The sequence below is a fragment of the Pithys albifrons genome, chromosome 2 (genome assembly GCF_047495875.1).
Source record: "Pithys albifrons albifrons isolate INPA30051 chromosome 2, PitAlb_v1, whole genome shotgun sequence".
NCBI classification, from domain to species: Eukaryota; Metazoa; Chordata; class Aves; order Passeriformes; family Thamnophilidae; genus Pithys; species Pithys albifrons.
Genome location: NC_092459.1, coordinates 31626596 through 31753432, shown reverse-complemented (window position 1 = coordinate 31753432; position 126837 = coordinate 31626596). Strand labels below are relative to the sequence as shown.

General features: G+C 40.0%; 2 protein-coding genes and 2 long non-coding RNA genes across 8 annotated transcripts; 3 read left to right on the top strand and 1 right to left on the bottom strand.

The window, feature by feature from the left end:
• Positions 1-23753: 23753 nt before the first annotated feature.
• On the top strand, positions 23754-41932 carry LCA5 (lebercilin LCA5). Of its 4 annotated transcripts, XM_071548655.1 has the most exons (10): positions 23754-23840; positions 24199-24283; positions 24376-24500; positions 28587-28964; positions 31717-32246; positions 33724-33861; positions 35105-35201; positions 36702-36862; positions 38655-38793; positions 40538-41932. In XM_071548655.1, the coding sequence occupies exons 4-10, from the start codon at positions 28766-28768 to the stop codon at positions 41341-41343; spliced, it is 2070 nt and encodes a 689-aa protein (XP_071404756.1). In that variant the 5' UTR covers positions 23754-23840; positions 24199-24283; positions 24376-24500; positions 28587-28765; the 3' UTR covers positions 41344-41932. The 4 variants fall into 4 exon arrangements, with proteins under 4 accessions (XP_071404756.1, XP_071404759.1, XP_071404757.1 ...); XM_071548658.1 differs by lacking the exon at positions 24376-24500 and having other exon boundaries at positions 28587-28853; XM_071548656.1 differs by lacking the exon at positions 24376-24500 and having other exon boundaries at positions 36717-36862.
• Positions 41933-55921: 13989 nt separating this feature from the next.
• Positions 55922-87702, top strand: LOC139668297 (uncharacterized). The gene is made up of 3 exons (XR_011697021.1): positions 55922-56046; positions 80490-80579; positions 87514-87702. It is a non-coding gene; the product is annotated as an uncharacterized lncRNA (long non-coding RNA).
• Positions 87703-91268: 3566 nt separating this feature from the next.
• LOC139668739 (uncharacterized) lies at positions 91269-98534 on the bottom strand. Its single transcript, XR_011697116.1, has 3 exons — positions 98443-98534; positions 98142-98341; positions 91269-95224 (listed from the first exon to the last, which is right to left on the bottom strand). It is a non-coding gene; the product is annotated as an uncharacterized lncRNA (long non-coding RNA).
• HMGN3 (high mobility group nucleosomal binding domain 3) lies at positions 98473-121609 on the top strand. 2 transcript variants are annotated; one of them, XM_071548653.1, is made up of 6 exons: positions 98473-98817; positions 113051-113101; positions 116619-116648; positions 117312-117359; positions 119680-119793; positions 120299-121609. In XM_071548653.1, exons 1-6 carry the CDS (start codon positions 98497-98499, stop codon positions 120335-120337), a joined length of 603 nt encoding a protein of 200 aa, XP_071404754.1. In that variant the 5' UTR covers positions 98473-98496; the 3' UTR covers positions 120338-121609. The 2 variants fall into 2 exon arrangements, with proteins under 2 accessions (XP_071404754.1, XP_071404752.1); XM_071548651.1 differs by lacking the exon at positions 120299-121609 and adding an exon at positions 119910-120292.
• The last annotated feature ends 5228 nt before the right edge of the window (positions 121610-126837 follow it).

The following is a 126837-nucleotide window of genomic DNA, read 5'->3' as shown; positions in this document are numbered from 1 at the left end:
CTCATCAGCTTTTGGGTCTGTGAGGACGCAGCCTGAGAACCACTGAGCTGGCAGCCTTACACATGTTAGTACAGTTGTAACCTTCATCCTCTTACTTCTCTACATACAGCCAGATGGATATTAATTTCCTCTGACTAAACTCTCCCTTTTCATTTTTCACCCCAATGCTGAAGTGTGTGGTGTCAGCCTCCTTCACACCTTTGCATTGCCACCACCCTCAGTATCTTCCGCTGTCCAGACTAAGCACAGACCTTGACTTGCTGCTAAATATATCCTTAAAGATTGCTTTATATTTTAATATTGATCATTTATTTTGAAATCCTGCAGGTCTTGAGGAACATACCTAGCAAGGACCATAAAATGCTCAGTGTTCACTTTGAGCTGATTTATCTTGTGGAAGTCATTGGAAAGCTTCCCACTGACTTCACTGTCCTCTGGAATGGACCTTAATATCAGCAATAGAACGTCCAATCCTAAAATGGGAACTCAAGCACCAATACTGCAAAGATTTATAGCTGTGTGTTACTTTGCTTTCATGAAAGCGCGTGTTGAAAAAAAGGAACAAACTTCATCAGAGTACACTTAGGTACAAAGGGTAGGATTTTCTTGATTCAGCGCTCCTGTCTTCACTTGAATATAACTTTTACTGTGGGAACCACCACCCAGTGACCAACAAGAGTTTACTGTTTAATTGGTGCTGACTGATCAGCAAAAGGAGGAGACAAACTTTTCTTTATGTTGGTTTGTAAGTTAACACCAAGCAACTTGTTAAAATTCTGTGATTGGTGAGTAATTAAAGGAATTTGCTTGGAAATTCCCATTACCTTACTCAGTGAATTTTCTTAACACTGCCAGATTATTTCAGATAATGTATTTTCCTGTGTTTCTCTAAGTTTTCTTTAGAAGATGAAGGTTCTTATGTCCCATTTATTTCTCTATTTACTCACTAATAAAAAATGTTGGGTTTAATATTCTATTTTGGCCACTTTCTTATTTTATGAAACAGAGTCAGGGCAATACACTGCAGCTGGTTGTATGTGATTTGCTCACAGCACTACTATTAGCATTAGACTATAATATTAATAACTCCTGCTTTCTAGTATATTTTTCAAATATAGCAAAATGTTAAAAAACAGATAGCAACTCTGATTCTGAAGGGTAATTAACATCTCTATCTCTCATTAATAGCAGAAGAGGATGCTCCTACCTCTCAGAGACAGCCTTGACACATAACCAATAACCTAGAAAAAAACATGTGACAATGGCACTAAGTGGAAAAAGCATGAGCTGTCAATAAGAAAATTAATAATTCCAATGGGACTGTAAAAACTATAACTAAAGTATTTTAAAGGTTGTTTCCTCTGCTTTTAAGAATCCTATACTTTGTAACTTTCAAAAGCCATTTCACTTCATTTGAAAGTGTTTCTGTACTGCATAAATTCACAAAAAAAGCTAGCGAAGGGGAATGAGGTAGTTGGTAAGGTAAAACTATCACAGAAGAATACAGACCCACTATTCCATTTGAAATGTCCCAAACTGTTCTCTAGCCAGCCAAGACAATGTACAGTTTTCTTTTTTTTTTACAGTCTCCCTTTTGTTCCTCTAGCCCTTGGGTCAGTAGGTTCCTACAGTCTGAATTTCAAAACAATCTAAGCAGCTAAATTCATGACCAGAATCGACAGACTCAAATGGAGATAAAATTCCAGAGCTCATGGAGATTTTCCATTCATCACACTTGACACATCTTTAGCTATCCTTGTTCCACACATATTTAGAGACACCACCAAAGGCAGAGCAAGGGGCTTCTTGTCTGCATTCAACTACTTGACAACAAATGCAACAACTTAATTAAAGTTTTCTTTCAAACACCCTTTGAAGCAGATTTTAAACAATCTGTATTTTCATTAATTTTCTTGTAATTCTCAGTTTTTATAAGTAAATTTATATTTTGGGCTAAAAAACTTTGCACTTCTAAGTAACAACTTGGATACAACATGGGCATTGAAAATCCAGACAGCTTTCTCATTTCTCTCTTTTGCTAGTGTTTCCATACACATCAAGAAGCTAATTCATTGTGGAAGTAACGCAGAAAGTTAGGAAAAAGAAACATTACACTGAGAAGTTGAAGATTTTAAAGCTTGTAGGGTGGCCTACTCCTTTACTCGTCTCCTAGGTTGGGAACTATTCCTCTGTGGAGGGTAAAACTTACTAGAGAATATTTCATGCCATTTTGGACTTTAAGGTGGTGTACAGGTTAAGACTGGATATCACGCCCTGTCCTGCAGCTGCCACTGGTAAGTGTACCGAGGGCATACCTTTAACTCCATTTCTATTGTACAGTTCTAGAGGCTTGAAGACAAAATGGTACAAATATTTAGTTAAGCAGAGGAAATGTACTAAATTAAAAACATTGCTAAAATGATTTATGAGCAGTTCCCAATGTTTACAGAAGGGGCAGGGGGTAGTTTCTAAAGATTTCGTGGCAAGAATGACTCATTGTTGTGCCAGATCTTCATGGAAGATTAAACAGAACTTTCCTGCTGCTAAGGTGACAAAGTACACACAAAACCAAGGCATACGAGTATGTGAAAACAGAAGAATAAAAGTACAACTTTGGACAAAGAACATTCTAACTATGATAAAAGATGATTTGTATAGCAAGATGCAACAGGCATAGGAGAAAAATATGGGAGAAAGAGATTATTATGTTCAGGACTGAAAAAGTAGTTAAGATGACCTCATTTCTCACTTGAAAGGAGCAGTCTGTCTGATGCATATTAGAAGTTTTCTAGTCTGTGTGTTGTTGGTGCCTACCAATTACTTCTCTGGGTTCTGTGAATTATTGCTAAGTAGTAAAGTCTCATAGACTCTGTAACAATCCACATATTTGAAATTTTTAAGGCTTCTTTAGCACTTTTAAAAAATTGTAAGTATCAAAGCATGTGAAAGTGACAATTTTAGAGTTTAATTAAAAGTTCTGATGGTTCTGAGCAATCTTCCTTGATAGAAATGCAACTGTCATGGTAGCGAGCAGAAAAGAAGTTAGAGAGTAGAGAAAACATAGTGCTCCAGCCTCAACAGAGCTAGAGAGTATCATCAGCTGCTCTCACACTGCACAACCCAAGAGTAAGATAACTTGCAGGCTCTAAAACATGCAAAATGGCCAAAGTAACGTAATGTAAGTACAGGACTGTTCCAGTTTTGCATAATGGCACTCAGCATAGTGGCTGATAGCCTATAAACATGTTGGCTAGACACAGCTTGAAAGCATAGGAGATAATGTTGTTTGGAGCCCGATTCTCTGTGTACATCCTACCACTGTATTTTTAAGGTATCATTTTAATCACAAAGGAACCTCCTAGGTACATTTTCTCAGTTGTGCTGCTTTAATGCCTGCAGCTGTGGGCTGTGCATACTATTGTGAGTCCTCCTCTACATGCACAACCGATCAAGCAGCCCCTAGTCAAGATCACCCTATTCCTTGCAAAAATGCTTTGGATGTTTTATTAATCTCCGGTGTCTCTCAATAACAAACTCAGTTTCACTCAAGACTGTTTTTCCAGAACCTTCACTGTGGCCAGAGGTTTACATTCAGAGCATTTCTCAGCTTTCCCCACAGTCAGATTTTAGAGATAACACTCCAAGATAAAGCTTTTTCTCTTTTGACTTGATTTACTCTGAAGCTACTACAAAGCATGTCTGTTAAAACAGGCTCTTGGAAAGACACAGAGCTGGAACAATTTTGAGAAAGGTTTTGATACATTCACAAATTTGTGGCATGTTGAGGAAAGCAGAAAGGTACCATTGTTCTTGATTTCAGAATGATTTCTTCTTTCAGAATCATCTCTTTATACCAAACTGAAGAAAATAAACCCAAACAAATTTTAAAAAATCAATAATTCAAAGAGAGCTGAGTTAACTTTCCTTCCTGCCATTTAAATCTAAGTATACTTAGATAATTCCAAAGTTGTATAAGTCCCTTCTTCTCAGCTGATGCCCTTTAGTCAGCTGATCTTCAGTTGAAGCAAGACTAGTTTTAGTATCTGTGGCTGAGTTGATTCCCTCCATGAATTCCTAATACTAAGGACCTTTGAAAAGAAAAACATTTTCCTATGAAATTCATCATCTGACACAGCTCAGTCATCTGACATGCAATAAGTGAACCTAGAGATTACAACATCTTTCATGTTCTGTATTAAATCAGTCATCATTCCTTAAACTTACAGCTACATTTATAAGAACCTTTAAAGACCTCACCATTGTTGAAGCTGGTGGCTCTGACTGAGGGGCAGGAACTCAGACAGGTTTCAGTCAGCACCCAGCCTCCTATCCTGTCTGCTCTTTCAGTCCAAGGTACTGCAACAAATCAGGCTCAGCAATGTGAAGCTCAGTAGGCTTGCATCCTTATTTCTGCTAATTTGAACAACCTTTAGTAATCGTCATTAGTGCGGAGGGATGAGGGATGGTAGCATCCACAAATCTCATTTTCCCATCTGCAGTTCCACTGAAACCTGAATTAGTGAGTGATCAAGATGTGAAGTGCACTCAAGGAGTAGCCACAGAGCATTACATTCCTGCCAGCTCTTTCCGGGAGGCACCTTCTGCCAAGCCCTTGGAAAAACAATCTACCACCACATTAATTTTGGCCATTTTCCAGCTGGTTTTCCATGTCTGACCAGTTCTACTCTGAAAAGGCACCTTAGAAGATTCATTTTTTGCAGGATGCAGAGGTGGGTCTTCAATAATATACACATATACAAGGACAAAGAACAAGTAAATTTGTGGAGAATAAAAAGCAGCTAAATATATGAATATTGGCAACTTTCCCAAAGTGTATGTACTAAATGAACTAATTAATATTTTTATAGTTAGCAGTTTTTTAGATGTTTCAGAGAAAACATCTCAAACTTGGAAAGCTGACATAAATTTGAGGATAGAGATTATGTATGTATGGCCAAACTTCCCTAACGAAGATTTGGGAAGGGCTCTCCCCACGTGGGTGTGCCCTTTCAGCCTGCACAGTGGATTTTTCAGGTGAGGCACAGCATGCGCAGAACTGGCCCCACCGTTTCAGTCCTGAGGTCCATCTGCCACAGCCGAGCGAGCTTGGACAGTGACAGTGAAGTCCTCGGGACTGTCACAGCACCCAGTACTAACCAGGGCTGACCCTGCTGAGCATCCGAGATCTGACAGGATGGGATATCAGGGAGGCATTGAACTGCCAGGGGACGGTCCCTGCTGAGACTTGAACTCAGGTCCCTGGGATTCAGAGTCTGGAGTGCTCTCCATTACACCACAGGACTGCCTCTACAGAGATTGTGTGTGCACTAATTTCAAGCATGGGTTCAAGCCCAGAAATGGAGGCCACACTCACACTGAGGGGACACAAGACTATACTTGGTCACAGATTTGAGATGACCTTTAGGAATCAGCAGGAGAGGGTCTTTAGCCCACCCTTAATCCTCAGCTCAAAGGCCAAAGGTGTCCACATGTGCAGTGTGGGCACACCTGCCCAGTCAGAGGTCTAGCCCATCTTTCTGCAGCAGATGATGTGCAGGTGACAGAGACCCTCCCCAAAGACAGCTTGCATAAAAGGCATGAATTTAACTTCATAAAAAACAGCTGCTGCCAACCTACTGGTGCTCTTCTAGACCAGGGGAGTGCTGCCCTAATGGCATTGCAGGTTTTATGGGCAGGAGCCAAGAACAATGAAAGAGTGGGGGTGCACATGGGCCTTGTTACCCAAAGTGGAAAGGGGATGACCCAAACTGAGGAGCGACATAGTAAGTTTAAACTGAAGCTGGTGGAGGGAGAAAGAAGAAAAGGAAAAATTGGCAGCAGGGGCAAGGGATGTGCTGTGGACAGGCTGTATTGCCCTACAGGGCAACTGATTGCAATTCATGGGCTGATTTGAACCAAAAGGACTCTCTACTGCCTGTGCAGAAATGGAAGAGATGTGGATTCAGAGCAGGAGTGCACTGGGTGGAAACCAGCTTCCTGGTCTGGCACCATCAGGTCAGCATAGATACAATCAGTGCAACTAATACACTGAACAAAGGAGCGTGAAGGAGGCAACGTAAGCCAGGCTAAACAAATAAATGAGAAACCATATCATGTCTCAGGAGGCGGGTAGAGAAACCATTGTCCTTCCATGCATTGTCTTTCCAGTTTCAACCCAAACTCTTTTGTGCTAAGCATGGACTTGCCTGTCAAAGTACATGCACTTTGAGTATTCTTTGGTAAAGTAATCCTGCAAAATTTGTTAACATTTGCTTTCAGATTTGTAGAATAAAGTTCGTTACATTTTGCATTTTCAAGTCCTGGTTTTTGGACAAAGTCTTCCTCAATCAGATTTTTTGTGCAGCTGTTACTCTGTCTCAGTGCTACCTGACATTTATTTTTCTACAGCTGTAAAGGTACTGGGGAGGTAGCAGTTGGGAAGTAATATTTTCCATACAGGACAAATTAACCTGCAACTGTTGTTCATTGTAAAATGGTGGTGAAAATTCTAAGTGGCACTTCTAGCACTTCCCAAAAGTTAGCTACAAAACTCAGCACCCCTGGCCATGTTTGATCTTACCAGATTTTCCTTGTAGAAAAAATTACATTCATTGTGTCCACGTTCCTCTGGGAGGACATCTGGTTGACACAACAAGTAAGTATGACTTTTGTCAGCGAAGACAAAGCTTAGGATAGCTTCCAAACTATTCAGAGCATGAACTGGATGGTAAGAACAAAAAGTTATTACAAACATTTTTTTCTTTTCTTTCTTTTCTTCTTTTTTAATTAATTGGAAAAGAATAATGAAAGACACACAACTGGTTTTTATTGCAAATCTGTAAAACAAATATGAGTCAAATAAGGAGTTATGAGAGGCTAGCAAAATTAATCTTGCTGCAAGAAATATTTACTTGATTCATCAAAACTATCTTCTCAAGATACATACTTTCTGTTTCACTAAGAAACAGGCACATCATTCAACCAGCAGGGTCAAGTCTGGCTTGGCAAGGGTAGCATGTCAATGCTGCCATTGATTTTTCTAAATCCAGCTAGACTGAACTAGAAATACTTTCAAAATAGCAGATATAAAATAATGAAGGTATGGCCAAGCAACTATGTTGCTAAACTTATTTTAGACAGCACACCTTTCTCAGTGATAGCCTATTTTAGCCATGATCAGTATAGGCTGCTCTTTGATAGCTCCTGAAAAAGAAGCTACAGGGTTTTTAAAACCTTACTTGTAGAATTTTCCTTACTTGTATACAGGAAGTTTCTTCTGAATACAATTTTTTCACAAATAGACAAATAATATACAACTCTATCCGGCCATAAATGGGTAGATGTCTGAGATGTCCAGTCTACTTTCTACATGTTAAAAAACCCCACCAGTTCTATTTAAAATAACAGGAGATAACTTTGACTTGATACTAATTTTTTAATGTTGATGACTACAGTTTAGAAAAGTCTGATAAATATTAAACACAACACAATAGATACTTTGGTGTCATAATTGGATGCAGTATTTCTTAATGGAATCTAAATAATAGGACATAACCCAGACCCTTTCTCAGAGTTCTTGTACTACATAATAGGCTGCTCTAGAGGCCAGTGTAAGGGGGTTCCTCCTGAGAAACCTCACATCATCAGTGGGTCAAAGAGTAACAAGGGTCCAGCAAAGACCTCATGGAAGACTTCACAGAAGGGAAAAATATTGTTTCGTATGTCCACAGGGCCAGTTCAGCTCCTTCATTTCAATTTCCCATTGAATCAGTAAAGCCCACAGCTGCATTCCTTATTTCCATTGAGTAAACCTCACTTAGACAAGTAGCATTCAGTGAAATAAATGCAACAACCTGAGTGAAAGATGAATACTCTCCAAAATGCGTTGCAAATTCATGCTGGGAGACAGCAACTGTGAATCACCATGAACTCAAAGATTAGATTCTTTTTAGGCTATGACTGGCGAGGGCCTTACAAACCTTCCATTGCATGATTCAGTAGTGAGATACTGGCCTACGGGCCAAGAAACCTGGCTTGGTTCTGAGTTTAGAAGCCAATCTAGTTTGCAGCAGGCAGAGAATCAGAGAATAATATATATCTTGTATATCTTCTTTAAAGCAACTTCTGAGACACAGTCTCTCTTTCAATATTTCTTTTAGGATCTTTCCATTTTGTCTCTCACTGGAATGCAGCCATTGAGCATGACAAGCAGCAGATAATTGTTAGTCATGGTTTTCATACCTACCTCTTACTCAGATTCAGCTTTACCTGTGGTATCTTCACGCTGACTCCATGGTGCTGGCACTTCCAAGCCTGGGTTGTCTCACCTGTTTGTCTGAAAGCTGCATCTAGTTGTTGAACCAATAAGAATGATTTTTATGGGACTAGGCTATAACAGAGATCATGGTTGAAGGTACAGTTTCTCTCACAGTCTGGAATTTATGTATTAAACCTCTTAAGGATTCAGAGAAAATTTCTTGTGAGACTGATCAAAAACAGCGCTGTGAGCTTCCCCAGGAACTAAGGGCTATTTATACTTCTTGGTACAAGTTACACTAACAAATAAATAAAACCAAGTGAACTGTGTTATAATATTTCTCCTATGATTGGAACTTGCTGAATTCCAACAGAGATAGGAACCTTTGTCAATGAAGCAATTATATTTTGCCTGTAGTGTAGAAATTCATGTCTTGCTTTAATATGGGAAATTAAAGAGTGCTCCAAATTAGTGCCACAGGGCTTATTCTTGCACCAAAACTAGAGAAAATAACAAAATAAATTTTAAAAATCCTTGCATACAGTCTTATTCTCAACTCCCCACTCTCTGGTTCCTTCTGTGACCTTAGAGTTTTTTGTAGTATTGATTTTTAGCATTTCCTAAAATACTAGTTCTTTTCTAAAGGCTTAGCTGTCCTTTTTTGGGTTTAAAAATATTGTTTTGGTTATAATGAACGATTCATAGCTCCTGCAGATCATTCAGGGACACCAAAGTTAATCATTAAAATGTAGTAATAAAACATGAAAAGTTTAAAAGTCAGCAATGATGCCTCTAAAGGTAGAACTTTGACAGAAATTGTTGACAGCATCAGAAACTCTACTGCTATAAATATATATTCAAAGACAATAATTTTGCTCTTTATTTTGTCCACTTTGGCATTCTCTCCCTTGCTGGCACCTTCAGGTCAATATTCTAGCAAGTGACAATTTGTCTATAATTTAATTTCATATTTTTCTTTCTTAATTTACATTTTCACTCATTTTTAGCCTGCAGTGATTATATGCATGGAAAGAAATTATCTTGAAAGTCTATATTTAGCCTGATATATCGGATTAGAAATGTAAGCCAATCATCCAATGAGGCTAATTTTAAATCCTGTGGAAATTGTACCACTCTATTCAGTTTTCTCAGCACTGGCAGCCATCCTATCTGAGGTCATATGACATTTAACTCCAAGTGGCTTCCTACCAAAAGGAATACATGCAATCCTCTTAAAATAGTAATTTTAGAATTTATAAGAAGAAGTCTGACATTTCTTTTTTTTTTTTAAACTGATGATCTGAGGACTGTGATTGAGTTTAAAATATGCAAAGAATGAACATAAAAGTAAACAGAAAAGAGCAGAAACTTGTGTTTATTCTACTTTTCCTAGCACAAGCAGTACTCGAAAATTCTTACTTCAGGGTCACCCACTAACACTGGTAGATCTGCATTTTAGCTAGTGCTGTATTTATTATACTTAGTCAATATAAATATCAGTTAATACTATTTTTAAGTTCTACATCTGCCTTAACTGTGTCCTTCCACCTCAGTTTGTCCCCTCCAAAAAAGCCAAACATTTTTGATTTTTTTTAAATGATATCACTGTTTTCTTGGCAGTGACTGTCTGGAGATGACTATCACATTCATCTTCCCCATCAAATCTATTTATATCTATTGGTTAAAATTCAGCTTGTGATCATTGAGCTGCAGATGGAGGTCCCTGAACAGCAAAGGAGTCCATGCATCCGTGCCAGGAACAGTTGGAGCCACTGTGGAGCAGGGGCTTAGAGGATCTGTCATTACACAGCCTTTATCCCTTCAATCTCGGAGAGGTGTCAGAAAAAAGCAAAGACTGCTACCTCATCTATGTATTAGTGTCATTAGGGCTTTCAGCAGACTCAAGAGAAACAGGATTTTTCAGGGTTTTTTGCAAGGTTGAAAGAGAATATAGGGAGTAGGTGGGATTGTCAAACTGCCAATGAACTACTAATAAAATACTAAATAGATGTACTTTTAAATTATGGAAAATCCAGGGTAGGAGTTCTTTCTAAAATGTATTTTTGCAGCAGAACTCATTAAACAAGAGATCAAGGCAGTTCTATTCTAACCTCTAAACTTCTGGATGATCTGCAACAGGGATATTTTTGTTTTCTAGGGCATGGGCTCACTTAAATATTTCATTGCTTAAAGTGCATGAACAGGAGCTGAAGAAACCGTTTTAAAGAAGAAGTAAGGACCAGAATGTTGGAAAGTATATTCTCCTCCAAGGTCATGCAGCAGGATCCCCATCACTGTGTGGGGCTGCACTGGTTTCAAAAGGGCTCTAGGTGGACATCAGGGTGTCTCCTTATGGAGTGCTGCAGAATTAGGCTAAATTGAACATATTTAATATTATCTCAGAGAGCTAAGCTGCTTATCACTGTGTGACAGATAATACATTATACAGCTGAGTGGCTAATAGATTAAACAGAGAAAGGCTGATGGCAGGGCATTTTCAGCTTCTCTGGCTTATATTCTCCCTCAAGGAACAACACTGTGAGCTTGGAAGGTGCAGGAAAGATTCTCAGCTTCCTGTTTCTCCAGAAAACCTGCTTAAAAATATGTATAAACACTGTCTTCTGTATGCAAAAAAATTGAACAATCCTAAAAGTCATCATGTTTTATAACTATTGATATGAAGGGATCTTTACCAGGAATAAGGAATTAATAATTAGCTACATGTATTATTACTGGAAGTCAGTCCAATGTTCAGAAATCTTTAGTTTGGTTCTGCAATTTCACTTTTCAGTTTCAAACAGGAGTTTCAATCTACCAAGGTACAAATGAAATTTATATATATATATACAAATAAAATAAGAAGATATTTGTATATAGCTGCACTGGTGTGCACAGGCCACCAATGATCCTTGTCCAGAACGAGGCCAGAGAAGGATCAGGATTTCACATTTGTGACTATTGTCATAAATGAAATGAATGGAATAAACAAGCTAGCAGCATTTGCATGAAATAAAGAGGTATTTTTATTTTCCAAATTTATATTTCAGAAAACTGTGTTTATTTACTTAAATCATTCCAGACACTCGAACTCTGTCTCCTGTTAAATTGTGAACATGGCTTCCTGGATCAGCTAGCACTTTTCACAGCAATCCCTGTGTATGCTTTGGGAGGCAGCAAAGACCAAGGCATGCTGCTGGTTTGGATACAGCAACACAGCTTCAGAATCACAGAATTATGGACCAACGTAGTTGCGAGAGGATTTCTGGAGGCCATCAGTCAGACAAGCTGCTCAAAGTAGGGGCAACTAGATTGGGTTGCTCAGGGCTGTGTCCAGGTAAGTTTTTAATCTCTAAGGCTGGAGACTTCATGACTTCTCTGGGCAGCCTGCTTCTAAATTCAACCACTCTCATGATGACCAGTTTTTTCTGAACATCTGGTCAGAATTCTTCATGTTGCAATGTGTGTTCAGATGCCTCTCGTCCTCCCACCTGGCACCTTATGGAAGAGTCTGTATCAGTCTTCCCCATACCCTCCCAACAGGTAACAGTGGACAGAGGATCCCACAGCGCATTGCTGCCTCATGTTCAACCTGTTGTCCACCAGAATCCCAGTTTTTTTTTCTGAAGGAGTTTCTCCTGGCCCATGGTTGCCTCCTGGGGTTGTTCTGTCCCCGAGGTGACAGTGGAGCCTGCAGGGTCTCATGGACTGGGGCCAGCTCTGCAGTGCCTGCAAAGCCAGCAGGACTGGGCTGGGGCAGCGATCATAGAATCATAGAATCGGTTGGGTTGGAAAAGACCTCCAAGATCATCAAGTCCAACTCTTGGTCCAACTCCAGTCCATTTACCAGATCATGGCACTCAGTGCCACGGCCAATCTCAGTTTAAAAACCTCCAGGGATGGTGAACCCACCACCTCTCTGGGCAGCCCATTCCAATGCCTGATTACTCTCTCTGGAAAGAATTTTTTTCTGATGTCCAACTTAAATTTCCCCTGGCAGAGCTTGAGCCCGTGCCCCCTTGTCCTATTGCTGAGTGCAATAGGACTCAGCAATAGGACTTCCCTTCAGGTAGTTCTAGACAGTGATGAGGTCACCTCTAAGCCTCTTCTGCAGGCTAAACACCCCCAAGCTCCCTCAGCCTCTCCCCATAGGACTTGTGCTCCAGTCCTTTCACCAGCCTTGTTGCTCTTCTCTGACGGGGGCAGCCCAGGCCCTGTGGTCACCGGACTGGTTCCAGCCACAGTGCTGCCTGTGGATGAGCTGAGAGGTCCCATCTGCAGGTCAGTGCCCTTGGCAAAAACATGCAGCGGAAAGCAGCTCCCGATGGCCAGGTTTGGTCCTGGCTACAACCCCTCCGCAGCACATTGGCGAGCTCCCCGCAACCCCCAGAGGCCACTCTCGGCTGCACAGGCACGGAGCTAGCCCCAAACTCAGCAGCCAAACCCCAGCAGTGGGAACATACACCCAAAGCCCAGACAAACTCCATCGCTTGTGCAGCTCTATAATAAAGACATTAAACAATACTGGCTCCAGTCTCCAATCCTGAGGGATGCCTTTAACCGCCAGCAAGCCCGTGTGTAAAGAGGCTGTTGAATCAAAGGAAGAGCCATCAATTTAAGGGCAGGACAACTCTTTTTCCAACCCCTCCAACTCCTTTAAGGGCTGGTTTTGCTCACATAGGGGCGGGAGGGCCAGCTCGCTGCCTCTGCCGGTGCTGAAGCCCCATCTAGAGCATCGCTGCGCTACTGCGCCCCGGGACCGGCACCGACCGCACCCCAGGCGGGCAGCGACGGGGGAGACACAAAAACCCGTCCATCGCCTTTGAGGAAGTGGAGAAAGGTTAAGAAACCGAAGACAAAATGGCCTGCTCGGCAATCCTCTGCTTCTGCTGTCAGGTGCCTTGTCAATGGCACCGCGGTAATTTGAATTTCAGACTGTGTATAGAAAAAGTTAATGTTGAACACGCATTTTCAAGCAACAAATATAATTGCTTGGGTAACTACAGGCAGCTTTAGCTAGCAAGTGTCATCAAGCAAACTAACAGAAATGCTGATATGGGGTACTAATGAAGGAATTAACGGATTACGGGTTTATTAATGTCAGTTGAATTAGTTTGCTAGAAAAGCAGACTGTCAAACAAAATTCATACTGCTTTAATAAGATTAAGCATTAGACTGATAATAAAGATTGTGATTGAAATAGTGCCTTTACCAAACATCAGACACAATCTTGCATAAAAAAATAACTGTAAACAAAATCAATGTAACGTATTAAATGCTAATTTTTAGAACTGGTTAACAACTAGGTCATAAAAATATACTATAGCTGAAGTGTTTTCATTTCAAGGGATTGCATATTTTGGGAGCTTATAGAGAGATCTTTTTGGCATGTTTTTTTCAACACATTTATCAATGCCCTTAATGAAAACATAGCATTACTGCACATAAAATTTGCAACATGACACACAAATCGCTAATGTAGAAAACAATGAAGGTAACAGTTTTATTAGTTAGACTGACTGAACCATTGTTGAGGCAAAAAAATTGTCCAGTTCTGTTAATTTAAATGCGACCCCGAATGCAAGCTCATGAACCTAAGAACCAAATGCAGGATAAATTTTCTAGATCTGGGGCTGGGTCCTAAACTGCCCAGGACATGACAAAAGAAGCCCATCAGACAAAGAGAGGCTAAGCAACAGCAACTGGGTGCTGATGCCACAATAAAAGTCCCAATCAAAACATTACATACATGAGAATTCAAATGATACAGTATATTAGCAGGACCAGCGTCATCAGCTCCAGTACTCCTTGTCCATAATAGGTATTCCAGTATCACATAACTCCAGAATGGCTCAGGTCAGAGGAATCTCTGGATGTCACCTGGGTAAACCCCCACCTGCTCAGTCAGGGTCAGCCAGAGTAGATTGTCCAGGATTGCTTCTTGTCCTGTCACTGGGCATCACTGAGAAGAGTCTGCTTTCTTTGTCTTTGCTCCCTTTGCCTTACTCCACTCATCAGGTATTTACAGGCACTGATGAGACCCGCCCTGAGCCTTCTCTTCTCCAAGCTGGACATTCCCAGCTTGCTCAGCCTCTCCTCATACATCAGATGACTCAATCCTCTCATTATCTTCATGGGCCTACTCCAGTATATCCATGTCTGTCTTCTACTGGGGGGCCCAGAATTGGTTCCAACACTCCCAAAGTGCTCCCCTCCAGAGCTGAGCAGAGAGGAAGGGTCCCCTCCCTCACCAGCTGACAGCATTCCCACACACACAGTCCCAGGTGCCATTGGTTGCCTTGGCTGTAAGGGTGCACTGCTGGCTTGTGTTAACATTCACACATGACACATGATGTATCCTAGCACAACCTACCCTATATTTTAGACTGTTTGCCATCCTGCATGCAGGGTATAGTTAATGGCAGTTTTGCATGAAGTTTCAATTTTACAACTTTAAAACAAAAATGAGGGAGATGTTGGAGAAGGAAGCCTGTGGCTGGTGGCAATGGAGATGGTGGATCTGAGTGACCGACCATGGGACCTTAATGAGGAAGAGAGGAAGAGACTGCACATCATTGACATTTGAAATGTCCCCCTCCCCGGATTATGGATGGTTCTTGCTTTACCCCATTATGCTGATGTTTTACAATTCCAAGTTAATACTGTCCTGTTGGAATGTTCTAGTCCTTTTCACATTCCTTGTTCCCCTCAGGTTATTGCACCCCCCTCTTTCGCTCTCTTGGTATATCCCACCCAATTCAATCTCGGTTTAGCCTATCACATCCCTCCTATTTGCATCCTCCACCCCCTAGGACTATAAATTGTGCTCTCACGCTCAATAAACTGACACTGTTTGTTCACCCCCTGAACACTGTCCAGGCTCTTATTTCTTCCCCTCAGCTGCCACAGCCTATTTCACTCACTTTGTAAAGATGACATGGGCTATCCAGAGGACTAAGCCCTCAAGCCCAAGATCAGCCTTTGTGCAGTCCTTCAGTTTGAGCAGACACAGGATTTTATTTTGACTATATGAAACATCCCTCCTCTGCAGTCTGGGTTAGTTCAGTCACTGTCCTTGATTTTCTGACAACTATGTAGTGTTAGATCTCATTATTTACTAGGTCTTAGAAGAGGATTGATAGTTTTGGTTCTAAAACAGAAGGGCAAAAAATCATCCAGAAAGCAGTCTTCATCAATCAAAGCATCCTTGAAGCACATTATGGAGGCAGAACATGAACAATGTAATAGTTTAGCTTTTTGGGGGGCAAGGGGAAAGTTAAAACTACTGCAAATTCTAAGACAAAAATCATGTTCATAGAATCATAGAATATCCTGAGTTAGAGCAGACCCACAAGGATCATTGGAGTCACTGTTATTTAATACTAATAAAGAGAATTCCAGTAAGCTGATGCATACATTGCAGGAGTTTATGCACTGCAAAGGCTCAAATGCACCCTAAATAGGATTTTAACAAATGAGGGTCTTGAAATCAAGAATTCTATCTCCAAGCTGCTGTCCTAACCAGTGGTGGCCAAAGGCACATGTTCTGCTCAGAGGCATCTCAGCCTTCACAGGGATTGGCAGCTCTGGACATATCCCATGAATAACTTCAGTTTGCCTACACTCCCTTAACAAGTTTGACTTGGGAGGCACATTCAGAAATCCAAAGACCCAAGCTTCAACTTCCTCCTCTGAGTAGACTTAAATCCCTACCTCCCACTTGCCCAAAGTCTGTGATACACAAGACTGCAACCTGAGAGGGTGGCAATTCTTTCACCCAGGAAGTGTTCCATTTTGCATTAAAAACATCTCCAACTTTTTTAAGGGGAAGATTTTTCTTTGTCCATATATGACATTTGTGTAACTGGAACAATAAAACTGTTTTTGAAGCAGTCACATTCAACTTTGTGGCCAAAATTATTTTGATATAACATCCGTTCTCTTTTCTGGTTCAAAAGATACATTTGACCTTATTCCTCTACAATATAATTTATATCACTTAACTCTACAGCGACAGAACAAAATTCATTTGCTATCCTAGCAGTAGAAATAATTTTGAAGCCAAAAGAGATGGATGTTCAGAAGCGAAACACATTGCTTCTGATTAACGAATTTGTCAAATATGAAAATGTAATTATGCAGAACCAGCAGAAAAAAGTCCACAAATGCCACGTTTGTTCTTCATTTAACAGAAAACTGCCAGATCCTGAATAATATGCGTGAAGTTTTCCTCCCAGTAGCATGTCTTCCAAAGAGAGATGTTCTTAACTGAAATGTGTCCTTCAAATATTTTTTTTCTAATGAAACATTCAATACTTGTTTGCTCAGCATCTTCTCCACCTTCTCAGGCTTCACTGTATTTTTCTGTTATTTAAATTGCTTATAAAATACGTGTTACTGGACCATAAGCAATTACCTTGTTTTGGTTTGAGGCCTTGCTACAACACACCTATATTAACAACATGAGAATCTAGAGCTTCATACTGTAGTAATGGAGCACCTTCTTTTATTATGTGAAAGTATTAATTCATCACATTGTAAATTATATTCCTGTGATTCACCAGCAAACACTTTTGTTAATCACCTGGTATTTCTCCACAAAACAGTTGTGAGATCAAAATCCAAGCAAGAGTACTAACACAAAGAATTATAATAAATTCCTAAAATCTCTGAAATCAACCCATTCTGCAAAGCATACACAAAGGTTTATTACATTGCACTGTATTTTCCCTTTAATATTTCAATATTTTGCAGCCTTGGAAAATTGTATTGTTAAAAGCAAATCTCCATGAACAATGCCCAACGTGTTTCTTTTATACATCTTCAAGTTCTGCTGAGTTCATGCAAGTCCATTCTGCAGTGCCTGTCAGAGGCACAAAAGGGGCGTCAGGAGCACCGCAGCAACTCCAGTGCCATCGCAGTCAGAGAATGCTCAGGAACATCCCCCTGAGGGAGTTGAAGCCAGTCATAATATAAGAAGAAAACATTCTTTCAAAGTATTCTAACACTAGGTTGTAAAAAGTGAGAGGTTGCTATTCAGCTGATGACTAAGGAGCACTTGTGAAAACAGACAGTGGAAAGATTTTGGATCCCTTCAGATGCCAGAGCAAGGGAGGCAAGCTCTACAAGTCATCACTTTCTCAGAGCAGCTGAGCCTACAGTAAGAAAAGCAGCTGGCCTTCAACAAAACCACAGCTTCTTTTGACACATACATTAAAAGGTACAAGGGGACTGTGAATATTTATAACATCAAAACAGACTGATACGTCATTTAATTTGCATTAGAATTTGAAATATTTTGATGATAAGACTGCAAATAATTGAGAGCAAAGGGAAGTATGTGCTCATACAGAATGTATCTTGTATGCGGGAGAATATTCCAATATATGTTAAGGAAAAAACCTTCAGCTGGACTCTAACTACATGCATACACATGCTCTAATAGAGAGATCTTGCTGACCTTGTAGGCTACCTTTATAGCAGTGGAGAGAGAGAATAAATTGTGGGTGGACACAATGATGTTAAAGGTCTTTTTCAACATAAATGATTCTATTATTCTGTTCTATAAATATCTGCCTTGTAGCAGCCTGAACTAGCATTCCTGGCTACCCAGACCTGTGACACTGCTCTGAGCCAAAAATCTCTGCAGTATAAACTCCTTGATTTTAAATGAAGATTTTTTTTTTGAAGTGTGGATGCAAGATACTACCCTAGGTGTATATGCAGGGAGATATATATAAATTCTATGCATCTGTTCCAATTTGCAAGGCAGTATCATAGAGCCTATTCTGAGGGGGAAATGTGAAGGCTGAAAGAGCCAAAAGGGATCTTCTTTGGTACTTCATACTCAACCTGACAGTTTTTACCAGTCTTTGATCTTCTGCAGAAACTGAGTGTGTGAGTTTGAATCTCATGGCAAATTTTTGACACTGCTCTGTACTCCTGGTTAAAACAAGCAGCATGTCACTTTGGCTCCTTCATTTATATCGCCGTGCATTCTTTAAGTCACCACTTCAAGAAGTTGTGGGATTGAAAGCAATACCATGAAGATTTTCCCTTTCCAAAATTGAATGTCATCTCTGTTCTGGCAATCCAGGGAATCTGTTGTATCCATCACATCAGATACAGTTATGGAAACAGTTCCTGCCCCACATACCACAGTCATTGCTATGGCTCATTGGAAATCAATAGCATATTTTCTTTGCATCAGGGATGCCCCATCGATATTTATGTATGACAACAAAATGTGCATGGGTTCCTCTCATGTGAATAAGCCTGGGGCCTTTATCCCTGTTGGTACCTCTGGGAGTATCAGTCTTTGTGGCACTATGACCTGAATTAGTTGTTGAAGACTTCCGCCCCTCTTTCTAAAGCACCCTCCCTTCGGTTAAGCTCCAAGGATAAGGATGTTATTTTTGAGCCTTCTACTTTCCCCTCCAGCTCTTGAAAAAAACAGTTTGTTTCAATGACCTTCCATCCAAGCAAGAAGTCAAGACATTAGACTTGCTTTTCAAAGACAGAAGAAAACTTTATTTTTCGCTCAGGTGATTCAAATATTTCTCCTGTCCAAGGGAATCTGAAATACCACATCATCCTTTATCTGCACTGTATCAGCTGTTAGGTTGTTAGGACAATATCTAAAATACATTATTTGTAGGTTTGGGATTAAAAACTTCCATGAATTAATCCCTATGCCAACCTCTTGCAATATCTGAATTTATTCCAGCTCAGCAGCTGATTCAAATCTGTTGGCATTAGTTTGGATGGAGCATTTGATGGAGAAGTCTAATAAGATGCCATTGTTCTGAATGCGAAGCCTGTTTTCAGTATGACTCGACACCTGTATCCAATACCCGTATTACACACACATACTGCCTAAATTCAATACCTGTATTATTTATATCCAGTAACTAGTGATTAGTCAGTTACTAACCAAGACCCAAATGGTTAGTCATGGCAATTAGCCTATAAATTATCAACACAATAAAAGTCTCTTCCACATTTTTTAATGCTTTCTCCTGTTTAGTTGGGTTTTTAATTGCTTTTTCTGCTTACAATTTTCCTAGCTACAGAGGGCATGGAGATGGATTATGAATCCTTTTCATCCTATTTACAGCAGCAACAGCATTTCAGATTCTGGCCTGGCTTGCTGCCAGATACAAGCAATACATTTCCTCCAGTTGCAAGCAACAAAATTATTCTGTCTTTGTCATTCCCTGGATCTTTTTGAAGGACATCAACGATTCTCTGCCAGCATTGCTATGATGAATTATATGCTTTAGCTGTTGAGCACAAAGGTGAGCTACATAAAGCCACAGGAGGATGAATTTAAAAAATGGGCCACGTGAGTGATTATTGTTTATTTGAACAGATTCCATAACAGTAAGGAAAGTATAGCAAAAATATTAAATGCAATTAGGGAGACAATCAAAATTAGAAAATTCACAGACTGTTTTTTGGGGGGGTTGCATGCTTCATGCCTGTTTTCTTGGATTTTGGGATCAAAAAATTAAAAGCTCCATTCAGCTTGGCAGAGTCCATGTCAGGTTATGCCTCAGAGGTACTTTTTTGCTTTTGAAATACCAGTATCTGCCTCCTCTTCTTCCACAGAAGTTTATGCTGACATGTTTATGATTGCATTCTAGTCTACTCACTAAATTACATTCTCAAGTCATTTACTTAAGCACACTCAGAGTTCTTGCACACAATGCACATCAGTTTTGAGAATCTCTCAAGTCTTTCACAATCATGATTTTTTAATTTTCTCATCCTAAATTTTATAGTTGGGGAGGACAGTATGTCAGTATTTGCCTGGAAATGTATATGTATGTATGGTCAAACTTCGCGAATGCAGATTTGGGAAGGGCTGTCCCCACGTGGATGTGCCCTTCCAGCCTGCACAGTGGATTTTAGGTGAGGCTCAGCATGCGCAGAACTGGCCCCACCGTTTCAGTCCTGAGGTTCATCTGCCACGGCCGAGCGAGCTTGGACGGTGCCAGTGAAGTCCTCAGGACTAGAACCTACAGCACCCGGCATTTCCCAGGAGGTCTCCCATCCAAGTACTAATCCGGGGCTGACCCTGCTTAGCTTCCGAGATCTGATGGGATCGGATGTCAGGGGGGCATTTAACTGCCCTGCCTGGAAATATTACCTTGATAAAAACACTCGTACTTTTTCCTGTTTCCTCCATTTTATAATTTTCATTTAATGGTCAATGAGCATTAATTTTGAACATTCAGAACTGTTGAAACACAGTTCTGTCAAGGGAAAAGCTGTCTTTCTCTCAAGAATGTCACATTTATGCCTTCCCATGCAGTCAGGTTACACTTTTCATACAAAATGTTCTGCTTTATCCTACTCCACCCAAATTCTTGTGTCACTTCCATCACCGTGCTATCATAACATATTCCATCAGCAAGTGAGGCAAGAAAGATCTGCTAATTCCTTTTCCCTTCCTCTCTTCAGAAAGAAGTTTGCTTAACAACTTCTGTTAATAAAGATTAGCATTAGGGTAAAAATAATATAGCATTAACTTTGAGTAATAAAAGCCAAGATTTAGAAACACTCTTACTTCTTTGTGGAATAAACCACAACAGCCTAGTTAAATTGAGCCTGCCTTTGAATTCAAGCACATTTTCTGGCTTTAGGCAGTACTTTCATCCTTTTGTCAGTACAGTCCATTTTGCTTCAAGTTCTGGATAGTTCATAATTTGAAACCGTTCCTCTTTAATTCTTTCCTCCAAGTTTGAGGGAGTTTTGCTTCTAAATTAAACCACACACAGAGAGTGCACACACAAAGATATATGTACATATGCATAGAACCTGTCACACATTGGTCATACTGGCTGTTTCTTTATCTCCCATCCGAAACATTTCAGCTGAGAGCACTTTTGCCCTCATCCCTAACCAGTCATTACTGCCAGGTGCTGCTCTGACTTAAAGCCTTGTATTCAAACTGGTGATGCCAGTATGTGCTCAAGGCCCCCCAGAGGCTTCCCTGGTCCCACTGCTCAGAGGGGCTTTGAGAGGGTGTGACAGGTGCCAGCACTGGGACAGGCTGCTCCTCCACCCCCGTGCTCATGGGCAGCTCCCAGAACAGAATCACAGAATCACTGAGGTTGGAAAAGACCTCTAAGATCATTGAGTCCAACTCTTGACCATCCACCACCATGTCAACCACACCATGGCACTGAGTGACATGTCCAATCTTTGCTAAACACCAACTAAGTGTTGCCTAAGGCCTAAATTCCTGTGGAAATGTGTGTATGTGTATGGCCAGACTTCATTAATGCAGATTTGGGCAGGGCTCTCCCCACATGGGTGTGCCCTTCCAGCCTGCACAGTGGATTTTTTAGGTGAGGCACAGCATGTGCAGAACTGGCCCCACCGTTTCAGTCCTGAGGTCCATCTGCCACGGCCGAGTGAGCTTGGACAGTGACAGTGAAGTCCTCGGGACTGTCACAGCACCCGGTACTAACCGGGGCTGACCCTGCTGAGCATCCGAGATGTGACGGGATGGGATGGCAGGGAGGCATTGAACTGCCAGGGGATGGTCCCCACTGAGACTCGAACTCAGGACCTTGGGATTCAGAATCCAGAGCACTCTCCTTTACGCCACAGGACCTGTGGAAATAGACACTCAGAAACAACATTACTGGAGAAAGATAGATGGTATACCTTTATTGAGAGCTTTCAAGGTGCACACCCGAGGTCTGTGCACACACAGGCACATAGACATGCACATAGACATGCACACATGCACATGGAAATGCACACCTGTGATCAGGGATGTCACGGCTTTTATTACTTCTCCAGCAATTAATATATGAGGTATCTGTAATCAACCGTGATTCTCATTTCCCTGTTTGCCCCACCCACAGAGGTCTTCAGAACTGCCCCTTGGAGAGCTTCCAGAACTTCCAGGCCTTCTTCTCATGTTTTATCTTCATGCTATCTACAGGTGGTTTCTTACAAACACCATGGCCTTGGTAGGGCATGAGAAAGCTCACGAACCTGTGAGAAACAGCTATAGTAACTCACCTAAGATGTGAACAACCTAGGAGAATCTATGTTAAGTTATATAATCTCAAAAAATCTACAAAATATACTAAAATCCTTAGACATCACAGGAATGGTGACTCCACCACCTTCCAGGAAGCCCATTCCAGTATCTTATCAACTTTTCTGTGAAAATATTTGTCCTAATGTCCAACCTTAACCTCCTCTGGTCCAGCTTGAGACTTTGTCCTCTCATCCTGTGGTTAGTTCCCTGGGAGAAAAGCCCTACCCCACCTGGCTACAACCTCCTTTCAGGTTGCTCTGACACCTGCTGAGCCTCCTTTTATCCAGGCTGAAAAACCACAGCTCCCTCAGCTGCTTCTCACAGGATTTGTTCTCCAGTCCCTTCACCAGTCTTGTTACCCTCCTCTGGACCCACTCCAGCACCTCGACATCCTTCCTGACCTGAGGGGCCCAGAGCTGGGCACAGCACTTGAGGTGCAGCCTCAGCAGTGCTGAGTATGGGGGATGAATCACAGCCCTGGTCCTGCTGGCCACACTACAGTGATACAGGCCAGGATGATGTTGTCCTTCTTGGCCGCCTGGGCACACTGCTGGGCCATGTTTGGCCGCTGTCAACCAGTACAACCAGGTCATTTTCCCTGGGCTGCTGTCCTTCCATTAGGGCGGTCCCGTGGTGTAATGGAGAGCACTCCGAACTCTGAATCCCAAGGATCTGAGTTCGAGTCTCAGTGGGACCATCCCCTGGCAGTTCAATGCCTCCCTGCCATCCCATCCTGTCACATCTCGGATGCTCAGCAGGGTCAGCCCCGGTTAGTACCGGGTGCTGTGACAGTCCCGAGGACTTCCCTGTCACTGTCCAAGCTCGCTCGGCCGTGGCAGATGGACCTCAGGACTTAAACGGTGGGGCCAGTTCTGCACACGCTGTGCCTCACCTGAAAAATCCACTGTGCAGGCTGGAAGGGCACACCCACGTGGGGAGAGCCCTTCCCAAATCTTCATTAGCAAAGTTTGGCCATACATACATACATACATGTCCTTCCATGTCACGCGCACGGCCCGATGGAGCCAAGATGTTGCCATGGCAGGGCAGGACAGGGCAGAGAGTCAGGGCAGGACAGACTCAGGGCAGGGCTGTGCAGGGCAGGGCTGTGCAGGGCAGAGAGTCAGGGCAGGACAGACTCAGGGCAGGACAGACTCAGGGCAGGCCTGTGCAGGGCAGGACTGTGCAACCCCCGCTCCATTCAGGGCCAGGCCGGGTCGGGTCTCCCCGCACGGGGGCGCTCGCGGGTCCCACGGGCGCGGAGCCGGCCCGCAGCGCCCCCTGCAGGCGTCACGGAAGCCCTGCAACGCATCGCCCACCGCGCAGTATCTCAACCAATCAGCAGCTGGGGTGCGGCCTTTCACCAATGGGAAGAGCAGCTGCCGCGGAGTGGCAGGGCATACAGCCAATGGCTGACGAGGAGGGCCCGCCTCCCCGCCGCGGCCCGTTGCCGAGGCAGCCGCTGTCAATGGCGGCCGCGCGGCCCCTTTAAGCGTAACGCGGCAACGCCGGCGCGTCCGCCAGGTGGGGGTGGGCAGGGACCGGGCCGAGCAGAGCAGGGCAGGACAGGGCCGCGCCGGTGCCTCCCGCAGGGCCGGGGGCAGCGGGCACATCGCAGGGCGGAGGGAGTGGCCGAGGGGGACAGGACCGCGGCGGCGGGGGCTTGTTTTCCAGGGGGCTGCGGAGATTGGAGCGGGCCCGGGCCCGGGCCTAGGCCTAGGCCTAGGCCTCGGCTTGGCCTCCGCCTCCGAAAGGTGTCGGGCCGCCGGGGTTCATCCCCTTTCATGCGAAGTCGCTTGGTGTGTGTCGGTTTCGGTGACTGCACTTAGAATGTGTCGTCACGAAGTGCTGATTGAAAGTAACATTCGGTATTTTCTTTAAGAACGTCTGTGCTCCGTGAGGGAAAGCCGCCCGCTTGCACTTTGGGAACTGGAGAGCTGCTCCCGGGAGTGGCCCTGCTGATCCAGGTAAGTCTACACGCAGGCGGGAATATGAGCGACGGTGTGGGGCCCCGTGGGGGAGTCTGATTTGGAAACCTAATCGCTTTTCCTGATTGTAGGACTGGCCTGCACAGTCCCTGTTGGAAGTGCCGTTTCCTCCTCCCTGACCTGGCACTTGGCAGAACAGCTCTTTCGTTTTGAGATCCGATGAAAGTAATCCTGTGTATTACTATCACAGAGTCAGGTAGACATAGCATTGGCTTTTAAAACCATATTGTTTTAATTCACCGAATTGCAGGACGAGAGGACATAGTCTTAAGCTGTACCAGGGGAGGCTTAGGCTGGACATTAAGAAGCATTTCTTCCCAGAAAGGGTGATTAGACATTGGAATCGGCTGCCCAGGGAGGTGGGGGAGTTGCTGTGACTGGAGGTATTTAAGGAAAGGCTGGTCTTGGTGTAGTTGACTGGGGGGTGTTCGGTCATAGGCTGGAGTCGGTGATCTCAGAGGTATTTTGCAACCTATTTGATTCCATGATTCTGTGAAAAGCTGGTAAACCTGGAATACATGCATACAGTTAAGTTAGCAGCAGCAGAAAACTTCTCTGTTAAAATACTTTCTCCTCACTAAAGCCTCATCGTTGGATATGTGTTCATGTGCTATAGTAACTTTTTTTGCTCCACTCTCTTCTGGAAAAACTAAAGCATTTGGATATCAAAAAGATGGATAGAGAAAGAGGAGGGAGTCGAATTTCTTTTGAGAATTACTCTTTGTTATTAAGTTCAAGACTTTAATGACTTGGATTCATGCATTTGAACTTGTCTGAAGCCGACTTTCTTGCATTGCCCCTCTCTGGGAACAGGTGGAAGGACCGAGCGGGCCGTTAGAGGTCAGTGTTTGTCCTCGGGAAGTGTCATTCGGTGGCCAGGAAAGGCACCGAGCATCCCCATCCCCTGGTCTTGGAGGGGTGTTAATACTGAAAAGGCCATAAAAAGTTATATAAGTCTTCCGTTACAGAACTAAACTCTGGGTGTGTTGTGAGAGAAGAATTAGTGAATGAATTTCCTTTCTGTCTATTGCTTGAGAGAAGAATTAGTGAATTATTTTCCTTTCTGTCTGTTGCTTAATACCTGTAGTTCAATGGTTCTGTTCCTGGTTTTGTAATGTACTTAGGAGTAACGAGGAGAGAGTCTCCTGTCACCATGTCAGCTGTTTTGTGTTCTCTGTTCTGTCTGTCATGTCCTTTGTAGTGACCTGGAGCTTGACTGGTGTTTGTAATAATGAACATGTTTTCAATTCCGTATATGTAAATAACAGCAATTGGTTGAAGTCACCAAAGTGAATGAGTATGAAATTCTGGAAACAAAACTTTCTAAAGTTTGTGCAAGTCCCAGATTTACTTCAGCCATTCTGTACTGACCTGATCTTGATTCCTTTGGCTTCTAAAAGCCTTCATGGAGATTTCAGGGGAGGGGATTGGGGTTTTGGTGGAGATGGTGGATCTTAGTGGACCCCCTGGTAACCCACAATGTTTCACACCTCATAAACTTATTAAAGGTAGAGATGGAAAATACGTAGCTTAGTGGATCTTATTCACATGAGTTGAACTTACTTTATAATGAACTCAAACTAGTTAACAACAATTGTAAAGGCAGGGAACAAAAACATTTGTTAATTAGACACCCCCTAGGCTCACTGAAGTAAAGCTCAAAAACCCTAGTGATTCTTTTGTTCTCGAGATAAACTGTGCATTCTTTTGTTAATTCAATGTTATTATAAACTGGTGGAAAAATTAATTTGGCAAGACTTAAACTAAGGTTTCTTGTTTTGTATGGAAAATATTATAATATTACCAATTTATAAAAGTGGAAATCATTTGAAAATTCAAAAAATGTTTTTGGCAGTTCCTCAAAGGAGCTTTCATTTGTTCACCTCTTTCAATTTGTTTTCAGTCCATTGCTTTTCAAAATACTTCCAGAATACATTGAAAATTTCTGCTCATTTATGTTGCTGTGTGTCAGAATGATAGTTAGGAAAATATTCTCAAAAGTGGGAAATACCCAAAGTGATGGATAATGCTAATCCTCTGCTCCTTACAATTTGTTTGTTTTAAACACACTGAATTGAGAAAAACCTCCTCAGTGAACTCTTGTGAGTCCATAAAATAACTGATCAGCTTTAAGCTGGTATGTGAAAATGCCTTTAAGGGTAATGAAGATCCTCATACATTTACATAAGTGCCAAACTAAGACCACAAAAGAACATTAGAACATAGCAGGGTGCTCCCCTATTCCCAAACACCTCCACTGCCAAGGCCTGGCCCCACAAACCTGTGTAGAATGTGTGTTATTTTGTTCCTTGAAGGGCAAACCAATCCCCAGCTAAAACACAGGCAGAGTTTTGGGGACAACCTGCTCTTTACAGGGTGCACAGACAAGGCTGCATCAGGTCTGTCACCACAGGACAGCATTTCAGGAAAAAATACAAACTAATATATTGATATTAAAGTACTAAAAAGAGATATAAAAATAGTACTCTGGAAGGCTGTTACAAGATAATATAGTTATGGTTAGGTCTATACTTTAGAAATATCTTCAGCACCTTCATTATTTTGGAAGGAAAGAGAACAGTCAATACTGGTCATTTGAATGTTCACAACAACCAATACCTTCCAGCATGTTTAGCACTCTGTAGCATATCTTCTTTCTGGGCTTTGCAGTGGAATTCTAGTTTTCATCAGAATCCTTTGACATAAGTTTTGGTTATGTAATTTATTTCGACCACTTAGAAAATATTTAGATGCTTATGAAACATTTTGGAAAGTTGCTCCCTGAGTAAAGAAAAGGACTCCTTTCCAGGTAATTCAGAATTAATTTCCCAGCAGCTTCCCAGTTTAGAAACCTGTTGGGATATTTATTCCTCTAATTCCTTCCGTATAGATTATGAGGGCAAATGGATTCCAGTCACTGGAGATGGAGTTGTGCTAACAGTGAACTGTGCCAGAAAGCTGGAATTTAATGAAAATGGTCTTGGCAGCTGACATTTCTGTTCTGCTTGGCTATGCAATTCTGCATGTACAGGCAGTGAAGGTGGAGAAGCAGGCCAAGCTCATTTTATTGGGAAATAATACAGTGAAAAATTTACAGCTCATTTGCAGGTATGTTGAATGTCCTGCAGTGTAGAGCAGTTTTGTTGTGTGTGATTTGCTGTGCCACTTAGAAATGAGGTAGGAGCTTGTGTCATTCACTGGGTAGAACTGATGGGCTCTGGAGCAAGGCCCATTTATCACCCATTGGGGGCTTGAAGTCTCAAAGTTGGACTGAAAAGAGAGAGATAGTGGAATAAGCTTGAGAGCTGTGAAGAGTGGTGAGAGAGAAAAGAGGCTTGGGAGGCTGAGCATAGTCAGTAAAACACTTCCTAAACTGTTGACAGAATTCTTTTGACTGAGGTGAGAAAAATTTTTAATATATTTGCTCCATTATATTCTCAGGAAGTGTCTTCCAAAATACAAAATTAGGTGTTTCACCTTGAGATTATGGAATTTTTCAGTTTGCATCAAAAGACAGGCTGCAGGAGAGGCCCTTCTCATTTGGTACCTGCTGCAGGTGTAGTGTTTACTTTATACCAGCAGTGGGGTCTCTCTTATCAGATACAAAAATACATACCATGTAAAATGTGTGTGTGTTTCAGCCAGTTCTTGAAGGCAAGAAGCCCCAGATGTTGTAGGGTATGAGAGTACTTTGCAGGGTGAAGGTGTGATTTGTTGGTGCTGCCTCATTAGTGGTTAGGGACAGAAGGTCCTCCAGACAAATGGGACAATTGATTTTCTAGTCCATTGTTTAACATCATTGGAGTGTCAGAAATTGTGAAATGGAGGGTTTAATCAAATTCTACAAATATCTCAATTCTAGTTGCATGAATAAGTTGTTAATTCATTTGGTTGGAAAGTTTTAAAACATGTGTGAATTAGTTTCCTGAATAGCATCAAACTTTCACCCGTGTTCTGGTTTGTTTCCCAAATGCTTCTTTTCCCCCCTCTAACCTGGGAGTAGGTATTTTTTTCTAGATTTAGCTGTGTTCATTTTCTGGTTTCTCTTTGGGGATTGAAGTGCCTCAGACTACTGAATGTAATACTTGTATCATTCCTAGAGTGGTGTTTGTCACATTTAATATAAATATTAAGGCAATAATTAATATACAGAAAAAGTAGCACACCACGTGGCATAAGGTTATAGAAATCCTGAATAATTTTACAGGTTTTTTACCTTTCTTTTTTAACAGCAAAACACAGTTCTCACTGGGTTTTTCTCTCTCCCTCTAAATTGTTACAGAGAAATGCATTCTGAACAGTAACTGCTGCTTACTGAATGGCAAAGATCTCATGCCTTGGAGATGAAGATGATAAAGCCAAGGAAATAATCCAGCTGCTCCCATTGTGACAACTGAAAGATCCTTGGTGCCAAAATGAACAGTCTTTGAGAAGGATCTGGAAAGCTGTTAAATCTGAAAAATGGGAGAAAGAGTAAGGAGCCCAGATTCTGAACATGAGAGGAAATCAGATGAGGATAAAAATAGTGACTCCTATTATTCTGATGAAGGTAATGCATCTCATTCATCCAGCCAGTCACCAGCACTGAGCTCCCTATCAACAGGCCAAGAAAAGAGATATCACAAAACACAGACTTCAAACAGCCTTGTGCACTACCAAGGTAGGTAGATAGCAGCAACTGCTGCTTTGTAACTGCTCCAAGGGGTCAATTATCTCTGAAAACTGAAATAAAAGTGGGAAACTGGCATTGTGAGGGTCTACAAATAAGGTTCATGTCAGTGATGCTACAGGTGGCAGGTAGACAGTAACTGCTCAGGTGAGAACTGAAATTGACCTGTTCTTGCATAAGGAGGAGTCGTGGTGATTTTCAGAATTTTTTATATTTTTCTTAACAAGAGAATGTGGCTGTTATACTGTCCTTTTGTTGAATCATGCTCGTGCTTGCTTTTTGTCATTGACAAAAAGCTCAAGGCCAAGGACCCAAGGCAAATTGTTACTATGCAGTCTGTAAAAGAGAGAGGATTGTTAAAACTCTGACCAGATAACATGAAGAAATACCTGTCTTGTGGAAGTCTGGTTGACTGAGTTTTACAGAGTATTACTGTGACTTTAAACAAAGAAATGAAGACCACCAATGTGGCAAGAGAGAGAAAATGGGTTTAGTGAAAGCCAGTTTCAGGTAGAAATTAAAAAGAAACTTTGTCCTGTGCCTGGCCTGAGGGTAAAATATTTCCAATTTGAGATGACATAGCTCCGCTCTGAGCTCCCTCACACATGTAAGCTGCTTTCTTGATTGAGTTTGTGGGGAGGTGAACATTCCTGCAAAAAAGGAGAGAATGGTTTTACGGGTCCTGGGCTGAAGTAGGGATGTGAAGGCTTTCTGCTACATTGAGACAGCTTTTTCTGAATAATTCTATACATTTTCTGGTGAAGTCATATCATGTCCTGCTTTTTTTGCGCCAGTGTCCCAGTTCATTTGTATGTGCTTGATAGTGTATGAATCATCTCATCAACATGATCTAGAGCCTGCCAGAAGGTCTGGCCTTAACTACTGAGCTTGTCCAGGGAGTGAGTCTCTTCAGATCCTTGACAGTGTAAGTGTCTTGGTGCAACTGGTGTTTTGCTGAGTTCTCTGTGTTCAGAAGTTGCATTTTCTCCATAGTCTCCATGGGTTAGCTGCCAGGGGAGCAAAAACTGCAGTTCCACTGTGCTGTTTAATTTGGAGAGGGCAGATGAGTGATCAGTTCTTTGATTACTGTCTATAACTACCCGAAGGGAAGTTCTAGCCAGGTGGGGGTTGGTCTCTTCTCCCAGGCACTCAGCAATAGGACAAGGGGGCATGGGCTCAAGCTCTGCCAGGGGAAATTTAACTTGGATATCAGAAAAAAATTCTTTCCAGAGAGTGTAACCAGGCATTGGAATGGGCTGCCTGGAGAGGTGGTGGATTCACCATCCCTGGAGGATTTAAACTGAGATTGGATGTGGCACTGAGTGCCATGATCTGGTAAATGGACTGGAGTTGGACCAAGGGTTGGTCTTTTCCAACCCAATCAATTCTATGATTCTATGATTACATAGCCAGAACTGAACATAATTATTATATGAAGGTCTTTTTATATTGTCTTGAAAGGCACCATTCCCAATTTATGATCAACAGTACAATCTTGGTAAATTTTATGTTCTGCCCTAAATGTGAAGAAATTCTTGAAGGAGCTTGAAGTCTAAGAGTTATTGGGAATTCCCTTAGTTGGTGGTAGGAGTGGCATCATTCCTGCCCTGCATGTATTAGATAAACTTTTCCCACCTGAGTGTGACATAAGTGTTCTTTGTAAAGGAAAAAAACCCACTCTTTCTTTTGTTTCCCTAAGCTGTGGAAAAAAATGAGCATCAAGCAGAAACTGAATGAGTATTTGTTCAAATTTTTAATAGGAAATTATAAGAATATATTTTTAACCTGTTATTTTTGCTGAGAAGTGTTCTCCGTAGAGAATGGTGAGTGCCAAAGGGCAGGAGGAATTTGCTGTCACACACACGCGCTGTCTGTGTGTAGGTAACTGCACTGTTGCTTATTCCAGCTTTCCAGCTGGAATTACAAACTGCTGCTCGGTGTGTTTCTTTCAAACACTGATGTAGCTTAATGAATTATGCCTATATGAATTATCTCTATTAATTCAGTTGTTTTAAGAAATATTTTTGGTGAATTACATGCTTTTTTCTTTGAGTGTCGCTTGAGAGGCAAATACAATAGAAACAAAATGTTCAGCTTTTGTCTGTGGGGATAACAATAAAATAATACCAAATAGGAATGTGAGCAGTGCAAACAAGTAACAAAATTAGAATACTGTGTGGAAAATAACTTGTGATACAAGAATAAATTATTCAGGGAGAACTGAATTTTCATGGGATTTATAATTTTGCTTTGGAGGCTTTTTGCATTGAGCCTTTGAAGTCTGCTGTTTTGTCTGTAAGCATGGCAGCTGGATTTGAAAATACTACTGCATTTGTCTGGGAGAATTACATCGTCCATAGTATATAACTAACTAATGATCAGCTAAATGTTGCCATTTTAAAGCATTTGATAATTTTGTATGCATTATAGTATTTCTAAACCATTGTAATAAACAATATGAAATGTTAGCAAAATATGACTGTTCTTACTGATGGGATTTGCAGATGATTACTTTACAATGCTCCTAATAATGGCTGCAAATACTACCTTTTACAATAGATCACAGACATAAATCTCCATTTTTTAGCCATCAAAAGGAGCATGGCTCTATCATATATATATGCATTTCATTGTCTGGTTTGAAAGCTGCCGTCTCTGCTAAGTGTTGTAAAAATGTTTCAGGCAGAGCTTGATTCTAAGAAGGATGTCTAATAGTAAACATGCTTTTTATTTTTCCTTTCAGCCACAAAGAAATTTGATTCCAAATATGCACCAAGCAAAAGAGGGACCCGGTGGGGTTTCCGTTCTCAGAGTCTCACCAGGGATTCTCCTGCAAAAGATATAGATCTTGTTACAAAAAGAGTTCTTTCTGCGAGGCTGCTGAAAATCAATGAGCTCCGAAATGAACTGACTGAACTCCACATCAAACTAGATGAGCTGCAGAAGGAAAACAGGGCACTGAAGAGGCTTCAGCACAGGCAGGAGAAAGCCCTGAATAAGTTTGAAGATACAGAAAACGAAATCTCTCAGCTCCTTGCTCGGCACAACAATGAGATGAGAATATTAAGGGAGCGCCTACGAAAGTCTCAAGAGCGAGAACGTGCAACGGAGAGGCGGCTGAAAGATTCAGAAGATGAACTGTACAGAACAAAAACAGTCTTGCAGAAACTGAGAAAGCTGGCTGCAGATAAACACCTTGCTGAAAGAGATGACCTGGCGAAGAAACTAGCCAATGCAGAGAGCAGGTTAGAGGACAGGGAAAAAAGAATTAAGGTGAGACGACTTTCTTTTTGTAAGAAATTCTGGCACAGGTATTTTAACCATAATGAATTGTAATTTTTCACAGCTGCATAACAAATAGAAAGTTGGTATTTTTTGGTTTTACATGTAAATGGAATAAAGTACATTTTTCTAAAGTGATTATATAGTTACATACTTGGTAGTTGTGCATTCAAATTTCTATTTACAAATTAAGTGTATTTTGTCAGAATATGTCCTGGGGATTTGTGCTTTTAAGTGTTTTTATAGCTAACAATAACATTTCAAAAGTGCATGCAGTTATAATACAACTTTATGCAATCTGATTTATCCCCTTGGAGGGGAAGCATTTGTTAAAAATTTCTGGGTATGTAGAGAACTGTACACTGAAATTCTAAAAAAAAAACCCCCAATATATAGTAGGTTTTTTCAGTTTTTGAACAGCATTCATGCAGTATTTGTCTACTATTTTGCACACCCAAGAGCTCAGCTGAACAATATTAGAGCATTTTATGGATATCCATTTTAAGACATTTGTCCAATATATTTTAATTTTGTCCAGCGAAAATGTTTATATTTTTTAAACATGTCTACACTGTAAATATGTCTGTAAACTCATCTTACTTAAAAATTCTGTTAACACTGTTAAATCTGTTGGTAATTGCACCATTTTTGTCATATATACACTTTATACATAGTACATTAATTTTATTCTATTTTTAGCTGAAATTATGTTGGTCATTAAAATGATGTTACAGTTTGGTGTCTATATTAGTATTTAAACCTAAATTACATTACAAAGGTGATACATCTGGAAATCTAAAGGATTAAGCTGAAAACTAAGCTTTTGTAAAATATGTCCCAAAGTACCACAATAAAAAGAGCTGAGTTGGCCAAACCACCTCACCCTGTAGTGTCACCATCTGTTACCTGTAGTTTTATGATCAGATAGTTCAGCATTTGTAGCACTGGATCATATTAGAATGAAGCCTGCTTTAAAAAGTAAGGGATTTTCTTCTACTTTTTTTCCTTCTTTCATCAACACAGTTCACTTAAAATAGCTGTTGGCAAGACAAGGGTATGTAAATGAAATCATAATCACAAGCTAGTTTCTAGTAGAAAGGTTGAAAATTCTTTCTTGTCTCCTCCTCCTAATCCTGCACTTTCAGGCAGGATTTCTGTCTTTTAACCCATTGGTTGGTGATTTGTCTTAGAGGTCTGGAGGTTCACTGGAGCCTTGCAGAAAGTAGTGTGAGTTCCCATTATGTCCTCAAATCGCCTCTCAATACTCAGAAGGATGAGCTGCAGCATCTGCAGGTGCTCTGTCTGCCCCCTCAGAGTTGGGATTAAGGGTTTAAATGTGTTCAGTGTTACAGCAATGGTGGAGCTGATCTCTAAATCCACAACACTGGTTTACTGTAATTTTATTTAAGTAATTTGACTGTAGAAAGTACTTCAGTTATTAAAAAATAGTATTTTGTTTTAATTGAAGGATCTGGAAAGAAATCTTGAGTTAAGTGGTAGCAGTTACCAACGCGAGTTACAATCAAAGAAAAAAAAGCTCTATGAGGCTCAAGAAGAAAACAGAGTTCTCCAGGAAGAGCTTCATCAGCTAAATCAGAAGCTGAAGGTAAAATGTGAAAGGAATAGAAGTTGCTAACTGTGTTCTGGCATTTTATCTTTGCAAGTACCTGCAATCAGGTTTGAATAGTTTAGCAGTGACTGCAGTCTCTCTGATGTGTACTTAATTATGTACCACTTGTGAGTTCTTTTTCTGCATTAAATCGAAATGTTCTGTGCTCTGACCCTTCAGTGTTTATAGCAGGAATGCTTCTACAATTAATCATTGTTGTTAGCACTAGTTAAGAAAAGCAAGATCAAGTACATAGCCAAGCACTGAGACGAAACCACAAAATCTGCTGGAAAACTAGGGTTTGAACTCTTGTATTTAAAACTAAATCTGCAGGCATAAACAGTACTTTTTGCTACTAATGTACTTGCATTACAGTAGGCTTGTGTGAAGATTAATTTCATGTATTTGTGATATCCTTGTTAAATTTGTGCAAAGGTTTATTTGCATCCCATCACCCCACCCTTGTTGCCCAAATTCTCAATTAAAGTACTTAAAATATTGTTATGTTCTGCCTAGTCAGTTTTGGAATTAAAAAAAAAAAAGGAAGACCTGATCTAAAGTACTTAGTTTCTAGGAGAATTTCCTTGAAACTCCCCAAGTCTCAAACTTGTTGGAGGTGTACCAGTTTACCACCTTCCTAGCTGTTGAGCAGGTAGTAGTGTTGGCAGCTCTAAAACTTACTTGTTTAGAGTGTTTTAAGCCTGATTTGATAGTGGAGAGTTGGATGGTTTGAAAATATTTTCATTGTCATTTGATTTCTGATAACTCACTGTTCATTTCTACATTTTATTCAACAAATGTGCTAAAAGAGGAGTATGTCTCTACCTCTGTGATGCAATGGGCCTCCACTCCCCGATACTGACATGCCCTGTGGCAAGTATTGCTTGCATTGAAGTGTTTAACTCTCTACAATGCTGAAAATTCAGTTGTGCAGTCTATACACACGTTTTAAGTGTTTATGGAAGCACTGGAATTTAGTTTTATTTTCACTACAGAGATGCTTTCTTTTTTCCCCATAATATTTTGCTAGTGAGTTTCTTTTCGGAGAAAGGTCTATCTACTTTCTTGTGGAATAAACGAAGTTAGGAATGTGTTTGTTATCCTTAAAACACTGGATGAAACAGTTGATTATTCTGTTTCTATTTACAATATGTATTTTTAATTTAATTTACAGCTTTGCTAGTGACTAGTAAATGAAATATTAGTAACGCATTGTTATACCTACCCCTTTCATTCACAGGAAAAAGAAAGACAACTTGAAGCAAAAAATATATATGCTAATCGTATGTTGAAGCCATCACCAAGAAAAGACATGGATATTGTACAGAGAAAAAGAGGTAACTTACAAAGCAACAAATCAAAATTATTAGCACCAGTTTTTTACTCATCTGGGTTATACCCTTCATGCCACGGTGTTTGACCCTGGTGCTGCTGGTTCAGGAATGTTTACCTTTTTGCACTGCTTTGCTCACAGCACTGGTTACAAAGGAGGGCACTCTGTTTATTGACTGTTCTGTAACTGCAGCAGAACCAAAACACAGAACTTCACCAAATGCAGTCTTAACTCTTTCATGCCAGACGTTCTTGGGTAAAGGAGGAGGGGCAGGTTGCTAGTAAAATCTCTAATAGATCATAGAATGTCCACTTGACAATGAATTACAGAGGCTTTAAAAATATGTATCTTCACCACCACAAATATTATGGTGATCTATTTATTTTTTACTAATTCAAATTTACTCTCTGTCAGATGAGCTGCACTCCTTTTTTCTGAAAGGAAGAGGCTGAGGGAGCTGGGGTTGTTTAGCCTGGAGAAGAGGAGGCTCAGAGGTGACCTCATCACTGTCTAGAACTACCTGAAGGGCAGTTCTAGCCAGGTGGGGGTTGGTCTCTTCTCCCAGGCACTCAGGAATAGGACATGGGGGCACGGGCTCAAGCTCTGCCAGGGGAAATTTAAGTTGGAGATCAGAAAAAAATTCTTTACAGAGAGAGTAATCAGGCATTGGAATGGCCTGCCCAGAGAGGTGGTGGATTCACCATCCGTGGAGGATTTAAACTGAGATTGGATGTGGCACTGAGTGCCATGATCTGGTGAATGGAGTGGAGTTGGACCGAGGGTTGGACTTGATGATCTCGGAGGTCTTTTCCAACCCAATCGATTCTATGGTTCTATGAAAGGGTACATATGTCCCAGAACTTAGTCTTCTAAATGTATTACTACAGTGATTTCTTCTGGTGTGACAACACAGCCTCAAATCTTATGCTACCCACATAAATATGTCTGTACTATGTGTGTGCTTACACTATTTTCACTGAATCAGTAGAATCCACTTGTCAGAAGCAGCAGAAATTTATGGGACTTTTAAATATTTAATGTCAGTATTTCAAACAGTTTTTCTGCTGCTCATTTTATTATAGACACTCTACTATTATTCCGCTTTAGGTTCAGGTTTTTTAAAATGTCATTCCATAGAGATAAGTGTATTGTTTCAAAGATGCAAATAAGTGAATTTTAATTTTCTGAGTTTGCTTCTGTGACAAGCAGTAAGATGAATGAGATATTCTGTGGGGATTTTTAAAGAATATTCAGTATACTGTAATGACACTATAAGTAGCTTTAAGATGTTTTTTAATTACTTCTTTCAGTAAAATTGTTGTATACATTTTTTATGATTTTTTTATAATTAGCTCTTACAGATGCTGAATACAGATGTATGACACTTGTCAGTACTTTCCAGTTCCATTGGCTTCAGTACAGTCTTTTAGGTTTGCTGCAAATCATAAAAAGTGAGAGACAGGTATATAGTGGATATTTTCAAGCAAAAACACAATTTAATTAGTTTGTATTTCTACAGCCAACAACCAAAATACTCAAAAAGGACCACAGCTCACAAAAGGTGTACAAACTAGTGGATACTTCTCACCAGCAGAACTTCTTCCAGAACCAGAACTTGTCAGTGGTGATGCAGTAAACAAGAAAGAAGGAATTATTCCTAAAATAGTGAGTTCCATAAAAATTTGAGACCTACTCCAGATAATTCACCTATCAGACTATTTAATGCAGAGCTTTTAGAAAATATGTGTAAATATACAAAACATAGTGGAAATATGATTTAGAAGACATTCTGGTTTTTAAGAGAAAATCTAGTCTTCTAGAAACAACAGAGTGAGTCCATTTTTGTGACAGTTCACCATATTCTATGTCTTTCTGGTAGACATTAGCTAAATTTGTTTCTTTTTCTGCCACTGTAATTTCTTTGAAGTTTCTAAAACTTCATTTTGGTTTTCTCCCCTTTTCTTTGTTTCTAGTGTTTATTTGAGCAATCTGTTAAACAGTGATGGCTGCATTTTCTCTCTTTGGTCTTAATTATGGTTTCTTTTACTTTCCAGATTTATTTCACAATGCATAAATTTAACACTTACTGTCACAGTGCTGCTATTTCTTCTGGTTTTCCAGCTTTGCCAGTGTGCTTAGGTTTTTTTGATTTTCCATTTCCCTTTTTATTATAAAATAGTACCGTTTGAAGTATTGCTGATACTTCTGTGACCCCAGGCTAAAATCAAATTGATTTGTAAGGTATTGAAAATCAGAGTGACACAAAGTCTGGTGCAAATTGTACAAATAAGGCTAGAACTATTTTTCAGAAATAATGCTCTGAAGATGCTCTTGACTGATTTCCAGTTAGGGCTGAAGCTTTTTCACGGCTGTTTCATTTATATATTCTCTCTTCTAGAACTCTTTCTGTAACTATGGATGTAGTTTAATGTATATAATGTATATATTCTTCCACTTGGGTGTGTGCATTACAGAACCACACAGCTGGTACAAGTGCAGTTGGACTCATGGAGTCCAGCTATCTGTTCTGTGTATGGTTATTGCTTTAAATAAGGCAAGTTAAAATTTGGGTAGTCTGTGCTTTTGTCAGTTTCCTAAGTGAAGCATTTTAAATACCTGACTACCATCTCCTTATGTAGTTTGTATTTTTTAATATAAAAATAGTAATCTTGTACAGGAAGGGAAAATACTTTGAAGTGTTTTTGGCTAATAGTCATATTTTCTTTGTTCATTATTAAGTAGTATCTATTTCTCTTAGTAGTGTTTTTTTATTCTGGAAGCTTATTTTGCTGTAAAATAAGCACAACACACAGAGTTAGCTCACACATGTTGGACCATGCTGACTTTCTCTTCACTTCATTGCCACTAACTTTTCTGTGTTAGTGACTTTTAATGCTGATATTAATACCTTTTTTGCTTTTAATTGTGTATGTTTACTCACTAGCTGAATTGGTGATCCAAGATTAAACCTTTCTCTTTCACTGGTTGTTACTTAACACACCATAAATTTAAGTACCACCATGAAACTGTCTGAATGTATGACCCACTCGCCTGAGTAAAAAGATCAGATTGTGGAAGTAGCGGGTAACTGATGGCTTGCTTGTTAAGAAAATAGGGTGGTGAGGTTTGGCCTTCTGTTAAAGTCCTGAAAGACAATTCTGACTTCTAAAGGTGATAGTGATGATTTTCCTTTATGACATTGAAGCTGCAACTTCTCTGAAATGTGTAATAAAAAATAGAGATAATTGCCTATATTTTTTGTTTCAGATGTATAAAACTATGTTAGAGGTGATAATATTTTGGGGCCAAACCCCTGGGTTGTCAAATCTGGTTTGATTTAAGGTGACTTACTTGGTTTATGTTTAGCAGTAAGAATGTGATTTCAGAATGACATGGAAGTTCTTATTTATTGACTGTTTTCCCCCATCAGTTTCAGTTTTGTATTAATTTATTTCAGGAAAAAGAAAATCAAGACAAAGCATGGAAAGAGCAAACAGACCTCCTAAGGCAAGACCAAGACTGGGAAAGGGAAGAGAAACCAAAGCATTTTCAGGAAATGAAAGGTTTAGAGGAGAGAGTTCCAAAACTTCCTGACGGTAAGGAAAGAGGCAGCTGAGGGCTGAAAAGTGCACCATAGAATACTAATCAAGTGAGGCTGCTGGTTTCTGGGGAGAAGAGCAAAATGATTTTGCAGAGATCACTACAGTGGAAAATTATTTTCAGTTATATTATGCAAAGAAGAATCAGAAAGAAATATGAGATATAGAATAATCTGTGCCCTCTACTCAGCTGTGATTAAGCATGCAGCAGCAAAAATGCTGTCCACAAAGAAGTATTGGAGTCTGAGAGATTTTGCTTTACAAAACAAGAATGACATAGCAGGTAAATGCTGATGTTATCTCTGACTTCCTAAACATTATTGAGGTAAGCAGTAGATTTTTACTATTGTAGATCAAATCTTCTTCCTTTAATATAGCCTTTTTTCAGTACACTCCTTCACTTATATAATTTGTATATTCTCTTTTCAGTTCTGGTTATCTGAATCATTTGGTGTGGCTATTTGAGAAATGTCAGTTTCTATCATTATATTTTAATACTGCTTTTTTATTAATTTGGTTTTCACACTATCTTAATGACTTACATTCGTAAGTCAATCTCAAGTATTTTAGATGGACTGCAACCTCTCATGTTAAAGAACTCTTTCAGTGATTATAGTTAATGAACAATAGCACTTGTTCTATATGACAAGCATTCTAAAAATCTGTAGCTGCTTCCAGAGGTGAAGTCTGTGAAAAACCTTCTACCACAATTTACATAAGCCAAGAATCTGTTCTATTACATGTCTGAATAAGATCATTTAACCACCTTACCTATCATACAGTATAAGCTGTATTTTCCTCATCTTACAGACAGAAAGGTAGCTCCTTACTTAATTTGGTAGAATGATCTACTATTGAAAAATATTTCTATTAAATATACTAACTGAACTATTGCAATTATTTCTGAGAGCTAGAGCTGAATTACAGTGGATAACATGGAACTTGGTGAAAACAGAAGTCAGAAATTTGAGTAAAGTGTTCAAAGGGGAATGCCAGTATGTTGGAGAGACCAAGTGGTCATATTTAACTTTTGGCCAAATTCACATCTATTGTCTTGATAGAAAAGTATTTTGAAGAGAGAAATACTTGGGAAACTCCTTGTTCTTCTACACATAAGCATTTACAGGTTCTGTCTGATAGTTTGTTCCTGGTTTGAACCTTGCTGTCCCTTTATAGCTCTCAGTAGCCCATGTAGTGATGCACAGAACACTCGTGTAAAGGTGTTTCTGTATACAGCAGATGCAGAATAGTTGAAATCATTCACTACTTGAAACAAGTGATGACTCCCATGACTTTGAGACCTGGTCACTTCAGAGGAGTAGTTCCCTTTATGGAAAAAAACCCAAACATGATCCTAGAACTGTCCTAATGTCAGTGGAGGTGACAAAGGAAAATAAAGTACTCTGCAAGTCAGAGCTATTAAAATGTTGTATTCATTTTCATTCAAACCCAGGAAGTGGGAAGGCAATTGGCATAAATTAAATTGCTCTGAAAATTCTAAAATGTGGATAATGTCCTAATGCCTTTGGAAGATGACAGTGAAGTTTGTATCTTAGCAGACAACCAGGAGTGGATTTATTCATAATTTTTGAAGAATTTATTTTGCACTAGGAAAACCACGTTATGCATAGAAGAAGAGCACATTAAAAACTCAATGGCTTTTGCTTGAATTATTTTCAAAATCTTTTAAGGGCATCTTAAAATTAAAACATTTTAAATACTGCTTAAACATGTTTTGCAGAGTTGGAAAGGAAAGAATATGACAAAATGAAAAAAGAAAGCAACTTTTTATTGGATAAAGAAGAGAAAATAAAGATGGAGACAGAAATCCACAAACCTGAAGTAGAGAGAGAAAGCACTGAAATGTTGGAAGAGCGGCGAAAAAGAGAGTTCCTGCTTGCTAAAATGCAAGAAATTGATAAAGAAATTCAAAATACAGCAAATACGAAACCAAATTCCCAAGCACCACTGATAAATACAATAGGAAAATCTGATTCCCCAGAGAAAAAAGAAAAAACTAATCCATTCTTTGAGATTCCCAGGAAGGTTACTAATGAATTTCCTGTACAGGACAGCCAGGATGATGCCACAAGAGCACAAGGGCAGAAGCAACGAAGTGTGAGGACTGTAGATTTAAGTAGTGAGTTAACATTTGGTGGTTATGTACCTTCCTTTGGGAAAGGATCAGGGAGGCCAAGTTGGCTTACTCAAAAAAGTGACAAATTAGAAGAAAATGTTAAGGAAAATGCAAATTTTGATAATAAGAAAGAAAAGAAGTCCAATTTAATGGAACAACTCTTTGGAAGCAGTGCAACTACCCTTGCTCTTTCTAAAAATAACAATACACCACCTTTTGACATAGATTGGGACTCCAGTAATACTCCTTTTGTTGATAAAACCAGTAAAGTCAAAGTAAAAGAAGACAATGAACTCTTTGGTGAAGGAAGAAACCTAAACAGACATCGTTTGCAATACCCTACAAGCAAGCCAGGAGTCATGACCCTTGGTTCTTTAGAAGATGAAATTGAAGAAGTAGTGTTACAGTAATCATATTTTTATGTGTTTTATATGTAAATACTGAAAAACTATTTTCATGTTATATTTATTAGATACAGATTTGAAAAATATCAGATATATTGTGAAGCCTTATGAAGGAATAATTTACATAAAATGGGTATATGTATAGAGGAGAGATGCACTGCTTGTTATTTTTTTTACCTGTAGGCTGCTCACAATACACTGCTTTTCATTTGGAGTCCTTTTAGGCCTCAGATATTTTCTTTCTCACGCATTTGGAGAGCCTCTTAACTGTGCCAGAAGGCATGTGTAATATCCGTCAGGAAATGGATAGAAGTTATATTTCTAGCACAAATTCTCTTAGAAAGAGAATATTTTACGCTGCTGTCTGTTATTTCAGAAGAACAACAGAAGCACAAATAACTCAGGAACAGCCAATCTCTTTTGTGTAGGTTTTCTATGGACCTTACTACCAAATGTGTCTAACTCTTCTCATATATACAAATTATATTTCTTATACAATGCCATTTTTTGTAATTTCCGAATTTTCTATGTAAAATTCCAATCATTACTACATAATTTTTTAACAAAATTGTTTTATTAAATAAGTAAATTTTTGTGTGTAGATCCTTTTTTTCACAATGTTCTGAGTTTTTATATCATTTGTTGATTTTGGGGGGGGACAGCTGATAGCAACATTGCCGGTGATGTTATTTACTGGTTGATGCCATGTACATAAATTCAAAAGATAGGCAGTGAAGGATTTAGCAGAAACATTCCAGAAAATAAGTTGAAGGTCATTCCTTAAGCTTAAGGTCATTCCTTACTAGAACAGATTTTCAAATGCCTCTCTGATATGCTCCCTTATGACCCTAATTCAAAGTATACTAAAATGCAGAGAAGAATTCTCATGATTTCACGATGCTCTGAGTCAAGATTTCTCTGAACACAGTGGTTCTTCTGAAAAGAAACACTGGTGTCTGCATTAGGTAGTCACTTTGCTTCTCCATTCAGAAAGAAAATCAGTCACAGATCCAGGCCCAGGGTGTGGGACTGTTTTCACTGCTTGGCAATGAAGAGCAGCTCATGTTCACCTGTTTGCTTACCATCCCAGTTACATTCATTGTATTATTACAGATCTTACCAGGTTCATTTTGCTTGCAGATGGTCAGAATATCAGGACAACTCTGACCAGCAACAGTGAATTTAACTATCTATGTTATTCTCCTGCAATGACTTCTTCAAAGAGAATACTGTGATGTAAGAGGTAGAAGTCTGTGGGTAGGCACTGTGGGTGTTTGTGAGTGGGTGCTTATTTGTCTTAACTTTTTGTACTCCTTGTGGGTGACTGCTGCTCTTCTAGAAGAAGATGCTTTGCTCCTGAAGGTACTATTGGGGTGGGTTGTTTATTTTAATTTCCTGTGGTTGAGGCTTCTAAGGCATAAAACAATGATGTAGCTGCTGCAGTTATTAAGGATCATGTAGTGTATGGAGGGGAGGGTTGGTTTTTGTTTCTTTGCAAGTCGACTCATTAACATCTGGCAAATTCTAACTATCCTGCTGAACTGATGTGCCCTGCTGTTTCAATTACAAATGTACAGTTTCTTGGCTGTTTTATATTATCAGCCTGTTCTTGAGTTAACAAATGGTCACATCCTGTTACCAGACACTTCCTGAAGCAAATGGTGTGGTGACTGGCAGAAAGAATAAAAGGTGTATCTGCACTAGGAAGGTGAAAAGAAATTGATCTGGTGGAAACAGTATCACAGGTATAATTTTGCTTTTCCCCTCGTTGGTGTCCACCTCTACAGGTTGTTCTCTTGTGGCACTTTCTATACAAATATCATTGTATAAAGACAGCTCTTTGAGACATAATATTCTAATGGTGGGAGGAAACATTTGAGTCCTGCTAACATCTGGAAGCAGTATTTCTGCTGTTGAGTAGCAGTTTTCTGATCACTAGAAGAAATTTTTGCAAGGTCTTAAAAGGGTCTATAGACCTTCCAACTAGGCACACTGATCCCCTGTAGTCCTCTGAACCCCTGGTCCCAGGTACTGTAGCTGGGTAGTCTGCATGTTGCTTTTAGTGGTGGCACTGTTTAATAGCACTGGATTGACTGCAAAAAAAATCCAACTTTTGCAGTAAAAAGTAGGTCACATAGTCTTTGGTGATGATTTGTGTATGATTTGATGTGTATGTCCAGATGTAGATTCTGTTTGATGTTTAGTTCATATGGCTGTTAAATCTGTTGTGTTTTGCTTTCCTTCTGAACCACCAAAGATGATGGGAGAAATTCCTCCATTTCAACAAGATAGGTTCATTAAAGTTTGATTAACAGTTTTAGTTGGGATACTCAGGGAGATTCCTACTGCCCCAGGAAAACTGGTCTTCCAGTTCTGATCCTCAGGGTAGTGGTCATCAAAGAAAAGTGTCTGAGAAGCATCTGATGAGAGTGGTCAAGTGTCAGGGCTCACCTGACAGAGAAAACAAAAAGTTTTAAGAGTAAAGATTTTTCTTTTTGAGAGAGGAGTTGAACTGTGGAGTGTCACAATCCTGGACTGGAGCATGGAGAACACTACAGTGGTAACAAAAACGAGTTAGGAAATGGTTAAACATGTGGAATATTTTTCTCAAATGTATGGGATCTCTGGGGTAGCTAAAGAGAAAAACAAAAAAAAAGGTGAGTTTTCAGAACTCTTGTAAATCCTATGTCTGTGGTTTTGTTTCACCTACTGTGTCCATGCCTAAAGAGGTGAATTACAACTCTATAGTGCTTCCAAAATGGGGACACTTGCACAGGATGAGCTTAGGCTACTTGGTAGCCTTAGTTTCGTTGCTGTTCCTGAGACAGAAGGTCTAATCCAGCCAGCCCCTGAGTCTGTGTGTCCTGCCAGGAGATGTGAAAGAGTATCTAATCTGGCATGTTGGGAGCATGAATTTGCTCATGGAAGTGTGTTGGGACAGGTGGCTACAAAGAGCATCAGCAGGGCTTTTGCTGATACCTGTGCTCTGGAGAGTGCCTCAAGGAAGCCTTTGCTATTCAAGAAAATAGTAATAAATTCTGCATAGTGCTCTGAAGCAGAGACCAGCAAAATTCAGCATGGCAGAAACAAGTGCCTTCAGGAGAATCATGCTGCCAGTCACAGGAAGGAAGGTTTTGTTCCCAGTGTTGCATGGCTTTACTGAGCCTGACCTGCTCTTGTTCCAAGATGACAACTGTAAGCATAAGAGATGCCCTGGGTGACATTGCTCATTTATAAAATTCCCTTTTGTTGGATCAAATTTAACGTGGTCTCCTGTTTCGAATTATCTCTTTGATTAGCTGCAAAGTTTTGATGTCTGCAGGAGGAGAACAATTGCATCAGTGTGCACTGTCAGCCAGGACTTGTGGCTGCTGGGGAGTTGCTAGGATACCTCTAAAAGGTACGATTCACTTGATTAACCACCAACCCAGTTTGCATGAGAAATATTTTTCCTATCTTTGTTTTGTGCTGGCATCAACTGTGCATCAGATGTGCATGTGTGTTTAGAGCAAGCTACAGGCTGATTGTCATATGTGCCCTTTGCCTCCTTTTGATATGCAACAAAACCCTGTGTGCTTCATAGCAAAGAATCCAGAGCAGTTATAGTAGCAATTCCAGTATTCTGTAAAATGAACCTTGCTTCGCGAGGGGGACATCAACCATAGAGAATCAAGGGAAGGTTTGACTTTGGATATGCATTTCTGGCATTATAGCTAAGGCTTAACTTTTTATCTGTGAAAGATACAAGAGAATTTTCATCTCCTTTGTGTTATTTTCTTTCCCACTCTGAGCAGGCGGTTGGACCAGATGTCCTACCAAGGGGTCCAACCAAAGCTATTCTATGATTCTGTCTGCCTTGCCACATTCTACTGGTATTAATGGTACCTTCCAGTGGAAATCCTTCGCACAAAGCTTCGTTCATTCTTGCACAAGGTTGCCTCTGACACCTCCTGTGTGGCCATCTGTTCTTGAATGTAACAACATCGTATTCCGGATGCAGATCCTGACTCAACTCTTTCCTCAGTAGCTGCTTTCTGCATGCTTATCTTTTCAATACCCTTTCCCCCCTCCATCTTCTTGTTTCCTAAAACATTTTGTTCAAACTTTACCTTCAGAACATCTTGCCATCATTTTTGTGAATCCTCCTTTGTCCCACAACCCTTGTTCTGCACTTTCCTTCAAATTTTCATAAACTCCTCTTGATTGCTTCCATGTCTTTCCTCCTGATGGACCATCATTCCTTCATTCTGTCTGAACAGACTTCTGCTTTTCATCCCCTAGGCATGACAGTTATCTTCTAAGTTTTCTTCATCTCCTCTCCTTTCCCACAGTTTTGTTCCTCAGTCTGGAGATACCTGCCAGCTGTGTTGTGCTGTTTTTCCCCTCACCTGTGGGAGGAAGTATTGTTGCAAGAGAGTAGAAGAAGCCTCATCAGAAAGGGAGGTGACCTTGTTTTAAAAGTGATTCTGCTTGTACTCACACACACACAACAAGCACTAAGGTGCAGGTACTCAAGTGGTCTGTCCCACGACCAGGCACAAAGGTATGTGTACATGTGCATACACTTGGCCTGCACAGGGGTCCTTACGGCAATCCAGAGCCTGCTTGGAAGCTTTCCTCAATCTTCTGGTCACTCGTTTGACCAGGGCGAGTGGCTGGCTTTGGAAGTTCCATCTGTGTCCTTTAGGAGCTGTCCATGAATTTGTATCCATCTTATCCCACCTCTGCAAGTCATTAGGATTTCCTCAATGTCCTTTTTCACCTTCTCCAAACTGCCAAGGGCTCCAGCTTGTTCTTCCCAACATCTTCCCTCAATGGCTTGTATGTTTTATCCTGGGTATAGGCAACCCCTTCTATTCCAAGTAACCTACAAAGCTGCACGTTCCTACGCTAAGATCTTGAAGACTTGCTAATCTGAGTTCCTCTGACAGCCCTTCTGCTGATCCTCCTGCTGTTCCTACATTCCATACCTTCCCAGTCATTTTGCCTGTACAGTCTTCCTGTTTCCATTGCTATTCTCTGTGCTGTGATATATTGGGAATTGTGAGACTGGGGCTGTGTGCTGCTGTGTTTTGCAGTGCTTCTAACGAGCTGTTAACTTCACAGTTTCCTGCTTAATAATTCTCATGGTAGCAAGGGTGGATAACGCAGGTGCTGTAATTCACCAGAGATCAGTTAATTACTAGTACTCAGCATGAAGAAACTGTGTTCAGATTGGCAAAGGGCACAGACTGAACTCCCACACCTGACCTTCCTCTTGCTGTAAAACTAACTGGCTTTGAATTCTCAGTTGAAACAAGCACAAAACCAAGTCTTAAACTGCCTGTGTGAGCCAAGAACCCAAAGCCTGAGGAATGTTCCTTATTTAACAAGCAAGCATTTGTTTCACTGGTACATGGTTTTCCTTGTCTCATAACCCATCATATACAGTAACAACAACAGGACTTGAGTTTCAGGCACATTTTTGTCTTAACATGCTCTCTAAACCTATTGGCCTCACACTACCCATGTGGAAACCTTGAGGAAATGAGAGGTACAAATGGCCTTCTTCAAATCACATTGGCCAGTGCTGGAAGCTAGACTAGGGATTTTCACATTCTCAAACATTATAAGGCACCACCCCCAATTTCATGTTTGTATGGGCATCCTTTCTCCAAGTCTCAGTATTTTAATGAAAAAGGCATTCAATCAATCTGCAGTTCTGCAATGACTACTGTGCAATTCCTTTTATTAAAAAAAGTGGAAATCTAGGATGGAAATGTCCCCAAGATTATTCTAATATCTTCTAAACATTATGTCTCTCTGATTTTTTTTGTTTGTTTCCAGTGAATACACCATATATGCTGGCACATAAATGTAACTTTTGTAAGCAAAGAAGGTAGTTTTGTTTTAACTAGTTACTGGCAGCATGTCATGATACCATACCTGCAATCCAGAGGGGAAAAAAGGCATGATTATGGCATGAGCAACATTTACAAGATTCACTAGAAATATTTAATTTTAAGCAATATTAATATTTTTGTCTTCTCCTCAGTTCTAAATTACACTCTGAAGACTAGAGTTCCTCCAAGATATAATTAAGTAAATCCTGATTTTAATGAGTGGCAATCACTAAACCTGGGAATAATTGTCCTGAGTTTCTGAATAGCAAAGCATTGCAGTGCCTCTTGAATTCAATGCAAGATTAATCTTACTTGGAAGCAGGTTCTTGTCCAGAAATATATATACATAGCCATGTATAAGATCTACATTGGTCCACTGGAGATCAATAGCTCTTTTCCTGATCTGGCCAAATTATGTTCTTTGGCTGGTGCAATCAGCCGCAGCTCAACTGGAAGATTGAAGCAAAGGATGTGTTGCTGTTCAAAGTACTTCATATTTCTTGAGAGAGAGCATGTTGAATTTTATAAGTGAATTGCAGAGTAATTGCAGGTTTCCGATGGCTAAAGCTGGGGCAAAACGCTGCTTACAGAGCTCTGTCAGCTCTGTGGTGCTTGTTCATTCACACTTCATTCCTGAGCAGCTCTCGTAACCTGCTGCTCTGTTGTGTTATTGCAGACTCACAGAAATAGGTAAGATTAAAGGGATCACATCTGGTCCACCCTTCCTGCTCAAGCAGGGTCGTCCCAGAGCACATGTCACAGGATTGCATCCCGATGGTTCTTGAATATCTCCAGTGAGGGGGACCTGGCAACCTCTCTTGGCAAGAATTATTTAGCTCAGATTAAAGTTTTATGCAATATATTGTGCCCACTTTCACCTGTCAGACTATCCTGCTAGCTCAGTGTACCATTCTTTTCTGAGCCATGAGCTGAGGTCTTGTTCCCAACACTTATATGTTTTGGGATAAGGATGCCTTCTTACCCTAGACAATGAATGCTTGGAAAAAGCTGAACTTTGCACAGGTTCTTTCTCAAATTCAGAAGGGATATTAATCATTCTGTATTTTGTCATCTTATTGGTGATGTAAGTTCCTGCTCAGAAACAGTTCCTGGGTTATTCCGCGGGTGTATGGGCAGTGGGTACCACAGCTGTCAAGTGCTCATGTGTATCACTGAGTTCCCTTTAGAGGGCACCATTGACTACCCTGAAGCCTTTATCTCATCCTGTTCTTGCTGTTAATGAGGCTTGTTATCCACGCCTGGGCATCTGAGGGACATTTCAGTAGTTTTTGCTCTCAACATTTTGGATGCTGTAGTCTGCTGCACATTGAAACACTTCTGAGGCCTTGGCTGTGATGATTTTCTCAGTCACCACACAAAATGCTGAAAGGAACATGCACTCCAGGACACTGAACTGTGTCTTCTAACAGGCTTTAAGAGGACTGGAAGGCTCCGCTTCAAGCCATAGAGGCCAGCACACAAGTGAGCCTTCACTTCCACTATGTGGTCTCAGAAACGCAGGATCTCCCATCCTTGTGACCAGTCACTGGATCTGCAGAGGTACACTGGATTCTCCTTCCCTACAATTGTACCTGTTTCACAGCAGAAAGGATGTTTCTGCAGCCAGAGGCATTGATCCATCTTCCTCTCTCCCACTCTCTATTTCTTTATTTGTATGGTGTCCCCAAGGTGGGCAGGATGTGGCTGCATAGTCTTCTTGCTTGATAAAGTGATGCCAAAAGGGTGCAGTTCCATGTGTGATGTGAGTTACTTTCTAGAATGAAGAAAGTTGCTTTTAGATTTCGCAATCTACATTTCCACTTCTTATCTTTTAATGAAGAAACACAGATATCAGGGAAGTATTGAAAGTGCCTCCTGGCAATGCATGGTTCAAGGGAAGTCCACTGTGATGTAAGCAGCATAATTGTGTAAATAAATGTCTGCTTTGCAACAAAAAATGTGATTAATTTTAGAATCAAAGCCTCAAAAGAATGTATGTCTTTTGTCCAGATATTAGTATAATTTCATGGGACCATCCAACAAAATAGTCACTCAGATTCTTACCTTCTCTCTCACTCCTTATTGCTTATACCCTCTTCTGTGCAATTACATCAACATGGTCCTGATAATGCGGGTTTATATTTGATACTTTTGCAGTTAATTAACTGCATGGCTGCCTGAGCCTTTCTCTAACACTGGAGATGACTGAGGCCTGGTCAGCACATTTGCAGCCTCTGGGGCAAATTTTTGATCATGTTCATAATGTTGTCTTCATTGGCTTGAAAGGTGCCTATAGCCTATAGTGGGAGCAGGCTGACTGGTACAGGCAGAGGAGGACTGGGTTGAAGGAAGAAGAAAAGCTCAGGTTGGGGTGTAAAAACTATCCTTTGGTGGCTTGCAAGGGGTTTTTACAAGCAGCATGAAGCTCTCCCAGGACAGCAGCAATAGCTGGAAGGCAGCCCAGCAGACATCCCTAGGTACATAATCCTGTGAATCTCACCAACCTATCAGTTATCTCTTCTTCCATCCCTGCAATGGGTAATTCTCATAACACCCAGCAGATTAAACCTCCTACATGGACCTGATATTCAAGAAACTCAACATAAACTGTCTTGCATTATTGGGACTCACTGTTACACCTTGATCCCCAAAAGCTTTGCAACCTCACTCTTGCAACACACTAAAAACATCAAATCTCTGAAATGTTACAAGATGTCTTTTTTTCAGAGGAACCAAGTTGGAAGAAAATCTAGTTCTACCTAAATTCTGATTTATTTATGTAGTTATCAATGGCAGATGTGTTTACATCTCTGTGATCCAAAACCTTGGGGAATTGCATTTCATTTCAGGGCTGCTGGGTCTGCAAATCCCGTGAGATTTTTGGCTTTGATTTAAAAATTAACAGGGTGGGGGTTTAACTATGGTTTTAGAGGAAACCTTGAAAGATAGAAGCTGGAGTCCTCAAAGAAAAAGATATAAAAAGCACATTGAAGAAATAAAAAATACATGCTAACATAATAAAAGTTTCCTAATGCATATTTAATCTTGTGCCTCTTTTTAAAATATTTTCATGGCAAAAGGTGACAATTCATGATCTTGGATTTGCTTTGAAAAAAACTTCTTCAAGTCCCCATTAAGATGACTGTGAGTTTCAGGCTGATGTGTCCCTTTACATTGAATGCTGTTTTCTTCCTAAGTAAGAGAGGATTTATCCAATTAAATCCTGTTCAACTGAATAGATATATATTATTGGTGTTTCCACTTTACAGGAGGAAAACAAGTACACAGAATCTGCCCCTTCCAGCGCTCCCGAGTATCTGGCTCCCAAGCACCTTAAGCAAGGCTTAGCCACTCAATGACTACATCCACTTGGTCCAGTTTCAGACTTGAAGTGCCCTGGTTTAGTCTTAGCTCATATGGGAGACAGTGGGGCTGGTGTCAGCCTCTCTGTAACCACAAGTTCTTTGTACATTCGTTCCTCCTTCTCCAGAAAGGTGAGAAAAGTGACGTGTCTCAGAGCATTACCAGTTAACATAGACGTAATTGTAACCCTTTCTGAGATCTTCTCATAGTTCAATAGCCTGAGATGCCTCAGAAGTGAGACCATTCCAGTGAAGTACAGCCCAAATTTGAATGAAATCAGTTACCCTTTGAACTAAGATGCTTCACCTTCTCTGTTTCAAAACCACTTAAAACACTTCACTCTCAAACCAAGTTCAAGAGCCCTCAGGTGCCTGATCTGTAGGGAAAGTGGTGGGCAGTAGGTCCTGAAACACTCCTAAGGCCACAAGTCTGGACCACCTCTGAGTGAGATGAGCCTGACAGGCTGCAGCAGTGTGTGGGTGGAACAGGGATGCTGTATGTCCTACCTTGGGTTAATCTCATTAGCTTCCTTCATGTAATGAGCAGGTTACCAGCTGTCAGAAAGCAAAGGCAGCAAAGGAGATGGTGGCCACAAACTAAACCTGAGCCTAGTGTCTGTTCTTGTCCTGACTCACTGCTCATGGCATAAGACATCTTTTCCTTTCAGGGCAGTTCCCTAACATGGGTTCAGCTATAGCATAAAAAAATCAAAATACTTGAAACCCTGGATACTTCCTGGGCTCCAAATTGACTTTTCTGCTGCAAAGCTGTGTATGCAATTCTAGTCCTGAAGTGAGGTCACAGCAGCTGTGAGAGAGGCTTTCATCAGCAGAGAAGGATGCTTCTCTTCTCAAAAGTACCCTCTTGGCTCTCCTGTGTCTGGAGGCTTGTCCCAAACACAGCAGCACTTCACCTACCTCAGCCTAAGAGGTTTTCTACAAAACATGTGTTCTCTCTTCTGAAGGTCAGTTACGGACAATGCTGCCCCTGGATGGTCTGCAGCCATTGATGGAAAAAGGATGAAATTGTTCCTCTGTCACTATGTCCATAATGGGTTCTGTTTGAATTTTAAGCTAGACTTACCTTTCCAAAACACAGTCAGCTTAATCCCTGGAAATTCCAAATTCAACAGAAAATAACTTTATTTACAGAGAGGCTGTAGTTAACACATCAATAGAGGTGCTTCTTGTATCGAAGACAATTTACTCCTTGTGCTCTGAATGCTCCTTCAGACATTGTTGTATTGTTAGGGTGACTTCTGACTTTTATAATGGAAAATAAATGACTGCTTGGTATGACTGTACGTTCAGGAAGTCTGCTGCTCTAAAGCAGTGCCAATTTCATATATTTTTTTTTTTGTCTTCTCAAGCTTTTCATTTCTCTCTCATGTTAGGCATTACCCAGCTCACCTCAATCCTGACACTGTCCCACTGCAGCCATGCAAAATGCCATAGCACACCAGCCTCCTGAACGTCTTCCACATTTTTCTAAAGATTTTATTCCAGTTTAAGACCTTCTTGTAACCTTCATACAACATTCAGATACACCAACCCCTATTTCCTGGCCTTTGTTTCAGTGTAACAACAGAGAAGCAGAAGGGACCTCTTCTTTATGAAACTCAGTCCTGTGCTCAGACAAGAGATCATGCCTTCTTCTCCTTGACTTAAGCTGAATTATCTCAGTCTTGCCACAGGTTGTCTCTGGTGCCTCATGCTTCCTTGTAGAAAGCTCTTCTCACTGCTTTAGTGATAAGAAAACCTATAACTTTCAAAATTACCCAAATGCTACTTCTCTGGAATTCCACTGACTCTGAAAGAAGCTACTCTTGCTTTGCTTCGTGATGCTAAATAAGTCCGGCTCTCCTCTGGGAACACAGGCTGTGTACCCCTTTACTGTCCTTATACCCTCCAATTTTGTATGGAACACTCTCCTTAAGAGCTTGTCAGGCAGAGGCAAATTGGTACAAGTGTCTTCTAGAATCATTATTGGATATTGTCTTGAGTTGAACTTGATACATGGATGTGAGCAGCTTCAAAGCTAAGGGAGATGATCTGCACTTTGTCTCTTCAAAATGAATAATTATTAAATATTTTTTAATCATTAACAATTATAATAGTTCTTAGTAGTTTGCTCAAAACACTAATGAAAATGTGGCTGCAGCTGTATCAAAATTTTGTGACAGTGACTCATATATATGTAATGAAATTTGTCATCCAATGCATTGCTGATAACTAATGGGACTTACACAAGCCCTGTATTTTTCAGCTTCATGTGTTAACTGCCTTTCACACCTAGCTAATGCAAGGACAAAGGACTGTTATGATGAGGGACAATTTCCCATTGTTTCTGTTGAGACAGAAATGTTATTATTCAAGCAACTGGTGTTAAATACAGAATGTGTAGAAGCTCCTGCTCCTACTCAGTGTGCCATCCCTTAGATATTTAAAGGTAGTGTCAATCCTTTAAGTCATCTGCTTGCATTGAAGCTTCATGATTATCTCACCATCTACTGTGACTCCTCAAATTCTTTTCTTTTCCCCAGGGTGCAATCTCTGCTCTCATAAGCACAAATGTTCTTCTTCCAAGTATATAACTATTTGGCTTCACTGTAAATTAATTCTCTTTCTTTGTTTTTGCTCAGTTTATTAAATCTGCTGGAGGGAACACCAGTCTTTTTTATTTAACAATTCTCCCTTTTTTGCTTTATGTGCAAACTTTATCAACAATATTGTATTTCCTTCCAGTTCACTGATAAATAATACAAAAACACATGGTAATACACTAGAAGTATGCTTTATTAGGGAGGATTTCCTAGGTGTGCTTATGTTTGAGATCAGTCAGTTAACTGGTTTTATCATCTACTGCTTTAGTGATGATTCAGCAAAAAATTAATCTAGAATAATCAAAATTTCCTATATTTATATATGTATTTCATATATTGAATTTGCATGCACACATTTATCAACCAAGCCTGTGACATGACAAAAAAGATACTGAGTTGCTTTGGAAAACTTTGGTTTTCTTATTTTCTTACTGCTATTGATTGTACGTCTCTCCTTTAGTTTGTTTAATAATGAAATCCCATCTATTTGCTAGAACTGATATTACACTGACAGAAGAATGGTTAATTTGGTAATCCTTTTAATGCCTTTTACATACAAGAACACACTGAGAGCAGCCCTGCAGAGAGAGACTTAGGGGTTCTCATGTATGAATAGCTGGACATGAGCCAACAGTGTGCACCTGCAATCCAGAAATCCAATCACATCCTGGTTGCCATCAGAAGGGGAATGGCCAGGAGACTGAGGGATGTGATTCTTCCCCTCTCTTTGTGAGACCTCACTGGCAGTAGTGCATCCAGGTCTGGGATCCTCAGCACAAGGAAGACAAGGACCTGCTAGAGCAGGTTCTGAGAAGGGCCACAGAGAGGATCAAAGGGCTGGAGCATCTCTGTTATGAAGACAGGCTGAGAGAGTTGGGATTGTTCAGCCTGGAGAAGAGAAGGCTCCAGGAAGACCTTATAGCAGCCTTCCAGTACTTAAAGGAGGTTTATAAAAAAGAGAGAGAGCAACTTTTTACACTGGTAGATAGTGATAGGACAAGGGGGAAAAGTTTTAAACTGAAAGAGAAGAAATTTTGATTAAATGTTAGAAAGAAATTTTTTACAGTGAGGGTGGTGAGGCACTGGAACAGGTTGCCCAGAGAAGTTGTGGATGCCACATCCCTGGAAGTATTCAAAGCCAGGCTGGATGGGACCCTGAGCAAGCTGGTCTAGTGGAAGGTGTCCCTGCCCATGGCAAGGAGATTGGAACTAGGCAATGTCTGAGGTCCCTTCCAACCCAGACCATTATATGATTATATGATACATTCTTGTATGTAGATACATTTTTTTTCTTCCTGCTTCTCTTACTTTTAAATGCAAAAAATACGTGTCAAAATATAGTTGCTGTTGGCATAAAATGGCTAATTTCCTTTTGCCTTCTTTTCAGTTTGGGAGGGGATTAGACTACTGAAGTGTTTTTTATAAAATGCAAATCAAAAACATGAATGCAGCAACCAGAACAGACAGAATAATGTCCATTTGTGTACCACGTCCACCTATTTCCAGGGAGCATCCTTTAGTGATGAGAGAATTAATTCCTCTTCATTCTCTTCATCCTGTGGGTACGATTAGTTGCTGCTGTGCTTTTACACTGATGCTTCTCCACCTTGACATGCTCTCTTTCTTCATTAATTTCAGGTGACTGCTGCTCTTGTCTCTGTGTTCAGCATCTTTTGTAGCTATTTACAGAATAGGAAGTTTGGTTTGCTTTCTTGAGACTTACTTTTGCTAGTCCTGGCAAGACTGCATTTGTTTATCTGAGAAAATGGTTGGGATGTTACTGCTTCTCTCATTAAACCATATAAATGTCTCAGACACCTGACAAGCCAGAAGCTAGAGATGGGTAGAAAATAGTATGCCCTTGCTGCAAAATTATTTCAGATTTCCTAAACTGTCCTGTCATATTCTGGGGCAAATATAAAATTTTCCCAGATATTTTATGTTCACAGACAGATGGAGAGAGCTGAAGGTGGTTCTGTGTACATCACATGTATTCATACTCTCCCGTGCTCATCCAGCATGGGAGTTTGGTCAGTCTTCTGCAAGGTCCATGAAGAGAAGGGAAAGGGCACAGCTACAGATTAAGAAACCTAAGTTTAGGAATCGGACTGTAGGTTGTAGGAGCATATCAGATACTTGAACTTCTTCAGCTGATGGATATCCATGGAGCCAGTTCAAATCACTCTGAAGGAGGCACCCTGTGCTAAGTCAGCCAAACTGTGCTGATCCACTGCTTAATATAGTCACCTACACATGGGGCTTTAAATGCTGTTTGTTTACTTGCCTGGCCACCTGGTTTTACAAGGACACACACCTCTCATATCTCCTGTGTCATGTCTACTAGCCCTGTATAATCCTTGTGTTAAATAAACAGCCCCAAGTGGCACTGGACAAGGACTTTCACCTGAATCCACTACCTCCTAAGTCAAGTAAAGAACAGGTTTCTCACTCTGATTGGTACATATGTCATTTATACAAGGTGAAATAGCCAGAGGATATTTTGATAGGTAGTTTTTGACAAAACAGTTACTAATACAGAAAAAAAAAACCCAACCAAACCCATGTAAAATTCATTACCTGGGGGTAATGTTGATTTCCTAATCAACACACTTGGAGTACAGTTAATGCTCAGGGCATTGCTGAGAGTGGTTTCCTTTCAGCCACCGAGGCTGATCAGCTGGACCCACATTTATCCACTCACCTGAACTACAGCTCTCCCTTTGGGGAATTGCTGAACTATGTCCCTTCCTACCTCTGGCCACGGCAGCTGGCCCAGCAGCAGGGAGCTCTCCTGCAGAGATGTCCCTCCAGGCAGGCAGCACTTAACCTCTCCAAGAAAAGGGCACTTACAGCCAGTGGAGGGTGAGTGAGGCGAGTCTGCTGTGGCACACAGGTACGCTGTTGAGGAGCTAAGGAAGGCTCCTGTTGAAAGATGGTGCTGCACTGCTCACCCCTGTGTCACAGCTTCATGGCTGACACCTTTGCAGAGGTCCTTTGAAGCCTCTCTCTGCTTTCGCTCTCCACTTTGCTACTTAAGATGGAATATTGGAAATTAATCTTGTACTTTCAAAATCCCACTTTCTGTACTATCCTTAGAACTGGTGGGGAGGGGCATTATTTTTTGGCTTAATTACACTATGAAATGCACAAGACCACTTCTCCTGACAATGCTACTTACTAAGCCTGATTTTTTTTTTGATGGGCAAGGAGGGAATGCAAACCCTTTGCTTGGATTGACAGGGTGTTCTAGTGACCTCAGATTTTCTCTGTGGTGATATCCTGATGTAGCTGTTGTGATTTTTTTATCAATTAAGCACTGAATTCTGTGATTCCTCAAGTTCAACGCAATTCTTCATCCCTTACTGAAACTATGCTGCTTTTGAGGTTCCCAAGTCCAAAATGGGCCCGGTGTTGCAGGTTAGGATACATATTCATTTTCCTTTTTTTCTTCCCCATTCCCCCCCACCCCCTCACTCCCTTTCTTCCTGTCTCAGATTATAAGCTTTGGATAAACATGTCTAGGAAGTTATCAGCCCAAACATGCTACTATTATATATCCACCTACCCCAGTGCAAGTCCTTTCAGTGTTACTACTTGGCTTCAGTTCTCTCTTAATCATCAGGACAGTTTCAGTTCTGTGTTCCTAATGGTTGAATAAATTCATCATATTCCTACATCTATCCCCTCACAAATCTGGAGTTTCCACTTGCAGATATTCTTCTGAGATGTCTCAGCTTAGAAAACTACTTAATTTCTGATTCTCTTAAAAGGGAATGATTATAGAATGGCCCATCTTTTCTCAGGGCCTTCATTCATATTCTTCTTTAATATTGGTGTTCGTAAGATTATATGTGCTCCAGGTCACCCAGTGTTCAGAGAAACTGATAGCCTTTGAAAACCAGAAATTTAGGAGCTGTTGGTCTGTGTTTTTAACAGAAGTATGAATGTCTTTTTGTGCACATACAGTCCTAGTTAAACAGACTCCAAGGGGGTATTCTCTTTCAGGTTGTGGGAGGCTGACAGCAAGGTACTATGGTTTTGGCAACTGTTTTCTGCATAGCATTTTTTCCCCTCTCATTTAAGAAGTATACTATCTATAGATAGCCTAAGGGCACAGCCTCTGTACTGAAATGAGTTGAATTTTTCCAACTGCTTTGTTCTTCCCTGACCCTATTCCATATATGCTTTATCTTAAGGGTAGCAACCATCTGGAATGGGCTCCATGGGTGGAGCCAGTCCATAAGGACAAGGACAAACCAGCCCTGCTCCAGATCCACTGGGAAAAGGGAGAGCTGTATACTTGACTTACATACAAATACCTGGAAGCTGCAGGTATTTAGCAGCTGCAGGATCCAAATGAGACAATTCTTGTTACAGGACAAATACTCCCTTCTACAGAGAGATATGTTTCTTGTTCTATCCCACCTTCCAGACCTCTTCCTTCCTGCATCTCCATCTGTTTCTCAAAAACCTTAACATGATTTTCAATGTTTTCCTCACCCACTTCTCTTTCTGTAATGCCCCAATGGATCTCCACTGTTACTTCTTTTCTCACCATGTGTAACTGCTGGCTGATCCTATATACAGAGAATGTCTCTATTCAGATGATAGAGATGGTGTTACTTCTGCACCTCTCTCCTCTCTTTAGTCCATGCCCATCTTGCTGGCAGCTCTTGAATAATTATGAGCTCTCAGAATGACTAACAGGTGTTAGCCAGGCTCCTTTCTTTGTAGGGGAAGATGATGCTGGTCACCCCATGCTGCTGGCAGTTAGAGCTTTAGAACTAGGGATATGCTTTAGTCTCTCCCGTCATCTTCAGATTCTTCCTGTAACTTTCATAAATATAGATGTAGCTATGCCAAACATAATATGAATCAAATATATTTACTTGTGACTCAACTCTTCTAGGAGATGCAGTTTCACTATCCACAGATGGGAGAAAAGTCACAAGCAGGTGCCAAATGTGACTGCCCTTCCTTTCTGTGGCTGTTACATACAACAAGATACCTCGGTGGTTTTTAACCACTTACAAAAACTGTACATTCTGTGCAAGGAACTGGAAATGGCACGAACTAGACAAGGCTGAGAGATGCTCGCTGCTCTTCAGGAGCAGGAAGGCAGTGAGAGTCTGGGCAGAGGACACCCGGGGACTGACACTGCTGTGAGCTGTGAGTATGTGAGTCCCTCAGCCTGAGGATTTCCTCCACAGTCAGGTGGGTGAGGATGGCTACTCCAACAGCACTGAGTCTAAACAGATACTACAAGGTCAGGCTGAACATGTATTGGACAGCCCAACTGACTGGTAATATAGTATTGACCACGTTTTGGAAAGGTGAAAATCCAAAAGTCAGGCTCTATCCAAGCAATGTCACTCACGTCCTCTGATTTGTAACAATTAAGGGAGTAATGGCCTTTTTGTTCTGGCTTTGTGCATCATGGAGTGAGGTCACGATCCGTGACTACAACTCCTACGCAATAGAGTAATACAAATAATTAATAATAACAATGAGTTGGGTTTCATTATGTGTCCTGCACTGAATAAAATCCCATCTGAGCAGTTAATGTCTGTGACAATATTTAGTCTTGATGCAACTTGAAAATGTAGTGGAAATGACAGTGTAATAAACAAAGAATGTCATCAACTTCTAATTGAAATTAATGACAACTGAACTTCTGCATTGTGCATAACAGAAAAGACTTCCTCCCCAGCCTTAAAAGCAATTGACTCCAGGGCTGGCATGGATCAGTCTGAATTATCTTCTTTTTCTACCTCAAACACTGTTTTTATTACAGAAAACTAGTCTTATTTAGAGCAACCAGCAAATATCATATGGATTAACAAGTTAGGCTTCTCTCTCAATTCCTGCAGAAGTGTTTTCCCTTTATAGGTGACAGATCTGTAAGAAATCATATCCACATTTATTTTGGGAGACTAGGAGCTGAAAATACATTCCTTATCTATGAGACTATTTTCTACAATACTACTTCAGAAATGCATACATCGGCTAAATCTTAGCAAAAAAGACTGTTATTTCAAGGTCATTTAAAACCTGTGTGGCAGAGGCATGAAGGTTAGAAATGTCACCAGGCAAAAACACAGTACACTGAGGCATATCAGTGTGTTTGTCAAAAGGGCTGTGGAAGCCCTTTCTCATCCCCTGGCAGAAGAAATGAGTAACAGAGAAGGCTGGAACTGGCTGTTGCATTTTATTGCCATGCCATAACACAGGCAAATATGCTCACATTTGGCATCAGTACAACTTCACAGACCCCTAATGGTTGCAGTGGAGCACAGCTCAAGCCACTCATCTCCAGGTAACTGAAATGTTCCTTGTCTTCACTGTTACATGTAATATTTACTTTTCTAATAACTTTTTTGCTATAAAACCTGCTAAAATAAGAGTCTTTTTTTTTACTAGGTTGCGCAGCTTTGCAGAGTTTTAAGAATGTCTTACTTGCTCTAAGCTTTAGCACAGCCACTGAAGTCATTCCACATTACTGTAGTGCAGCTGTTTGCATTACATCTGGTGGATCACTTGTGAAGAGAAGAGTTGTTGTGATGTGCTGTGCTTGCCGACAGCAGGCACAAATCAGGAGAACTGTACATGAAGGCATATCATTAAATCTTAACAAACAGGTTTACTGGAGAAGTCATTCTTCCTGTGAGATCACTAAAGCTGCCATTGTCCATAAACTAGTTAGAAGACCTGAATAAAGGGCTACTTAAAATCTTTAGCTGATAAAATTTAATGCTGTATTTTTTGTTGTTGTTGTTGATAATTCTCCTACTTACCACTGGTTTCTTTTTCTCAGTGCCTAAAAAAATTTGTGCTCTTGGGCACGTACTTTCAGGACTGTTGGAGAAATGGGATATTTAAATACTAGCGCCATCTAATACCTACAGAGAGACCTAAAGGTCTGTAAGTTTTCTGATGCTGCAACATAAATGAATGGTTAATTTGTGACAAAAGCATGCCATACAAGCCTCTGAGAAGCTGAGATCAAGTGACAGTCTTTACCTCAGATACTGCTGTTTTATTTCTTTTCATAGCAGTTATATACACTGTTTCTAAAAAGAATTCTTTTTCATATACCATCAACCTGCACCCTGGGTCTAACTCAAAGACTGTGAAGTCAATGGAGATTATTCTAAGCAAAGATAAAAAGGATTCTCTATAAATAGGATAGAACTTGTGATATTTTGTTCTATTTTCCTTCAGCAAATGCAAAGACATAAAAATTACAACTTCTGTTTTCTGAAAATGTGATTAGTCTGCACCTTCTAGAGACTTAAAAAGCAGTTCCCAGAGTTTGCATCCCCTTCTCCAGAATGGTTACCCTCTTGGAACTAGAAACAACTTGACAAAATCCCATCTTCCATAATGAAATTTGCTAGTTTTTGATGGAAAAAGGATGCTTTCTGCAGCAGTATTATGCCATCACAAGGCGTGAATGAATTTACATTTCAGTCATGGGTGGGCTCATCCCATCAATTTGTGAGAGTACTTTTAATTTACATGAACTCACACTCATTGGGCCGATCCCAGATTTGCCATTATGGCAACACCTGCTTTTACCATGAGAGCTCTTGAGTGCTCAGCCTCCATAAAAATAAACAAATTCTCCTGAAACTGTGCTAAATTCATTACCAATGATTCTTCTTTCGGTATATGAAATTCTAAATTAAAAAACAGGTTTATTTTAAGCTTTTAACAGACTGTTGTATTTAATCATGTATTTCAGGCAAGAGGCTTGGTTGCTAAGAAAATCTTTGGCATGTCTCCATGGGATTTGTGTGTTATTGACAGTAAAAGTACCAAATGATAGAAGTGCATCTGCTACTTTGAATAGTGAAACAACAACAACAAAAAAAGAATAGAACAATTTTCTGCCCAAATTTTCAGATAATGCCAAAAATAACATACTTCTCATCATTTTACACTGTAGAAATTTGACTTTAAAGGCTTGATTAAGATTAAAAAAAAATCCCCATTTCTATATGGATAGAACACATGGATATCTGGTTGTCAGTGGTTGCCCTTACATTGCTGCACAGAGGTTCCAAGGACAAGCTCAAAGGTAAAATATGTTGGTTATCTGCAGAAACACCCAGTGTGTTTGCTACTTCCAGAAGAAACCTCATTTGTGTTTACATTTAATGTTCTCCAACATGCAGTTGTCTGCCATGTGATCAGGCAGACATTTCTACATCGTTTTTCCAGCTACCTCAACTGCCATGGCCCGGAAGGGGGAGAGAAAAGATGACCTGAGATGGAAAGAGAAGACAGAGTGGAACCTCCTTTAAAAGCCCTGATACTGCTTGCCTCAGGAAAGGACATAGTGGTGGGCATGCAGGGCTTTAGCTGGATAAAATCTGCCTAGAGAAACAGATGCCTAGTACTGGGTCATAGCCTGGAGCTCCGAATGCTGCCAGAGAAGTTTTGGCAGGTGTGAGGTGGAGCAGCCAGTGGCAGAGAAAGCCAGCAGCCCAGCATGGACACACTGCTCTGCTCAGGGCAAGTTTTACAGGCTGGCCAACCATGAAAAACATACTTAGTGCACCTTGAAACTTCCATTTTTTTGTATTTAAATGTAGACTGGAGTCTTCTGGCAGTCAAGAATCAAGCAATGAGGTTAAATCTTACTGATATTCTCAGAAACCATAATTGCTATGCTCCAGAATCAGTGTATGACTCCCTAATTTAGGATTTTGGAAAAGGAATCAGTCACACGGGTCTACAAGCCACATAAAACAGGTTGTATTGTGGGAGGAGATATTGTTTAGCAGGATAACAGAGTTCAACAAAGTAGTGTGGTGGCCAAGGAGCCCATTCAGAAAACACAGTTTCTGGGCACACTGAGAACACTGATCTACAGTGAAAGGTTCAAAAAATCCTGTGGAAAGCTAATTACTCTGTGGGATGATAATTCAATTTTGAAATCTTGAATTCCTATTGCTTTTAGGTATCATTTTTTATGCCTGGACAAAGACAATCAACCTTACAGCTGAATCTTCAGCATTATATGGCACGTGTGTTGCTTGGTAATTGCCTCCTACTCTGTTTTTTTACCTCATGAGAGAAACCTTGATTTTTGGTTCTCTCTCTTTTAAATAATTGTGTGTTATTTCAGTTTTAACACAGGAGGATTTTATAGGTCAAGGAATAGGTTCCTGCCTCTGATTACCTTTGAGCTACTTAAGCTGCAAAACATTACTGGATAATAAGGGAATCCTATGGAGGTGAAAAAATTTAGGATGTAAAAGTCTCTGCTATAATTCAATAATAACACAATAATGAATTCAATATTCATTTTTTTGTGAAAGACAAGCAGTCAGGTTTGTTTTCTGTTTTCTTTCTGCCTTTATGATTTCATCCGTTCTGTGACTTTGAGCAAGTTCTCCTAACTTCTTGGTTCCTCAGTCTTCCCTTTCTGTAAAACAACAAATCAAACTGCTTTGCTGGAATGCTGGAGGAATGGATATAGTGCTTTATAAATATGTAATGAGATCTATTTTTTGCTAGGAGGCAGAATGGACTAACACATAAATATATAAATTTAATGTTTGCCAGTGGTTTGAGATTTTTTCAAGACATGACAATAAGAGAATAAACTTAAAAGCTACTATGACATATCTCATTGAGTGTCAGAGGTTTTCATCAAATATTTGATGCAAGCTTCTCTGTGAGTTTGTTTTTAAAATAGCACAGAGGCAAGGCACGTTTGCTTAGCCTGCATATTCCTAGAAATAAATGAGATATACGTTTTTCAACCATCTTCATCTACTCATGGGAAGAATATCTACCTGCAATACTTCATGTATAAAATGTTTCGTGCCTGAGCAACATATGCACAGAGCATATGTCTTAATTTTAGTTTAGTGCAATATTTCAAATTTAAACAAATTAGCCCAAGGCATAAAGTACTATCAACCTTTTTTTTCCTGTTTTTTTAATACAAGCCACATTGTAGAGAAGCATTACTAATGAAAACAGCAATCGTAAACCTGAGCATATTTTACTTTCTCCTCATTAAGGACACAATATACCTGTCTTTTTAAATTTAGATTTTCATATTATAAAAGAAAAATTATTGATAATGCCCTTACTTCCTATTTCTTCACAGATTTTTGTAATCATTGTTTTAAGGGCTTTTTGAGTTGATTGGACCATTCAAGCCTTGTTATTCAGGGCTATCCACCTTAAACTTCTTCAGTTTCCGTGCTCTGTAACCAGGGAACATGGACACCATGATCTCTGAAATACTTTTAAGATAGCTGCTAATGATAACTATGAAAAGCAAATCAGAAGGCTTAAGTTTACTGGTCAGGAGTCCACCATTTTAATCCTGTGAAATGGTATCTGTTATGTGTAGTGAACATGTACTCCAGTAAACCCTCTTTCTCCCATGGAAGGCTTAGCTCAATGTGGGACACTGTTTCTCCAGTTACAAATATTCTATGGCAACACCATAGGTTACTGCATCTCTAGCTAAATAAAATTTTATGATGAAGCTCCTTTTAACTTCATTCAGAAGTCAGAAGTATCCTCCTGAAAATCCTCTCACTGAAGGGAAATTCAATAGTTAATGTTATTGCATGTTATTGAATACTCAGCTATTGCAAACAATTTTATAAGTCATTTGAAGAGAAATAATGTATAGACATTTTCTGTAGAGCAAATTAGACATTGCTAAGAAAAGGTTAAAGACCAGGTTTAATGCCCATGTAAAGTAATAGTTTCAAGCCTCCTATCAAAATTTATTTGGATGTTCCCCCTTCTGTCCACAAGAACTCTTTCATCAGGCAGGGCTTTCCACAGACAAGTCATACCTTAAGTCTGCCTATCTGACCTGCTCCTATGAACCCTCCTCGGTTTGTCTTAAGTGCAGTTATCTGGAGTGGCTTCAGTAGGATTAATTTAGATCTTTGCCACCTTGACTTGTCAAGAATGGCTTATGAGCAGCTCAGCTGAGTGGCTGAGGAGGATGGAGGTGCAAAGAGGCAGGGCAAAGGAGAGAAAGAGAGGTGTGTCTGTATTGAGGGGGCATGCAAAGGGGAGTGGCATAGGAGAAGTGAACTGAAAACTCTCCAGTTGTCTCAGCTGGAACTGGAGGAAGATGTTCTCATGGCAAAGCAGCTCAGAATGGATCCAAAGGCTGAACTTGGTGGAGCTGGCTTTCAGGCACCAAAGTTGTCACATTCAGTGCAGCACCAGGTAGCACTAACATAGAATCATAGAATCATAGAATCGATTGGGTTGGAAAAGACCTCCAAGATCATCGAGTGCAACCCTTGGTCCAACTCTAGTCCATTTACTGGATCATGGCACTGAGTCCAATCTGCGTTTAAAAATCTCAAGGGATGGTGAATCCACCACCTCTCTGGGCAGCCCATTCCAATGCCTGATTACTCTCTCTGCAAAGAATTTTTTTCTGATATCCAACTTAAATATCCCATGGCAGAGCTTAAGCCCGTGCTCCCTTGTCCTATTGCTGAGGGCCTGGGAGAAGAGACCAGCCCCCACCTGGATAGAACTTCCCTTCAGGTAGTTCTAGACAGTGATGAGGTCACCTCTGAGCCTCCTCTTCTCCAGGCTAAACAACCCCAGCTCCCTCAGCCTCTCCCCATAGGACTTCACCAGCCTTCACCAGTCCCTTCACCAGCCTTGTTGCTCTTCTCTGGACTCGCTCCAGCACCTCAATATCCTTTCTGAACTGAGGGACCCAGAACTGAACACAGTACTCAAGGTGTGGCCTCACCAACACAGAGTACAGGGGAAGGATCACTTCCCTGGTCCTGCTGGCCACGCTATTTTTGATACAGGACAGGATCCCATTGGCCTTCTTGGCCACCTGGGCACACTGTTGGCCCATGTTGAGCTTCCTGTCAATTAGTACTCCAAGGTCCCTTTCTGCCTGGCTGCCCTCCAGCCACTCTGTGCCCAGCCTGTAGCGCTGTAGGGGGTTGTTGTGGCCAAAGTGCAGGACCCGGCACTTGGCCTTATTGAACTTCATCCCATTGGAATCAGCCCATCTCTCAAGTCTATCCAGATCCCTCTGCAGAGCCCTCCTGCCTTCCAGCAGGTCGACACTCCCTCCCAGCTTGGTGTCATCAGCAAATTTGCTGATGATGGACTCAATCCCCTCATCTAAATCATCAATAAAGATGTTAAACAGGACTGGACCCAACACAGACCCCTGGGGAACACCACTGGTGACCGGCCGCCAGCTGGATGCAGCTCCGTTCAGCAGCACTCTCTGGGCCCGACCCTCCAGCCAGCTCTTAATCCAGGAGAGGGTACACTTGTCCAGGCCATGGGCTACCAGCATTTTCAGGAGTATATTATGGGAGACAGTGTCAAAGGCCTTGCTGAAGTCCAGATAGACCACATCCACAGCCTTCTCCTCATCCACCAGGTGGGTCACCTGATCGTAGAAAGAGATCAGGTTGGTCAGACAGGACCTGCCCCTCCTAAACCCATGCTGGCTGGGTCTAATCCCTTGTCCACCCTGAAGGTGCTGTGTGATTGAACTCAGGATGAACTGCTCCATAACCCTGCCAGGCACGGAGGTCAGGCTGACAGGCCTGTAGTTGCCAGGGTCCTGCTTGCAGCCCTTTTTGTGGATTGGGGTGACATTCGCCAACCTCCAATCATCTGGGACCTTCCCAGAGAGCCGGGACTGTTGGAAGATGATGGAGAGCAGTTTGGCAAGCTCTTCTGCCAGCTCCCTCATCCCCCTGGGATGGATCCCGTCTGGTCCCATAGACTTGTTAGGATCCAGCTGGCTCAGTAAGTCAGTAATTATACACATGCAGATGACGACTAGAGCATGTGAAGTTGTAATCCCGCCCTGGGTCTGGTTCCCATGCCAAACACAGAGATGCACACACCCACAGCTAACCGTCCACAGGCGGATGCCTACACCCCTTCCATTCAAAGATACTCTCTCTCTTCCTCTTTCTCACCCAAAGAGGAGAAGGCTGGGGGAGTCACCTTTTGCAATTGTCTTACAGTGAAAAACCTAAACGAAGCTCTGCTTCCAGATCTCTGTCCAGTTTGAGAGAATTTAAACTCCAGTCACTACTCTGAGAAGTATCCAGCCCTGTATGGATAAAGAAATATTTGAACTTGATGTGCCATTACCTGGAGATCTTCTGTTTCTTTCTCTATAGTAGCACCTGAGTATCACCATGCAGGATTTCTGTTTCAACAAGAGGCCAGTGAGGTTCTGTAGGGACCCCACTTTTGTCAGCATGCATTCAGTGTGTACTGACAACGTCTGGCAGACAAACTACCTCCCAGGGACAAACTGCCTCTTTCCTGGACAGTCTTATAGTTGAGCAGACACCAAACTGCTCAGCCTTGTTTGAAGTAGGGCTGCTCTAAACAGGAATGTTGTTTAGGCATATAAGGAACAAAAAAGCCTAACAGAATTGAAGCACTCCCAGGGTGAGACAGAACGGATTCAGATCCTAAATTCTGCATGAATCTTGTTTTATTTCCCCTTATTTTCTTTTTGAAATCTGATCCTAAAATCTTGCCTGGCATCATATAAAGATGCTGCAATGGGGCAAAAAGTGAAATTCCACATCGAGCTCTCAGATTACTTGACTACCTAATTTGTGTTTCAGTAGAACTGTAAGTATTTATTCTCTTTATAAAGAGATGCATCAATGCAGCAAAATAAACTTTTCACATGGACTCCCACAGACCTATTCTTGATTTATGGCATTATGTAGAAGCTGAGTCAAGCTAATATTGTTTATCAGATACCAAGAGAAGAAATTTTAAGTGCTCTGTTTAAGCAATTTTCTGGTTTGAATTTTATGTGAAAATCAACAGTCTACTTTTATTTACTTCAGTGCAGATGAGAAGAAAATTTACTGCAACTATGGTAGATCAAAAGCAGCCTGTGTTTCAAACAGTCATTTCTTGACATGGTAGTCACTTTCTTATTTCTTTTTGTTCCTTGGTTATAATTCATCTTAAAAAGAATAATTGTTTAAAATTTAAAAGAACTATAAAATCTATCAAAATACAAAATTAAGAATCCAAACCCAGGCACTTGACAATTACATTTATTACTGCACACTGACTGAACAAGATACTGCATTAGATACAGGACAATTGGCATCAAACAGGCACTCAGCATAAAGTGCAACAATATGTATTGGATAGGAAAGGCTTTGGGAGAGCATTTGATTAATGTACTTTTAATTGGGCTTTCCTGCCTCATTATTTTTACTGTCTCCATTTAGTTCAAGCTGCTCAAATACGTAAATAGGCAAAGCACCTACTATAATTAACACAATATACTGTCTGCAAATTACCATATTTCTCAGATTGTATCTAAACAAATAGGATATGTGCAAATATTGTTGAATTCTTACAGAAATATAAACAGGTAAAGAAAGCCCATTTTTCACTAAAAAGAACACCAAACAACAACCAAAAAATGAAACCAACCTTCTCCTTGAAAGCTATTTGGGATGCTTGATCTTTATGGTTTGTTTTCAGCAGTAATTTTAACTTTAGTTCTATATTTCCTTATAAATTTGTAGGATATTCTGCCAATGCCACTCAAGCTTGAAGTTGAGTGTACTAAGTTTTGTTCCACATGTGACACTCTCTGGTCATATAAAGAACATGTGAGACCATATTTTTGTCATCAAATTCCAACAATAACACTGAGAAGCAAACATATATTGTGAAGAAAGGATGCCTACAGCATAGACATCCAACAGAAAATTTTAAGTTCTATTGCTCTTTACAATATTGAAAATATTCTAGGGTTTTTAAGAATTACAAGTATGTGCTAAAAATCTAAGGTGTAATTTTAAAAAAATACTTAAAGTGCACAATTGCTAATAAAACACATTAAACATTTAACAACTGAGAAAATCATAAAGGTAATTTGGATTTGATACTTAACATACTCAGAAAATGTGCATGACATCTGGGCAATAAAGCACGTTGACAGAAATTCCATAGTCAGGACTAGTCAGTTGGGTGAACTATTTGTTGTGTGAATATTTGGAAGGAAAAAAACAGACTGAAAACTGGGTATCTTCCATGTTTGTTTGAGTGGTCATGTAGTTTTATGGCATTTAAAATCAGTTAGTATAGTATTTAATATCTTTTTACAGGTTTTGCACTTTAACTACTCTTTGGTTAACATGTTAAAAAACCCAAGGAACTCTCCTTCTCATAAAACCCTCTTTAATTTGCATTTTGGACTATGTTGTACCCTGGGAGCACCACCTACTGTTGAACATCTACATGTACAGTGTGCAGGGGGAACTCCTACAAAGATAATGATTCTTAACACATTAGAAAAATACACAGCTTTTCATTTAAAACAAACATTAAAAATTAAAGACATGTTCCAAAAATTACCTGTATATCATATGAGCCAAGAGGGAAAGATATGATTCTTTTCCTCACAAAGATTAGGTAAACACTATTCAGGAGAAATCAAATATTGAATTTATTATATATTTACTTATCTCCACCCTTTCCTCAATAAACTTGGCCACATAAAAGTGTCAAATTATAATTTGCTTTTTCTTTATATTGCTTTTCCATTTCACCTCACAAATTCATTCAAGTAGACTTGACTAATGATTAAAATTAATATAGTTTCCTCATTAAGTAGTCCAAAATGGTTTTACAAACATTATTGGAGTCTTTGTAGTTTCTTTACTTCACAGTCACACAAAACTAATAGTGCCCAAGATGTTACTATTTTCTCATTGGGAAGAAGGATTATTTAACTTATACTCAGTCTGTGATGCTGGTATTTCTGGGGAATATGTAGGTGAGCACCAGACTGATGGAGGACTGGGTGCTTGTTTTTGGCAATGTACACATTTAGCTAAAGAATTAATTTTATAGGGGGAGGAATTTTAATTGAATCTCCCTGTCTGTGTTACTGAGCAAAACGGTAGTAAAGCAAAGTGAGTGTCCATTAGGAGGTAAGAGCTGGAATATGCTCCACTACTGCTGTTTCTGCATTGATTATGTAAAACAGCTGTCAGTCAGGAAAACCCTTTGGGAAAACTGCACTTCCTTCTTTCCAAATTAATTACATTAAATGTGGTGAATTACCTTGAGGAATAGGAGCATGGAGGGATGGATGTAGGAAGTTTATTTCCATGCTACCAAAAAGTTTCAATCTGTTTTCATGGAGGTGCACAGTGCAACCTAATTTTTAGTACTAGTTTCTTCTCTAGCTGGGCTAAATATTGAATAGACTGGAAGTTTTATTTTAAATACATGCACTGTTGCTTTATTTTGAAGGAAAAAAATCCCCACCTGCTTCCTTCCATGAGCTGGGGTGATACATATTTCTGAATAATTGCCTGTAACAATATGTTTTAAAACACATATCAACATTGATGTTCTTCTTATTTATATTAATAACTTCTTCAGACTCCAAGTCTTTCAGCAGCACTGCCTCCATACATCTAAGGCACACACTCCTAAGTGGTCCCACATCCTTTACACTGAGGACGACAACAAATTGATAAAACTGTTAACAAGATGTTTTAAAATCAAAATGCTGCTGCATGGCTCTGTTATCTCTACATCTAGCAATCTCCTTCAAGAAAAAAAAAAAAAGAAGAAGCTTCCTTTAGTCTTTTCTGTCCTTTTCAGTTCCATGTCTTGTGTCCAAGGACACAAGGAAGATGTTACAGGCTAGTTTTACTTGTGGCTATAATTCAAAACAGATTGTGAAAGCCTACTAAAAATTGCATCATTCTGATTGCTTAGATTTGGGGGTTTTTTCAGTGTCCATGTTTGTTTTGAATTCAGATTGCCCTAACTATTTTCTATTACCAATAATCACTTTTATCACTGAACCTTGTCATTCATTTACTAGCTGCTTCACTTTCTGGTACAAGTAGTTCAATGCACTGAATAACTCTGATTGTATGTTTTTTGAAGTTAGCCATTACTTTTCTGATCCCTGAATGGCAAGAGGCCAGATCTAAAGATCTAATTGTAAAAGAAAGTCACTGTAATTATTTAACATCATTGTAGCATAGTCTTTACATAGATGGTGAATTAACTCTGTCAAGTCTGAGGCCAAAATGAGTAGAATTTCACAATGTTTATCACTGTATGTTGAGGTTTGGCATTCTATCAGTCAGTCATTCCAAGCTATGGATTTCCTAATGCTACAGTCTTAACCTTGTGTTAAGAGTTTTTATTCTGAGGCTGATGAATATTCAGGGCAAGAAATGGAATTCAGGATTTCAAATATCCTTTCGGTACCTTTGGAACTGTCTGAAATCAGACTCTTCCTACTGAAAGAATTTTTAAAGTGTTCTAACAGTAACAGTTTTCTTAACAACCCTGAGCAAGCTCTGTAAATATTGCCTTGGGAGAGATTTCCAGTTTTCCACACACAGGTCCCATCCTGCACGGGCTGTATTCAGTGTTGTTATCCAACATTTATAAAAATAAGAAATAGTGGAGAGAGTGGATAAAAATCCACCTCCACTGAAGATAAAATATTGACTTCAACAAGACAGGATTTCACTCAAAATGCAAGAAATACATTTATTTTACTATATGGTCTATGCATCTGAAATATACCTGAGGAAGAGCAACACTCTAACCATAGAGCTAATTTATGTCATTGAAAATATTTAAAGAAATTGCTGTTAGTGAATTATAAGAACTACACCCAGCTGTTAAAATTGCTTATGATGCATCATGACCAAACTCACAAAGCATCTGTAATGAGAGATCAATCATTTCCTGGCATTTATCAAGACACAGCTAATTAGAACAATAAATAGGATCATACACATTTTCATGCTGTATCAGCAATTCATCTTTTACAATACACAGCTTTCATTATAACCAACATTTGTTTTCCTGAATTTTGTCTAAATGCTCTCTTGGCTTATCAATTCAAAACTCCTTTAATACGTTTCTAAAAATGTTCTGATTTACCTGTTTCTGCTGCTGAACTCAAACCCTTGAAAATAATTTCCAGCATATTACCTTCTGTAACATATTGTCTTTGTCCTTTATATGGTATGGTGGTTGCTTGTGATACAAAGTATATTAGTTTCAATATTGTGAATTCTTTTGGTCTGAAGGATCACAGACAACTCCAGGGAATACAGACAACCACTTCAAAACATTTTAACAAGTACTATTATTTTATCTTGACTAGAAAGAAATCTTAATCAATGTCAGTACCACATAGTCTGATCACCATTCACACTCAAAAGGATTTGTGGTCTCTAAGTGTGTCTAAAATCCAGGTTATCAAGCAGGATTAATTCTATTCAATTTTAACTCTATAAAGGCAGGGGCTTAGTCTGTTCCTGGATTTCATGTTCTCTCAGTGACGACAAACGAGCTCCTTCAGAACGTATTTCATTCCGTCTGTCCTAGAAACTTGTGCTGTGTCTGTACAGAAAGAGTCCAGCACTGATGAGGCTAAAAGAGATATACCCCACACAGAGTGAGCAGATGAAAGCACATTATAGAAAAGCTATTTCTACAAAGGTGAAATCAAGGGAGACTACACGTTGCAGAAATGTTACTTGAACTTTCTTACCAGCTCATTACAACTGGCCACAGTCAGACTTCACAGTTATGTCTTTGAAATGCTCATCTACCACTTGTGTTCACAACCACTGCCCAACAGGACAGATTCCCCCATTCTCAAGCATTACCTACATTTTTTTTTCCCCACAGATGTACAGTCTCCCTCAGTCTGTCCTGAAGCACATGTTGCACACACTTGAAGAGCAATCTGCTTCTGTCTTATTATTTGTTACTTACTGCTTTCACACCTTCTTTTGTGGTATTCAGATAGCATTAGCATCAGAATTCTCTTGCAAGTTTGGGCCCCCCAGCCGAACTCTCTGGGATAAGTAAGAACTACCAGCCACCAGTGAGTCCAAATTTATGACTACATTTGGACACTGTGAGTGAAACAGTTTATTCTTCTTCTACTACATATCATGTACATATCAGTATACTTTATATGTGGTGGCTTTTTGTTGTTGTTCTGACATACAAGGTCATTTTTTTATTTATTCTATTACCTTCATAGATTAAACACGAAATCTCATTTAAAAAAAAATCAACATAGTAGGATTAAATCTATTTTGAGTAAACCCCTGTTAGCTGGTATTAATTATATTCCACTCTTTTAATTCTTGATTAATCAAGTCCCATATCAGTCATTCCATTAATTTGCCCAGGATTGATGTCAGGCTGTCAGAACTATAATTAGCTGGCTCATCCTGTTTGGCTTTGTTGTAAAAACTGGTCACAGTCTTCTAAAGTTGTTATAGCTAGATTATACTCATTCTCTTCAACTGAAAAAAAATTCATTAGCTATGTGATTATTGCGGTAAATCAGAATTTCTTCAAAGTAATCTTACAAAGCAGAGCTGTATAGTATTAAAGTATCATATTAACACAATGTTTTTTGCAGTGAAGGGAAGCATTCAGGAAGGATATTCTCCACGCTTAGACTGACAAGGACTTGGCTCTAGCTTCCTTTCACAGCCTTTCTAAATGTAATCACTTATGGCTGTTTGTGAAGCTGTTAAGGCAACCTCATAAAGTACAGAGACTTGTCTCCTCAGCCTAGGGCCAGTCTCCACAGGCACATTTCCAAACTGCAATCCAGATCTTGCCACAGCTATGCTTGGCTGCCAAGCAGAAATCGGAAGTTAAGTCAGACTCCTGGTCTTGAGTGGGCAACACAAACTATATGATAGAATTATTGAAGGTTGGAAAAGACCTCTAGGATCATCAAGTCCAACAGCACTGCCAAGTCCAGCACTAAAGCATGTCCCCAAGTGTCTTTTAAATACCTTCAGGGACGGTGACTCTGGGCAACCTCTTCCAATACCTGACCACTTCTCCTAGTGAAGGAATTTTTCCTAATATCCCACCTACACCTCTCCTAGCACAACCTGGGGCCATTTCTTCTTGTCCTATCACTTTTTACTTCAGATAAGAGGCCAACGCCCACCTGGCTGCACCCTCCTTTCAGGTAGTTGAAGAGAGTGATAAGGTTGCCTCTGAGCCTCCTTTTCTCCAGGCAAAACAACTGCAGCTCCCTCAGCTGCTCTTCCTGAGATGTGCTCCAGACCTTTCACCAGCTTTATTGCTCTTCTCTGAACACACTCCAGCACTCAATGTCCTTCTTGTAGGGAGGGGCCCAGAACTGGACACATCACTCAAGGTGTGGCCTCACCAGTGCCAAGTACAGAGGGAGGGTCACTCCTTTGCTGGCCACACTATCTCTGATACAGGCCAGGATGCCATTGGCTCTCTTGGCCAGCTGAGCACACTGTTGCCTTGTGTCCATGCAGCTGTTGATCAGCACAGCAGGTTCTTTTTCGCTGAGCAGCTTTCCAGCCACTCTTTCCCCAGCCTGTAACCCTCCACAGAGTTGCTGTGAGCCAGTTGCAGGACTCAGCACTTCAGCTTGTTGAATCTCAACAATATAGTATGAGATGTATTCTGAAAACTGTATCTCATACCAGTACTTTATAAGTGTAGGAAATTTCAGATGCCTTCATTTCCACTGTCCTAGGTACAAGCATAAGAAATGTATCACACCAGTGGTCCGTCTAGCCCTGTACTCTGTCAGTGGTTGCAGCACTAGGATTGCGCACAGGAGTCTTGCCATCTTCTGAGTTAATTCCCTCACACGTCACCATAATCCACATTCATTGCATCACAGGACACATCCCTGCTCATTTTCTTTAGTATCTGAATCAAAGAATCATTGAATCATAGAATCACAGTAGCATGACCTGACTGTCAGACCATTGGCCATGAGTTTGTCCAGTCTTATTTGAAGCTGCTGATACTATCTGCCCCCATAGTTCCTTGTGGCAACAGAAGTTCAGTGCCCATTATGTAAAGATGTTATTCCTTATGTGTGCTTTAACATGCTCTATCCTTTGTTTCAGTTGATTTCTCTGCTTCCAGTGTTGCAGGTTTTGGTGATTAGCAGTTCAGTTTAACTAACACCTGCATGACTTTTGAAATCCCCTTTAGCTTTCTCCTCTCCAGAATGTAGAGTCCTGTATTTTCACAGTATCTTTAGCCTCTGCAAAGGGAAGAATGGGAGGTTTTAAGCTTGTCACCTTTTATTTAGTCCCACTTCCCAATCCAGGAAGGCCATCCTTTCCATGTGTAATGGAAAAACAGATAGCACCGATGCTACTGGAGGGCAGTGGGAGTCGAGAATTGCTAAAGAAGTTTGACTTGGCCTGTGGTTGTGGGACAGCCCACAACCTTGTATGCAAGAGCCATGTTATTGGCAAGGCTCTTGCATACATCCCAAGCTCTGTACCTAATCCCTGCAAACAACTATCCCCACAGGACTGCTATGCTCATGGGATTTGTGAAAAGGGAGTTCATTAAACCAGAATGTTGACACATGTGTGAATGAGAGGCTCAGTGCACTCTTTTGCCATCCACTCTGACTGCTGGGGCTGGAAGCTACTCATGATGGTGCTGGTGTAAAGCAGCTTCCTCAAGGGTGACAAGTGAGACTCCTCAGCAATAGATCATCTTTTGAAAGTCCATCATTTGAAGATGGATGTGCCTCTTTGTCTTTACAATGTTTTTAAACTGCTAGTGCTTACCACTGTCTAACATGTGCTTTGTAATATATATTTGGCCAATTTTCCGCTTGCCAGTCTGGAAAATCAGCCTACAGTCATCTTTCAGTATTGAGCTTTGTACACAGCTAATGTTAATGGAAAATGGGGGACGGTTAACAAAGACAAAGAGCATGAGCTGACATTATTTCCTTCAAACTTCATTCAGCAGGAATGCCCTGTCAAGTGAAGCACATTATTCCCAAAAGCATTTTGAAAAGGAGTGGGTGAACATGCTCTATCATTCTGTGACACTTGTTAGATACCAACAATGCTGCTGGAGGGCTGTACACATCGAGGGTGTGGCTGGAGGACTGACACTCCAGAGCAAAGGGCAATACAACACCTGTAATCTTTTAGTTACCTCTTCGTAAAATAAAGAACAGTTTAAGTGAGTGAAAAGCTGGACAGAGCCTGGCCCAAGTTTACAGCTGAAATGTATGCTCATGGAAAACAGAGGACAGTCTTCTGCATACAAAATTATCTGCCTGTATTTGTCATTGGATCTCCAGTACATAATTTACAAAAGCAAGAGTATCATAAATGTTTCCTTAATGGTTTCCTTAATTATTCTAATTAATGAGTGCCTAGTAAGTTGCTTCAGTCTTTAACAAGCTCAGGTGATGTGTTTCTACTCCTGTCTTGTCTTCAGAAATCCTGTAAGACCAGAAGTCAAGAATAAAAAGCAGTGATGAGGGGAAAGCCAGTGACTAGAATTTGAAGGAAAATAATAAAGAAAATAATTATCATGATTCAAAATGTAGGTACAGTGCTGGAAAATGGCACTACTCCCAAGAACAGAGGGGGAAATGAATTACTGTCTTACTGCCTGGCATGACAAGCTGTGCTGTGGATTTCTTCCTTTCTTTTTGCTGGTCATAGTGATAAGAGAACAAAGAGTTGACAGAGCCTTTTCGTTCTGTATATATTAAGCTATAACCTCACATTTTTAAAACAGCAGAGAATAACATTATTTGGCATTCTACTATCAAATGATGGGCAAACAATTCAGGAATAAATTAAAGTCCCACTGAACCCAAATTGCTGCTTAAGCTGAACAAGCTCTGAAAATATTATTATGTTTTGGGAGTTCATCTAGTATTTCTGAATAACTCTAAATATATATTTCAATAATCAGTTCATAGATTGTTTTGTTTTTCTCCTTTTTTTGAACAGAACATGAGAGTCTGCACAGTATAGCAGTGCCATAACACTAGAGATGCAGGTTCGTGTTTCCTGTCTTAATGTTGTTCTAAAAAGAGCACTTCAGCATGTTATAGACTACTGGGGCATCATTGCTTTCCCTTGAAATCTTAGCTGTGTGAATCAACTAGGTGATATCAAGGATTTGCAGCTAAATGCAAATGAATGCAAAGGTGGAAGATAATAATGGAAAAAGAAGTTTGTAAGAGGGAGAATTTTGGGTCACAGGTTTTCAGATACTGAGTAATTACACTATTGTGTAATTAATCTTCCTCTTCCCAATGTGAATCAGGTATCTGCTGCAAAATTACACTATCCATTTCTTCTTGAGAAAGAAAAGGATTCATGGTGGGAGTCAAAAGAAGCAGGAAAGTCATTAAGAGATGCTAAGAAGGTAGTTCAGTGGGATCTATTCAGAACAAGCCAACAGTATCCTTTTTGCTTGGAAAGAGAAATGCTTTTTTCATACTGACAACATCCGAGTCCCTAAAAATCAGAGAACATAACTGTACAATCTGATCCATATTAACAGTGTTATATGAATGAAAAATGCTCCTGAAATTCATGCTGCCAACAAGGGTCCATTATGCTGATCACCATAGTGAACCAGCCCCACAAGGTTAATTTCCAGTTCAGCAGCTTAGGCATGAAAAAGAGACACGATTATATCTGCCAAAAATATTAGAAGCACCAAAGCTGTTAGTTCAAAGAGAAATTATTTGTAAACAAAAGTAAAATATCTATGATCTGATCACTAATGTCAAGAGAAAAGAGTAAGCATAGCTGCAATTGTGGAGCAGGCAGTAGCTCTCTACAGCTCACTAGCTAAATTATTTTCCTTTTAACGTCAAACCAAATGTGCTGCTAGAGGATGTTCAACACAGTAACACAGAGCACTGCATTGAAGTTTTGCTTAGCAAAGGTTGAGCTTCCCAAGAGAGGAGGATAGCAATAGCCAAGAGCCAGAAATTCATCCCAGTGTACTCTTTCTGTCTCCACATCTCCACTTCAGCAAGAGCTTTTGAGTTTTAATCACTTGGTCTCAATTTCATACATTTTTTTATTTTTAGTTATAGAATTAATGCAGGAAATGTAGTCGCTTTTTCCTCGTAATCTGTCTAACGATGGGGTGCATATGGCTCGTTCTGGATCCCACATATAACCCATGGTCTTAGAGACTCATGTCAGCTTTCTTTTTCCTCTTTTCCTTTCATAATTATTAAAAAAAAAGTGATCCTAGGAGTAAAAAGAATAAAGCTCTTCATTTCTGCAAGATGACAGAAGGAAACACTCAGCAGTATTTTCTCCTCTTCTCAGGTTTATGTGTACAGCATTGCCAAAGCTGAAGACTTTCTGTGAGGCATCAGCTTCTAGGACTGTACTGGGACATTGCAGTTCTCCTATTCTTCTTCTGTTTTTCTTGTTTTTTCTTTTGGTTTGGTTGGTTGTTCTTTTTTTTTAATTGTGTATTTCTCATACTTTGTACAGCCAAGTCTTCTAAACAAGACCTGATTGCCTCCAGCCAACCTACAAGCCATAAATATTTTCTTAAATTTATCTCTGAATGACACAAACAGGGGAACTTTTGGTATTTGGTTAGAATTAATTGCAGCTTAAATATATGATTTTTGATCCAAATAATGATTTCACAAGTATTCCCTAAATCTTCAATCATCTACTGCAGACAGGAACTGGTTAAGATGGCACTGGAAAATTTTCTCCTGGCCAAAAAAGCTAAAACTGAGTCTACAAAAATCAAAAGAGAGGAGGCAAAGGGACTTTCTGTATCATATTCAACATGGAGCACATGATACATGAGGACAAGTTAAGATATATTATTAAGATGGAAATGAAGTCTTAGGGCACTACTAGGGACTTTCAGAGAAGACAGTCTTCTTCAATGTAGTCAGAAAAAAAGACAAGACGCAACAGGCACAAATAGCTACAAAGAAAATCTGACTGGATAGAAGGAGAAAAACCCTCAAACAATCTACAGGTTAATAGCTGAGTGCCAGACCAGGTTGCCCAGAGTGGCTGTGGAATCTTATTTCCTGGAGATGCTTCTGGTTCAAGTGGACAAAAACTTGAGCAACTCAATCTACCTTTGAATTTAAGTCTGCCTTTGAGGAAGGGGTTGAACTGAGTGACCTCCGGAGACCCCTTCTAACCTAAATTATGCTACAGTTCTTCTCATTTTGCTAAGCCACCCAAGCCAAACTTTTTTTTCTCCTCTCATAAAAAAGAACCTCAAACTCATTTTCATCCAAAATAGCAGATAATACTATTTTCCTGTGTCAGTCAAGAATTTGTAATGAATGTTGTGTATTAAACTCATGTAAATGTTTGTAAGAAGGACATTATCTTATTTACAGGTTGATATAAAATAGAAGCTCAGTAGATGGAGACACTTCACACTGAAATGTATGCAGTAGAGTCCTGGCAAAGGAAGATAGTAGAATCATAGAATCATAGACTCATAGAATTGATTGGGTTGGAAAAGACCTCAGAGATCATCGAGTCCAACCCTTGGTCCAACCCCAGTCCATTTACTAGATCATGGCACTCAGCGCCACATCCAATCTGCGTTTAAAAATCTCTAGGGATGGTGAATCCACCACCTCTCTGGGCAGCCCATTCCAATGCCTGATTACTCTCTCTGTAAAGAATTTTTTTCTGATATCCAACTTAAATTTCCCCTGGCAGAGCTTGAGCCCGTGCCCCCTTGTTCTATTGCTGAGTGCCTGGGAGAAGAGACCAGCCCCCACCTGGCTATAACTTCCCTTCAGGTAGTTCTAGACAGTGATGAGGTCACTTCTGAGCCTCCTCTTCTCCAGGCTAAACAACCCCAGCTCCCTCAGCCTCTCCCCATAGGACTTCACCAGCCTTCACCAGTCCCTTCACCAGCCTTGTTGCTCTTCTCTGGACTCACGCCAGCATCTCAATATCCTTTCTGAACTGAGGGGCCCAGAACTGAACACAGTACTCAAGGTGTGGCTTCACCAATGCAGAGTACAGGGGAAGGATCACTTCCCTGGTCCTGCTGGCCACGCTAATTTTGATACAGGACAGGATCCCACTGGCCTTCTTGGCCACCTGGGCACACTGTTGGCTCATGTTGAGCTTCCTGTCAATTAGTACTCCAAGGTCCCTTTCTGCCTGGCTGCTCTCCAGCCACTCTGTGCCCAGCCTGGAGCGCTGCAGGGGGTTGTTGTGGCCAAAGTGCAGGACCCGGCACTTGGCCTTATTGAACTTCATCCCATTGGAATCAGCCCATCTCTCAAGTCTATCCAGATCCCTCTGCAGAGCCCTCCTGCCTTCCAGCAGGTCGACACTCCCTCCCAACTTGGTGTCATCAGCAAATTTGCTGATGATGGACTCAATCCCCTCATCTAAATCATCAATAAAGATGTTAAACAGGACTGGACCCAACACAGACCCCTGGGGAACACCACTGGTGACTGACCGCCAGCTGGATGCAGCTCCGTTCACCAGCACTCTCTGGGCCCGACCCTCCAGCCAGCTCTTAATCCAGGAGAGGGTACACTTGTCCAGGCCATGGGCTACCAGCTTTTCCAGGAGTATAATATGGGAGACAGTGTCAAAGGCCTTGCTGAAGTCCAGATAGACCACATCCACAGCCTTCCCCTCATCCACCAGGTGGGTCACCTGATCACAAAAAGAGATCAGGTTGGTCAGACAGGACCTGCCCCTCCTAAACCCATGCTGGCTGGGTCTAATCCCTTGTCCACCCTGAAGGTGCTGTGTGATTGCACTCAGGATGATCTGCTCCATAACCCTGCCAGGCACGGAGGTCAGGCTGACAGGCCTGTAGTTGCCAGGGTCCTGCTTGCAGCCCTTTTTGTGGATTGGGGTGATATTCGCCAACCTCCAGTCATCTGGGACCTCCCCAGAGAGCCAGGACTGTTGGAAGGTGATGATGGAGAGCGGTTTGGCAAGCTCTTCTGCCAGCTCCCTCATCCCCCTGAGATGGATCCCGTCTGGTCCCATAGACTTGTTAGGATCCAGCTGGCTCAGTAAGTCAGTAACTATATCCTCGTGGAATACAGGAGGGCTATTCAGCTCCCTCTCCGTGTCTACCAGCTCCAGAGGCCAGTTTTCTTGAGGGCCACCTGTCCTACTGGTGAAAACTGAGGCAAAGTAGGTGTTAAGTACCTCAGCCTTCTCCTCATCTTCCTTAACTATATTTCCCTCTAAGACCAACAGATAATGGAGGTTTTCCTTGCCCCATTTTGTTATCAATGTATTTATAAAAGGAATTTTTGTTATCCCTAACTGAAATAGCCAAATTTACTTCAAATTCCACTTTTCTTTCCCTAATTTTTTTCCTGCATGACCTAGCTCTATCTGTAAATTCTTTGTAAGTAGCCAGCCCTTTTTTCCATAGTCTGTAAACTTTCTTTTATCCCTGATTTCTTGCAGAATCTCCCTATTTTACTCCATGCAAAGTCAAAATCAGCCAAGTATGGATGACACCTGATCTGACAGTGTGACATTTCCTTCCTTGAAAAGGTGAGTCTATTCCTAAATAAATAGGAGAAAAAACATCTCTTGTATAACTAAGTAATTTTTTGGGCAGGATACCTGAATCTGAATGGATTCCCTGGAAACCTTTAAAGAAATGGCATTGGCTGTAGGAGCAAGAATGGTGCACTAATAAGTGCTTTCCACTGTGAGACACAATATAATATGCAAGAAGGGCAGACAAAGAGACAGAATTAGTGAAGAGAGGGGTACATCTGTGCTGGTGGGAAAAAAGAAGGATTGGGACGAATGCTTGACCTTGAAGATAGATAGCAAGGTCCTTACTGTTTTGGTCCAGTCCCTTCTAGAGAGATCAGTCACGTACACACTACAGACTACTTGGCATTGAGTGTCTCCTCTATCTTAGATATTGCCTACAAGATTCTATGACATAATTATTATCTTGTATCCTTTGTTTTTAATGACAAAGTCTCTGAAATAACTTCAGGACTGTGGTAACTATCCCTGTCATGCCATTGGAGTATGAAGCTGGAGGGTTTGTATTGTGTTCTCTAGGAAGCATAAGGCTACAAAGCCTAATAGACTTTACTGGGAGTTGAACCTGGTAGTCTTTTTCTAACTGACTGCTAGATTAGATTTCCGGATTGAGCTACTCCCAAAACTGCATCTGGGTTTTTGTCTTGCAAAGAATACAAACGATAGAGAGGTCAAATGCAGAGCCAGGAGTAAGCTGACAACTACATACCAATGCAGGCATTTCCCCCTCATGCCAGGGTTGCTTAGTTTCCTTAAAACTTTTAATAGGACTACCATGGGATCTAGTGTTAGAGTTCACTCCCTGGCCCTGCGTGTTAACCAGAGCTGTGTCGAGGAGACCTACTGTATCTACAAAACAGACTGGAGAGAACAGATTTTTTTTTCTTAGATATTGATCTTGGTACCAGCAGTTCAGCCAGTTGTTTTTGGATTCCATAAACATTTACAATTGTGACTTCTGCTTTACAACTGGAATGAGTAATTCATCTCTTTCTTTTGACTTAAGTATCAAAGCAACTAACTAAAAGGCAGTGGCCTCACACCTCTCTTATTCAGCAAGATATTTCTTTAGATTGGTAAAGGGGCAACAAATTGTTTACTGGACACTTTAGTGACTGTCCCACTTTCCTAGGATAGCCAAAGGAAAAAGGACTGTATTCCCATGGCAGCTGCAAGGGCTCCTTTGAGAGTTTGGATTACAAAGATAAAAAAAAGGAATTAGTGCATTCTGGTGACTGTCTGGATTGCAGCAAAGTAGTAGATGCTGCTCCTGAATGTCCACAGGCAGCTTGTGTCCATGTTTGTGCCTGCAAGCATCCTCCCAGACGACCTTCAGATCCAGTGATGCAGAGCATCTACACTGTCCAAAGAGAAACCTCCTCAAGCACAGATTGCTCATGAACACACCGCACAGTACTTGACTTGGGTCTTCATGGGGACAGCACAGTGACACTGAGTTTCAAACATCATCATCATCCTATCTGTGTGTGTGTGTGTGTGTGTGTGGTGGGATGAGGTTTCAGTTTGAAGTGTATATAAGGATTGTGCTGAACAGACCTCACCAGAGTGCTGCTTTTATATCATAAGACATATTGGTTATTCTGGGGCTTGGATTCAGCCCAGTGGAGCTTAAGCATGCCTTGAACATCCTGGGCTAGTGCTGGAGGAATGTGAAGGCCCAAGGAAGCAAAACCTGGCAACCAGGAGCCATCTCTGTCTGCAGGAAATGACCCCTAGGACAAATGATGGCTGGAACTAAACCAAAGATAGTTCAAAATAGTCCACTCACACTTTCTGGAATCATATTTGCCTCTTTCACGGTGGTATCATTTATGCACCACATAGTTCTGTGGTCATCTGATGAACACCTATGTAATAGCAGAGATTCCTGTTTTTTGTTCCTAAGTCTATTGGTTTGTACTTGACATTGTTAAATGTGATTCCAACATCTAACTCTTCTCCAATTGTCTTTAATATCCTGTGGTTCTATCTTATATTGGCATTATTCAAATCCTTTTCTAAGTTAATGTTGCCTCTCAGTTTCGCATCATCATCAGATTTCACTAGGATGTGCACATTTTTTGACAGTATATACTACATGAAAATATTCAATTAGAGATTGAGATAGACCCAAACTGCTCCTAAGGGAAATTTGCTACATACTTCCCTTTAGTATTGACTATTTTCAGCACAAATTCCTGTCATCTATGTTCTAACTATCCTCTTTTCAGTTCTTATATACAACTCCTTCTTCATAAACTGATGATTCTCTGTGTGGAATAGAAAGTGATTAAGCAACATCCAAGTGAATTAAACCTATTGCATTTCAAGGGAAAGATAACGCAAAGAAAATATTTTTGTCTTTAAAAAATGGTGTTGTTATCATATAATCTACTTCCGGTGAACACAAACCATATTTTGTTCTATTATCCCAGTCATACTGGCAAAAAAGCAAGTAAGGTCAGCTTTGCTACATAAGACCCTCTTCCTCTTTTTTGGTTTTCTTTTTGTTTGTATGTGTATCTTTAAAATCCACTATTTTAATTTCCTTTACAAGATCTAATTCCTCTTAACTTTCAGGAATTTTTAATTTAGGCTACCCTTTTTGCCCTCCAGGAAACTCTTCAGTCTCTGTATTTGACTAAGGGTGTCTATTTATTTCTGATATACTTTTGATGTTGTTAATTGTCCACATTGATTCTGAACCATTTCATACCAGCTTCTGGATAAAAAAATCCATACTATTTTTGCAGTTTTGACTTCAGAACAATCCAGTTCAAGCATTCCCTTCCCTAAGAACTTCGGTCCAGCCTACCTCATTATGTAGTTTTCTCAGCTTATCAAAATTTGCCCGTTTAAAATCCTCACTGTATGTACAGATAACTTTTGTTACTCCTTCCGTTTCATCACCAGTGTTTGCCAGACAATGACAAGCTCCTTGGTGAATCTCTGAGTCTAAAAGATTATGAGCTCTGTTAGTTTTGGCTACAGTTTTCGTGTCCAGATGAATGAGTGTGAATGAAGGTGTTTTACCTGAGGCACCTCACTTGCATTTGTTTGCAGAGAAGATGAATGCAGTGCCCCTGGCTTTCCCGTCCTACCTGCATATAGAGACATTTGACTGCTTTAAAATATGTGGTTGTGTGGAGGGAGTCATGTAAATGTCTCTGTCTAAGATAGTCGCTGCAGGTTGCTCTTAGTCCCTGAAGAGCAGCAGACATTTTAAGCTGCAAATCAGAAATGAATATTTATAATCCTTCCAGTGACTAATTTTGCATAGGCAGGCTAGACAGTTATCTCAGAAATAGCCATCTACACTGAAGATATCTACTGTTAAAAGGAGATGAATCAAACTCCTGCCCTGCTTTAACCAGTTGCTCCTGAAACAAACTATTGCACCCATTTCAGTGTTAATGAGGCCTTGGAGTCTCTCTGCTACCTATTAATACTGCTGAAGACAGGATACTGGTTACTGGGGCCTTTGATACAATAAAGTGTGGCATGTTCTTATTGCAAACATTTTTCAAGGTAATTATGTCACTTAGATTTTACTTCACTGATAATTAATAGTAGTGAGCTTCTCTTGCTACATAATAATTAGTATCATCTCTCAATAGTCTTGTATATATTAAGCACAAAGACAATGCTTGTTCAAAATGAAGTGCTGGTCTGAATATCTGCTTTAAATTATGTATTAGGTTTTATAGAGAATATGATAGTTTCTGGAGACCTCTATATTAGGTAGTGCATATAAGCTGGTGTATGTTCATACAAGGTTATCTACTAAAGGTAATTACTCAGTTGTCACACACTGCAAAAATGATGTGCTAATAAAAACACACGTATTTGTCTAAAACTTTATTGTTCACTTCAGTTTGCACAGCCATAAAAAAAGGACACAACTGGTTTCTTCACATTGAATCATCCTGATTAACCTTGCTTTCTATATTTTCAGTTAAGCAGTCAATAAAAAACTAGAAATTTAACATCTTCCTTCAAGCCAGGAATGGCTTTCCCTCCGATAGTCCGTACAAAAACTTCCTACTGGAAATATTCTTCTAACAGTAAATAGTTCAATTAGGCATTTGCTTTTATTTGGTTATTTACTCTTCAGGTCCAACACACCTTTTCTGTATGTCCTGATTTGTTATTAACCAGATATGTAAAGTAATAAATGACTTCTGAAGAAATATGTCAACTTTTACTCTAAGGAGAGCAGAGAAAGCTGCACTGACTATTGTAGAGTAATGAAATACCTTGACATCTGGGCCACTTTATGATACTATTATATCTTCAAGCTGACATATAAAAGAACAATAATACCAATATTAAGCATTATAAAAGTACCAAGTGCTACTGACATTTTGACATAAGAAAGCTTAAGGTGATATACAGATACTCAGTGCCAAAAGATTACCTGATTTCCACAAGCTCAGCTGAGTTGAAAGTCTGGTGAGGTAGATTTCCCCTAGCAAGTGGTGTGCAGTGATGGAAGGAAAGAGTACCGCCTCCACTTCAGGAACAGGAATTTCTGCAGCAGGAAAGCTGCTCACAGGCTATTGAGGTGTACAGTCATGACATTCCTCAGGCAATCACTTTTCATCAGTTTGAACTCCTCTTATCCTTGTGTATATTTCAGCAATATTCATGACAGTACTCAGGGTGTAGTATTTGCAAAGGTGACTAAATAATTATTTTTTGTATCATAACTGTGTTTGGGTTTTTCTACAATATTATAAGCTCATTATTTGCTGGTTTTCACTTGTGTTGCATAACTCTTTGCATCCTTTCTAATTATTGACTAGACATACAACTTTCAAAACAGTTGGGTATGAAACAATGGATAGCAAGTAATTTTTGTGAAAAAACAGACTTTTTTAATAAATGCACAGCTATATCCATGAGGAATAATCTAATGATTGTGATGAGCATTTAAAACCCCATTATTTCAAAAAGACAGTTGGAGTACAAGCATAATTGTACAAGGCAGTTCACTGGAATTTGAAAGTTCATACAACTCCTTTCTGTAGCTTTGGGTGTAAAACTGGCACAAACGCAAACATTACATGGGATGGAAATAGTCAAAACAGATTAGATTTTATATTTGGTTATATCAAAAAAGAGTGTAGCCTGAATTACCTGGCATTAACAAACAAAACTCAGACCTATTTAACATAAATGTGCAGCAATTCTATTACAGACATTACACAGTATTTGTCAGTAAGTGATCTTTGAAGATTAGAAGCCAGGGAACTTCACAATCAGATGCATTAAATTCAGCGGTCAAGTAATAGAGTGACTCACAAGAAATTAGAACAAATTTAGGAAGACAGAAACAAAAGTAATTCCAGTTCAGCATGTGTGTGAGAAAGAGCAGACTTCTGCCCGTTGTGGCTATGATCTCAAGTACAAATCTGGAAAACAAGTGAAAATACTTTACAAAGCTCATGCTTAAGAACATAGGGAGCTGAGAGGAAGGAAAATAAAATATTCTATTATTTCCCTCCCTCTTTATTTGTTTTTTCTCTGGCTTGAAATATAGCAGAAGTGCCTTGGGCTTTGAGCACCCTGTCAATTATCTTGAAATTTAACTAAACCAGACAGTACAATCAGTTCATGCTGCACTACCAGGTAGCTCTGTGCATACTCCCCTGCTTGTTATTCCTCCAGCCACTCTTCCAGGAGAAGCTGGACAGGGGACAGTAGGCAGCATCCCAGACTCTTCACAGAGAATATACTCTCGACCCAGCTCTTTCAATTTAGTCGCACTGGAGCTGACAACAGCATGTCTCCAGACTGCACCCTCGGCTTTCTTAGGTACTACACGTAAAGACATCCTAGAACATACTTGGCTTGTGCTCCTTTTAATTTATCTCACTATGCCAGTTCAGGAGAGCCTTACTGAAGTAGACTTATACAGATTTACCCCTTGTTGCTTGAGGATAGAATATAATAATGGAACTCATAATTAGACAAATACCAGTTTCATTACTTCTGACCTCCATATATCAGTTCCACACAAAAGAATAACTGCTCCATGCTCTTAGATGAAAAACCATTTAGATCAAGGCTTGGCAAGAAGCCTTGGACAAACCTGATGTATCTATTTAGAGCTATGACACACAAGAGCAATTTATCAACGTTGCTAAATCCTGATGAATGCCAAGACACACAAGCCTCCTAAATCAAATAAGGGCCTCAAACAGGTTTTGTCTAATAATTGCTTGCTGAAAGCTGAATGTGAGGTGGGACATAATTAATTGGATTTTCTCTCCTCATAGCATAGCATAGCCCTAGAGTGCAGGGTGAGGTGTTTTAGGATGTCATGCAGGAACAGGAAATTAACTTGCAGAAGACACAGGAATGGAATTCTCCCCTTCTCCAGCAGGTAAGATCATGTGGGACTTGATGGTTTTTTGGCTGACTTTTCCAAGCCTCAAAACCTGTTTTGAAAGTGAGGAGCTCTGCATTCCATCTGCTAATCCTGACTGTCCCATTTCGCCCAAATATTGTGAAATTTTGATCTATGTTTGGCAGATATGAGAAATCTGTATTTGTTTTAGGTACTATATGGTTGTTAATTCCACTATAACAAGGTACTAATCCAGAGATTAAAGGGTTAAGGCACTATTTGGCACTTATTAAACAAATTAATGCACTCTTTTGGCTTGTGAATCAAATCAAACCTTGCTCTGCCAGAGGACAAATGTCATTCTGCATGACCATGGTTATATGTAATGTTGGGTAAGTCTTTTGACTTTCTTTCTGTGTTTCCTTTTCTTAAAAGGGAGTATCAGTGCCTGATTGCAATGGATTTATGGAAGATGTGTTTGTTAAAGATTATGGTTATGATGTAATAGTGGGCCTATGTAAGTATCTTCCAACTGGAACACCGACACTAATATTCCTCTCACATTTAACCAAGGTACAGAACACATGGATGAACCTGCAGGCCCTGTGACATCCAGCAGGCAGCAGGAACAAGTTACAGAAGAAGAGCCATCTTTAGCTTCCTGATGCTTCATTGAAACATAAGTAATACGAGAAAAGAAAATGCTGGGGTCTGCACCTGCTGTGTTTGGGGTTTGCCACTAGGATAAAAATATTGCACACAAACATGCACACATATACATGGAGGGAGAATTCACAGAAATAAATGAGATTGCTTTCTCTTATATCAGTTTCTCCTGTGCAGGGGGAAATGGGATCCTGAGAAACTCAATTTCCTTTCATTCACCAGAAGACAGGTATGCCTGAGAAAGAAGCTTTCAAGCTAGAAGGCAGACCAGCTCTAATATATTCACCCATCAGTAATCTCCTGTAAGGATTATGCATTTTAAAAAGAGAAAGGTGTGTATTTTGTGATGATCCTTTTACTTCACAGCATTTTTCATAGTTGTTCTGTCAAAAAGTACTGCTTCTTTGAGAACACAGTCCTCATGCAAGTGTGTAGGTGATGAAGATTGTTGATGATTTTCAAAACCTACTGGTAAAAACATCCAAATCTCAGAAAAACTAAACCCCAGGTATCAAGGCAATGATAGCCAAGATGCAGCTTATGTAGTTTAGCTGTCTAAAATGGAGGACTTCTTGTGGTAAAACTGTTAGTCCCATTCTTGAAAATGATCATCTTAGGGAAAAAACAAACCGGAAGAAAGAGAGAAAGAGGGAGAGGGAGAAGGAGGGAGAAGAAGGAGGGAGAAGAAGGAGGGAGAAGAAGGAGGGAGAAGAAGGAGGGAGAAGGAGGGAGAAGGAGGGAGAAAGAGAGAAAGAGAGAGAGAGAAAGAGAGAAAGAGAGAGAGAGAAAGAGAGAATGAGAGAAAGAGAGAAAGAGAATGAAAGAGAGAAAGAGAGAAAAAAGAAGAAAAGAGGAGATGCACAGGCATTACAGTTTAACCGTAATGAATGTTGAATTTCGACTGACTTGTGCCAGCTTGATGCCTGTGCCAGAAAAATGGCAGAAGATGATGTACAACCCAATTAGTGCCTAGCTAGTGGAAGAAAAGAGAGATTAAAAGAAAATTTAGGGAAAGAGTAACGTGTTTCTTTTCCTGCACACGAGAATAGCCTGTGGAACCTGGATCTTGTAGCCACATGAAACGTCAGTCAAAATTTATATATCATCAGCTACTACTGTCAACAACAAAGCAGGGCTGCTATCAACATTTCTACAAGCAGAGTGTATGCTGTGAGTGGCAGCACACTGCCATCCTGCCATAGTGGATTTAGTTTAGTGAAACTTAGGGTGAGTCTGTCTGCTCTGAATGGGGAACTCCCCAAAAAGTGTTTGGAGCTCAGGCTAGTGCCTTCCCACCCAGGACCTGTGTTACCCTTTTCTGGGTTCAGCCAGCTATAATAGGCAAAAATGAACACTTCATAGGTTGAGCAAAACGTTGTTGAAAGGGATGAATATAACAACTGCTCTTTGTTCAAGTTCATTGTAAGGAACTGCACAAGGGGCCTCATATGAAAATGCAGCCACATGTTACCACTCTAAACAAACGTGTGCCCTGTGAGATCCCACTCAAGAATTTGAACCATCTGGGTGGAGGGCTTAGATAGGTGGAGTTTCTGTGAGTGCTCCTGTGGGTGTGTGTGGGTGGGACAAAGAGAAAGAAAAAGGGAGAGGAAAAGAGAAAGGCAGAGGGAGGAAGGTGAGGAGGAAGCAGGAAAAGAACAGAAAGGATATGTCTGGGGCTTTGTTGGTTTTGTTTGTTTTGTTTTGGTTGGGGTTTTTTTTGCAAGCAGATGTGAGCTTGCTTTGGATGTGCTCCAAGCAGGCACAACTTCTTGTGCCCACGCTATCAGCAAAGGCTTAGTAGCTCAGGCTTACTAACCATGGCTACACTGTTTATGGTTTGGATCTGACTCATACCATCCAGAGTAAAGGCTGACAACTGTGCAGTTAAAATCAAAAAAGACCAGAAAAATAATTCCAGATATAGGCAGAATAAGCAAATTGTGTCTTCTCAGGCAAGCATATAGGTATTAGACTTGCAGTGAGGCACTGTCCATAAAAGTTTAATATAATCTTAGCACTGAGCCATGGAAATTCACCTTGCAGCTCTTGTGCTCCAGTACAGGAATTTAGCATTGGGCTACACGTACTTTCTGGCAAAACTTCTGTTCTTCATTTTGAAACTGGAGGCCACTCTTCAGTTACCTGCTTTGTAAGTGAGCTAATCCTTATTGCTATAGCAGGTTTGTTCACTTCAGCTATCAGCCATGAGTTTGTGTTTGTCTAATTTTTCTATACTGACGTCATCGTGAGATATTGGCTAAATCCAGCTGATGTGCATCAAATCACGTACTGACACACATATTCAAAAAAAAAAAAAAAAGAAAAAAGGGAAAAAAAAAAAAGGAAAACTACTATTTTAGTCCTCAAACTTGGATATGTCCAAGTCCAAAATGACAATCTGAAACAAATCTTTCAGTTTTCTTCTGAAGGTGTATGTGAAACATCTCAGCATCATTCTCATACCTGTTCCAGCTGAGGTAGCAAAACCATGATGTTCTTCTTTCTCCCTGAGAAGAAAGAGGCAATATAGTCAGGTAGCTTGGTTGGCCTCTGCCAGGGGGAAATTTAAGTTGGAGATCAGAAAAAAATTCTTTCCAGAGAGAGTAATCAGGCATTGGAATGGCCTGCCCAGAGAGGTGGTGGATTCACCATCCCTGGAGGTTTTTAAACTGAGATTGGACATGGCACTGAGTGCCATGATCTGGTAAATGGACTGGAGTTGGACCAAGGGTTGAACTTGATGATCTCGGAGGTCCTTTCCAACACAATCAATTCTATGAGTCTATGAAAACATCTAGAATTTGAGCTCTGTTTTGACAATTTCTGCATTTTATAAGAAGCAGCTAGTGAAGAAAAATCATGAACAGTTCTTGAAGCAAAAATCAAAATCTAGATATTGCCCCTCCTGGGTAAAAGCCCTAAGGCTCTGAAGGCTAGGGTCACATCCTCTTTTCCACTGGGTGCAACTCAAAGACTTTTTTCATTCCTCTGGTGCTGATAAATTATTGGAAGTTGCATCTCCAACATGTTGCAGATGACCAGAAATCATAGCTAAAAGACCACTGATCTCACATTTGTTGGTCTGCTCCTCTTCTTAAAAAGATATTGCTGCCACATGGCCTGAAGAGAGGAGAAGTACTTAAAGGCAAACAAAAATGCAGACGAAGCTGCAGAGGTGAGCTTGAAGCTGTGACTCCATTCATTTCCTTTCTAAGGAGCAAGAAAAACTTTCAGTGAAGAAGCCAGAGAAACCTTAAAGCAACAATGTAACTTTTCAGAGTATATTAGATTCTATATAGAAAATATGATACATCATATGCAACATACACTACAATAATATATTACTGTATATGTGAGGTAATGTATGTTATTTTATGTTTTCTAGTATATATTTTTATATATATAAATTATATGTATAAATATAAAATCCTAATTTAAGGAAAGTTTTAAAGATAAATGGCACTCAGTATAGCAGAATAACCACATTGCCCTCCCTTCCTTTGAAGACATGTCTCTGGCGTATAAAGATAAAGTAGCAAAACACTGAGGCAGTTTAACTTTACAAAGTACAATGCAGAAGTGCTTTCAGAACCTATTAGCATCCTGCACTCCAGCAGCTTTGATTTCTTCTCACAAGAGTTAAGAAAAAATTCACTCAATCAGTACAGCTAGGCTCAGTTTACCAACTTCTTTTAATACTTTAACGTCTTTGTTGGAAACTCTACTGTGAACCCTCAAAATCAATCATCACAACTTCTGCTGGCAATTAAGATGAAGAAAATTAAACCCAGGAGACACAATACTTGTACATACAAAGCTGATCCCCATGGGGGTGATTGCTTCACCTACTAGAGCATGTCAGAAACATCTCCTAAGGCTTCACATCATTACCATGCTGGAAGAAAAAAATCCAAACAGTTCTATAAAGTGGCAATATATTTGATATATGTTGTAGACCTCTGCAATACTCAGTTAGAAGACTGACTTTAGCATTGCTATGGCAGTAGAGGCCATACCAGGTACATTGTTTCAGCTGTGGGTTCCTGTTTGTTAAACAAAAATCAACAAACAAAAAGATATTTTCAGTCAACTTCACCTAACTCTCTTCTCACTAAAATTCTTCACTAAATTCCAAATGTCTAAATTAGGAACTTCAGGATCCCTTCAGCTCGCCACTGAAAACACTTGTTACCGTATTTGCAGACTTGCACTGTTCACCCAGCTGTACATACAGGTTTTATTGTTTGGGGTTTTTTAATAGTGACAAAATTTCAGCGACAAACACTTTTACAGTTTACTGTACAGAACCAAGCACTCCTCCAGTAATGGTTCTGTAGACCAAAACGTATTTTTAATGATGATCCTAAAGCAGCACTCTGGAAATGTGTTTTGGGCTTTTTTTTTTAAGTAACTGTTTAGAAGCTGCAATTTACAAACTCCATAAAATGATACATTATCTTTATTTTCTCAGTTTCATTGATTGTTCCCCATGTCTTTGTTGAGTGCTACAGCTAGAGTTTGATATATCAGCAAACATAATTTATGATTTTGTGGCTGGTTTATAGGTTTACTTACAGGTTAATATGTTTACTTACTACATTATCTAGCAGTTCATTCAGGATTTCCCATTTAAATTATCCTGGCTATTTAAAGGCCTTACTTGATGTTTCCATTACATTGTTTTTTTCCTCCTGTCAGCTCAATCAATTATTTATTGATATATTTATCATGAAATATACACAAAAAGGGCTAAGCAGAATTATCCCAGGAAAACATATGAAAGGAAAATTGAAAGACTTAATTAATATATATTTACACTATTTCCTTGCTACAAAATACCCAGTAAACTAACCTCTAACTCCTAGTGCAAACGTACAAAAGACTGATCCATGTCATGTTTAATATCTAACAGCAGACTCTTACCCAGTAGCAAAGGAAGCCTCAGTGTAAGGGAAAGACAAGAGCAATCTCATTGTTGAAATTTCAGGAACTGTGTGCCAGCCCACTGCAGCTACAGTTTGTGTTCTCTTGCATGCTCACTACTTTTCCAGTTTGAGGCAAAAGAATTGACTGCAGAGAAACTCCAAGCAAAGATTGTAAAGAGCTAGTAATTGGGGATGCAGAGGAACTAGTTTTTAATTTAGCTATTTTTCAGAATTAAAAGAGAAAGTTATGACCATTTGCTTGAACTGTTCCGTGTCATTAAATGACAAGCTCAGAAATGTTGTTCCTGTGTTGTAGCAGCATTTTGTCATTAGTCAAGGTGGACTCTTCACATTTTCAATTAAGATGAACTTTATACAATGTCTACAACAAAAAAGACCACTTACCTTTTACAGACATAAATATATACAAAGCACATTTAGAGAATTTTTTAACAACTATTAAATTAGGCCTTTTATAATAATAGTTCCTGCAGTTAAATTCTTACTGATTATTGACAGCAGGGCTTCATGCTGGGGAACAGAAATAAGCCACTACTTTTGGGCAGTTCTTATTTTTATGCATTGTATGTTAGAGGAGCCAACACTAACCTAAACTTGTCTTCAAATGGATTGATTTTAAAATTTTGAAGAAACTTTTCCCTGTTTTTGTCAATCAGGTGTAGTATTTCAGAGAACTCTGATGGAAGTGCTGCTCTATGGTATCAGGGAACTAATAATCTAGATTCATGAATCTCTTTCCAATATTTATGTGGTTTTTGCAATTTCAAGGGGTGATTCAGGACCTCAGTAGGAGGAAGGACATCTTACAGCCACCCAACTCTCTACATCAATTAAAGAGGATGCTCAGGGAACATGGGTTTCTGTATACACACAGCTAGTTCTGGCTGTGGCTAGGCTGAGTGAAGAACACTTAGGGCACCCCTATCTGCTCGTTACCACCCCCACCACAGATCTCCACCTTCCAGGTTCTGCCAGTGTAACTTGTCTGGTTGCTCCCCAGCCTGTGTTGCAATGAGCCAAGCCCACTCACTCTTAATGTCAGGTCTTTGCAGGTCCACTTTGGTTTGCCCAAACTTAAATAGAGAGTGAGTTTTTGAAAGATTGAGCCAGGAGAACTGAAGGCAGTGTTTCTCAGAGGATTTTTATGGTCAAGGGTTGGAGGGGTGCCTTGACCTAGCAAAGCTGCTACTGCTGGTGCCTTTTAGTCTGATGGCGACAAAGCAGGACAAGTGCTGTAGTACAGCTGCAGTTAGTTCCAGCAGCAGCTAAATGAGGTCTATTGCCCCCAGCTACAGATTATCGCCCTGCTGCCTTAACTGGAGCTTAGTATTTCCCCAAACCCCACACTGTATCTGATTGCTGTCAGCCTCATTTTTTTAAATGGTTTGCTTAATTAAATACCTCCAAATACTTGTGTTTCTATCCTAACTCAATTGGATAAGTAGTGAACTAGGGTGTGGCCACATAAATTGGTATATTGATAGACCTGAGAGGAATCTCTAGTTTCACCTGGTTCAGTGGTAGGTGGAGCAACACGAGACCTTTGTTAAAGTCTTCTGAAAAAGAGTCAGGTCCACTTTTGCCTGAATAAATGTGGAAGCCAGTAAGTCTATTGGGGGTAAATCTCCTGCATTCATAAAACAAATATTAACATCACAGAAAAATGAGTATATACTTACAGATATGTGTTTGTGGGTGCTTTTAGAAAGGGCTGACATAGGACTAAAGATAGAGTTCTGAAGACAGGGCTACTGTATGTAGAAGTACTCAGGAGAAAGTTTAAGATGGTAGAACATCTCTGGAATTCTTGTCTAACTGAAATTAGACTCTTGCCTTGCTCCTGCAGACTAGTTCAAGGTAGACTACTTTTAATACTACTTTGTCTCAAAAGGTGATATCTTTCTTGGCCCAGCTTTTGTACACAAGATTAGAAAGTAAAAGCTCAGACAAGGGAGAGAAAAAACATTGTAATTATTGTTACTTGTGTCAGTTTAGTGTCTGGAGGTGTTGCTGAACCTGAGATAGATGATGGCCTTCACTCTTGCTTCAGCAAGTCATGCAAAACAATGAGCTTGTATTTAACAAGCCATAAGTTGTCTTATGGACTTAAGTAATAGAGAAGGAGAGCTTGAATGTAAGGCAGTTACTTTTTTTTTGACAATGGGCTGGATAACCATGTGGTGTGCTTCTCACTTAACTGCAATATGCAGTTGACTCTCCAGGATGTATTTCTACTGTATTGCTGCATCAAGGCTTAAACACGCCTTGTCTGTTAGTCACTGAACCCTGATTCTCAGATGAAATTCCATCGGAGTGTAAGAAAGCACTAACTGTGATGGTGGTCAGACACTGAAGCAGGTTGTCCAGGGAGGCTGTGGCATCTCCATCCTTGAAGATATCCAAAACCCAATTGGACACAGCTCTATACAACCTGCAGTACTTGACCCTGCTTTGAACAGAAGAGCTAGACAATCTGCAGAGGTTCCTTCCCACTTCAGTCATTCTATAATCTTACACGTTAACAACACATGGGCTGATCATAGCATGAAAATGTCCAAAATAGTTCAAGTTCTCTGGTGTACATGGTGTTAGCCCACTTCTGCTGCAAAGTTCATTGGTCTGGTTCCTCTTGACTTCTGTGGAAACTGTGTATAGCAGCTGCTTTATTTCTGCAATCAAGGAGAATCAGGAGAAATTAACAGGAAAAAAAGAGAATTACTAGATTTCCAAATTCAACTGTGTGATGTATGTGTGGAACTGATTGTGCTTTTATGGATTAGTGTAGTACAAAAGTTGGTGGTATTTTCCATTTTGTAGTAGTTAGCTACTAAATGTCTGTTTCCTGCTATTCCCCACAGTATTTGTGCAGAGCACTACTGAATGAAAGTCCAAGAGTTTTAAAATGTGGTTATAGTGGTTTGAGGTGGTAGACATGTCCCTGAAACAATGGTAGAAGGAGCTTTGCTGAATACTACAACATGTTCCAAAAGCTTAGTGGCTTGGAAACCATCATGATAGTAGCGTGGTAAATGTGGAGTGCTTGAACTTTTTCTTATTCAGAGATAAAACATAAGGCAGTTCTGAAATTTATTTTAAATGGTCTATGGTTGTTCCTTCATACCAGTTGAACTGCATGAGTACAGAAGTAACAGAAACTTCTACACAGCACCAGACATTGATAATGACAGTAAAATAATTAGCAGACTCCAGAGTGTCTGTGTTTCAAAGAGTAGAACTAACTAGAAGTGTGTTGACTGCTAAGTTTGTATATCCTTAACCCCTTACCATAACCATTTAGAATTTTTGAACTACAGCCACTCATACTCATTTAGAAGGAACTGATGACAATAATGCCTCTTTTGACAGTTCCAAGGCTATCAGGGTGGCTCTGTATTGTAACTGTCAGCCCCTGGACATGAAAGGTGATGTAGGGCTATGTTACTTTGAACTGTGTACTTCCTAAATATTATTATAGAAAAGTGGTAGTGTGTTACAGTTGCACTCCCTAATTACGTATAAATAGAAACAGTTGTGAAGTTAAACTATAACCTAATTTTTTATATAACAACCAAAACTATGGTCAATATATAGCTTTTCTAGCATGGCCTACATCTGCAGTACAGAAGATTTTGCCACATATTGGAAAAGAGCATTTTTGCCCTTTTCTGTTGAAAACCTCCAGATCAGCATTTCTCTTGTTAGTGTCAGAGCTTTTCAGAAAAGAGGCATCTTTCAACACCAGCGGGTCAGGTATGATGGAAAAAGACAACTGCCACAGAAAGAAGAAACTACCAGACAATTCCTATGTTTTTTAACTTAAAACTTTAGCAGCAGGCCAGCCAGCATGAACAGAAATTCTTTTACAGAGGAAGTGTCACACAGGAGGGATGAGTACACAGGTAGCAGAAAACCAACTTGCTGCTATTTTCATGTCCTGGTGAATTTCACCTACAACCTGCCACTGTTCAGAGATCTGATAGGACTTGCAGTGACAGAAAGTGAACAGAAACAATTCTGTATTGACACAGAAAATGCTGAAGGAGTGAATAAAGATAACAACTGGACTGTTCTACAGATCAGCAATTTTGCTGAGTGATTTCATCCTGAGGTGCAATGTTTCCATTGAACCTGAGTTTGGTTCAGTCGAGGAGAAAGGCCATCTGCAAATAAGTTATTAGCTTTATCAGTTCTTTCTCTTGCTATCTTGCTGCTAAAATTTTGCATTTTCTTCACACTGCTCATTAGTTGTAGATAACTATAAATAAAATGTCAACAGGAATGTCTCTCCTATTCCCATAAAGCTGGGGAAAATTACCTCTTCAAGTCTACTGGACGTTCTCTCTGCCTGTTACCAAGCTCCTACTGCTCTCACAGAATTGTTGCTGTCTTCTAGCTGAAAGTTTAAAGAGTGGAGACAGTTGTAGAACTGGACTTAAGCATAATAGGGAAAGAATGGGCAAAGGGTGCCTGGGGAGATGATAGAATCTGTGTTTCCAGAGATATTCTGAACTTGACAAGGTCTCCAGCTATCTGCCTTAACTGAGCAGATGATTTTATTTGGTGACCTTCAGAAATTATTCTCAAACTGAATTATCCTGCAAGCATAGAAGCAGATGGACAAGATGGAATAGGCATGTAATAGAACAAGGAGGAAGGTACCCAAAGAACTAATCAAAACCTGTAATACCCAAGTTATTTTGGTTTGGATATGGGATTAATTGAAATATTTTTGGTGGCATAGGAATAAATTTGTGTGCAGTTCTCTTGTCAATATTTCATCTGTATGGAGGCCTAGCTCTGTTTTCTCTTTCTAAGTGGGTGGCCCACAGTGAAGCTGTAGAGTGTTGCTCCCATCATCCATGAATGATTAAGGACACATGAGAAAAATGCTGGATAACAGGTGGAAAAGGAAATATGGAAAAATTAAGTTATAGAGCGTTTCCTTCCTATGTTAATCAATACCTAGGCAATAGACTATGTAAGGTGGGTTGAAATCTGTGATTAACCTGGGCATCTCCTGCTGGAGTGCATGCTTCCAGTCTTTCCATGTGGAACTGTACCACTTTGTATAAACTACTTAAATATACACAAGTAGCATGTAAACAAGTGGGTGTGACTCCCTAGTTTGGTGGTTTACAGATGTAAATGGGAGCAAACCCAGCTGGGTTCCTGCACTGGTGGATTATTAGTACAAATAATTAACATAAGCGTAACAAAGTTGTTGAAACGGTATCAACAGGAGAATCTAAGCTCTCCTACTCCAGAGCTACTGTAGTTTGTTGTCAAAATAACGCTGTGGGAGAACAAGAGATGTGAGTTCAAATACCCTCAGGTAAAGACGGGAAATGAGGCCTACAGCTGCCACATCTATGTGTGCATCCTAAACTGCTTAGCTCTTGGCTAAAAGGCAGGAGGCCAAACCCTTGGAAAGCGTTTGGTTTCCATTCTGCTTCTTCTGCAGGTACTTGAAAGGGATTGCATAGTTTCAAGCTGTTTACAAGCCAATTACTTCTATTTTTCTCATTAAATTTTTAAAAAAGGTATTTGATGGTATTTGAACTTTAACGGAAGAACTGATTACACCACCTTGTAATGGAGTGTTTCTCTCAGCATCACTGGTTTGCCTTGCTAGTGATTTATCAGGGAGACCTGATAAAACAGCTTCCTTGCATCTGGAGGATGAGTGGATTCACACGGCAAAACAAACGCCCGGGTTTAAGAAAGGGAGAATAGTCGCGATGGAGAAAGATTGCAGCGGATTTCAGTCGAGGAGGGGAAACCGGAACCTAGTGAGGAGAAAACGAAGGTAAATTCAAACCGGCTGAAATAATGCACCTGCACGATGACCACTGCAGGGGTTGGCGAGCGGATGCTCTTCGCCACTCACCGCACGCAACTTGCCCGACGCGCCCAGACCTCCGGTTCGCCTTCCCGACGGCTGATGGCGAATCCCGGGCCCGTGCCGAGGCGCTCCCGGCGGGGTGGGGGGCGCGGCGCGGCCGCGGAGCCAATGGGGAGCGGCGGCCGTGCCGCTCCGCCCGCCCCGTCGGCGAGGCGGGCGCTGGCGGCGGGGGCTGCCGGGGCGCCGGGGGCGGCGGGGCGGCGCGGCGGGCACGGGGCGCGGGCACAGCTGCGGGCACCAGCCACGCGGGTGTCGCCGCCGCTGCCGCCACCACCGGGCGGATCCCGCGCTTCTGCCGGAGCTTCTTTCGGTCGCTTTACTTTGGCGGCCCGGAGCAGGGACATTATGCCGAAGAGAAAGGTGAGGCGCCCCGGGCGTGCGGCGAGTCCTGCCTCCCCCGGGCGGGGTCGGGGGCCCCAGCGGCGGCCGCGGGGTGAAACGCGCATCGGGGGCTGGGAGCGCCCGCCGCTCTCCCGCCGCCGCTCCGTGCCGGAGCTGGCGGATGGCTCCCGAGCCCGGGCATTTTGCTGCCTGTTGCAAGCCCCCTCCACCCCGCCCCGCCGCTCCCCGTCGCCTGTTTACTTTGCCGGTGCCGCGCGGGGCGGTGTCGCCCCCTCCCCCGGGGGTGAAGTCGCTATCACAACTCCAGCCCCCACCTCCCTTCTCTCCTCCTCCTCCCCCTCCGCCGCCGCCGGGGAGAAGCGCCGCAGCAGCTGCGGCTTCGCCCCTAGCCCCCGGCGGGAGGAGTTTCCTGCTCGCAAACTCCGGCGCCGCGGCGGGGAGGGGAGGGGGCAGCCCCCACCCAGGGCGGCCAGATCCCGCCGCCGCCGGAGTGATGGCTCCGAGGTAAAAGGGAGGAGGGGTGAGGCAAGCCATGTTTAAAACAAACTACACCCTTCTCCTCGCCTCCCGTGGCAGACCCGTATGTACCAACTCCAGCGCCCATCCGGGCAGGGCCCCCGGGGGCGGGGGGCGGTGCCTCCCGAGGGAGCGCCCGCGGCCCCCGCCGAGTTGCGGGGCCCCCGCCGCCGTCCGGGCACCTCGGGGCGGGCAGCCCCTTGGGAGGGGGCCGCCTGTGAGACCACCTTCCCCAGGGGAGAGAAACTTGGGCGGCCCTTCAGCGGCCCGGCTCGGTGATGTGGGGGGTTTTCCGTGCCTCCCGTGCCTGCTGGAACACGGAGCCTTTGGCTGCGCGGCCGCCGGGAGCGCTCCGGCGCTGGCAGAAGGCGGGCTGAGCCTGGACGGTGGCAGCCGACCCCCTCCGCCCCTGCAGGGGCCCGGGGTGGGCGGCCGAGGGAGGCCCTGCTGCTGGAGATCCTCGCCGGGAACTTGCTGCCCGCCTTCTGCAGGCGCTAAGAGTGTAACGAGAGACTTGACACTAACGCATGCGGTGACAAAAAAATGATAGCTGCAGTCCTTTAATTTTAACTAGGTCAACCAAGGCAAAGCAATTTGTGTTTTTCCCAAATGTCACCTGTGACCTCCTAATACACCATATCTGGGCTGGGACTCAAATCTGTTTTAATAAAGTTACATGTAGCTGATGCTTTCCAGGTAACTCAGGGTTTACTTTGTGTCCTTTGCGTATTCCTTCAGAGAGGTATCAAAATGTCAAGTATGCTACTGAGTTATTTAATTCATTGTCGAGGACCTGATTCTGGTTCTGAAAATGGATACAACCATGGGGTTGGATTGCCCTTATTGGAATAACTGAGCTAGAAGTCAGTGAATGTTGGGCAGTTTTTCGTCCTGCTCTTCTCTCACTGCCCCTCGTGTGCTTCCATGCTTTTATTGCCAGTGCTTGTCATCAGGAAAAAGTGGAAAATTAGCCTGTATCTTTAGGACTCTCCACAACTTTTGAAACCTTGCAAACTTGACACCCTATTTGCTTTGCCCTTCTGTGTTCTTCACTACAGATGTTTCAGACTGTCCTTCCTAAGTGGGGGTAGAGTTAAACACACTCCTGGAGGTTTTTGTGATCTGTTGTGAAATATTTATTAAGGGAAACCATCTTTGAGTAGTAAGTCCTTGAGAACATATCTTCTTTCTAGAAGACCATAATAAAAGTAATGAAAACATTGCATATGGAATCAGAGCAATAGAGATGAATTTTAATGGTGCAGTACATTTTATTTTACTTAGTATTATATAGGTAAACATTTACATTTTAAGATTGTATATGAGGTGGGCTTTGGGAAGCACTTGGTTCCAGGCAAAGTGAACGCTTAGTGGCTTCACTTTTTGAGAAAAGCGGAGTTGCTGTAAGTCTTGTACTCGTCCAGAATAACATCCATGAAGTGAGAAGTTGGTGATACAACAATAGCTGAAATTCCATCAGTCACCTTCCACATGGAGGACAAACCCATCATGTGCAGCTAGTAGTCAATTCTTCTGTTAAAACTTTGAGCTTAAAACAAGGCTTGTAACACTGAAAATTTTATAAGGAAACGAACTTAAAAAGTCAAAATAAATTTCACAATTAAGGGGGTAAGCAAATACATAATATTGCAAAAAGGGTTTAAGTCCACCTGTGTATATGTTTGTGTATCCTTAGTTATCTAAACTGGCTGCTTCTTTTTTCTTTCTTTTTGTTTTCATCTCTGTGTAAACTCAAGTCAGTGACTGAGTCCCTGGCCTTATGTTCATGGAGGAAAATGTGGCCTGTCTCCCCTTCTCTCAAGGCTGTGACCCTAGGGCCTTGCTCATTGCTTGAGGGTCACAGATAAAAGGAAGAACTTACTGTGTATTTAAATGGTGTTAAATACTGTACTGAAGCAAAAAGGGGCTGAACTCTGGACTGCTCTTGTCTGATTTCTGCACCCTTCATCTGTTGTAATAACATATTGTGGTGTGAACATGGCCTTTCACAACAAGAGTGGCATTCCAGTGTGGGATAGACCAGAATGCTTGTTGTGGTATCGATGGCAACAAACACATTGAAAAGGGTTGGGTTGTTTTGTTTTGTCACTTGTCTTTCTGGAATTGGCTCTTGGATCATATTGAAAAACTCCTTGACCTTGAAACAGCCCAAATAAAAACATCTCTGTGTTATCCATTAAAGGTTGAAGAACCATTCTGTATCTGATCGCAGGGAGAATCATAGTAAGGTCATCTACAGCCATGTGCTTAAGCATCCATCAAGATGAACAGCACTGGGCTTCTCGAAGTAGAATGTGCACCATCTCTGATGGATCTTAGTTGGTCTAGTGGTGACTTGTCCATATTGGATGGGGAGGCTGACAGTTGAGATTGCACTCCAGAATGACCCAACTTGTTCTTTATTCTGAGTATCTGAATCTGTGGAACACCTCCTGTACCTCACTTGTTTTGAAAACGCTCGGACTTGAACCAGATGTGAGGACAAAATGCAACTTCTTAAGCCATTTTATATATCTCTTTGAATATTGCCATTGTTTCAGAGCAAATAAAAATATTGTGTTCTAATTAGTTATTTCAGGAGGTTATTTGCTATGTTCATCAGCTTGCAGTATAGTTCATGCTCTGAAGATATAACAAAGGACATCTGTGGCAAGTTCCTGTTCCGTTATGCAAATTCACTTTTTTATAATTGGGGTACTAGTTGGTTATATTAACAGCTGAAAAGAAGCCTACAGAATATTTTGCTTGTAATGCTCCTTCTTTAACAGGTGTTAGAGGGTACCATATTCAATGGTTGCCTTATCATAGTGCATTTATAGTTACCTGATGATGATTTTTTTGTGAGACACTTACTAGTTGTTTTGCCAACTAGGTGTCTGTCAATATATTTTCTAATCTTTGGGGTTAAGTGCTTGTTCTTACATGTGCTAACCTAGAGCTCTTAAATTCCGCTTAGGCTTTTTTTGTCTGGACCTAAGCTGAGCTCTCTTTATAAAATTCTTCTGCATGTTCGAGTTTGCATTTATGAAATGTCATGAATATTCAAAGAGAAATGTTTTTCTTTGTCCATCAGTAGGGGAGATGGGGCACAGAAATAAATGGCTGAGTTGTTGGAATGGTCCTTTTATCTTGGATTCTGAGGTTAAGATGTCTGCCCTGATGTTTTATTCCCCCTAACAGGCACATCTTGCACTTTTCAGGGGTGCCTTTGTTGTCTCTTTGCCAAATTTGTCTTCTTGCTTTGTGGCATCTACATAGAAACTGAGGAACTTGCAATAATAACCAATTCTCTAAAATATTTGTTGGAGAAACTTGTATGTGATCAAACAATTAACTAATGAAGCTGAGGCCCTGCAGCTCTTTTTGCTGTAGCTCCAAATGATCCTGGTGTTGTTCCTTGGTCTGTGGAATGAAGTCTAGGTCTTGTGCATAGTGGCAGGTGAGTTTGTGTTCATGATGCAGCAATATCAAGTATACTCAAGTGCTGTTCAGCTCCATTTCATTTCCGTTCCTATGTTTTGATACTTCAGCTGTGATTCAGTCCATGTCAATTCAACATACTGTATGTAACATAGTGGGTTTCCACCTAAGGTTTTGTTCGTTTTGAAGCTATTTGGCAGAAAAGAAGCTCCAATGATGTTGTGGGGACTTACACTTCCCCAGTAAGTTGTTTCACCACTGGGGTTGGAAGCTTTTGGTCTGTAGCAGAGCCCCTCTTCAGTTTATTCTAGAACACAACAAGGCACACTCTGTTAGCGGTGAGACATAGAAATGGGGGAGGTTCTGTATTTCATTTCATGCTCTGTAGTTGATTAGAGAATAGAATGGAAAAGGGAGACTTTCACTTGAACTTCCCCTGTGTTTCATGCTGTTTCCTCCTTCCCCCTGCCCATGAGAACTAAAAGCAAAAGTCAGAGCTCTGAAAAGGTAGTTTCTCTTTCCAGTTTTTCTGTTGTATCACTCCTGGACCACTCAGTAACTATGGGAAAACAGGCTAGCCAACAGAAGGTAACCTTCGTTGCATCTGTCACTGACATACCCCTGACTTTTGACAAATTTCTACCTAAGAGGTCATCAGAGTCCTCAGGTGAACTTCTACCTTCAGCATCCTTTGCAGAGACAGGTAAAACAATTGCTATGCAGAGTTGCACTTAACATTCAAGCAAGGCAAAGAGAATAGATGTGCCAGAGCATCTTAAAAAGATTGCAGGGGCCTTCTAATCGTGAGAACCATGTTTTGTCACTTACAAATTTAGAAATTGTACCACTTGTACTGGATTTGTAACTACTGAGAATTTTAAACCTTGATGTATTTAAAAGCAATTGAAAACTGCTTAGTTGGCCTACTCCAAGAAGGCTGACTAGGTCAGTGACCAGACTAACTCAAAGGATCTACAACTTTCATAGAAAAATGAAACAGAAAAGATCAAAAACTTAGCTGTGCATGGTATGCTTAGATACAATACAGTGTAACAGTGTTGAGTGAAACTGAATTAAAAACATGCTTGAATAGTGCTGCTATGCCATGTTTCTGTAAACGATGTTTACAGAGCTGGTAAATACATGCAGCAAATACTTGTCCATGTTTTATGTTAGTAACACTTTAGCCTAGAAAAAGATAATTATGTAATTTTAGCTGTTATTATTGTTGTTTTTATTGAGTTGTAGAGATCAAAAGTTCATTGGCTATGGATTTAACGATCTAAAACATTTCTGATAGTTTTGTACAAGTCTGTAAAAATCTGATTCATTAGCAATTGATGACAATGTATAAAAATTTTCTTCTTAGACTACACTGAAATACAATTGCACTTCATGAGTGGGCAACCTAAAAATTCTTAGATTTTTCACTGAGTTGTTGGTTAAAAATCATTCTCTGTGCTTCTTGGGCACATTAAAGCGTTCTATCTGTTGTGGTGTAGTTAGTAATACAGTCTGCTTTGTAACTTATCACCTCTGAGTTCAGCACTAAATAGGTGCATGTAATCTTTTCATATATTGTAGTTCAACACCCCAGCATGGGCGATACTATTTGGTAAGCTAGAATATCAATATTGTTAAGCTGAAAAAGTAAAAAAGCCCTGTGTGTAAATGGAATGTAGCAGGTATATGCTGTTTAGTTTAAGGCTGCTTTTTTCCTGTGTTACTTGAAAAGTTTCACTTTCTCTGCTGTTTTATACGTAAGCAGTGGCTGTGTATAGGCATGGTATATTCCAAGGTGTATCATTCCTTTAGAGAAATTGTATGAAGTTGAATTTTGTTTGACAGGATTGTAACATTGTCTTTTGTGTAGTGTATAAGTAAACCAGATCCAGAGAGTTCTTTTGAAAGTTAGCACTTTTTAACATCATAATTGCCACCATTTATTTTCTATTCTTTAACTGCACTAAGCTAGCACAGTGATTTATCCCATGGTCCAGTAGCAAGAAAGATGCTTTAATGTGCTGGCCATCACCCTCTTAAAACTTGTTTACTGAATAAATCTAAATGTAATTTGAAAATTTTTTTTTAAAGCCTGGATCATTTTACTGGTCCAAGTTAGAAATGCTGCACAATGGCACAATGAATGATGTGTGGTAACCTACTAGAAGGCAGCAGGAGTAGGAATGAGGCACTGGCTGCACACAGAAACAAGATGCTTTTATACCAATTTTATTGTCAGCAGAATTAGCAGAGAGGACCTTCACAGTCTGATGATACTTCAACAGATAATTTCAAGCTGGCATATACAGGCCAGAAGAAGTAATTCCAGATGCTAATTCCTTATTCTGATTTAACCTGTAGCATATTATACTTGTTTGAGGTAGTTTTTGGCCAGACCTGTCTGCTGATCTAGATTGCCATGACACAAAGAGTTAGGGTGGCTTGGCAGGACTGATTAGGTGGGGAAGGGCAGAATGCTTCTTAGCAGTAGACAGGCATTCATCTTTGATTTGATTGTCCCTAACTTGAAGTTTCTAGAGGGATATTCCTTAATTCATTAGAATAATCAGAACTACTCGGTGTTTAAATTGTGTCCTTGCAGCACTGGAGTGAGGAGGCATCTGGCTTGGTTTTTATTTTTGTTTTTTTCCCCCTTGATGTTTTTGGAAGCTACCAGTTTCCAATTAATTACTGCTATAAATTGGAGATACAGCTCCTGTCTTCCCATAGTAAAGAGTGGGTGTACTTGGTAACAGTGAAAGCTGCAAATATAAAATACCGTGTTCCCTAAGAACGTTGGAATCTGTCTGCATAAAAGAATTGTGTATGTTCCAAAAAACACCAGCTTTGTTGGGATGGTTGTGTATGTTTGCTCATCCCACCTGGCTTTCTGCATTGGCCTGGTGCTGCCTGAGTTAAGAGCAGCACAGAGTGCTCCCAGACTTGGAAATCGAGGTCTAAGAACATTCTTACCTCTGCAGTGTTTTGTTCCTCTCAAGCAGAGTTGAGGAGAGATGTTGGTGCTCTGTCTGAAATAGGAAGACATCCTTTATCTCTGCTGCATTGTTTCTTCCTTATCCCACCTGCACCCTTTTGCAAACATTTTACTTTATTGAAGCTCATTTAGGTTGTCCATGAAGCGCTTCATTCTGGCTGTTGTAGTTGAGCAATACTCCTGTTAAACCACGGCTGTAATTATCACTGGAGTGTCAGAGATGAGTGTATCTAAGGCTTTGTTCCAGTTGTGATTTTGGTGCCTGTTATCATCATCTTGAAGGTCTGATGTTCTCTTGCACCAGTTAGTTGAACCAACAGCAACAAGGGTCCTTTTTCTAGTTTATTGTGATTTTAGCACAGTAACATTCTCTGTGAGAAGAGGAATTTTTTCAGTCCTTCATAGTATTTTTCTTTGTCATAGGTAGCTGTTTTTGGGAATCAGTTGTTATTGAAAGTAGTTATCTAAATGTAATCTCTATCTTTGGATAATTTTTTTTTTCAGAAGTACTTTGTGCTAGTTTTATTTTGCAGATCTGATCTATTCTATTTACATACAGATTCTGGAACCTAATCTTCCAGGTTTTAAAAAGTGTCTCCATGCACAGATGTGGAGGATTTGAGCAGCTTCTTCTCACTTGCAGGACTGTCATCAGCTTTGAAAAGTCAGAGAAATAATATTATGGACTGGATTTCATCTATCATATGTTTTGAATCTGCCTTTTTATTTTATGGTGGCAGTAAAATGGTGAAGCAAATACAGAGAAAATAATTTACTTACTACCTAGCTGAATTTTCACCTCAGGTGTTCAGGGGAAACTGAACGATTTCAAATTCACTGTGCTTGCTGCTCCCATGGCTGATCTGTATTTTTGAAAATGCAGCTGATTACTTCACTGTCTGAAAGGGAACTGTCTGACTAATTTTAAATTACAATGCTGTTGTGTTTGGGGGTGTTTTTTTGTTGTTTTTTTTTTTAAATCTAGAAACTGCTCTGATCTCTTGACTCTACTATAGGTAGAAGATGTCATATTCAAAAACCTGACTACAGGGAAGAGAAAATTGGAAGGAAAAATAGAAGCCAAAACCATTGTGAGATTTTTATTTTTTAATGTCCGATCAAATATAAAGGCATTTTCAGTTATATTGGTCAATCTTTGACCTCTTTTCAGTGGGAATAGCAAAAATGAAGGAATTTCCTCTTCTGGAAAAACATTTATTGTGTCTGGTTTTGGTTATCTAGAAATACGCCAGTCCTAACTTGGTTACTGTCTTTTCTGTCTTGTCTGGAAGAGCATAAATCTCACAGAAGTCACCTATCAAGAATTAAGGAATTTAATAAAATGCATTTTCTGAACCTACTGATTTTTTTTTTTTTTTATAACCAGGCTGTTTGTCTTCTTATTTTCTTATATATTCTTTGAAAATGCAATGCATGTCAACAGGTCACTCTGTTTGGCCTGAGCATCTAAGCGAAAATGGAGACTTTGATCAGGGAGTGTCTTCCCTGATTTTTCTCTATTAACATGCATTTTGCATATTAATACAAATGATATTAATGCTTGTCTTTATATTTAAACCTTTAAGTAGCATTCATTGTTCCAGAGCTTTATGATCTTGACATTCTCCCCCAAAGAATTAGAAAAGTAAGTATTCTGCTTTTAATAGATGTAAGATGGAGGGATTTAAATTCTAAAAATGACATTGTATAATATTTTGTGGTAATAATTCTTAATATTAAAATATTATATATTTAAAGAATAAATACTTAAGCAGGGTGGGATCGGTTTGTTTTTTTGGTTTTTTTTTTTTTTTGTTTTTTTTTTTTTGTTTTTTTTTGTTGTTGTTTTGGGTGGGTTGTTTTTTTTTTGTGAAGTGCATATTTACGTGTATATACAAAAACATCAACTTCGTATTTCTTGAAAAAGAGCAAGACAGATAATTTTGGATAAGTATTACAGAAATCTAGCCAGCCACTAAACAGATTTATTTTGTACTTCTGTCATGGCTCTGGCAGAATTACTTTGTTGGGTTTTTTGAACAGCAGTAAGCTTTTTTTTTTTTTAACCTGTCCAGGATCATATTGGTAGAAAAAAGAAATGAAGGGGTATAGTAGGAAGAATACCTTATTTCTTAAAATGTTTATTAGAAGGAATTGATTTTACTTGCAAAGTTAATTTGCATTGGCTTGGCAGTGAGCACTGTTCTCTCCACTGAAAACAGATCAAAGAACTAGTTAAAACCAAGGTTAATGATAAGCTGCTGGGGGAGCTAAATGAGGAAACAATGGTTAGAATGGTGTTGCGGAAGTTGGTTGGTGTTAAATTAGTTGACGTGTAGTCATCATTAATCTAAACCAAGAAGTAATCAGCATTTTAGTTGCATTTGTGAACTAGCACAGAATTCAGAGCTGCTCTGATGATAAATAATTAGAAGATGTAGCACGTCTGGGGTCACCATTCATTGACTTAAATTTAGTTTGATGCAGAGTTCTACTCCAAAGGAAATAAGTGGTGGAAATATTTTAGTAAAATAGTGCAATAAACCCTGAAAGACTTAAGACTTGATACACCATATTTTCTTGCAAAGTTGTTTTTCTTGCAAGCTTTTACCTTATTTTGGTTGGTGAAAAAAGTAGTTGGAGGAATGACCAAAGCATTACATCATGGGAATTGCAGCTGCAACAGTGAGCCAGGAAATCTACAGGCAAATCCCCTTGCAGACAGTGTATAAAGACATGGCTGAACCAAACAGCTTGCAAAGGGAGGAAATGCTGTTCAGAAAGCTCATATGCTAGGGCAGTTAAGGCTTTCTGCCTGCTTAACATGGTAGTTAAAATGAAATTTGCATCTGCTTTTTTTTTTTTTATGTGGGTATGAAAGGACTAATTTCTGTCCCATCAGAGCCAAGGTGTTGAGTTTCAGCAAGTAATAAGATCCTTCAGAGAATGACCAATCTATTTAATTTTATACCAACCTTCTACTGACTGTTACTTCTCTTGTATGTGTATTCTTATTCTTCATGCTTTTTAATGTGCTCCTTTCTAATAGTACAGTCCATTCATTATAGTACAAACAAAATATTTGTCCAGAAGCTGGACATTGCAAGTTTAAACATGTATCTTTGGATACAGACATCAATGACTTCACTACTTTGAGTTGCTGTACTCTCATTGCATCCTTTTTATATTTCAGGGGTTTGATCATAAAAATTGATGCTTTATGGTTTTTTTGTGGTGCATCTCTACCAGGTAACCCAGCCTTAAGAACAATAAAAAAAGGAAATTTACCTGTATGTTCTATTAAATGTTTCCTTAAAACAGTTACCTGTTTTCAGCTTAACAGTTCTGTAATGATGTTGGTATTGCAGTATTGTCTTGGTGTGTGGAAACACTGGTTGTTATGTATACTTAACAGCTGATGAAATGCAAGAGCTGTATAGACAAATAAACTCAATGTTAGTATTCCTTCTGGGGTTTTTTTAATGTTCTCTATCATCTATTAATATTCCTTTGTTTTTTCCAATCCACTCAAAACAATTTTCTATGCTCTTCTTAAAAAGATATGGGGGAAAAGCAAATTATAGTAAAAAAACCCCAAGCTGAATGCTGATAGACAACTTTCCAGACCTATCTTGCGGTTTGAAAGTTAAGCAGCTGTGACAGATCTTACAAAGCTTAATTTCAGCTTAATTTACAACCTTATTGCCAATGCATAGTGCTAATTGAGATATGACATAATGAATGGTCACCTGAAACTTGCTATTAGTTTAAATGTCAAAAGAATATTTAGAGGTAGCCAGTCATATTCTCTCCTTGTGTGTACCTCTGTGAAAAAAAATTGCTGTTATCTGTGTCCTTATTTGCTTTTTTATTTTTTGTCTTGTCTCTTGTAGGCATCCATACAATATCAGGCACAGCAGGCCTAAAGGGGCTACTTTATAATACAAGCATATGATGCAGTGCAGGTGAAAAATTACTGAGGCTGGAGTGCTGCTCTTGACAATTGATTCAGTGCTTGTATTGGTCTTTGATTTTGCTCCCTAAAACTTGCAGTGTGGACATTCCTGCCCCTGACCAGTTTATAATGTAAGGCCCGGTATCCAGGGTGCATTTTAATGTGACTGGGGTGTCATGTGAAATACAGTGAGCCCTTGGATTATGTCCTGTGAAAAAACATGCCAAGGAATGGGTTACTCAGACATTTGGTTGCTTTGAAACCAGAGGTCCTTCAGTAGTTTGTCAGTCGGACAAAAGACATGGGAGGGGTTCCTGTGGAAGAGTAAGGGACAAGGACTCTAAGGTTTCGGTGGTATCTGGTCCTGTGACTGCAGACAGAAGTGCAGTCTCTGCTTGTGGCATTCCGGGTTCTTTGAGAACTGCACTTGGCACAGATTCATTTGTGTAAATCTCTCTATTCTCCAGGGAGAGGAGAAAGTACTGCAGAAACTGGTATGAAGAACCACATCTGCTGGGACTCAGTGGAATGTCTAAGCAGAACTCAAAGAGGAAAATAAGTTTCTATTTCTCCTTTAAGAAATACACTGTAGCCGTATCTGACATACTTTTTTTTCCCCTTAGTGTGTCTATTAGCTGAAATAGATAGACAGAGTAAATGGAATCCCAGGCTGCCTGCAGCTGCCTCATGCCACTGCATTCTTGTCTGTTGTACTGTACAATTGTTTGCGCAGTAAAATGATTCTGCTGGAGCAGGGAAGACTATGTAGTTATAATTTGTATATATATGTTATAATATTTATACATTTGTTTAAGCAGCAGGCTATTTTTCAACTGGATCAATTACCTTGCTCATAACAAGCCTCCCACCCAGCTCTACCAGCATCCTGGGGAACCAAGGCCCTGGGAGGATGAGTGCAGCCTCCAAATGCCTGGACTTGTAGTGATTGCAGGAGCAGGTCTGAAATGGAAATGAGAGCATGTCAGGACCCCTTGCTGCTTATTGCCTCCACTGAAATTATTTCTGCGCGTGTCCCTCCATGGAGGAAGTTGTGGCCTTCGGAATTGCTGCTGAATTTTCTAACCTGAGAAGGAATGCTGAGCTAATTAATTTGCTAACTTAATTGAAGAATGTTGTGTAATATATCATAGTAGTTAGTATACAGAGGTTGTGGTTGCCTAGATTATTTTAATATAATTTTTTCCCCCTGAGGTTAGCCTCATGAGCAGTTTCTTTTCATATGTTGTCAAGCAGTAGTATTGACATCTAAAATCAGACTGCCCTGTCTGTCAGAAATGTAGGAGACTTCTCATTCATTGCTACTAAAAAGAAAATTACTGTGTGTTAACTGTGCAGTGTTGCAGACTGAGAGTTTGCTCCTGGACAATTCCTGCAAGGCTATTGGTATGTGGCAGTGCCATCTTGGGGTAATTTATCCCTGTCTCAAAGCTCTGTGATTCCTTGAAGTGAAGCAGGCTAAAATAGTCTGATTGTGGAGTGTTAGTCACTTCCATTTAGTTTATGATGAGTTTTTAGCTTGCCTTCCAAAGGAAAGGAATCATGCTGTCTTTCTGTCCCTGCCACTGTAGGTCTTAAGTCTCTTGTCCACTGCGAGCACAAGATCATAAAATCTCAGAGAACTTCTATATAAACAGGTGCCCAGGACATGAAGGATGCTATTTGAGTTCCCTCTCAGGGAAAGGGTGCAGCACAAGTTTCTAAGACATGAGAAAATTCTTATGGAAGAAAACACGTTATAAATTCATGGCCTACAGAAAAGCTATACCCAGAGCATGTCTTGTATCGTGAGCTGAAGTTGTAGGAAACAAGTGTTTTTTACTGACAGTTAACATGGAACTACTTGTTTTTGATTTCCTCATGACTTTTGATACTCCCAGCATCAGACCATCGAGCTGGAGCAACTCTTTAGTAACAAACTGAAAGGCTTTCGGAGATGCAAACGTGGCTGGTGAAGCTGCAGCAGCGCCGGCAACAGTCAGGCTCCATTTTGGATGCCTGACTGTTGCTATTCTGAGTTGCTCTGCGCTGTGCGATGCTGTTTAACTTCCTGCTGTTTTCAAGCCACTTAGATGATCAGTTCTCGGCTTTTTTTAAAGCAGCTGCTCTTGTGGTGAGATTCCTTTCTGTCGGGAAAGCACATAATAACAAAGGCACATTTTGTTCCCTGTTGGGGGGATGTCTTTCTGTAAGTATGATAGAGCCCAGTGCCAGGGGAAGGCAGTGGTCACTGCTGCAGACTACCCGGTACTTTGCTCTGCTCCAAACCATAACTGTAACTGAGACATTCCTCCAAATTCCTGTAACTGACACTGCCTCAAAATCTGTGAGGAAGTTTAGGTTAAGACTGAAATGGAGAGACCTGGGACAAGATAACTAGCCTGCTTCCTTACTGATTGAAAAACTAACCAGCAAACGAATTGCCTTCTCTGCTGCCTGTGAAATGCCTTTTTGAAACATGTGCCGTTCTTGTAGTTCTCTAACTGCTGCTCCTTGCTCTTTACCCGCGAATCACTGGCTCCTAGGGGGAAACCCAGTCATTTGCTAAAGGTGAAGTAATGTGTTTTGAATTGTATGTGAAGTAATATATCTTGAACTGTAAACAAAAGACAGAAGCTTGATTTCACCTGTTCCCTATTGCCTGTAATTTAACTAATCTTTCTCTAGTACCTCTGGAAGGCTAATGTTGAAGTGTTCAGGTTGATACTTTGTTCTTCAGAAGAAACATGTTTGTCACTAGTTTTCCTGTCAGTGTGTCAGTGTTCTACTCATTTTTGCAATTCTGATGGGGGAGATGAGTTATGAGGGAAAAATACTTTTAAAACTTCCAGCTCAGTGAGGCTTAAACAAAACAGGAGTAAATGAGGTGAAGAAACCTTTCATTTCAGAGATGCCACGCCTTTTTGGTTCATCTCATCACATCTCATAACTAGTTAAGCTTGCGTTTGGGAAGAAATGTGTTAAATTTCTTGGGGATTTCAAAAGCCCTCATAGGACCTCAGATTTCCAGTTCAGTGTTGTGTGACCAACAGGTGATAATGTGGGACTCCCGCTGGAGCCTGTGGATGCTTTAGTTAATTGTCGAGAGGACCCACTGAGGGATGGTGTGTGATCTGTATGTATGTGGTGTTCAGTCCTCAGGTTCTTGCTTGGAAAATCTAGACTAGTTTTGGTACCATGCTACTTGTAAATACTAATGCAAACTTGTCAGGCTCTTTTAGATTGTTGTAATATATAGAAAGAAAAGTCTCCACCATAATCTGTTTTGCTGTTGCCTGGATGCCGTTAAGTCTATAATAAAAACACTGAATATTTTCTTTCAGTCTCCAGAGGATGCTGAAGGCAAGGATGCAGCAAAAGTAACTAAACAAGAGGCAAGTATACATATATATATATATTTTTAAATTTATTTTGACATGGAATTATTTAACTGCATACCTGCAGTCTTGCTTATCAGAAGATTATACATTTCTCTGGCACTTTTGCTGAGGTGTTTTTAGTGGGAATAATGACAGTAAACCACATTTATACCCTATCTGACATATTGTGTTTTGGACGTACTGAGGATTTATACAACTTTTTAGTGCACCAAATAAATTTCAGAAACATTTGGGGCTTTGATAGACAAAATCTGGTGGATCTTGTGGCAATAGTGTAGAGTGTTACTGCCTGGAACTGTTGCTCTGTCTCTAGTGGGTTGGCAGAAGTGGGCTAGTGCACACACCTCAGCCAGTCTGCTTCAAAACTAAGCTTAAGTGACTGGTGGAAGGATGTCTTCAGTTAAGATACCAGACTCTAAACTGGAGCAGCTGATGCATTTGTGTAGTTTCTTTGACTGAATTTGTTCTAAAGACATGGTAAATTCTGTCAGAGAAGCAAGGGGACAGGTGGTGATACGTTGATGTCTATGTAAGGTTTGCTGGTTTGTTTGTCACAGCCTGTAACATGAATTTAAAAAAGAGGTAGAGAATTACAAGAATTTTTCTTAGGTTATCTTTTGTGGCAGACAAAGTTAAAGCAGAACCTTAAAAAGAATGATTGAATATTCAAGTGAATTAACAATTAATTGCTGTGCTTGTAAATCTTGAAGCATATTTGAACACAGAAATAGCAAGTAAACTATTGGTGTGCTCTATAGTTTACTTGCTTGTAAAGAACATTTTTTGTAAGCCTCCCCAAGCGGGTTCTTAAAGAAACTAAGCTGCCATGGATTAAATGAAAGATCTTCCTAAGAATTTGTAACATAAAAACTTTTGAGAAGAGAATGGAGAAATAGTAGTTAATTTTCATAATGGAGATTTATCAGTGGAGTATTGCAAAGATTTGTGTTTGGACTTGTGCTGCTGAATATATTCATTAATGATCTCTAGGAGAAAAGGTACTAGAGAAATGACAAAGTTTGCTGAAGTTTTTACAAAAAAGTATCAGAGTGGTCAGAAGTGAGAGAGACTGAGAAGGCTGTTGTGTCACAGGTAAATAACGAAGTAATAAAATATCAAGAGAAATTCAATATGAAGAAATACAAATTAATATGTGGACAGAGCGGGGAAGACTTAGTTAGTGGTGGTCACCAAATCAGCGGTTAATCAGGGGAGAGATTGTAAAATCACAATGAGTAGTTACTAGAAAATTAGAAAATGTCAGTAGTTCTAAATAGAAAGTAACTAGAACATAGGAAAAAATACTAGCAGACAGAATAAGCATCAGCATATCACAAGATGAATTTGTTGCATTCTCAGATGTGGGACTACTAAATGAAGTTCTCCTGAGAGAGGCCATGATAAAATTAAAAGGATACCAAGTACAGTGGGACAAATAGAGAATGCAGAGTGGCTTTTAAAAAAAGGCAAACAATCAAAACTACAAAACCAAACAACACAGTTTTTCTAGGATTCTTAGTTTTTTATGTAATGGAATTGTGGTAAAATTATTAGTAACACAGAGAAAGGCAATTAGGAAGTGGCTACTTATGAAACCTGTAAACAAGAAGAATTTAATGAAAGTAAGAGGCAAGATGTTTAATGGAAAGACAACAGAGGAGTAAGGTTTTGCTTTTTCTTTTCCACACAGAACCTAATCCCACTATGGAACTCACTGCCACAAGATGTCATGCAAACTAAAAGTGTAAATGAGTACTAGTTTATTAGACAGATTTATGGAGGAAATAACCCTTAGGGACTATTTAAACATGTGATGTATATCTGCTATCCAGGCTGGAATGTTGGCAACTTTAGATTGCCAAAAGCTGGTGCAGTAGGAGAGTGCACAGTGTTGTTCCGCCTCCTCCTTTTCATAGACTTTTTCTGTCGATGTTTGCCAGTGTCAAACAGACTGTTGGGGGAACTGCTGGTTTCTGGGTTAGTATGGCTGTTTGGAGGGGGACAAAAGTTCCCAAAGAATGTTAAAATGTGATCTTTGCTGACTTGGCTCTAGTTCCTTCCTTATAATCAGATAACACAAAATAAATACAAACTTCAAATGAGAATTAAAATTACTTAGCTGCCAGGCTTTTTTAAGACCTTATGGTTTATGCTGACTTTCTTAGGGCAAACAAGCCTGCTATGAAACTAGTCTTGGAACAGGAACAGCTGGGAGATATGGGGGAGAATTGTAAACTATCTAAACCAACCAACATATTATCCTTTAAAAAGTAGGTGCTAACAAAGCATTTCAGTTCCTAAAAGCTGAGGGATAGGAATCATTGGTTAAGAAAGCAGATTTGTAAAAGGTAGTACCTTGCACCCAGAGTTCTTTCATTACCTGACCAACTGAAATGCTTTGTTTAACCTGTTATAAAATAATTCTAGGCTGGTTAACTGGCAGTTGATATGCTAAATTGCCAAGAAAATAGAGGTTTACCTTTTTGTTGTTGATGATGCATAAGTATTTCATAGCTGGAAAATCTCTTCAGGTATTTTTTGATGAAACTTCTATTTTGCTTGATGCGGATTTGAAGTATTCACTACTGCCTTCCAGTAAGAATACTTAAATGGCTCCAATGAATACAAAGTGCCGCATTCTTCAGATATGAACAATAGTTTTTCCTGTTGCAGGGTGTGTGGAGCCATATTTTTGCAGCTCAGCTTAAATGCAATTAAGATTTTCTTGATTAATTTTTTAAGCTGTGTTATGTTAGATACTTGTTGCAGTTGAGTTGTCCCTTGATTTTGGCTACAGGTGTGATTTCAGTTTTATGACATAGACCAAACTTTAACTCAGTTTAATAACCAAGCTGGAGAGAAACAGAATATCTGGCTTGATTCTTTCCTTTTCAGAACTATGTTTAAATAGAGGGGGAAATAGAGGAAATAATAGAGGAAATAACATCCTGCCACTGTCTTTATGCACCTGGTCTTACAGTGAGTGTGTAGGCAACTGAGGAAGTGGAAGGACTTAGTTTCATGTTTTGAAAGTTTAACACTCTAATGGCCTCCAGAGAAGGACGTTAACTTTATTCAGCTGTTAATCAGATGGTGTTTGTACCCACTATTACAAGTAACATCTGCAAGATTATAGAAACATAATTCTAAATATATATGAGAGGGGTTTAGAGTCCTGTGCAGAGGTAGTCAAGCTATTTATGAACCTTTTATAGAGCAGAAAGGGACTCAGAAGTACCTGTAAAAAGATGTGTGTGTGAAGTATTTGACTGTAAGGAGATTTAGATGTTATAATTCCTGAACAACTTCTATTTCTAATTTTAACATCCCTTTGTCCCTTTAAAATTTTGAGTGTCCAAAGTGAGGAGGTGCAAATTGTGCATAGCAATAGACATATATTTTGGTAGAGGCATATTTTATGCTGTCCCCCTGAAATGACTGATATTATGTTGCTTTGGATACGTTTTGCTGTAAGCCTGTGAAAATGCTTTTATCTTTTTTTTTCCTGTAGCCCACAAGGCGATCAGCAAGACTGTCAGCTGTAAGTATGTGTAGCAGCTCTTGGTATATTCTTTTCTAGGCACATATGGTTTCTCAGGCCAAACAGGTTTGTTACATTTTCCTTGATTCAATTTTTATTCTTGTTGAGGGATGTTTAAGAATCGTAGACCTGAAGTTACCTGTGTTTTCTTGGTTTCAGGTTTTCAGGTTATTCTGATGAAAGATGTATTTCCCCACCTCAGTGCAACATTGTCTGTTAGGTGCACCCTTGACTTTGTATCATTTTGCAGGCTGATGTTAGTTGTGGAAATGCAGCTACTTCTCTGGGAAGGAGAAAGAGTTGTATTTCAAGGACTTCGTTTGATGCCATTGCTAATATTTGGGTTTAGTTCCTCTTCTCTATTAGGACATAGCTGATGTTTTGGTGGTCATTTTCTTTTTTAATAGTTACTACTAATTTCCATGTTTTATTCTTAAAATGACCCCCAAATTACTTTCATTTCTAGATGAGAGAGCTAATGCAAACAGGTGTGTATAGAAAGGAGGTGTGTTCATGCATAAAGGCTTTTCAGGCTTTTTCTAGATGCCTGTGATGAGCTGGAAGTAAAGGAAGGTGTGGGGTGGGGACAGGCAGGGCGTGGAAGTGGCTGACTGGCATCTGGTAATGTGTCTAACATGTTGTGCAACTAAAAATGTTTTATAGAAACCTGCTCCACCAAAACCTGAACCCAAACCAAGGAAAACAACAAAGGTAAATACTCCTTTTTAATTACCATCACTGTAGCCAATCATAAGCAAGTATCCTCCTCCTTTGCATTGCAAACAGTTCAATTTACAGCATTTTTTTGAGGCTTGGGGTCCCTTGCCCTCTCTGCAGCTCCCTGCCCCCACCTCCCTGGAAAAAACCCCACAGATTAGATCATTCTTTTCTTTTTGTTCCACCCCTTCCTGGCCTCATTACTGGCCCAGAGAAAATGTCTTGCCTGTTTGATATGCAGACCATGTTAGTTTGTAGTGAATGACTAGTTTAAGAAGATTTTTTACCTTTCCTACACCTTTCCTGAAAAGTACAGGTTTGGTTGAGTAAGCTCTGCCTGAGACCCAGCAATTGCTACAACAGAATCTGAGATTACTCAGTACCATCCTGTTCCCTTGTCTAGAGGGGCAATACTTCATTTTTTAGTGAGAAACTCTTATCTGTTCTCGAAGCCTGGCTGTTGCTGAGAATGCACTGTTATAATTAAAGGTGAAATTAAATATATTTAAACTGAATAGTTTGGATTTTCTGGGCCAGTTACAGTCAAATTAAAATCCTATTAGTGTTTGAAATACCTTTTCAGGTTTTCTGCATATAAATCATGTACTTTAGAAACTGTAGATTTATTTGTGCCTCAGAGGGATGTTAAATGAGAATAATTGCTTTATTGGAAGAAAAACAAACCACCCATATGCTGGACACTGAGTCTAGCACTCCTCACACTTATATTTTTCAAGTCCTTTTATTGGCATCTCGGTTGGGCAAGTACCAGGATACAAAGTCTGTGTGTAAAAGTGAAACTCTGACTTCGAACACTTCATGATTTATCAGTTGAAATTACTAGTGAGTCCATCCTGCTCCACTCTTAGAAAGAGTATTAATAAAGAAGGGAATTGTGGTAGCTTCCATAGCTTCACATACATGTGAGGTGATCTCAGTGTTACAGACTCAGTCTAATTTGCATGAGAGACATTTGAAACTCATTTCAAGTGACTCGAATCCTTTACAATATTACTCTAACTTTTTAATATGATAAATCTTTTTTATTCAAAGTCTAACTGGATCACATTTTAAGGAGTATATTAATCTTGGTGTCCTAAAGAGTAAACAGCAAATGTGTACTCTGAACCTACTAGTAAACAACCAAACGTGGTACAGATTTGAGATAATTTTTGGCTTTAAAAGCTTGCACTTTATGAATTTACTAAGGCAACTCTTTAGCTTCCTCTTTTGTAGGTGATCAGTTAGGACTATGCTGATAGCACCAATAGGCTTCCAAATTAAGCCCCACAGCTGCCATGTCACATCGAAGCTGAGGGGTGGGAAAAGTAATTCAGGCTGTCCTGAAACTAGAATTACTGGCATTCCCTCCTCACTGCCCCAGTCCTGAATGGGGGTTGATGGAGAAAGTTAATGAAGGGAGACAGACCTTAGTATCCATGCTCATGGCTACTATCGCTCTTTTGCATGGAGAATTTGGAGCAAATGATTGCATGAAAGATCTCCAGTGTTTATCAGAAATACTTTAAATACTAATGTAAAATATTAAATGCAGTACCATTTAAATTTTTATCCCATTGCACTTTAAATCCTTAACCTATGTCTTTACTAACCTTTAGACTGCAAACATAAATAGGTATGTAGAACAAGGATTTGTGAGAAATAGTAGACTTCAACATAAGAATTATTTAAGAGCAGATCTGCAAGTGAAATTATAGCTGTTAGAATGTTGCTTTTGATAAATTCTCTGCTTTGTGTTGCTGCAGATGGAATTTTATCAGTGTTTGCCTTCTTAGTGTGTTGGTTGGTTCTTTCAGTGACATGGAGTGACCATCACAGATGTTATCAAAGTAACAAAAGGACAACCAACCAAAAAGCTTAATTTTTAAAATGTAATTTAATATTTCATGTTAATCAGAAGTGTAGTGCTGTTACACAAAGTGTGGTGTTTGTGCTTGGCTGAATAAGCTTTCAGTATACTGTAATTGGATTTATTCACACAGATATCTTATATGTACCTTTGTATGCTACAGCTCAGTAATACTAAAGTAGTCTGATGTGGGTTTGTATCCCTGTAAAAATAAGCAGTAACAGTAAAGAAACAAACACCACCATTTTCTAGAAATGTTGAGAGTCTCTCTATAACTTATGTGGATTTACATTTTCCAGGTAGCCTTTAGCTGATTTTCTGTTTCAATCCAGCACACACAGCTTGCCAAGATTTGCTGTTTAGTTCATGTAGAAGTTTTTTTGATACAGGTGTACGGTTCTGACTACTGATACAACGTCTTTGCCCATGTTTTTATTTTGACAGAAGGAACCTGGAACAAAGGCCAGCAAAGGTGCTAAAGGGAAGAAGGATGAAAAGCAAGAAGCTGCAAAGGAAGGTACTACACCATCTGAAAATGGTGAAAATAAAGCTGAAGAGGTACTTTCCACACATACCTCCTGCTGACTGAATCAGTGTTTTTTAATTATTCAGCCTTTCAGACATTGCTAGCATGTTCATAATGTTTCTTTTTATTGCCCATAATGTTATTGCAGATTCGCATCTCTCGCTCAACTCTTAGTGTTTCAACATCCAGAGGTGCCCCACCCAGCACACTGTCAGTAAAAGGGCAGATTGAAACAGTGAAAGTTAAGGGTGCGGTAGAGCATTCAGCATGTGTGCAGTGAATAGGAACAGGTGGTAGTGTGGTGCTTTTCAGTGTGAACCATGGAAGCTGACAGGTAAGGCTTGTATTGCTTTTGAAAAGCTGGGACCAATAAGTTAAGAAAAGGGTGTGACTGTCCCTGTTCTGGTTGCATAAATATCATGTGGACAAAGGTTTGAAATTGAGCTGTTGCAAGTAAGACATAAGGATAGTTTGGGTACTTAGATACAAAATGGCAATTTAGCTTAGTAATTTAATTTCTTTCTTTCTTTTCCACAGGCTCAGAAAACTGAATCTGTAGGTGACAAGAATGAATGAAATATCATGAAAATTTTGGGTTCATTTTATGTACCTCTTGGACAACTTTTAAAAGATATTTTTATCAAGTATTTTGTAAATGCTAATTTTTTTAGGACTATGATAGTTGACATATTAAACTGTATATGAACATTTCCCTTCTCATAACAGTGCTTTTAGAAATCCCTGTTGTTGCCAAGTAATATAAATATCAACTTAATATTGCAAGGTATGTGTAAAATTGGATCAGCATTCCATACACTTGCTTTAAGAAATTAAGTCTTGTGCATATGGTGATGTTTTTACTGTGCGTATTTGAATTTTTCATGCAGTTTTTCTAGAGCAATAATCAGTGGTGCTTTTGTACTTAGGGTTTATGTGATTTTAATGAAACATGGATAGATGTGGCCACCTGCTGACTATTTTGGGTTCTTTTAATGGATTAAAATAAAAGGTCTCCTTGCCTGCAAAACTACAGCCTCCTAATGTTTTCTCTGAATCTGAGGAATGCCTTACTCATATCTTTGACTGTTACAAGGAAGACTAAATGATTTAGTAACAGTTGTTTTGCATGCAGTCTGTTTGCTTTTATCGCTTGTGTCTCATTAAAAACCACCCACACAGGAGTAGCAAACTGGGATTTTCAGTGGCCCACAACTTAAGGGATTTACAGTTACATTCTTCATAGATGCATTCATCAGGTACACTGTCACAGGGTGAGTAGAGTTGCCATACTCTGTCAGGATATTGTGTCTGTAATGAGCTGCCAATACAGAATTAATTGCTTGCTTGGTATAGACGTACAGTAATTTAAAAGTAGCTGTGTTTCTCTCCCACTCTCCTTTTCTTAACTTGGATTGTACTCTTTGGAAGCCTTTCTTTCTATCTGGAGCCTCAAATTTAAGATAAATAGTAATTACTGTTCTGCTTCAGCTGAGAACAGTTGTTAATACATTGAAATTGCTGTTAAACAGTGCTATATATTTGGTACCTGGTAGAAATGGAACAATGGAAGTTATTTTTGAGGTGATTGTGGTGATGTGGTAGATTAGCTAATGATTTTGAGTGTCCATGTTTCAACTCTGCAGCTCGTTCTAAGCACCTTTTACAATTTTTCTCCTTCTCTTTTCTCTAGGGGCCCTGGTATTTCTATTGTTACTTCTGGGATGGGAGGGGTCAAAGAAAAGATGTTCCCTGTTCTTCAGTTGCATTGATTTGTATTGCTCAAGTAGCCATTATGTCTGAGGATACCTTTTGCTTGTTTAAATCAATAAATAAATGACTGTTGCCTGATCCAGTGTTCTATTTATTCTTTGGGAAGAAATCTTCTGTTGCCTTTTTTAATTAAAACTGAAAAGGAGCCAAGCATATCTACACTTAAAAAGTGAAGCTTCATTACCAAACCCCTATATGTTAGCTAGAATAAGAATTAAGACCTGCATTGAGATAAATGTCATTTACGTGTTTTTTTCGATAGGCTTGCTATGCCCATAGAAGAGGAGACTGTTCTCTGCAGCATAAACTTAGTTTTGGAAGAAAATGTAATGTAATTCTCTGCTTTTGGTGATCAAAGGCAGAGGGCTGTAACAAAAATTGTAGCCAATGAGAAGGGAAGTCCTTAATATTAGTCAGTGATATGTATTTAGTAGTCCTGCACAGTACTTCTGATTTGCTTTCCAATGGACCCTGTTGAAAGTCTGTTAATTTTTAGAAACTACAGTCATAGGAAGTTGAACCATCTGAACTGTTCCACAGAATCATTGAGGTGCTATTTCTAAGGATTTGTCAGTTTATGGTTGTTTCATTGCTCTGTATGTGTATATACTCTGATCATTTTGTTTGGATCATCAAGAGATTAGTTGAGTCATCCTGTCTAGACAGGTGGAGTTCTTGAAGTGGGCATGAGCATCAGAAGACACAATTCTCTGGACTAGTTTATTTGAGGAGAGCACCTTTGACTAAATTCCTAAAAGATGGGCAAAAGTTGGTTCCATAAACTAATGACACAATATCCTGACCTAGTAATTTTGGCACAAAAGTTTTCTGTTGTCTCAAGCAGATTAGGAGATACCAGAATTCTGTTAAAACACACTTAACAACAGAAGATCCACTTGGTTGAAGTGTAGTGAAACACACCTTCCTGCTGATTCACTTAATATTTCTGGTTTCTAAAAAGTGTTTTGTAAATGTGTTGCCTTCCTATGTTTTTTCTCTACATGTCAAGTTCTCAGAAATCTTCAAAGCATTGTATCATGTTCTAGAACACAGTTTTTAAAATGGTCATGCATTCAAATGTATGTAGCAAGAGTCTGTATGGGCAGCTGGTGAATCACAGAGCACCTTCAGGAAGTATGTAAGTATTTTAGTTTTGAAGTGGCATTTAAAAGTGTCAGGCACTGCATCTTTGCCATTAAGAAGCTTGCATCATCAGTATTTAATGTCTGGCTGCTGCACACTGGAACACAAGGTTTGGAGAAATCCCTGAAAGTGGTATTTGTCCTTTGAGGGATGTAACAGATGGGTAATTCAAGGTACATTAAAAAAATGGGAAGGATAGACCACTTTTTTATGTTTTAAAGAAGGCAGGTACATCAGAAACAAGACTTAATGAGTGATCAAAAAATGTTACTCTTGAGTAGTTAAAGATTCCCCCTCCCTTAGCTCTGTGTAATTTCTTTTGGTTGTCACATTTCTGCTAGTTCCCTATCCTTGACTGACCTTGGGCTAATTGCATATGTCAGCACAAGGTTACACACAGTATTTTGTCTCTTCAAATGGCAAAGGCGGCTTTTTCTGAATGGAGAACTGCAGATCAGATGCAAGCATTTAATGGGAGTGCTAATGGAAAGTTAACCCTTGTGCTAATGAACAGTGAAAATTGGTTTAGTACATTTTGCTCAACTCTTGAAAATTCGAGAGTTATTTAGTCAGTTCATGACTGCAAAAAGTAAGGGAAAAGGAAAAGAACTAGCAAGAAAATCAAGATCCTTTCTTGGAATAAATAATGTGTAAGGTAAATTTCTAGCAGAATAGGAAAAGGGGGTGGAGTTTTTTGCTTGGTTTGGTTTGGGGTTTGTGTTGGGATTTTGTATATCATATGATTGGTTTTTTAATGTAGCTTTAGAAGGGAAAAACAAGATCACTTAAGTGTTCAAGGGATTACATTGTTTAAAGTCAAAGCAGTCCTACAACCTAAGGTATACATCACAATACCAAGCCTCAACAATCACACTGTTGATTAAATTTCTACTGAAATGATAAAAAAATTATATAACCCTAAGGAATTATGAACTGAGTAACAAGTGGCTGTTTGGTATTCCACAAAGGTAAGGTGTCATCAGATGACAGAGAGGAACATAATCTGAAATGGGAGCCTATGTATCTTCTCAATTAATTGCTTTTGACCTGTCTGCCTTACTGGACCTGTACTTTCACTGGTACATTGTATCTGGCATAGTGCTGGGCCACGGGCTGGTATCAGATTTAAAGCAGCAATTTAGCCCACTACATCTGTTTATATTAAATAAGACAGTTAACTTCTATATATGAATCAAAGCACAAAAATATATAGAAGACTGTTAATAAACAAATTCAGTATAGCAAGAATTCTGTCATCCTCCTGGCTTAGACTTTATTATCTTTTATTTGTAGTAAAAAGTGAAGACTACTTTCATTGCTGGTTAAATGGCTGTGTACATAATGGTCAGGAGATGTAAGAGAATGTTCAGTGCCATTATTTTTGGTAAAGGCAAGAATTTTCTACTGCTGTTCTCTGTAATAAACATACTTTTTTGCTTTATTTGGAAACTGAACTTGCCATAAAGCTGTTATTTGTCTAGTTATAACCAAATGGGCAGCAACTGCCTTCTAGAATGTCCAGTTCTGAATTTATAATAGACCAGAATGAAATAGGTAATGGTTTTCCTATAGAAAATGAACAATATGAGAAGTAAACTGTTTTGATACATTACTTGCTTTGTGGTGAGCCATAGTATTAGCAACAAAATAGTTTGTAACAAGCAGAGACTACCAAATGTTTGGCTCATACAGCAAAATACTCTTCATTAGCACCTTCAAAATGGCTATAAATGAGTGCTGGTGAAAAATGACTCAAATAATAGTACATTTAAAATTTGTTTATTGGTACTAATTCATCTCTCCTTCCAAATATGAATGGAAAATCATATTTGCATACCTGCTAAGATAAGGATAAAGCTAGTAGTTTAAATTCATGCTTAAAAAATAAACTTGAGTTTGTAAGGCCATTGTGTTTAATTTCAGTACTGTCTTTATGTTACAGTAGTATAACTGGTAGAAACTGCTTTATCACTGTTTTGATTCTCATTTGGAAATAAATTTCAGGCTTGGAGCCCATAAAAACTGAATTTATGCTGGGCAATTTCAGATACTAAGCTGTCTGATAGGAATCTTCAAATAATGAACAATTTAATTGAAAGCAATATAATTTAAGATGACAATGTGGTGACTGGAAAGAGTGATCTTGTTGAAGTCCTCAGTCTATTTCTAAAATTAATATGTTACTGTAGTTCCTTGCAAAATAAAGGTTGTAGAACAAGAACTTTTGTCTCATCCTGAGAAGAAGCTGGAAGGCCATTTCAAGCTTTCTTTAGAAGAAAAAAGTTTAAGATCTAATTTCTAAAAATCAAACCAAACTCCTCCTAGTTTCTGATGTTATATATGTATATATATGCATATATCAGATATATTCTGTAAGAAGGTGGAAGATGGTGAATTCTTACCATGAACGGGTTCATAGGTATTGGAGATGAAGCATGTCATGTATCTATGTCTGTTGCATTGAGAATAATTGAGGATAAGAAGGGAACAGCGGTACTGGAAAAATTTTTGTGATTTTGTTCATAGTCTTTTTATAGAGGACTGCATGTTATTCCTAACAGTGTGGAGTGTTGCTTCTGCAGCAGCTGTGGGTTGTCCCAGAATGAGCTTGGAAACAAGTTCCTAAGTGGAAGTGGTGGCCGAGTGCAGGTGCGATGTGTGAATCCTCTGCAGTGATTGCACAGCAATGATGGTCTGTGGAACACAGTCTGGGGTGAGTAGGGGGCAGAGCTGAGCATGGCAGGAGGGGAAGTAGTCAGATCATGTCATCTGGATGGGTGGGTGTGGAGGAAGAGGTCTTGCACAACACAGGAGAAATCTTTTTCTAGGAATAGGTGCAGGAAAGAAATAGAACAATTCTTTGCATGTGTAAGGAAGCCTTGAATGTCACTAGATTGATTTTTTCCCCCTTAGTTTCCTTTATCAACAATCCAGTTACTGAAGGTACATTGTTTTTGTTTTGTTCCCTCTGGAATACATTTCTGGTAAATCTTGTAATTTAAGGGGTTTTTTCCTACTTCTTTGAGGGCATTTTTGCACACAAGTATCATTTGTGCTGCCTGTATCATTGATGCCAAATTCTGCTTGCAGGATAACTACTGGTTGTGCTGATGAACTTCTAGAGTCTTTCAGGAAGCTTTGCCTGCTTTACTCCTAAAATAAGTGAAAGTTAAAATGTAAGGTACATCTGAGCAGTCTGTCTGGCATCAAGAGGCTGCTGAGAAGTCTGCTATCTACCTCAGTGGCAATAGATACCAGCCTGTGAGGTGAGATGGAAGATAGCCAGGGGAAGGCCTTGTGAGCATAGCACCTCTACTATTGCTTTGAGACTTGTTCATGGAGTGGTCATACACAAGATGAGGGTTGCTTGGCCTCGATAGCCAGAGGGGAGGTGTGGGCCTTGAATTCACAAGGTGTGTGCCATGGTAGTTCATTGAAAGGAACAATGTGACTGCTGCAGATTATTCCAATACAGAATAGCACGGAAAGGGCACACTTCCAGGCAGTTGCATAAGGATAGATTTGGTTGTGACACTTTTGGCAGCTAGTTGTCTTACATGACTGGGGTGAATCAGAAAGCTGGCAATAATTATTCAAAGACTGTGGATGTGCTTAGGGTTAATGGGAACTGGTTACAAGGGAGGGTTAGTGCTCTTCTAGTACACATGCTATTAGGATTATAGGAAGTTTATGAAACCAGTTTTAAATATTGAGTTGCAAGTGCCAATTACAGTAGAAGTTGAGTATAGTTGTGAAGGTATGCCAAAACCAAGAAAAAATGAAATCGTATTTCCAAGCAGATGTCACGCTCAGCGGTGAAACTGAAGGAGGATCACTGCCACATGTTTTAAGCAACTGACATTTGAGGGCTTGTCTTTGCCTCTCTTGAGCCACTGTCCCATTCACACTTGCATGATCACAGGGGTGTTTAAACTTATTTTTTTAAATGCTGTGTTCTTTAGGTGAAAACAATGATTAATACTCTTCATTTTCCATCATGCTTCGGTATTAGCATTGGATTCAACTTTTTTGTGGTGGGGTGGTGCTTTAGGTCTATTGATCTACTGCACATGAAGTAATATGTAGAAAGCAGCTACCAGAACAAATATTGCATTCTTACAAAATTCAATGGCCAATTCAGTTCATCACTAATAACAGTAGCC

Bases quoted from the DNA above. Each gene is read 5' to 3' on its own strand.
- LCA5 (XM_071548654.1), top strand. From the start codon at position 28,766: ATGGGAGAAAGAGTAAGGAGCCCAGATTCTGAACATGAGAGGAAATCA. The intron at 28,965-31,716 runs GTAGGTAGATAG...TTTTCCTTTCAG, and splicing joins CAGCCTTGTGCACTACCAAG to CCACAAAGAAATTTGATTCC. The intron at 33,862-35,104 runs GTAAAATGTGAA...TTTCATTCACAG, and splicing joins AGCTAAATCAGAAGCTGAAG to GAAAAAGAAAGACAACTTGA.
- HMGN3 (XM_071548651.1), top strand. From the start codon at position 98,497: ATGGCGAATCCCGGGCCCGTGCCGAGGCGCTCCCGGCGGGGTGGGGGG. The intron at 113,102-116,618 runs GCAAGTATACAT...TTTTTCCTGTAG, and splicing joins CAAAAGTAACTAAACAAGAG to CCCACAAGGCGATCAGCAAG. The intron at 119,794-119,909 runs GTACTTTCCACA...ATGTTATTGCAG, and splicing joins GTGAAAATAAAGCTGAAGAG to ATTCGCATCTCTCGCTCAAC.